The following is a 127,786-nucleotide window of genomic DNA, read 5'->3' as shown; positions in this document are numbered from 1 at the left end:
GCCTCTTCTGGAAGAAAGTATTCACTACAGCCATTTCCATCCTTTTTGCAAAGTCACCTTTTTGCAAAGTCAGCAGCGAACGATGACTAATGTTAGCAAACTTTAGGTGTCACTTATGCTATTGTTACAGTAATATATTGTAGACTTTCAGCCAAATGTTGAACAGTGATCTTCAGATTTCACATCTACATAATGTGTAAATGGATCAAAGAAGATCTCAATTTGAAAGAATACATTTCGATTACTAAGTGTCTGTAGAAAGTGTAGGTGAGTAGTTCCAGTAGTTTTATTCGGTTACAAGCTGCTCATAACACAAAAATTATGTTTCAAGTGACTCATCTTTGATGTTTTTTCTTTCAATGAAACAAAATTGCTTTTGGCACTACAACAATTTGGGACATTTATGTCATCCCTCGTCCATTTAATCGGTTGTGATATGTTCTGACTGTTTTTAACAGTACTTTGGAAAAAACAAAGCTCTACTCTTAGAACTTGGCTATATTTTTCATTCATTTATTTTATGTGTTTGGTGGTGACGGCGCCGCTGCTTATTGTGCAGTTTTACCCCACAGCTCATAATAATCATCACTTTCATTTGACACTATTCAGCTTTGTGAAAGCACAATCAGTGAATCCCCACAGAGACACAAGTGTTTATCATTGAATAAATAACTGAAGCATCAGAAAATAGATATTCTCATCACAGAAAAATGTGTAATATTTCCCTAAAATTATGAAATAAACAAAAAATCTGCATGAATGTTATTTAATCCTGCTTCTTTTTAAAATAGTCACAGAAGGACTTAATGATGCAGCTAATATTGCTGATAAATCATGCTACTACTTGCTGTTACACTTTTAATTCCCATTTATTATGCTAGGTGCTCATAATTCCAACACTGAGCATACAGAGGAATCAACACCTCCCTGAAACAGTCTCTAAAGAACTTTGAGGATGGGTGCAGGGCTGCGACAGGGTGAGCTTAAAACAGTCATTTATCTCAAACTGAATGTGAAATAATGCTTGACTGTGGAAAAACAATATTTTCTACTGAAACGGATGAAATCCCATTGCCTAATACTAGAAAAGCACTCAGAGAGTGCAGACCTCCGCCAAGGACAGAGAGGAAAACAGGAAACCCATGCAGTAAAGGATCATGAGCTGGAATCAAACCTGCATCTCTGACACCGTTCTGTTAACGAATCACCTTCTTAACCAGTTGAGCTATCTGGACACCTTGCTCCAATTTGGTGGACGACATACTAACCTATGATGTTTTTGTCATATTTTGGACCACATACTGAAACATACTAAATAACTCAAAAAGTCATGGATGGATTTTCACCAAATTTTTACAAAATGTCCGGAAGAGCAAAAGTAACAATCGATTAGATTTTGGAGGTGATCCGGATCACCGTCTGGATCCAGGATTTTTTTGAAGGACTCTGTCTGGACTCAAAAAAATCCTGGATCCAGACGGTGATCCGGATCACCTCCAAAATCTAATCGATTGTTACTTTTGTTCTTCCGGACATTTTGTAAAAATTTGGTGAAAATCCGTCCATGACTTTTTGAGTTATGCTGTTAACAGACAAACAGACGAACGGACAAACAGACAAACGGACAAACTCCGGTGATTACATAACCTCCTGGCGGAGGTAATTAAGCAGAGTTTTTATAAAGCTTCCTGAGCTTCACTGTGCTGTACTGTCTTTCCTGCCTCGAGCAGCTTTCCGGATTATCTAGATGAGGATGTTGTGTTCTTGTAGGCTCACTGATAATCCATAATTTCTTGCCTTATAGCCAAAAACTTATTGATCGACTCCAAACTGTGCAGAACTCAGCTGCAAGGCTTTTGATCAGAAGCAAGAGACAAGATCTTTCTCTACTGGCTCCCAGTGTGTTTAAGAATTGATCTCAGGATCCTATTGATTACTTTCAAGACTCTTCATGACCTTTCTCCAAGTTACAATACAGACCTTTGTGCACCATAGGAGCACAAAGAGATCTTCAGAGATCTCTTATCTGTTTCAGAGACCTGCTTTGAAACTGAAGGGGACAGAGTGTTTCTGGTCAAAGCTCCAGAACTCTGGAACATCTGTGATATTTCTTAAGTCCTCTTTTTAAAAACATGCTATTATTGACAGTTTCTCTGCATTACGCCTTCTTTATTTATACATGTCACAAACTTTGTGTCGTCTCTTGCAGTTTGTGCTCTTCCCTTCCCGTCCTTTCCTGCAGGTATTTGTGCTTCAGAGCTGTATGTTTCTGATCTGTGGTTATCAGCTCCATCACCCCGCTGAAACCGTACTGTTTCTGTTCTCTCGGCTGTCTTTTACCAGTCGAAGCAGTCAGACGCCCACCCTGACCCTGGTTCGGTCGCCACACTGTTGCCAAGTGCTGCTCAAAGGGAGGAATTCTAGGGTTTCTATCTCTAATATGTGTCTAAATAAAGTTATTATTATCGTCCGTGGCCTCCTCAGTTCAGGGCAAATAGATATTTTCTGGAAGTCAGCCGAAGGTTTATATAACTTACAGTAATGAGAGCAACACAGCACGACTGCACACCCCAAGTACTGTGATGAATAATAAACACACACGGTCCCACTTGAAATCATTTCCAGTGGGCAAAAATCTTGATGTTAACTTAATGTTGTGGACATTATGCTGTTCTTTTATAGCTAGGGCGTGACCTTTAGCTGTAATGTTTTCATTCCAGTCAGCGTCCGACTGGAGATCAGCCTCTTTCTTCAGTCTTTCCTTTGAAGCAGCTGTTAGACTGTAAATTTGTTCAGCAAAGAGACTCGCTGGTGATATTTAAATGCAGCTCTGCGATCTATACATACATATGTGCTGGAAAATGGGAGAAAAAAACCCTGTTTCAGTTATTCTACTGTAATGATGCTGTGCTCACAGTGTTTTTTGTTGAAACTCTCTCACTTGGATGACACATTTGGATAATAGATTTCTCTTTGGACTCATTATTAACAGCCAAATTATATTAAATGCTCCAAGGGATTAGAATAACAAGAATGCACTGCATCATCTTACAGCTGCACAGAGTTAGCAGCCCAATGAATGTTTAAACCTTTTTAGGCCAGTAAGGCAAAGATGATGTATTTACACTCAGTGTTTAATACAGAAGTGCTAATACTAAATGAAAATACTGCTTTAAGTCAGTCAAAATCTGCTATTTTGTTTAAATATATTGACATATAATTTTCTTTTATTTTCTTTTGTGGATGCTGATGTGTTACTTGTGACGTCCAGCAGGGGGGAGGCTGACACTGGGGATCAATGGCTTTTCTCCACAGGAGGATAATAATGATGGATGGAGGAAAGATTAGATGGCTTCGTCTAACTAAATATTTAAATCCATTACTATATCAAGCAATAAATAAACGTTAAACTGCAACCTTAACCAGTACTGACAGAGAATTCTCCTGATGGACACTGGAACTGGATCAAAGTGATCAGTTCATTTATTGGTTTTCATTATTTAAATAGGGCTCATTTATTGGGACAGTAAAAATTTGCTTTCAAATCTTAAAGTCTCTTTCTGGCCATTGATTAAGCTCTTAAAAACTCATTTCTCTATCAAAGTGGCATATATAGAAGTTTTTTTTTTCTCCATGAAGATGATCCCTTTGAGCCTTTAAACAGATTACAGTGGAAAGTTGAAATAGTGGAGTAGCTCTGTCATATGTGTTTGTATCAGAAACAGATTCTAAAGAAAATAATGATACAGAAAGTCCCACCCTGCAAACTGACATGATTGGTTCCTTAGGTTTGTTAAGTACGAAACATTGGAAGTCTGAATCTGCGGGGGTTTTTTTAGATGTTTGTCTGTAAACTGCAATTTCATGGTGGAATTGCTTGGGCATGATGTTGACTGTTTATTTCATTCATTGTGTGTCTTCTAGCGTATAAAACCAAACAAGAAAAGCATTCAGAGAGCGCAGTACTCCACCAAGGCTGCTCAGACGTATGATTTCCGACAGATTAGTCCCGATAAGTCTGCAGCGGCCGATTTTTAATAGGATCACAATCATGTGCAGCTAATGTAGCGTTCCCTTGTTATCATAGTTACAGTGACGCTGTGCATTATCTCTCTATGATACAGAAATCTTTAACAAATCCGTGGGTTCAGACTATTAGGCGCATCACTGCCAAAATCTAATCAGGTGGTCTTTGTGTCATTTTTGACTTTCCATGAAAATTTCATCCAAATCCGTTTGTCCGTTTTTGAGTAATGCTGCACACAGAAAGACAGACAAACAATCACACGTACACCGATCGTCACATCATCACATAACTCCACCGTGTTCCTTGGCGGGGTAATTAATATGCTAATGTGGTAAACCAAAAAAAGCTTTTCATTGTAATATATATATATATATACATTTGGCACCAAAAAGGCAACGATTATATTTAAAGTTACAAAAATAACATCTGTATTTTCTTCTGCTTCAAAGCTCTGCCAGTTACTTTTGGACTGTGATGTAGTATTTTAATTAGGTCCTACTGACTTAAAAATAGCCAATGCTACATCAAATGATTCAAAATGTGCACATGTAAAGCAGACCGCAAAAACTTTCCATATGAATAAAACCTGATGTGAAGCAGTGGAGCTCAGTAACAGTGCTGGCTCTCTTTAATAACTCAGAACCATTGAATCGCTGACCCCTGCCTTCAGGTTGTTTCATTCCCACAGTAGCTTCTGCCCGGTAGCAATATATCCCTCTGAAATGCCAGCAGTAATTACTCCTGTGCTCTGAGACAACTTCTAAAATGAAAGAAAGCAGATGGTGATCATGTTCCTTGTCTGTTTCTCTGTCTGTCTGAAAGTCTCCGTCGTCGTCTGCACGTCCCGACTGTCCTCTACGTCATTGTTGCTGGAAACCTCTTGAACCGTGCTGCTGAATTGTTGGCAGTTGTATCAAAATGTGTGCTCACATGGTCCCAGTGAGGTTCTATTGTTGTTCTGCTGGTGTGCGTGTGTGTGTTGTCCTCTTATTAGCCACCCCCTGCTGCTCTGTCATAATTATGTGGAAGGGGAGAAAAATAACAGCAGGTGGGTGGGACACACACACACAGAGAGAGAGACAGAAATAAGGCCTGTCAGTATATCACAGCTGAATTCTGCTAAATGGAAAAAGCTAAGAGGTTAACTGGACTGCCATGTTATCAATATAAGCTTTATTTCAGGCCACAATCATTTTCCAACACACACACACTACACTGTACTGTGGTGGATTAAAGTGCATGTGTGCGTATGTGCATGTAAAGGCCCTTTTCTAACCATTTTGTGTGCTATTTTTATATTATTCTATATTTTTCTCATTTGAACCAGCTTTCCCTGTTTCACCATTGGACTGAGTTTGCTGAGATTAAGTTGAGTTGCACCATCTGTATCTTTGCGCAGCACTGAGGAAGGTTATTTATACTTTATCTGAAGCCCTGGCAACTGGACCTTCTTGTCACCCACAACTGAACTGCATATTCTACGCCGTGCTCGAGGCGTAGTCTGTCCAGTGTTATAAACGGATTCTGCCGCCACAGATACACAGCAGATGCACTGAGAGACCTTTGAAGGGCCTCAAAGGGACAAGTGTTATTAGCGTAAAGGAAGGCACTGGTGCAACTGTGCAAAGATGTGCTATCACTTGGTTTTGTTGGTCACCTGTTGATTCTCAGCCATCTTGTTGCAATAATTGAGCCAACTGGTGGATATTTTTTCTTTTGACTATCAGTCAAGGTCTGCGGGCCTACTTGTAAATAAAGTAGCTTGTAGAAAGTTAGACTGTCTCTAACTTTAGTTAAAGATATATCAGTAAGAATGGGGCACATTCATGCTAACTGTTAATTTCTAATGACATTTTTAGTATATAAACTGGAACTCAGGAATGAACCTGTTGGTCTTGCCTGGGCTGCCAAGTGGAATAATTGTAATTGTAAAGCACTTGCAGCCATTAACTTAATAATAGCTTCCCTGGCTTCACTCTTTGTTATTTTCCTGCACCAAGAATATCTGCAACACGACAAAGTTTGCATTATTAATGATTTCCCAGCAGGTCATGTAGCAAAGTATGGCCTTCAAGCTTTAGCTGACAGGTTTGTAATAACATACAAAAGCCGCATGTCATACTCCAGCAGCTCTTTAACCTCAGCTTACATTTAGAGAACGGTTACGGAAGAAATCCTACGTGGTTTCTGTGCTGATGAAAACCCGTCCTTGTCGATTAGAGGACAGTAGCGTTGACCTCACTCATCATTAAGTCTTTTGAAAGATTAGTCATGACCCCCAACAGCCACCGATGGAGATTTCAGTGGTCCTCGTCCAGGCTGCCTGTATACAGGGCGTGGAAGCTGACGTTTCTAGCATTGTGTTCTTTGATTTCACCAGTGCCCCAAACAGACTTCAGCATGCCCTATTGAAGAAGAAGATGACTGACATGCATGTTGATACTCCCCTGTACCTCTGGACTTTAGGTACAACATGAAGACCTTCCACCTCTAGAAGTCCTCCATTGACACTGTCGATGTTGGATGCATTGGAGGCTTCTTGAGGAGGTTCCAGTTGTTGCATTTGGCACCATGCTGCAGTTGCTTTATGAGTCTGTGGTGGCCATTTTCTACACTGGGGGATGATACTGTGCGACACAAAAAGATTCAATAAATCCATTCATACAGCCAGCTGTGTCCTCAAGGTAGAGCTGGACAATCTATATACAGCAACGGAGAGAAAGAGGATGTTGTCAAAACTCCTTTCCATCATAGACAATGTCTCCCACCATCTGTGTTATTCTCTGCTAGTCAGATAAGCATATTAAATCAGAGAGAAATATTGACAAGAAGCAGCTTTCCAGTGCAGGAACTCGTGTGGTGGCATGAATATTTACAGGATTGGCAACTATATTTAAGCCGTTCTGTTTCCACTGTAGGACTCAACAGCTTCAACCTTGTTAACACAGAGCATTCCAACATAACACATAGTAGTGTAGGTGCTGGACAGATCTCAGGTTTCATTAGCAAATTTGTCAGAAATATAAAGAAGAGTTTGCTATGTCAGCACATTTGGTGATATTTACGTTGCTGATAGTGAAGAGGACATCAAAGGAGCAGAAAATGGCTGCCTGAATTTAGTCACCCTTGAGTGCGTACTTTACCCAGATAGCAAACTATTGGTGAATCAATGTTGAATCTATGTTGGGACCTAACGTAGAAATTATACAGAAAGCGCAAGGTTGATAAAATGTTGAGTCAACGTTTGCTTTTCAACCATAAATCACCCTTTACCCAGATAGCAAAAGATGTTAAATCAATGTTGAATTAGGGTTAAGAAGGATGAATTTTGGTTACGGTTGAAGATTGATGGTTGGATGAACGTTGATCCAACAACATTTGTTTACATTGAAGTTTGTGTTTAAAAGATGCCATTGAATCTACGTTGTATTTTGGTTTCATTAAAATGTTTGACAGGTCAGTGTTTAATTAATGTTGAATCTATATTTGCAAACATGTAATCTATGTAAGCAAACGTTGACTCGACATTTTATCAACCTTGCACTTTCTGTATAATTTCTACGTTAGGGCTCAACATAGATTCAACCCATAGTTTGCTATCTGGGTATAATTATATTTCATATAGAGGTTTCTTGCAGTCAAAACTTGCACCACGGTCTGAGCTGCCCTAAATCAGCCAGCAAGTTCCTGTAATTGAAAACGGCCTTAATTCCTCCACCAAATATCACAGCTGGTATTTTTTGGTTGTGGCTATCAGGCTGTTTAATTCCTCTGTGTGGAATTTTATTTTTGTTTATCTGTTTTTATTCTTCTTTGATTAAATTTCGAATTTAAGTTTATAGCTTGAAATTCTGAATGTGATGGATATTTGTGTTACACCAGTCACTGTACTTCCCCCCATAGCACATCTTATACCTTTATATAGAAGGTGGACGCTCATATTTTTGTGCAAACGTATTATACTTTGAAGCGCTCAGCACTAAGATGTCCATAAATACGAGCAATGAAGACGTTCCTGAAGGCACCACGTAAGACCTCTGACAGGACGGCTGGTAACCTAGCAACCTCAGGCTAGCTGACAGAGTTCAGCTTGCTTTACTAACTTTAATCACCGAGTTACTCTGTTTTTCTTTGCCGGCACCATGGATGTTTCACTGGAGGCACAGGCCAAACCGCTGGCCGTGTTGTCCGCCTTCAGCTACATCCCGCCACGACGAAAAGAACCGAAAGAAATGTCATACTTTAACAGAGACTCAAAGGTAACACTAAGAAATTGGAGGTTGAACTCAGCTGCTATGCTAACTGAAGCTAATCTAGAAAGTATAGCTAGCTGCTTTACTGGAAAAAATTCCGGTCAGCATGATACATTATCACAATATCACAACAGAAAATATTCAACTGAGTTTCCCCATCGATCACAGAGACTTTACCTGCGGCTATTATTTGTAGAAGATGCAAAGAAAGAATTTAGTTAATGCCAACTGGCTAATTAATAACAGTTTGCCAGGTAATGTATAATACATACAAATGTCATCATATAAATGATGTAGGAAGAAATATCAAACCTATTTTTTAAATATAAAGTCATTTAAATGGTCAACCACAGAGCTGTTCAGAGCCACTGATAGCACTGGCTTAAACAAACTAAATACATTTACTTAAGTTCTGTACATACAGTACAATTCTAAGGTACTTGTACTTTACTTGAGTAGTTTGGTTATATGGTTCTTATTCAACTCCACATTATTTCTGAGGGAGAATTTTATACTCCTCTACATTTATGTGACAGTTCTCGTTACTAGCTACTTTACAGCATGTTATGAGTTAAAAAAACAACAACAACCTATCTTCCATCCATCCATCCTCTATACACCACTTTATCCTCATTAGGGGGACAACCTATCTTGATATTATAAAATATATTGAAGTCCAATGAATTGTTATTCAGAAAATGAAGTCACATGGCAGTATATACAATGTTTAATCAGCTCTTCCTCTTTCAGGTGCAATATTTGGATGCTGTTTGCATGTTTGATTCTTACTTCAGTCATTGATTTGACTCGAAAAAAATCCTCTCTGTGTATCTGAATATGATCCCGTCCTACCTTTAAATGGTTTAGATGAAGTCCTTGCTTCTCTCTTCACCCACCCCTTTGCTCATCTCTGCAGCTCGAACACACCAGCTCACCTACAACTCTGCTCAAGCACTGTATAACTACTTGATGCTCCACGACACCTATTAGAGTAATTCAGTCATACATATTCAAAATGGACACCAATTCTAAGGAAGAATGATAATGTAGAAAGTCCCACCTTGCAAGTAGACATGATTGGTACCTTACATTTGTTGTGAGAAGCCCTGCAAGTCTGAATCGATGTTTTAGAGACTTTTCATCAGCACACCGAAGTTGGAAATGCTCAGCCATGGTCCAGTTGAGTGTGCAATGTGTACTTTTACTTTCATACTTTAAGTACATTTCATTGATAATACACACTTTTGCTGCAGTAAGGTTTAGAGTGTAAATATTTTTCTTGCAACTGAATATTTTTAAGATAACATAAGATAAGCCCTTAATAATAATAATAGCAAAAGGGATAGTGCAAAAATATTGGAACATTAATAGAAAAATTCTTGTCAGATACAAGAACTGTTGATATCATACAGACTCTTCCATATTTAGCAATTCAGATATTGTACAGATTGCACAGATTCTTCTGAATATTGGAAATAATTATATTGCACAGGGCTGTTCTGTTCTGATATTGCACACATTGTTCCAAGAGTAGAGGATACTGGTATTGAACATATTGATATTGCACAGGTTCTTGTAGAAAAAATGATGTTGTACAGAGTCTTTTAAAAACAGAACATTTTTATAACACATAGATTTGAATGCAGAGTTCAACAGAGCTAACCTCTGTCTGTCTTCTGGTAGGTCCCAGATGTCTCCACCTATGACCAGGTGTTCCACCAGCCTGAGGGTTATGATATGAAACTGCACCGGGATGACAGGAGGCACTATAGAGGAAGAGGACTTGACATGAATGAGGAGGTAATGAACACATTTTAGTGAATATTTTAGTACCTGTTCATTTTGCTGAAAAAGCTCAGTGGTGAGTTTTTCAAAAATGCAGATCCTTTAGGGATCCAAAGTTTGTCTTTGACTTTATTTTATCTCCTGTTGAATATTATGGCAATCCCTTTTAATATTTCTTTAGTCTCTGTAGCAATAATAGTAGTTATAGATATTGCCAACTCCTTTCAGCAAGGTAAAATTCCAAACCAACATGTCCATAATGTAATTCTGACAAATTGTATCTCTAATTAGTGATATGCACAAATTATTTCTGACTAGTCCCAACGTTGATATCAACAAGTAATTTCGTACTAGTGGAAATGCAAACACATCCACAGTGTAATTTTATTTTATTATTTACAACTTATCTCACATGTCAAAACATGAATATTTATATCAACAATTTAATCCTCACTAGAGGCAATGTTAATTATAAATATCTACTATTGTTCTAAACTAACAGATGTCATATATGGAATTCTAGTTGTCAGCTTGAAATTGTAACCATCAAGAATGTAATTTTATATACCTGAAATGAAATTGTGAACTACTGAACATTATATTTCAGATACCTACATTTGTAATTAGTCAGACTAGAATTTTAGGTTATAAAAATGGAATTCCCTGTGGACAAAGTGTCATTGTAGAAATCTGCAATAATACATATTTGAAATTAATATATGTATCATTGCAATATAGATATATATTAGAGCAACAAAATGGTTTGCTGTTTTAAATGTAACTATTGATTTCTGAAATAAGAAATTGCTTGTCCTTGAAAAATACATATTTTGTAACAAGTGAAACTAGTTTTTTTACACAGATCCTAAATAATCATTTGAACAATTTAATGTCATAATAACATTTTGACATGTCAAAATATTGTTACGACTAGTGAAAATAAAATTGCTTTTAGTCAGCAGTACTGATTAAATGTTAAAACGCCTGCAGTCTAAGTCACTGTAGCTTCTAATAAAGCCTGTTGGGCTTGGAGATACAGTGCATCAATACAATGAACCAACCATGAAGCCTTAGAACTGTTAAACTTCTACATTTTCTACAGTTAAAGCATAAAAGAGAAGAAACTTCTCAGTGCCACAGACATATATACATTAAAATTCATGGATGCAGACATGAAAAAGCACATACCTTTGATTAGAATCATTCCTTCCTTTTGATCTGATCTGGCACTGAATCAGCTATGCTATCAGGAATGTTTTTGATTTTATGTTCCCCACTGGAGGTAAAATGTTGAAAATTATGTTCCACCGTGGTCCAATCTTAGAAATGTGATTACATAATGTGATTACATTCTTTAACCTTCATGCAGGTAAAGCTTGGTTTGCATGCATGAACCTTGAGGCAGGCACAGTCAAACATACACAATAAGGTGTAATACAGAGAGGAACCGTAATGAATAGCTCAACTAATGCATTTGTTCGTTTCTTCTTCTCCAGTAGTGACGTCAGTGAATGTTGCCTTGTAGCACTGACCACCTACACACTTGGCACATAGCACACAGATCAGTGCATTACAAGCATTATCCTTCTTCTCAGCTAACAAATCACCATCACTGCTGTTCCCTGTGCACCTTCAGCATCCTGTGTATTCTCACGCATATGTTTTCAAGCTTTGGCTGATACGGGAAATGCGGCTTTTGGAGTGTTTCATGGATGGAAGTGTCAGTATATTATGAAAATGACTTTGAAAAGAGCATATATTTAAAAATGCTCCATATTTATATCATTACCGTTTTGTACCTTGCGGTGGCTGACATACATCTCTGAGTTTTATGACATTTGCTTATGGCTCCTTTTGAAGTTGTTCCATCTCTGTAGAGTAATTATTCATGTCAAGAAAACTAGCTCACAGTGAGTTTCTGGGTCACTGAAAGCAGAGAGGGTGGTGAACAAAGCGGCAACACACACTGCTGAGCTTGTAATTACAGTGAGCTGAGTGGTTGGCTGTCAGGGTTGGTGACAGCTCCTGCTGAATTGGGATGTTTTTGTTCCAGAGTTCACATTTGAAGATGAATTACAAAGAAAAAAAAACTATTTATTGAACTATTTAGAGGATAATGACAGTGTTAGTTTTTTTGTTCCTGTTTCAGCTGAAGCTCATGAAAATATAAACACAGAGGTGAATCTCACAGAGCCAAAAGCAGGTGGTACCTGTTCTGCAGATACAGTAGTTAGCTTGACCTTTCTAAAGTCAGAGGTTTCCATTGTTGCTGTAGAAAGCTCATAGAGACACGCTGCTGAGCAGGATAATAATAAGCAACACGTACAAAGCCTGTTAAAAAGTGTTCACCTCTGTTGGGAGTTTTCTCTTTTTATTGCTTTCTAACTTTGAGTCATGGTCAATTTAATTTGGCAAGAATTTATAAACAGATTCTATTCAATCTCAAGTAAAGTTTAAAGTCCCCACAGTGAAGCATGGTGGTGGCGGCATCATGACACAGGGATACTTCTTGGCAGCAGCTCTTTAAGGCTTATAAAGGTAGAGGGTAAATTGAATGCAGCCAAGTGTAAGGAAATTCTGCAAGACAACCCGATGCAGTCTGCAAGAGAACTGTGACTTGGGAGAAGATTTGTTTGAACAATGAAAGTGAACCAAAGCACACAGCCAAAGCTACACAAGAATGGGTTAAAGACAACAAGGTGAATGCTCTGTAATGGCCAAGTCGGAGCCCAAACCTCAATCCGAGATGGAGAAATTGTGGTTGAACTTGAAAAGAGTTGGGGCACTCATGATCCCCACGCAACCTGACAGAGGTTATGCAGCTTTCAAAGAAGAATTGTGTAAAATCGCAGTGTCCAGATGTGCAAGCCTGATTGACAGACTCAGTGCTGTAATTCCTGCCATGTCATATATATCATGGGGTATAAAAGCTTGTGCAGCCACTTATTTCATGTTTTATATTTTAATTAATTAGAATTACTCTGTAGAAATCTGTTTTCAATTTGGCAATTAAAGACTCTTTTGTGTTGTATTTTTGTCAAAAAAGTCAAATTGAATTGACTATGATTCAGTATTGAAAAGCAACAAAAGGGGAAAACTTCCAGTGGGAATTTTATAGGCACTGCATTTTACTGTTTCCCCCCCCCAAATATAACATTATGGCTCTGCTAACAGTTTATTTTTTGGGGGACCATTTTCTCTTGTGGCTTTATTATTCTCTTTTATATAGAGCCATGAGGTAGTAGTAAAATGCATCAGAGAGGGAGCACTGGGATGTTTTCATTAGGTGCAAGTGCCTTTGCTTTAGCTGGTACAGTAATGCATCGGAACAGGGACAGGTTCAGTACAGTCATAAAATATAACAGCTGAAGCTCTCAAACCACTTTCTCAATGCTCATATGTATTAACTGGGCAAACAGCTGCCTCTCAGTACTGTTAAATCAACTGATAACTAAATATTAGGTACAGGCCCACAGGGAATGATATCCACAGCTTTCTAAGCATGACTTAAGATAGAGGGCATTGTTCAGATGCACATGGGAAGAACTTAAAGTGCCTTAACAATTTTTGGGGACATTTTTGTCTTAAATAAGTAGATACAGTGGAGGTTGATAGGAAATGTGGCATATAGAGTAGGAGATGACACATAGTCTGTCTGTCTGTCTGTCTGCCTATCTATCGCTCGAAGGCATTTGCGCTCACATAGTGTGGACAATCTAAGAGGTTTTTACATTGCTTTTTTAGTTTTAAAGTACCCCAAAACCCACCCACAAGACCCACAGTTTGATTGTACTATTTATGTATTCATGTTTCCATGTTTTAAGGCAGAAATAGATTGTTTTCTAGGAAAAACACTTTTGAATATCTAACATTAATACACATAGATGAGCTTTTATTTGTTAAATCACCCACCAGAGAGGGACTTTAACAAATGGTAAACGAAAGGAGGGCTGCACAGTGGTTTGGTGGTTCGCACTTTTGCCTTGCAGCTGGAAGATGCCCCGGTTCGCGTCCCAATCTTTCTGCAGTTGGCATGTTCTCCCTGTCCACGTGTGAGTACTCCGGCTTCCTCCCACAGTCCAGAAACATGCTCAGGTTAATTGGTGATTCTAAATTGTCCGTAGGTGTGAATGCGAGTGTGATTGTTTGTCTGTATATGTAGCCCTGCAACAGACTGGTGACCTGTCCAGGGTGTCCCCTGCCTTCGCCTCAAGTCAGCTGGGATAGACTCCAGCTCTGCAACCCTAATGAGGATTAAGTGGTGTCTAGATGGCTAGATGAATAAATGAAAGGAGAAATGTTTTGTGTTTATCTCTGTCTAATATCAAATAAATATAAACACTAGTTTGATGATCTGGAACATTTAAGTTTGATTTCTGCATATACTTTTTAAAAGCACTGTATTTTCCCAAAGCCCTCTTTCATTATTCCAGACTCCTTCATTTGTGAAAGCCTGTATGATAAAGACAAGCAATATGAGAGGCACAACCAGCACAGATTCAGTACTTATTCCCATTTCTCCCTGCCTTGTTGTCCTCCTCCCTCCCAGGAGAAGTCCAGAGTTGTGCCGGTGTTGTCCTCTTCAGTGTACGGCCGCCGTCCTGCCCCTGCCCTCTACCAAACGGGTCAGCAGTATGCACGTGTGGCTTGCATTAAAGCCGAATTCTTCATGAGAAACGGGATCATCTGGAATGTGGCAGAAGGTTACGGATCAGTGGCGCCTATCTGAAAGCCTGGCATATCACAGCATGAAATGAAAGTGTTTGTTCTCGCTGTGGGGGCTTTGAATAGAAAAACAGTGTTGGAAGTGTGCAGCTCTAAAATAAACCCAACTTTTCAACTGTCATTTATTCTGATGACATTTTAATATCATACATTATTGTAACATGAACTCATTATTAGCAAGACAGTGGGTATTTTTAGTGAAATAGCGGCTGTCAAAAGATCTTAAAAAATGCATTAGAAAATATGGAGATAATGACATTTTCCATGAAGCTGAAGCTACATTTTCTGAAATCACTCCGTCAGTCTGAATGTAATTCGGTGGTTCAGGTGATAGAGACCAGAGCTGGAGTGGGACTCATTTTCAGCCCTGGACTTTCATGCCTCAGACTGGCCCACTTTAGATCACGACCTCTTACTATTAAAATCATGTAATTCTTGCCTTTGTCTTGTAATTCAGTGTTTTTCTAAAATATTTCCAATTCAGTGCAAGTAAGGGTTGCTTCACAATGAGGATTTATTCCAACATGAGTGCACATCTCCAACATTGTTCTTTACAACAATATCAGAATCTATATTCTGTTCAAATAAGTCTTCAAGGATATCCAAACCTTAAAAATGAAATAAAAGAAGAAATAAAAATATTAAATTTAAAAAATAAAACAAAAAAATAAAAGGTTGCACTTTCTAATAACACTATCATCTATTTTTCCTCTGCAAGGAAGCAGTTCCATCACAACTTAAATTTCACAAATATGAGAATATCACTTAAAGGGCTGATCTCCAACACTATTCTTTACAACATCAATGTCCTTTTTTGCAATATCAAATATCAAGCAAATTAGTGTTCACAGATCTCTAATCCTCGTGAATAATTATTGCACTGTTGTCTGCAAGTTTCTTATTCACAGTATAACATAACTTGCTAATGAAATTTTAAAAACGCTTTGATTTTCATTTTATATTTACAATAACAAGAAAATAAAATCAGTAAGATACAGAAACGAAAAAAGGTCAATTTTTGCATTTTCTGAGACCGGAAGTGGTCATCCACAAGTGTGGAGCATAGACTGTATATAATTTTTTTCCATTAGTTCTCATGGTCAAAAAGAGAGATCAGGTGGCCGATCTTAAAATAAATCAATATTGAATTTTTATAGAGCGTTAAAGTTTTGTGAAGCCAGGGGTTGGAGCTACCTGATTGACAGTCTGGTCTGGAATGATTGACAGGTCCTATGGTGGAGACAGTATAAAGTATACCAAATAGTATACCATATCGCTCTAAAAACATCATAGTATAGCCTTTAGTCCACAAAACATTGTTTTGTCCCAGCTGTCTGAAGTAGGTGAGGAGCAACACAAAGACAGTCCAAACGCTGGTTTCCAGAGGGTTAGATGAGTATTTATTTGAAAGAGTAAGTTTACAAGGACACAACATGTGAGGGGGTTAAAAGCAAATGGGTGTTAGTAAAATACAAATAAACAGAATTAAAAGTGAACTTCATGTTGACATTGATGGGCATTCCAACCAGAAACAAAGTAAAAGATCATCAATACGAAAAAAAAAACAACCTCTTTTTGTTCACCTCTTAAAACCCCAAAACACACCACAATAGCACCCTAAACTAAAACTACCAGTGGGTTCCCTGTTTTCCTTTCTGAGCAATTCAAAGGTCCCTCTCTATCTCCCCACACATCCATAAACCACTGGAACACGTCTTCAAAGTTCTGCTGAAGCTCAGCTTCCCCTTAGAAGAAGTGCTGCCAGATGAAGGAGCCTTTTGAGAGACAGCTGGCATCATAATTGTAGTAGGAGGGGAGGGGGGAGGCCACCACCAACCTCCCCTCCTACTCTCCGCCCTGACTCCACCCATGTGGTCACTTGGAAACTACGATGACAAAGGGACGACAAAATTAGGTTTTTTGGTCTGATCTGTAGCTCAGTGATTTAAGGTTGCTGGTTCAAGACCCAACCCTTCTTAAATTTTTGGAAAAACTTAGACAAAGACAAACAAAGAAGAGTTTCCATTGGCAGGTCTTGAACTTACTACCTTCTACTTGGTAGTCTCTCTTCTTACCCCCTGAGCTACTCACTCAGATATTAATGCTTCTTTTTTGTGCGCATTTGTCATCTATTTTTTGTCGTCCAGTTTTTGTTTTTTTTAACTTGAGTCTCGACTCGACCGTTTTTCTCAGGAGGTTGGACTTCAGCCTTTGTGCTGGAGGGTTGAACCCTCAGTTCCAAGACTTTCTAAAGCCTCCAGACCTCCCAAGTCCTCAGGACCTGAGCTTTCACACAGTCTGAGGGCTGAAGTTTTGTAAGTCCCACAGTAGATCTGTTAGATTTAACGTTCAGACAGTCCAAGGACTGATATCTAAGTTCTTGAGTAGTCCTCTCTTACTTTGAACCTTTCGACAGTCTGAGGACTGAAAACCTAAAAGTTTATCAGCACTTCTCTCTTAATTTTAACTTTCTGGTTAACAGAAGCCTTAAAACTTGTGACCATGAGTCTTGATTTCACATTTAGACCATCCATCTTCTTCTCAGACCTTCACCTGTGGGTTCTTTAGAAATCCTGAACAAACTTTGATTCTCTTCACTGAACAGTAAAGTTTGTGGAGATCAGAAGGTAACAGTTTGATCGATGCCTTCAACTTCTAGATTTTATCTGGAAAGCAGTTTTCTGAAATGAGTTCTTAGTAAATCTGTCCACAATCAAACCAAGAGCATAGAAAGGAAATGTTTGAAGAAACAACTTGATGTTTTCATTTCAGACTAGAAAATGTTAGACCTTCATCTGTTTTTGCCTTGTTTAATTTGATCTTCTAAAGTCTAACTGGTGTCTTTTCAAATGTTTTGTCTTTAGTTTGATTCTTAAATGTTTAGTTTTGCCCCTTTTATTCTTTTCTAATGTGATTTGGTTTTGAAATGTTTTGTCTAATGTTTTATTGGCTTGTTTGGAAAAAAAAAATCCTTTTTTTAAATGCTTCATTGTGTTTTGTTTAATTCCTATTTAAAGTTTTGTCTTTAAAATTAAAGATTTTTAATTAAATGTTTCATTTTCAAGTTTAATCTAAAATGGTTTATTTTTATAATGTTTAATTGTATTTTAAATGTTTAATTATCTAAAACATTTCATCTTTAATATTTTTGTTGAAGTGTTTTTTCCTTTGATTTAATTGTTTAGTGTAGTATATTTGTTTCATCTTTTTTTCTGTCAAGATTTTAACCCCAACCTTAGAAAGGAGACAAATCCTTAAATCACAATGAAAATACTTCTGTTGTCACAATCATGAGTTAGCCAGTTGATCAATTCAACTTTATTTGTTTAGCAACCTTCACACAGACAACAAAACTACACAAGCAAAGAAAGAAAATGATTAAAACACACAAAAAAAGATTTAACATGGTAATAAAATTTGTTGTGTCCAGGGGATGGAGGGAGTTTATTGAAGTCTTCTTGGGCTCACATGGTAAATCATTTAAAATAAAAACATTTAGTGTAAGGAAACTGGAAGAGGCAGAGCGACAGAATAATATCTCCTTTTGCGAGTTGACTCTTCTTGTGCTTTCAGACCAAAGAACTACAGACGCTTACAAATGACAAAGGTCTCTGCTGCTCCAAAGTCTGGTTTCCAGAACTTCCTAGAAACTCTCCAAGTCTCTTCTGCTGCAGGTTGCTTTGTAGAACTGTTACAGAAAACCTCACTAAACCACATGGAGGGGCCTCAAGATAGTCGCCTAAATGAACCCGTACAAAAACCAAACTAGCACAATTCAAACGCTAAAGTCTCCTGCAGCCAACCAAAGAACCTCTTTAAACGGAGAAGCAGGACAGGAACTCTTACCTTCTGGACAACCAACGTTGGTTCACAAAGAACACGTCTGACCAAAAAGCTCTAAAGACTCACTACAGCCAAGAAAAAGACAACTCAGCTGCACCAAATCCACTAATCACTGCACATGTTAGCACCATCTGTGGCTAAAGAACCACATTTAGCCAGACAACTATCCAGTACAAAGCCCTAAAACACACTAAAGTTGATTTTACTGCTGGAAGCTGCAAGCCAACGCCTAAAGAACAAACTAAAGCATTGGAGCCAAACAGTAAAGAGAAGCAGAGGAAGTGTTTGACTGCAGCCATAAAGCAGGAAGATACTAAGTTGATCAGGTGTTCCTGATAACACCTGACAGCCACTAGGAACATAGCTTACTGGAAGTCCAGAGGACTGGGTTAGTGAAGTAAATTTAGTTTAAAGTTGAATCAGAAAGTTATCAAATGTGGCAATGCTACGAGGGTTAATGTACTCTGGCTGATTACCAAATGACTGACAACGCCACCTGGGGGAATTTCACCGCCAGGAAATCCGATTAGAGGGAACCACCACCACTCCAATACAGGGAAAGGTCACATACGTATGACACGAGAGAGACATGACGCAAATACACACAAAAATGGAATTCATTTACAATATATTTTGTCTGTTAAAACAACAATGTTTCAATATAAAAACCTTAGTGGCGGTGCCATGAGATGGCTCAATAAGTGGCCAAGTAGAGGTAATCTGTTAGGACCTCCAGGGTGCAGCCACTGAACATCTATATACAGATGTCAGGGCTTACCAGACCGGAATGACTGACTAGGCAGGTAGAGGGTCTGGATGTGACACCACACATGCAAAAAAAAAAAAAAAGCAAACTAATGGACACCCAAGTGCTCTACTGTACAGAGTGAGGGGGACCACCACCACCTCGGGAGGGGAATCAGCCAGCCCAACAGCTCTGTCCATAGAAAGAAATATGGTTAGCCACAGGAACAGAGATCTCTAGAACTACCCTGACACCACACTATAGACTCCTTTCACATGACGTATGCATACTTAATTAGGCAGCTGCACACGCAGACCTGGTTCAAAACAAAGCCCGTTTACCTGGCCAAGGTGTGATATTGCAAGCACATTACACTAAATATGCCTTCTTGATGTGCTGTTGGCTGTCAGTTGTAGTAAAGCAGATTATATGGCAGCTGTGACAGCGACCAGGTGGAACTTGCTTTGCTACTGCGGCTAAATGTTTGGTCTACAGCTATGGCCATAAGTTTGGACACAAGTACCATGATGCTTGTGAAGCTTAGAAAATACCACGAAATTGTCACAATATAAATACCAGTCATAGCAATAACCAAAATGAAATGCATTTCATTTTGGTTGATGGCTATGACTGGTATTTATATTGTAAGTGACAATTTTGTGGCATTTCTAAGCTTCATGGTACTTGTGTCCAAACTTATGGCCATAGCTGTACTTAATACTGATTTCCGCGTTCTCCAGAGCAGTTGTTGCGCATCACAGTTCCTGCTGATATACCGGAGAAGCCCTGAGCCTGTTAGCAGGACAGTGCAGTATGTCAAAGTAGTGCCTGATAACGCATTGAAGGATTACTTCAAGACCCAACATGCCGAACCAGGCCAGCAGCAACAGGACAGCACACCATCTGCTGCAGCCAAACAGCAAGAGGCCGTGTCCGGCAGGCAGCAGGTGGTGACTGTAGCCCCAAACAGCCGCCATCGCCTTCTCAAAGCGAACCCATTGATGCGGCCAAAGCCGAGACATGCAATTTCCTAAGTGCTTTCTGTTCTTGTTCAGGGAACTCCGACACCCCAGTCGTCAGACACTGGCTCACCCATTAAATTCAAGTGGAGGAGCTCCTGCACCAGGTCTGCAAGGGGTCTTTATAGGATACTAAACTCTGGAGGTCACCACCAAAGCCAATCAGGCCACCTGCTCACCTAAACAAATCAAAACAGCAAAAGAAACAATCACACAGAACCCAACAAAATTGCAAAACTAAACAATCACAAAAATAGAAACTAAACAGATTACAAACTCAGTAAAAAGTAATTCTAATGCTAATAATTTTTAAACAATGGGCGTGCCAGGCGATGGGCACACGCACACCAGGATTGTCCTTAAAACACCATAAAAAGACCAATGCAGCAATTCCCAAAGAGCAGAGGACTTGCTGCAATGAACACGGAGACAGAACAGCAGCAGCTTGCTTCAGACGTAGAGCGGCTCGTCAAAACTGCAGCTCCTCAGGCATCGGGGGGAAACAGCCGCAGAGAACCCACATGATCACTGCCAACAGCAGTGAGAAACAGTTATTTCACGGGCAGTCCAGCAAACACATTCAAAAATGACAAATGAGCCAGCCTACCTCAAAAATCCAACGCGATGCATAGGTTACGCCCAGCTCCAAGGCCACACACACCCAGCTCCCAGCCTCAGTAGGGTTCGGCCAAGGGACCAGCCGAATTCTACTGAAAGCAACAAGCAGATCAGACACAGCACAAACATTGCTGGGAGACGCAGTGACTGTGTTGGAACATACCTGACAGGTCGGTAGAAAAATACTCCGCCAGCATCTTGAGACTGCCACGGCAAACCGCACGGCTGAGTAAACACCCCAGCTCCAGGTAGAGGACGCATGTGGAAAATGCACAGCCCTCTCACACATATAACGCACTATAGCACCGCCCAGTAATCAAGATGCGATTGGATGATTGCTCCCAGCTGCATTCAATGACTGGGAGCAACTGAAAACTATACCACCTGATCCAATATACGACATGAGTGGAGACGGACTGGGCCGTCCTGCCACACAAAGAAAGTTGAAAACCACCTTCTGATACCTGAAATCTCTTGAGTTTTCACACAAAGAACACCTGAACATGTCAAACTGGTTTCATAGTAGAGCCTTCACTGTAAAAAACGTCATAGTATGGTGTGTTGCTCAAAAAACATTAAAACCCGGCTGTCTAGGGTCGCCGAGGAGCAACACAAAAACAAAACAAACACTGGTTTCCAGGGGGTTAGGCGGCTATTTATTTGAAAGAGTAAGTTTACAACAACACAACCTGTGAGCAGAAATATCACAAAGTCTGTCTTTAGTTCATCTGAAAATATTAGTTTTTGTCTTTTTTATTGACCAAACTTTTCAGGAAGTAGATGAAGAATAATTAAAGCTCTCATGTAGAAGTCCAACTTATTTTGGATCCTTGTGGAGAGTTTAATCTTCATGCTTCATAGCAACATTTAATAAACCTAAAGCATCCCTGTTGGAAGTTGGTGGAGTTTTTTCCTGAGCGTCTGAACCTTAAATCCTGTGAGAGGACCATCTTCAGTCAGAGAACTTCCAGCGGCTGGACCAAATGTGGCATCAGCTCCCTCTGAACATCTGGATGACAGGAGAAAAGACAGAAATCAAACACAGATCCCACAAATACATTTTATTCACTTTCATCATTTTATAAGTAGCATGAACTTCATTAAAACTGGACAACATCAGTAATGAAAGTAAATGTTTTTATCTCATCCTATTCCCTTTCAATCGTGGGCTTTGTGTATTTACTATCTTTTCATGATTAAAAATAAAATGGGTCACTGCTATCGTTTGGGCATAGAAAGTATTGGAACTAATGCTTGCTTGTTCACTCTGTTCCAACAGCTCACCTGTTCCTTCATACTGACAGCAGTAATCCCCTCATCACTACTGGCTCTGCCTCTGACACTAAATTACATTTTTAAAATGGTCAACATTCTCAGCACAAATATCCACTTTTTACAAAGGCGTCAGGTCAGTTTCATTAATGTAGAGCTGAATCATCGCGCATCTCAGGGCTCTTCTCATATAGAGCAGCTCTACACCAGACTCTTTATTATATTCATTCTAATAATATTCACACAATGAGCAATCCTACCTCCCACTCTTGACTTGTGGCTCTTGGCTGCTGCTTGGTGCTGGATCTTTCTTCTGATTCTGAGGGGCTACAGGACAAAGTTTCCCAGTTATGTGGTCGCATCATGCTATTATTTAAATTATATAACGTTGTGTTTTACGTCACAATGACACAGAGTCTGTGGTTTTCTGATTATTCTGTCAGTATGATGTCCTGGGTGTCAGAAATATTTTTAATTCTTGAACTGATTTCACACAGAGCAAACAGCTCTCTAAGTATACTTTTGAAACACCTGCTGGTCAGTATCAGGTACTTTGGTGATCACATGAGCGACCTGGAAACTAACTTTAAACTAACTGCTTTCACCATAAAAAGATGATTAAACTCAGACAAACTTATTTCACAGTAATATAAAATTAATGTTTTAAAGAGGCTTGCTGAAAGACGGGTACTTAATTCTTTTTGCTACGACACCAATTTGCACTACGTTGCCTTTATTTGAGCTTGTTGATTTTTTTGTTCCCATCGCCTCGTGTGAACACATTTTTTGTACCTCACCAACCTCTTTCATGGATTCTTTTTGTGTTTAAATTTGGAACCCACACAACTGAGAGCAGCCTCCTACATAATAGGATATTGTTGAGAGCAGACATCTCTCATTTGCTTCTGCCTTTGTGTTTCGGCAGAAATAGACCTTTTATTCTTCGAAATGGTTCAGTATTTCATTCTGTTTGCTGTTAGAACCGCAGTGTTTATTTAAGAGGCTTCAGAGCAGAAGTGTTTCAAAGTCAGAATGAGAGAAAAACAGTCGAGCAAAATATAACTGTCGTCATCCCGGTTGATAGTTTGTCACTAAATGTTTTATAAAATGATGGTTTCACAGCTCAAGCAGCATTCCTGAAGTACATTTGGCCTATTGGTGCATCTCAGCCGGACCACCTTTATAAATACTACATGAACTTGCTGTAGAATTCATATTTTGCAAGAAAATAATCACCTTCTGTGCTCATTCATTTACTCTGTTTAATGAGCAGAAATGACAGGTGACTTTTGTAGGGCCTGATTTTCTATTTAAAGGAACTGTGTCACACTTTGGAAAATGTGTGTATTTGCTCTTTGGCAGTTACAGGAATCTATCATACCTGTTGTGTAAAGTTATACAGTGCAACATATTCACAGTAGAATTTCTAAAAGCAACTAGGCCAAATTATATTTTGTTAATTTATGTTTCCAACAATGTTAAAATCCAGAGAAATGCATAGTTTCGTCATCGTCTTCTCTTTGAACTCTTTATCAGAAGGCATACAATTCAGAAATAGACTCCTGCTTCAATGAAATCCATAACATGCTGTTAAAGACGCTGTATGCGCTGGTAATAGAGAGGCTAAAAATGAAGACTGGTAATGATGTGTTCTGGTCTTTTGATGACTACACTAAATACATCTGCCAAGTGTAAACCTGCATCGTCTCTAATGATAATAGCAGCTCTATTGTAAGCATGTCCTGTGAGTGTTTACAGTGCGATAAGTCTTTTATGGTGCACTTACGCTAAGAGCCTTAAAGCAAAGACACACAGACAGAGGACGCCAATTTATATACAAATGTTTAATGAATAACAAAAGGATGGCAGTGAACATTTACACACATGCTGTTGGTTTGGTTCCAGATAGATTATAAAAAAGAAACTTCTACACTTTCCTCTCGGATCCTGTGCCTGAGTCCACCTGCTCGTGTGGGACACAAACGCAGCTCTAAAGCTATAAATACAAATCACAGGTTTTGGCAAACTACCCATCACGCTGGCAATTTGTTGGCATCGACAGCTCTATACGACAATAATCTATTCTAACATCCATTTGGAATGAAATGGAAACAAACTGGCTCACGTTGCCAGCCAAGCAGAGATAAAAAACAAACAAAACAAAAACACAGTTCGGTAGGCAGCTCAGTTTGCTCAAGTTTAAGGCTCTGAAGCACTGCAACACCGGCATGGGTAATTAACTCCACACCACTGCTATTGTACAGATGGGTGACTGCGGTCCTTGAGAGCTGCACTAATTTAGCAAACCTCTCCTTAGTCAGGCACTCCTTTAGACGGTGAAGAGACTCCTTGGAGCGAAGTCCTTGTTACACTCGAGATGTGAAAACCATCCAAAGTGCAGAATTGAAGGACTGTGTTGTTGCACCTTGGCCCTGATCTACTCTGTGTTGCTAAGGACAAAAGTGGTTTTTCGACAAGTGTCTATCCATTGTACTGCTGGCTTCTGGTAATGGGTTTTACTTACAGAGCATGACAAATCACTTCTACGGCCACTTTTGAGTGTGCGGTTCTGTTCTCGAGTCTATTTGTTCAGTTAGCATGGCGTGCTCAAGGCATCACAGTCCCTTGAGACAGAGATCGGGTCATCTCTGTATGAACAAAGTAGGTCTTCAGCTCGCCTTTGCCCTTCACGTTGATGATGCCACGACATGAACACATGTACCCAAGTGCTGATAAGATACAACTCGTCTCCTCTGTTACCTACAGATGGAAGAAAGAGACATGACTGGAATCGCTCATCTGCTTTGCATACTGGAAGATGTGCAGCTGTGCTCTGTAAGACGTCCCACCTGTATTTTTCCCAACACTCCAGTGGTCTCCATCCGACTGGCCACATTCACACTGTTTCCCCAGATGTCGTACTGAGGCTTCTGGGCCCCAATTACCCCGGCAATCACTGGTCCGTGGTTTATCCCTACAGAAAATACAAACAGACCAAGCATATGGCTAATCTTTCAGAATAATCACACTTCATTAATTGCGATTTCGGCTAATTAATTGACAAAAGCAAATGTGTGTCCATGTTCTCACCAATACGGAGTTTGAAGTCATTAAAAGAGTGCTTGTTGATGACGTCCAGCTTCCCAACAAGAGCAAAGGCGAACTCCACCATCGTGCCTATGTGCATGTACTGTCTGTCATGTTCCTAAGGAAAACACACAGGGGAGAGCAGAAGTTAAAGGTGTATCTGAACTGTGTTTACATATCAGTATGTCCCTTTAACTGTAATAACTTGAAGACTGTAACTACGTAATGACAATGACGGGCATTCGTAGTTTCATGCAGCAGGATTATTAGGGTCCGAGCACCGAGGGTGCGAAGGACAGGCGGTGCCAGGGCACCGACTGTCCAAGGCACCAGCGGTGCCAAGGACCCTATTGAAACCCTAGGGTTTATTATTAGGGTCCGAGCACCGAGGGTGCGAAGGACAGGCGGTGCCAGGGCACCGACTGTCCAAGGCACCAGCGGTGCCAAGGACCCTATTGAAACCCTAGGGTTTATTATTATTATTAGGGTCCGAGCACCGAGGGTGCGAAGGACAGGCGGTGCCAGGGCACCGACTGTCCAAGGCACCAGCGGTGCCAAGGACCCTATTGAAACCCTAGGGTTTATTATTATTATTATTATTTTTTTTTTTTTCTCCCGTAAAGTAAATTGGCTTTTTGGCGGCCTTATCATACTCCAAAACGCGTGAAATTTGGCATGCACATCAGGACTGGCGAAAAATTTGATATTTTATGGGAGTTGCGCATGTGCGTGGCAAAATGGCTCTATAGCGCCACCTGTAAAGTTGAAAAAGTAGTCATTAGGCCAACTGCCACAATGTTTCATGTACAGCTACAATATTTGGTGGGCATATGCAGAACATCTGGACACACCAAAAAGTCAATTACAGCCACGCCCTAAACCCAACAGGAAGTCGGCCATCTTCAATTTGCTGTAAATTTTTCAAACTTAATCGCTCCTCGGGAAATGACTTGCCTTTTTGGCGGCCTTATCATGAACCAAAACGCGTGAAATTTGGCGTGCACATCAGGACTGGCGAAAAATTTGATATTTTATGGGAGTTGCGCATATGTGTGAAAAAATGGCTCTATAGCGCCACCTGCAAAATTGAAACAGTGGTCATTAGGCCAACTTCCACAATGTTTTATTTACAGCTACAATATTTGGTGGGCATATGCACCACATCAGGACACACCAAAAAGTCAATCACAGCCACACCCTAAACCCAACAGGAAGTCGGCCATCTTGAATTTGCTGTACATTTGTCAAAATTTATAGCTCCTAGTGGATAAGTCTGAGAGAACTGAAATTTGGCCAGTACATGCACCAGACCTTTCTGATGAAAAGTTATCAAAAACTCAACCAGAAGCCAAAAGGTGTGGCCATGGCGGAGCCTCAAACAACTGATCCTTCGCCATGAAACAGGAAGTGGTGTCTAATTCTTCTCAACATGCTCCAATCTGCCTGAAACTTTACATGTATGATGACAGTCCTGTCCTGATGTCATCCACATAGGGATATTCATTGACAGTCATAGCGCCACCTTGTGGTTTCAGGAAATAGACATCTTTTACACTTTCATGCCCTATTGTTACCCGGTTGATCATATTCACTTCAAATGCAGTGACAACAGCCTAAACACATTGATGATGCATCCCAGTGAAAATGGTGACTTGTCATCAAAGGGCGTGTCTGTGGCGGCCAAACCAATTTCGATGTTTCGCCATGAAAATTTAATGATTCGTATCTCAGCTGAACAACATCCTATCTGCCTCAGACTTCACATGCTGGATACCAGGTCCAGTCTGAACACATCCACACTCATAAATTTTGAAAAAGTCATAGCGCCACCTGTTGGTAATAGTAAGTTTAAGGCCTTATATTTTCAGGTACAATGGCCCCAAACTTGGTGATATCATGCTGGAAATTGGTCAGTCGAGTCTTCACCTCTTGACAATCACACACTGTGAAGGGTGTGACATTTCATGCAACGCTGTTGCCGTAGCAACCAAATATCGCCATGAAAAACAAAGCCCTTTCTGACAGGTTAGGAATACTCCAATGCTCACAAAAATTACCACACACATCACCATTGACCCAAGGAACAACACTGTATGCATCTCGGCACTGCACATGCTATAGCGCCCCCTACAGTATTTTTAACAAACAGCCCCCCCAGCACGTTTCACCTATATCCATGAAATTTGGGAGGCTTATAGAGCACATCAGGACGCACAAAAAAGCCTCTTGGAGCCATGTCCTAAACCCAACAGGAAGTCGGCCATCTTGGATTAATTGTGAGATTTTTGATGATTTTTCTCATTTTTGAGAGTTAATACCTCCTAGGGGATAATTCCAGGAGACCTGAAATTTTGTCAGTCCACACAGCAGGACTTGGTGATGAAAAGTTATCAAAAGTTTAACCAGAAGCCAAATGGCGTGGCCATGGCGACCATCAGCGTTTTGATGCTTCGCCATGAAACATCAACTGCTGTATAACTCTCCTCTGCATGCTCCAATCTGCCTCAAACTTTCCATGTGTGATCACAATCCAATCCTGATCACATCTACAGGCCAACAGACACTCTCAGTCGCAGCGCCACCTGATGGAGGGACAGTAAATGCTGTATAACTGGCCTCTACATGATCAAATCAGCCTGAAACTTTTCATGAGTGATCAGAGTCCAACCCTCATCACATCCACTGTGTGAAATACACTCTGAGTTACAGCGCCACCTGGTGGATGGACAGGAAATGCTCTATAACTGCTCTGAACATGCTACAGTCTGGCTGAAATTTTAAATGTATGATTGGACTCTGGTCCAGATGCGATTCAGAGGCCGACATACACTCTCAGTCACAGCGCCACCTGGTGGACGTGCGTGGATTCACGACCAGCATGGATGCGAGGACCCGTCCATCGCTGCTTGCAGCTTTAATTATTATTATTATTATTTTTTTTTTTTTTCTCCCGTAAAGTAAATTGGCTTTTTGGCGGCCTTATCATACTCCAAAACGCGTGAAATTTGGCATGCACATCAGGACTGGCGAAAAATTTGATATTTTATGGGAGTTGCGCATGTGCGTGGCAAAATGGCTCTATAGCGCCACCTGCAAAGTTGAAAAAGTAGTCATTAGGCCAACTGCCACAATGTTTCATGTACAGCTACAATATTTGGTGGGCATATGCAGAACATCTGGACACACCAAAAAGTCAATTACAGCCACGCCCTAAACCCAACAGGAAGTCGGCCACCTTCAATTTGCTGTAAATTTTTCAAACTTAATCGCTCCTCGGGAAATGACTTGCCTTTTTGGCGGCCTTATCATGAACCAAAACGCGTGAAATTTGGCGTGCACATCAGGACTGGCGAAAAATTTGATATTTTATGGGAGTTGCGCATATGTGTGAAAAAATGGCTCTATAGCGCCACCTGCAAAATTGAAACAGTGGTCATTAGGCCAACTTCCACAATGTTTTATTTACAGCTACAATATTTGGTGGGCATATGCACCACATCAGGACACACCAAAAAGTCAATCACAGCCACACCCTAAACCCAACAGGAAGTCGGCCATCTTGAATTTGCTGTACATTTGTCAAAATTTATAGCTCCTAGTGGATAAGTCTGAGAGAACTGAAATTTGGCCAGTACATGCACCAGACCTTTCTGTTGAAAAGTTATCAAAAACTCAACCAGAAGCCAAAAGGTGTGGCCATGGCGGAGCCTCAAACAACTGATCCTTCGCCATGAAACAGGAAGTGGTGTCTAATTCTTCTCAACATGCTCCAATCTGCCTGAAACTTTACATGTATGATGACAGTCCTGTCCTGATGTCATCCACATAGGGATATTCATTGACAGTCATAGCGCCACCTTGTGGTTTCAGGAAATAGACATCTTTTACACTTTCATGCCCTATTGTTACCCAGTTGATCATATTCACTTCAAATGCAGTGACAACAGCCTAAACACATTGATGATGCATCCCAGTGAAAATGGTGACTTGTCATCAAAGGGCGTGTCTGTGGCGGCCAAACCAATTTCGATGTTTCGCCATGAAAATTTAACGATTCGTATCTCAGCTGAACAACATCCTATCTGCCTCAGACTTCACATGCTGGATACCAGGTCCAGTCTGAACACATCCACACTCATAAATTTTGAAAAAGTCATAGCGCCACCTGTTGGTAATAGTAAGTTTAAGGCCTTATATTTTCAGGTACAATGGCCCCAAACTTGGTGATATCATGCTGGAAATTGGTCAGTCGAGTCTTCACCTCTTGACAATCACACACTGTGAAGGGTGTGACATTTCATGTAACGCTGTTGCCGTAGCAACCAAATATCGCCATGAAAAACAAAGCCCTTTCTGACAGGTTAGGAATACTCCAATGCTCACAAAAATTACCACACACATCACCATTGACCCAAGGAACAACACTGTATGCATCTCGGCACTGCACATGCTATAGCGCCCCCTACAGTATTTTTAACAAACAGCCCCCCCAGCACGTTTCACCTACATCCATGAAATTTGGGAGGCTTATAGAGCACATCAGGACGCACAAAAAAGCCTCTTGGAGCCATGTCCTAAACCCAACAGGAAGTCGGCCATCTTGGATTAATTGTGAGATTTTTGATGATTTTTCTCATTTTTGAGAGTTAATACCTCCTAGGGGATAATTCCAGGAGACCTGAAATTTTGTCAGTCCACACAGCAGGACTTGGTGATGAAAAGTTATCAAAAGTTTAACCAGAAGCCAAATGGCGTGGCCATGGCGACCATTAGAGTTTTGATGCTTCGCCATGAAACAACAACTGCTGTATAACTCTCCTCTGCATGATCCAATCTGCCTCAAACTTTCCATGTGTGATCACAATCCAATCCTGATCACATCTACAGGCCAACAGACACTCTCAGTTGCAGCGCCACCTGTTGGAGGGACAATAAATGCTGTATAACTGGCCTCTACATGATCAAATCAGCCTGAAACTTTTCATGAGTGATCAGAGTCCAGCCCTCATCACATCCACTGTTTGAAATACACTCTGAGTTACAGCGCCACCTGGTGGTGGATGGGCAGGAAATGCTGTACAACTAGTCTGAACATGCTCCAATCTGGCTGAAATTTTACGTGTGATTAAACTCTGGTCCAGATGTGATTCAGAGGCCGACACACACTCTCAGTCACAGTGCCACCTGGTGAACGTGCATGGATTCGCCGACCAGCGTGGATGCGAGGACCCGTCCATCGCTGCTTGCAGCTTTAATTATTATTATTATTATTATTTTTTTTTTTTTTTCTCCCGTAAAGTAAATTGGCTTTTTGGCGGCCTTATCATACTCCAAAACGCGTGAAATTTGGCATGCACATCAGGACTGGCGAAAAATTTGATATTTTATGGGAGTTGCGCATGTGCGTGGCAAAATGGCTCTATAGCGCCACCTGCAAAGTTGAAAAAGTAGTCATTAGGCCAACTGCCACAATGTTTCATGTACAGCTACAATATTTGGTGGGCATATGCAGAACATCTGGACACACCAAAAAGTCAATCACAGCCACGCCCTAAACCCAACAGGGAGTCGGCCATCTTCAATTTGCTGTAAATTTTTCAAACTTAATCGCTCCTCGGGAAATGACTTGCCTTTTTGGCGGCCTTATCATGAACCAAAACGCGTGAAATTTGGCGTGCACATCAGGACTGGCGAAAAATTTGATATTTTATGGGAGTTGCGCATATGTGTGGAAAAATGGCTCTATAGCGCCACCTGCAAAATTGAAAAAGTGGTCATTAGGCCAACTTCCACAATGTTTTATTTACAGCTACAATATTTGGTGGGCATATGCACCACATCAGGACACACCAAAAAGTCAATCACAGCCACACCCTAAACCCAACAGGAAGTCGGCCATCTTGAATTTGCTGTACATTTGTCAAAATTTATAGCTCCTAGTGGATAAGTCTGAGAGAACTGAAATTTGGCCAGTACATGCACCAGACCTTTCTGATGAAAAGTTATCAAAAACTCAACCAGAAGCCAAAAGGTGTGGCCATGGCGGAGCCTCAAACAACTGATCCTTCGCCATGAAACAGGAAGTGGTGTCTAATTCTTCTCAACATGCTCCAATCTGCCTGAAACTTTACATGTATGATGACAGTCCTGTCCTGATGTCATCCACATAGGGATATTCATTGACAGTCATAGCGCCACCTTGTGGTTTCAGGAAATAGACATCTTTTACACTTTCATGCCCTATTGTTACCCGGTTGATCATATTCACTTCAAATGCAGTGACAACAGCCTAAACACATTGATGATGCATCCCAGTGAAAATGGTGACTTGTCATCAAAGGGCGTGTCTGTGGCGGCCAAACCAATTTCGATGTTTCGCCATGAAAATTTAACGATTCATATCTCAGCTGAACAACATCCTATCTGCCTCAGACTTCACATGCTGGATACCAGGTCCAGTCTGAACACATCCACACTCATAAATTTTGAAAAAGTCATAGCGCCACCTGTTGGTAATAGTAAGTTTAAGGCCTTATATTTTCAGGTACAATGACCCCAAACTTGGTGATATCATGCTGGAAATTGGTCAGTCGAGTCTTCACCTCTTGACAATCACACACTGTGAAGGGTGTGACATTTCATGCAACGCTGTTGCCGTAGCAACCAAATATCGCCATGAAAAACAAAGCCCTTTCTGACAGGTTAGGAATACTCCAATGCTCACAAAAATTACCACACACATCACCATTGACCCAAGGAACAACACTGTATGCATCTCGGCACTGCACATGCTATAGCGCCCCCTACAGTATTTTTAACAAACAGCCCCCCCAGCACGTTTCACCTACATCCATGAAATTTGGGAGGCTTATAGAGCACATCAGGACGCACAAAAAAGCCTCTTGGAGCCATGTCCTAAACCCAACAGGAAGTCGGCCATCTTGGATTAATTGTGAGATTTTTGATGATTTTTCTCATTTTTGAGAGTTAATACCTCCTCGGGGATAATTCCAGGAGACCTGAAATTTTGTCAGTCCACACAGCAGGACTTGGTTTGGAAAAGTTATCAAAAGTTTAACCAGAAGCCAAATGGCGTGGCCATGGCGACCATTAGAGTTTTGATGCTTCGCCATGAAACAACAACTGCTGTATAACTCTCCTCTGCATGCTCCAATCTGCCTCAAACTTTCCATGTGTGATCACAATCCAATCCTGATCACATCTACAGGCCAACAGACACTCTCAGTTGCAGCGCCACCTGTTGGAGGGACAATAAATGCTGTATAACTGGTCTCTACATGATCAAATCAGCCTGAAACTTTTCATGAGTGATCAGAGTCCAGCCCTCATCACATCCACTGTTTGAAATACACTCTGAGTTGCAGCGCCACCTGGTGGTGGATGGGCAGGAAATGCTGTATAACTAGTCTGAACATGCTCCAATCTGGCTGAAATTTTACGTGTGATTAAACTCTGGTCCAGATGTGATTCAGAGGCCGACACACACTCTCAGTCACAGTGCCACCTGGTGAACGTGCATGGATTCGCCGACCAGCGTGGATGCGAGGACCCGTCCATCGCTGCTTGCAGCTTTAATTATTATTACTATTGCTTGCGTCTTTAAACTTAAAACTTGCATTCTGTTGCATCTTCAGTCAAAAGTTTAACTTTACTTTGGGCAATAAATAGCTTGGAGATGGTATCTGTGGCTGTGCAGACACTGAGAATCACATCACTTGGTTTCTATTTTGTACTCTTTCGGGTTGCAATCCCCAAGTTGGCTGATCAATTGGTTGCTCTCATCTGCCCAATTCTCTGACCTGAGAATGTGTTTTTTTTCATGAGAAGAAGAGAGCTCCATCAACAGCCTTTTGGGATTAAAACATTATTTTTGGTGGTGGGAGGAACAGATTATCAGTGAACACCGCAATGTTTTCACAATGTTAAACTTGACCAACATAATGGAGACTGTTAGGTCTAACTTATGTAACCTTTACTGAACACACACTCAGAGTCGGCTCTAAAGTAACTGACTCCATGTCAAAGAAGTCATTTGCAGTTTGTTCCTACAGATGGCCTGTTTGTATATCAAATTGTGATAAGCTTAACAGCCAACATGACAGATCATTTAAAAACAGCACCTGACTTTTCTCTGTTTATATTTCTTAATAGTTTAGTTGAATGTGGGAAGTTGTTATCCAGTAAGTAAAAGATGGCCAGGTTCAAATGATTTAATATGCTGCACATCCCACCTGTTTAAGTTATAACTCAATAAGGCTAATGCAGTTAGCTGGTAGAGTGCAGTCAGTGCATTGTGGATAATTGAATTCATCTACACACGACACACAGAAGATTGTTTTACTCCCTGTTTTATTTTGGTATTTCCTACTGTATCTTTGCATTTGCCCCAATAACTCTCACAACAACTTTAATGAAGCCAGCTATAGCATGTCCCAATGCAGATACCTACACATTTGCTCTTTCTGCAGGAGCAGTCACTCTTGACCTTTCTGGTTCCACAATCCAACCATACAGTGACTAGCCATCAACCTCCATCAACACCAGCACTGAAACACACACTCAGCAACCACCTAGACCCAGTCTTGATGAACTTCCTCCAGCATAATCCCTAGCGACCTAATCCTTCTCAAATATTCCACTGTAAGCTATGCATCTCCTTAATCAAACCTGCAGGCAAAATAGCTTGGCTCTCAAAAGTCCCTCCCACCCATCCTAACTACTGGTGCTATTTCAGAGTTCAATGGAAGAATGCCTTCTGCTTCATTATTTGGCTCAATTCAGCAGCCCAAAGTTTTTCTGAAGCTCTGTGCTGGATCCAAATCAGCAACCACAAACTTCCACAGCTGGTTCACCTCCTCAGTAATTTAATCATCATATCCCCTCCATCATCACCGACAACCCAGTTTTGGCTTAACTACTCGATCCTCAGTGTTGTCTGAGCTCAGTGTTGCTCTATCTGAAGAAAAAACAGAGGGCTGAGCAACCTCATTAGAGTTCTTGGCAAAACCCTCAACACAACCTTGTTTCAGGTTTCCTTGCCAATGGTAAATTTCAATTGCATAAATCCCCTGAACAATTTCCTTCTGGTCCCTCACTGCACCAAACATCAACTATCACCATGGGCATCATTCCCCATGGCCGTTCCTCATCTCCCACCTGCTGTCGCATGCTGCCCTCCACCTCTGATAGACACATTTGTACTTGACAATTAGTCTAAAGCTTAAACTATACATCAGACCGTCTATCTAACCCACACAGCACTCAGCTCTTTACAGATGCCACCTCTACTGCTTTGAGAGCCTCTTTGGTGATCAATAGTTCTCTTCCCTCTCCAGCCATCTTAAGCTGTTTATGAAATCTACCTTATTGTGATTGACGACCTTTTGTGGGGCCACAGATGGTCAAAAAAAATCAATCCTTATTCACTCTGACATTTTACCATTGTTGACATCCTTAACAAAGGGAAAAGCAACTCTCTTACAATCAAACTCTTCATGTGCTGCACCAAATAGTTCATCCTCTGCCTTTCAGACATTCAGAATCCTGGCACCTCATGCAGAGATGGAACCTACACCTGTGCTTCAATTTTCCACCACAATATTTTGCATGTAAACCCCATCATCGCAGAGCTCATCAGCTTCTCCCACGAAGCCATCATGATGACTCTCTCTTCTACGGGACCACTTGTTGCTCCTTTCGCTCATTCTGTAACAGATTCTACCTCACCTTTCCCTTGTTCAACGTAGCAACATTATCCAGCTGCATCTCATTTGCCTACCTCCATCTAGGCATCAAAATAAACACCATTAAAGTCAGTCATCAGCTCTAACCCCTCCTCGTCTTTTACTGACATACTCTGCTATGCTTGCCAGCACTAGCCAGCACTGTAGAATCCATGTTTCTGTTGGTCTTCACTAAAACTTCACTGCCATCCCGACTACATCTGACCTTCACTTCATCTTCAAAGACTGCCTCATCTACTCACTTACACAAAACAAAGCCGACCAAGCTGGCAATCCCATTTCCATTTCAAACTAGCCTCACACCTGAGCTATTGCAATTCTTTTGAACCCCACATTCAAACCAGAAAATCTCAAAATGCATACCCTTTCAGCCCTCTATTAGCTACTGAGACTGGTTAGATTGCAATGCGATCCTGCTTCCACTTCAGGCAAGTCCTAATCATTTCTGGAGTCTTCCCCAGCTTATTCTCTGGTCACTCCATTCGCATCGGCACAGCTCAACAGCTTACAGCAGAGGGATTCTGGACCACCTAATTAAAGTCATGGGCCAGTGGTCGTCGCAAGCATATCAACCATACTTCCACTCCAACCCTCAAAACCTACATTATGCCCAGTCTTCTCTTCATCTTTAAAATGGGAGCTTTCGGGGGTCAGCCAGCTCAGGAGTCACTGCTAATTGCTTACAGCTCTCCTCTACAATGCAGTCGCCATATTCAGTCTTCACCAACGTAATGCTCATTCAAATTCAATAAATTATTGTGCTTCAATTGATGGTGTGGTTGCATTGAGGGTAACTGTGAGTGACAAAATAATTAACTCACATGATTTTCTATTTCCTACCGGTGTTCCTCTTTTGCATTGTTTGTAGGAACAGCATTGCTTTTCACTTCAATCAGTCCTTACATTCCTTATAGCTCTCCATTCTAACAACCTGTTCCTCTTTACTGAAATAGGCAGCAGTCCACAAATGACATCAAACCTTTTTAGAAAGCATACAGACAGCCTGATGAAGAACACAGCTTGAGAACTGTTGTTGCAATACCTATTATCTCTGTCTGGGCTTTTGGATTTGGTCAATCCAATGCAAAGAATACATGGTTCTGTCAAATTTGCTTCATAGTAGATCCCTCTTGTGTGTCTCCAGTGTTCTTGCCTCCTGCGTTTAAGATTTTTTCTGCCTTGCTCACAATGGTAACACTTGGGCCTGTTTCCACAATAATTCTCTGTGTAGTTACTGTCCAGTCGTCCTTGTTGGTTGCTTGTCCATCTGATTATCTGTATCATCTTAGTTTGGAACCAGTCATCTGGAAATATTAAAAAGTCTGAAGACAGACTGACAGACTTACTGTTAATTAGCCAGCTAACAACGGCTGACATGATCAGCCTGCAACAGCTGTCATCTCAGAAAATGTGAAGTTGTCAGCTACAAGTAAGAAGCTTGTCTTTGACTACTTTTATGTGAATTAAACACCCAATTTTGAGTGATAAATCTGCCACTTCTACCCATGTAAATTGCATTATATGTTGTGCTAGAATGGGAACACTTGACAGGTGTAACAACAAGGAGAGTGGGGGGGAGGCTGTGTAAACAGTCAATTAAACAGATTTCTACCAGTCAAAAGTGTCTTTTACAAAACATCGTGCTGCCAGATTACTGAATGATGATCTCATTTGCTTACAGCGACTAAACTGATGTATTCAAATGTGCAGTAGTGAATCACTCGGGCATGAATGACATGTTTAGCAGATTCTATGGACCTAATCACAATGCTGTCAAATGTATTTGGACAGCAGTAAATACACTGATGCTTAGTCTTCATCCTGTTTTTTTTGGCCACAAATGAAATCTTGCTAAAAATATGAGCTTGGTCTGCTATTACTATATGTCACTTTCCTGTGTGACACCATGAAATGTCCGTGTGTGTGCACGTGTGTGAAGGTTTGCCTGTGCACACTCTGGTCCTGGTGTCACATTGAGTCCAGTCGCAGCCATGTAGGTGCTACCAATGGTCTTTATCTTCTCCACTCCGCTGAACTTGGGCTTGGACAGCAGCTGTGGGTGTATGAGAAACACAGCATGCAACATGAGCACGAGCAGGGAAAAAAAATGGATTTGAATGATGTGTCTGTCAACTGATAATCAACCAAAAAATATACTGGTATTGGCATATATATTGTTAAATATGAAACCTTTGTTTTTTTAACAGAAATCAAAGAAGAAGAAAAGATGCTTGGGCTCGAGTATGTTCCATCTTGACTGTAATCCACTTTTAAAGTGTGATATCATGTGTTATAACAGCAATTTCAAATGCTACTTCAGATCCCGAAAGCAAAAAGGAAGCTTTTCACAATCATTTCTTTCCTTAGTGAGGCACCATTGAGGGTTGAGGAGGACGATTAGAGCAGCCATTCTGTGTCAGAACTGGAGAACAATCTGGCTGCTACAGAGGAAAAACTACCTGGTTCATTTGTATTTATTTAATTGATTACAACTGTCTTGTGCGGCAATAAGCAGAGGATGTGGTGGTGGTCAACCAGGCCTGCTAAATTGCGTGCTCTAAACCCTTGGAAAAACTTTACATTTTTAGCATGTAAGTTGCTAATTGAAGGTTGTTGGTATTTCCCATAGTGAATGGGATTTTGAAAACGCAGATAGCAAAAGGAAAGGAAAAAGCTGCATGAAACGTGGGTCATCAACCTAAAGTGGACTAGCAATAAATCGACGTCTCGATACCTCATGTTGTGCTGAGATATTTCTAAGAAAAAACAAACACTGTATGAGAAATGTACTGTTTTTATATTTGACTTTGGACAAAAATGTATGTGAAAATGTAGCTGACAGGATTTGGAAGGTCAGGGAAATTGGGCTAGGTAACATAGCAGCACTCAGCACTGTCTGCAGCACATGCAGCAGAGCTCACATCGCAGCTGAGCAGACAGCTGTGAGGAGTCGAGCTGTGTCTTCACAGTAAGTTGCTAACTATGCAGTAAAATACGTCACTGGAAGGTTAATGAACGGTGATCTATCTTGTACTTTATAACGAATACCAGCTGATGTACCAAATTCAAAACTATTTACTCCTTAAAATCAGTGCCCAAAAATCTAGCAATAATTTGTCTCTAGAAATATTCTGGCACATCATTTCTTATGCTTCCTCTCCTTCTATGGAACATAATCACCCCGTGTGAAAGCTTCTCCAAAAAACAGCAGGAAATGTTTTTTTCACATTATCAGACAGACAGGATTATCAATACGAGAGGCGTTTACCTCATCAAAGTCTGCTATGATCTCGTTGAGAAGACGGAGGCACTCCAGTCCTTCCTTATTGACATCAGACTCGGTATAAAACTCTTTGAAGTCTGGGATGGAGGCGAACATCACACACACCGACTCGTATGACTGATGATAAAGGTCCTGATAACAAGCAAGAAGAAGACAACAGCTGAATGTGTTGTATTGATCGAGCAGAGTTAAGGAGGAATGGTCCGCTGTTTCAATGAATGTAAAAAAAACAACCTCTGAGCAGAATACCTCACACTGAACAATGACACTGAATCCATGAATAAATAACAAGAAACTTTAATTATCTCTGCAGCAACAGTACCAGCATTTATCACAAAAAGATAGAAGGAAGTAGAAAGCAGTTGTGGTGAAATATAAGAATGGAAAGCATGTTAAGCAAGTAGGCCATACTTATCACAACAGTAGAAGCAAAAGAAATGGCAAGAAGCTATGTTTACTGGGTTAGAAACTGAATAATGCACACAACAGGTTACAATTAATGAAACAAGAGATGATAATGACAAAAAATGGGAATTATTGCCACATATAGAGTATGTGTGGAATTTAATCGTATATATTTAACTCTCATGTCGTCCTGCGGGTCAAACGGACCCATTTTTAAATTTGAAAATGTGGAGAAAAAAAATATATTTTCACAGTAAAACTTCTGATGTCCACATTTTCAACATTTTTGGGAAATCTTTGAATATTTTTTGGTGGAAAAAAGAAATGTTAAAAAAAATTTGCTGGATTTTGGTTGATTTTTATCTGAATGTTCTTAAGGAAAATATCAGAAGTTTTACAGATATATATATGTAATCACTTTAGATATTTTTAGGATTTTTTTGGAAGATTTTTACTCATCTTTTGAAAATGTTTACAAGAATTTTCTTGTCAAATTTGGGGGATTTTTTTAAAGTAAAACTTTTAAGGGAAACTTTTAAGGAATTACTGGAATTTTCTTCCTGAAGGCTTTGCAAATTTTCATAAATTTGGGGAAATTTTTTGCAGAATTTTTGGATTTTTTTCAGACAAGGAAACAATATTTTTGGTGCCCGTAAATGAAGACTACAGGAGGGTTAAAGGGGTAGCTTGACATTGTAGGAAATCTCCGTCTTTGCTTTATTGCAGACAGTTTGAGGGAGTCAGCACCACTCTAATGTCTGCATGAAAAATATGAAGCTGCTGCAGACAGCTAGTTAAAATCGGAGGAGTGGAAACAGGTAGTCAGTCAGACCCTTTTTAAAATTTTGTTTAATTCCTACAAAAACTTGAAACATAAAAATCTGACATTTTCTCAAGACTCTGCTGGCTCCAACACATAAGCCTCTCAAAGTGCTGTTATCTACTTGTTTTTTTGTACAGACTGAGCCACATGTTTTTACTGGGAGGTTCATCGCTGCAGAGGAGCTTGGGAGAGCTGTGAGGGGGTTGCTGAGGAGGACAGAAATGAGATAGTGGCTGAGGTGAAAGGGACAGGCACATTAAAACTCAGACAAATGTCAGCATACAGACATGAAACACATATATCATAAATCAACAAGGAAAGCCAAGAAAGACGACTTTCCTGAGAGTATTTTTCCCCATTAATGTCATTCATGGGTACACTGAAACAGGAACTGATAAATGCTATTTGTGAAAATGATAAAATCAAAGCAGGCTTCAGTTGGAGCCCACATTTTATGTATGAAAATAAGTAGAGGATGGGAGTACAATTTTTTAAACAGGTAGACCTTTGGACACAATCCAGCTAAGTTATTTTTCTTCATAAAGACGATTTTTTATTGAAGTAAACAAGTGTATTTCCTAAAATGTCAACTGAATCTGTAATATATCGTCTACCAGTCAAAAGTTTGGACACATCTTCTCATTCAGTGTTTTTTATTTGGTCATTTTACACATTGTAGATTCATACTGAAGACATCAAAACTATAAAGGAATAGATATGGAACGAGAAAAGTACTCAGAGAGCGCAGCACTCCGCCAAAGCTGCTCAGTCATTGTATCATTGCTGAGAACACAAGAATAAGTCCAGTTGCCTTCATCGGTAGTGTAAACAGAAACAAAAATATTTAACATGCCACAGTTTGACATGAATTCAGTGAACCTATCATCTTCTTTCACTCACTTCATTTTTCCAGTTGCGTCCTAGGAAGTGTTCGGCGACGTGAGCGGGTAAAACGTTCTCCAGCAGAACCCGGTTGAGGTTCTCCATGGTTTCGATCTCCTCACACTCCCTCTTGAACTTGTCCCTCCACAAGAAGTCCAACCTACAGTAATATTCATTCTGTTACAGGAGGACACAGAGTAAAGAGACACCTGCGTCATTCACACCCTACACTCTCTCAGTAGAAACACCAAAAGCAGGGGAAAAAAATATTAAATGAGGAGAAAGTGATTTTTTTAATTCATGTTGATGCAGATATTCATTTTTGTAGCATGAATGCCAGCACAGACCAGATGTAAACAAAAAAAAACAGCCTTGTTTAGACCTGCGGCTCCAGAAATGTGTCCACGGTATGAATGTGTTTCTCAGAGATAGGCTGTCTGTGTCCTGTTCTAATCATCACCATCAAATGGAAAGTTATGGGATCTCTAGGAAAACCTAACCAACTGAATCTAAAGGGCATGCTTGATATTCATAGAAAATTAACGTTCCAATAAGATGACAATGAAACAATGCGAGAAGCTCCGCTATTATGGCTCAAGGAAATAGTAAGCGAAGCGGACTGTTTTGCATAAAAAATAGCCACCGCTTCTTTTTTCCTTTTGGTGATTCATGCTTGAAGGACTTTTAGACACATCTAAGTATGTAGGAAGACTCACATATCGAGGTCAAACCATCCCAGAAGTGTGTGCATCACACAGGGTCCCCTGAACGCACCATCATTATGCTCATATCTATCTGAGAGCTCCAGGCAACTTGTGGGCTGGCCACTACAGTGTGTGGATGTGTGTGGGAGAGTGTTTTTAGTCTCCTGTGAGAGGTACTTCATATGTGTTGTTAGCGGTCTGAATGATGTATCTGTGCACTGAATATGTTTCCCTTCAGATTAGAGTGCGGTGCCAATTTAGACGACTCCAACAGTGGAGGCCTGTACAGCTCTGTGTTGAGATCTTGTGCTGTGGTGTTGATAGCTCGAGGCTGAAATAAAAGTATAGACTAGCTTCCAGCCCTCTGAGGACAGTCAGTCTGAACCATTTATGGACGTCTGCATATAGGGATGCACAGTTTGAGCACTTGCTTCTCTTCTGGAGAGAGGAGTTCCAGTACCTCCACAAGTCCAGAAAGTAGGCCAGAAGAAACGGAGCTCATTCCAGATGCTGTTTAAAAACCAGCTAACGAGCCTGTAAATGAGTTTTGCTCCATTGCGCATCTGTTCTTGAGGGATGAATTACAGATGCCTTGTTTCTTTTAACCTGCTTTCTCCTCCCTCTGACTAAGTGGCTGGAAAAGAGCTCATTAGGACTGATAATTAAAATTTTGCGAGGCAAATTTGATAACAGCAGGCGAACAGCATAAAAAAAAAAAACATTTCCGGCACTGATTTACGTACTTGGCCAACACCACTTTGAAAACCTTTTTGACCCGTTTCCAGAAATGTGTTGGTGATAATTGATGAAGCGTTGTTCTACGCTAATTTATAGCCAAACGGCATCTGGAAGAATGAATCCAATTACTCCTTAATAAGTACGCAGCAAAGAGTTTTACACAGCAAAATCGTGTTTCCAAAACAAAAGCTCCCCTCTCTTCTGGTGACAGTGACCCAGAATGAGAACAACACATGGCGCTGTTTGGACCAAACGCGGCTCTCAGGAGAGTCCTAGTTTTGGGTACAGAAGCTCGAGGGGTTCTTTCTGTGCAGAACATCTGCTCTGAGGTCACAGATGATGGATGGTACCCCAAAAAAGATAAAACATCCGCACCAAATCTGTGTCAGCTGAGCTTAGGTCTCATCTGAAGTGAGGATGGTGGGCAGGGGAGATGGAGGCAGTGGGCCAGGAGGGCTGCTCCAACACTATGAAAACCTCCATCTGATCAAATATTTTTGATCTTTGAGTAAACTGAGCCAAATCCTTCAACACGGATTCACTTACAGTACATGTAAAATCCCTTCTGCAAAACGCCAGTTCAAATCCTCTGGTATGAAATCTCTCCTCTGCTGGGTGAATGCTCAAACACTAATAAGACCTCTGAGAAGAATGACCCAAATATAATAGGTTTTTCTATTTCACAGTGATGTCCAAGGATGTCAGTGTGGTGGGAAAGCTACTCACCTGCCTTGCTAACACCAGCAGTGTGACGAAGAAGATGAACAGAGACACAGAACCCATGGTCTTTAGATCCTTCAGGACGCCTGGTCTGAACAGAGAGAGAACCACAATTATAACAAGAAAAGCACTCAGTAATCTGCCAAGGCTGCTCTGTCGTCGTATCATTTCCAACAGATGAAATCTTTAATAAAAAATCACCTTGCACTGAGCACAGGTGTGTGTTAAGCATGTGTACGTTATGTATGGATACAGAATCGTGTGACCTAAATATGCAGCAAGCGGTGGGAATTGATGGGAGTCAGAAATACCCCCACAATTTAATCAGTTGTTCCTTGTATAAGTTCCGACACATAAGTCCCGATAAGTCCACAGCGGTCGATTTGTAGTGGGATCGCAATCACGTGATTGTCAGCAGGCAGCTGACGTAGCGTTCACTTGTCATAGACTGCCGCCGTGCCGCCATCTCGCAATACAGAAATCTTTAACAAATCCGTGGATCCAGATTATAAGCCGTATCACTGCCAAAATCTAATCAACTGGTCCTTGTGTCATTTCTGACCTTCCCTAAAAATTTCATCCAAATCCGTTAATCTGTTTTTGAGTAATGTTGCTAACAGTCAGAAAAACAGACAGACAAATGTACGCCGATCATCACATAACTTTGCTTAGGCAGAGAAACTATGGCTCTGATTTTCATTCGTTACTTTTTTATTGGAAACACAGAGATAAAGTACTTTCAACATTTAGGCTACTCTGGTTATATTCTATATTTATCCCACTAAGAAATACAAAGACGTGCCGTTTGTGTGTCCGATGCCTGACATATGTTACTCCTGCTGAGGAAAATACCTACGAGTGTATCAAAAATGTATTCATTCTCAGCTGAAAACAGCCCTTGATAGAGCAAATTTATTTAAAATCTATAGTGTCCTTTCACTAAGTTCAACTTCTGCACCTTTTTCCTGGCTTCGTTTTCAGGATTTAGACAATCTAGCTTGTGACAGGTTTCAGCCAATCACAGGTTGGTCAGATGAAATAGAACTGATAGCAGGGATATGGTGGTGCAGTGGGTTAGATGGATTTTTACTTGAGGGACTGAGGTTTGAATCTAAACCTCTGGTGACTTTAGTTTGACTATTTTTACGTGTTGAAAGCATGTGTTCCTGTGGTGGGAGGGTCTAAGAACAGAAGAAAAAGCTGCAGGAGGAGGGCCATATATTTCTTTCTTTCAGCTTTTTAGTCTTTCACAAATGTGTGCCGACTGCAGCTTTCAGTAAAATTTACTAAAAAATTATTGTGACTATGACTGCATAATTGTAACTTGTTTTTAAATGGACACATCTTCAGTGACAGCAGGAGAACATATTGAGAGACAGACAATCATTTGCTTGTGTTTATTTTAGAAGCCATTCAGTGAAGCTGTATGTGAAAGTTTAATGAGGAAGATTTGTTCCCTCAGCTTCTCTCTCTGTTCCTGCTGCTCTATTCCCTTCAGCACTACTGTTTTCCCACGAAGAAAATCACCTCGTTATGTTTCTCAGCCCAATCAGCCCTTCTGTGCATAACTCCTCCTCCCCATCTCCACCTTATCGGGGCGGTTCGGGGCGTCTCAATCAGTCAGCTAACTTTGCTCCATCGCCGGCAGCGATAGACTCTGGGGATCCTATCCTCATCTCCTACATTCATCTAGAACTCCCCTCTGTGATGTTGCTTCTCACTGGACTCTAATTCCCAAATTACTTTTTATTACCTCTGCATGTGTTCCTGCAGTAAATGAAGTTCTTTACTTCCTAATGATCTCTTATGAAATGTTTATGTATGTACATGTTATGTTAGTGCCAACTGTATCATTTACCAACTCTCCAGATATCTATTTCTTTTTATCTTACCTCTACAATGTGAAAATCTACTAAACAACACTTCTGTTTTTACTTCCTTCCAAATGTGTCCAGAATAACATCCTTATTCTGCTAGCTGATTTTTCTACAGTATGAACAGCTTTAAATGACTTCTTGGAATTTCTGAGACTTTCTTTTTTAAATATGCGACAATGCACATGTGCAAATGATTTAGGTACAAACATGAACAACAGCTGGTAGGTCCTTTGAGGTTTTCGTTATTATTTCTATCTGTTTGCTGTTGATATCAGTGGCTCACTAATATACAATTAAACATTTTAAAAATATTCTTTAGTTCCTCTAAGATTTGGTTTATGAGATCATGTAATGTGGCGCTGTGCAGCATTCGTGTAGTTTCCATGTATCATCTTAAACTTAATATTGTAAAAAAAATATATATATAAACTCAGCTCACCAAACTGTAGACATCCAATTTGATGACATGAATTCATAACAGAGGCTGTGCATTCAAAGATATCTGAGGTAATGAAGTGTAAATTACTACTTCTCACGAAATAAAACTGATTCATTAGGCAATCCTGGTCTATTTCCTTTTTATTTAGTACTTCATAACTATTCCTGTTTATTTAGTTTGGCAAAGGCAGTTCGCTCATCATGCTAATAGAGGGGAAGGTGAGAAAGAGAAGCAAAGACAGAAATAATAGAGTTTTAAAAAAGTATTACTTTCACCAACCTTGAAAACTTTTTGCATAATGAGATTTCTTCAGCACTGAGACTCTGGCTGTCAGTCAAATGTGATAAATGAATCCAGCTCCATCAACACAAACCACTGTGTCTCACTCTGTCATTCATCATCCTCCTCTCCAGGGGTTACACTTGATCGACAGTCATATGTGCTATTGCTACCTCAGCATCAGTCTTTCCCAGGTCCAGTGGAGAAGAGCAAATCAGGCAGCACATTCATGCTGCTGGTTGTTACTGATTATGCAAAAGAGTACCCAGAAGTGTTGCCCCTTGAAATCTGTCAGGACCTACACTGTTGCCTTTTGGCTTATTTGTTTGTTTTTTTCACGGGTGGATTTTTGAGGCATGAACTTTATGTCTAAACTGCTTAAGGACATGCACAGACTTCTTGGCGTTAGGCGACTGAGGACAAGCCTTTATCTCCCAGAAACAGATGGACAAACACAGGCGTTTAATCAGACGTTTGATTCAAACAAATGCTCTACAAGTTTCTCAATTAAAGCAGCTCAGACTGGGACCAGTGACTTCCCCAGCTTTAGCATCACAGGCCTCTACTGTGTTTTCACCATCTGAATGTCTTTTTGGTCATTAGGTGAAAGTGGCCAAAACTTACCTTTAAGTACGTCTGTGGTCAATGGATAAACATCTTAAAACTAGGAAAACTCGATTGAGGTTTGCTGTTCATGATTTAACCCTTACAAGGCCATGTTTCTGGAGAAGTACGTATACTAAAACATATACTAAAACCACCTAATCCATAAAAATATCGATCAAGTCTTGCGAGGTCGCATTGTCGTAGACGTTCGTCATTTTGAATTTCGGCTGATACGCGACCCCGATAAGAGCTTCGTAATTGCGGTTTCATTATAACGGCTCATACGGCTTTATCGTTTGAAATAAGCAAATTTGGAGCCAACGTTTATATCTTACCATTGGTCGACTTAAACATACGAGTGTGTGCATATTTTATGTTAATTAGCAATCATAAACAAGTCACACGTGTTGAGCCGAGAATGTTCGGTTTCGGCTGTGTGTACGAGTAAGCGGTAACGAGTATACTCGGTCCCGGCTTTTTAAGGGTTAATCCAACTCATTTAATATTTCGTATCTGCTGATACCAAGTTTCGATCGGATACCATTTTCCTAGATAATACACTATTCATCTACTGTAGATTAGCTGCAGTACCTCCCGGCACCACCTGGTGGAGCCTCTTACTGTTTAGTACTGTAGCAATCAGAGGTGGAGAGCATTTCTGTGTTTTCAAGTAGAGAGAATTGCGTGGGTTTGGCTAGTAAAAGGGCACCATGACAACATCTTTTGTAAAGCCAACACACATAAATCAAGCCATGACCAATTACAATAGCATTCCTATATCGCAGTGGCACATGCTGGCTGCTAATGACAGACAGCATGTGCCATTGAAAAGCTGGGCCTCACTTTTCTAGATTTATCAACAGTGTATCTACATGTAATTTGTGTCCAGCAGTGGTCATGTGCAAAGAAGGTAACACCAGCAACCCTATGAAACCCTCACAAGTGCAACGCTCCATAAATATAAAACAGTGCAGCATGTTTGATAGCTTTACTGAAGAAGAACAATGGAGCCTTAAAGCCCCACTAGGTCCAATGAAGATGCCACGTGGAGAAGTGAAGCTAAAAGTTCAGACAACAACACTAGTTCATTTTAAATAAATACGTCTGTACAGTTAGTGTTTGCCATGTCATATTTGTTGTCATGGATTTAAGCACTTCTGCAATGTGACATGACATGAATTTAATATCTCCATCAACGACTTCAGTCAAGCGGCAGCCTCTGCTTCACTGTCAGGTGAAAATCAGACATCCAAGTAAAACCCATTTACAATCGCCAAACAAGGGAGAATGACTCAGGAAAAACAGCAGAATGTCACAGAGCTGTTGTCAAGTTTATCATGAAAGACTGAGAGTCCTTTACTTCTGTGAAATCCAAATGGTTTAGGTGTGCCAGATTGCTGTATCTAGGTACGCTTAGTAAAATATGAAGTTGTATTCGGACCTCCTCAATACCATCAGAAGTGTTCTCCACTGCAGGGGAATACTTCTTCTTGAAAAACAACTGTTGATTGGTAGACTACACAACACAGGAAAGGAAGTCTTAAGTTCTCCTCTCCTTTGATATAGTTTAATTTTCTTTTAACCATTTCTGTTACTTCAAAGAAGCACAAGGACAAGGACTTTTCTTTTATTATCCAGCTACACAGCTTACTTAGTTTGTGTAAGTACGCTCATTCTAAGAAGTAGCTACATGATAAGTTACGCAGGAGGGAAACCTTTCAGGCTTTGTCAGTTTGTGGAAATAGTTGGTTCGAGGAAATGTGAATGGTCAATGTCAGCCCTGCATGCTCCAACTACAATCCAATTCTCAAGAAGACTATTGATACAGAAAGCCCCTCTCTGCAAGTTGACAGGATTGGTTCCTCATTATGTGATGTATGAATATCTGACAGTCGGAATCTGCTTATTGCTACACTGCAGTCTCAAGATCATGTCTTTGAACACATAAAAATCCATACGGGCATGATAATGGGGTAAATAAATGTCTCTGATGTCTGTGGTTGGTACGATAGAGCTGCCAGATAATGTCATATGTCATAGGTCGATTGACTTTAAGTTTTAGTTGTGCTATTATATAAGTGAACTCACTTGCTCTACAGGCTGCAGAGCGGAGGGTTTCGAGCAGATAATATTGACCTTAAGTGGGCCCAATAATTGTTTCATCATTGCCTACATTAGGATGCAGAGAGAGTGTGTTATAAAAGGAGAGAAAGAGTGTGTGCAGGTACCTATCTAGTTGTTCAGTGGGGTACAACGCTTGGCTAAATCCATCCAGCAGAGAGGAATGTGTCTGGAGAATGATGATGTTGTACATCACCACGGCAACTAACATTACCACCATCTTCAGCTCGTAGTTGATCCTCAAGAACACCGAGCACGATACCAGGCCCAGTATGCAGCAGTAGATGAAATACTGTGGACAGAGATACAGATTTAAAAAAATGTGTATGTTGTAGTATGTGTATGAGACATACAAAGAATGTATCAAGTTGAGAAAAAAGATGGAAATAGGGCTTTATTTGTATAGGTGTTGAGTCAGTCGACATAGAAGAATGAAGAAAGAAAATAGCTAGAGTTTGCAACAAACTAAATGGTGATTTTGGGAGCTAATGTGAGCATGAAAACCATGTTTGTTGAGAATACACAGGACAACGAATAACAGCTTTGATCTTTAGGAATAATCCTGACAGTATAGCGCCACTGGTGATTTAAGATGTTTATGTAAGTCATCATTCTCTAAAGTGACTTTCACTGACTCTACAGATGTATAACAGAACAGCCATACAAAAGCTTTCTTTTGAAACTGTCTCTTTGAATTACTCTTCTTACTTAGCAACTGAATTTATCTTTCGTTCAACATTTGAGTGAACTGTGTGTGATTGAAATGAAATAACTAAAGAAGTTAGTACAAGCACAAATTCCTAATTTTTTGTTTTTTGATGATGTTTTAGATACGTTTCAACTAATGTAAGCTGGGTGAGCTGGGAAATATCTTCTCTTTAGCTAATGTTGTTAACCTCTTAATACTGTACTTACTGGCAGGTAAAACTTGTTTTCGCTTGTGTTTTCTTCCATGTAGTCCAACAGGCTGTCATTGGTTCGATTGACAGGTGGAGCAGTTGTCAGGACGTCCTCCATTGATCCTCCAGGGTCCTCCACAAAAAACTAACACATCAGACAGAACAGTTGCATTGGTCAGTTCTTGATTAAAAACTTTTTAATTATTTGGAGCTTAGTTCAGCTGGCATGGAGTCAGCCAGTCAGAAGCCTCTTCTCCGTCCAACGGTTCGCTACTTCAGTCCAGTCCATCCACTTAATGCACTTTATAACTGAGGCAGCATTCATTCATTCTGCCCGCTCCACATTCACCACATCGCTGCTGCACCAGCCTCTTCACATCTGCAAATCATGGCTGTTGTTCTCCTCTTCAGAGATCTCTTATGTAGGTTCTAAAACTCACTGTTTGGGGATTTGTTGTTACGTTTTCCCTCTGATCGTGTCCAGCTGTGTTCCTCTTCAAGCACGATCACTTCATTGACACATCAGAGGGCAACATCCTTTCTCATTCGGAACCAGAAATGGTGTGCAGACAGGCTACAGTGTGTTCCACACCAAAGCGCCCACCAGCTAGCCTAGCCGTGCTAGACCCAGGTCTGAAGACGCAAGGGTCTAGGAACTCTCGACAGGGAGGGAGGCGGGCTAAAAGGTTGTCTTTCAAATCACTCTGCAGCAACTGGGTAGGTATACAACCAATCACTGCAACAAATAGGCTGATGTAGTTCCTAGAGTGCCGGAAATCAGAGGATGCGGGAGTTCGGTGAAATACGTCTTTCTTCTCAATGAAACACTTCAGTGCCGTCCATTGTTTATCTTTCAAGTTGAATTTCAGCTTCAAATCTTTAAGGGCTGTGGCCAAAGCCGAGTCGAAAGATAACTGTTTATTGTGCGCAGCCATCTTCTTGTCTATCCTTGTTTCTATGGTTGTTTCCGTTTTTTTCTGTCAGAATCATCGCGCCTCTGTCGTCACTTAGTTACGCCCGCCTTCTGACTCTACACTTCATGTTGATTCGTCGGCCAGTTTTAAGAGCATCCAACCTCGAGGCTTACCGAGGTTAACTAGCCCTTTAAGGGGTGGGCAATTTCCGCCCGAAATTTCTACTGAGATTTACAGAAAGTAAATTGAATGCTGTTCTTGAACTGTTTGGAGTACATGCATGGTTGGGGTCTCATTTGAAAGCTGACAACCTGAATTTTCACCCAGTGCAGTCAGAATTACTCTAGGTGCTACTGGCACAGAGTATTTCATGTTGGCACACACTGAATTAGGATGAATTGTTTTCTCGCCTACATTTTTTCCCTAATAAAACACCTGAAAATCAGTGTGGCAGCACTGTAAGAGCTTGAAAACACAATATTGCAAAAGCCTGGGGTCTTACATAGTTCAGGTCAAAATTTCAGAGCAATACTACAAGAAATGAGTGTTTCACACATGTATTTGTACTGATATGCTCCGCCCCTGTCAATGTTGGATACAATCTTTATACACTGTGCACACTCTCTACAGAATGGTATAAATTAATTTTCACTTCATTTTCATTCCAAAAACTCATAAAGAACTCAAAAAATCACTTCAGATAGGCTTCAGTGTCGATCACACACACAGATTGAGAGGAATACAGAGAAACAGCAGGTGGAGCACGGAGCTCACGAATGAAATATCATATAAAGCCGCTGGCAGAGGCGGGATTTATATTCAAGCCATTCAGCAAGCTCATTGGCTACCAGGCCTGTCAATCTAACGTTTCCTCCGGCGTGATTTGCTGAGAAACAAGTCAATCAAGTGATGTAATCGATATCTGTCAGACTGGGCCATGGTTGGCTATATCGCCGAAGTAGGCGGAAACGAGTCACCTGATTGGTTGAAGTCCGGTTTGAGGCGGAAGAGAAGCTTCCAGTATCCATTTTGAATCGCGAACAAAGGGAATAGGACCGTGTATGATAAAGTTATAATAGAAAGATGCAGTGAATATGAAACGCACAGCGCCACCACGCGCCGCGTGCACGCGCACGGAGCCGATCGTTTTCTGGATTTTTTACCTATTTCGAGACATGTTTTGGCCAAAGTATTATACTGGATTGTTTCCTCTGGATGGCTAAGCTTGGGTTCTGGCCGGTTTTTGTGGATTATCTTCTTTTATGACCAGAAACGAGCGTCCAAACTGCGTCGACAGGTGAGCTGTGCACGTTTACATGACTTGTTGTTTGTTGGATAAATGTGTTTATATTACCCGCTGTGGTAATCACATCTGAAAGTGGTTTATACCGGCGGATTCATGAGAATCTCAGCTTTCTATGTGTGTATAGTGTTTGTATAATCGTGTTTGCAGTGTCCTTCTATTTTAAAAAAGCGTATACCGATAAAAAAAACGGCCCGCCCGCGGGCCGCCGTACTTTAACGTGCTAGACCCACCCTGGCAGAGAATTAAATTTGTTGCCGTGGGTTGTCTAGCGCGGCTAGGCTACCCACCTGCCTCTCCTTCACGCATCTTCTTCATGACATTGAGTTGGAAGACGTGGGGGAGTCCAATCTGTGGGTAAAACTGGATGCCATCCAAACAGTAGAGCCCAACCAGTATTCCATCTCAGATGTACAGCTGCTTCCACTGGCTCCAGTGTGTCTTTGTGGCTGGACTGCATGGTGAGACTGTTACCCATGGGGGGCATTCTCCACTGGTCTCCACTTATGACCTGATCGGTACAATGTCAGGATCAGCTTCCTGGTCCTGAAACAACTCCTCTAGAGACCAGCCACAACACAGGGTACTCCAAGTTGTTTTCGACTCCCGCTGCACTCACCACCAGTGTTAGGCTTTTCCTGCTCTGTCCTGACCATGTTCTGAGAGCAGAGAGAACTATCCTCTCTTGGGTCTTGTAACGTTTGTTTTGGCAACTTTAGGTTCATACCTTCAAATCCACATCAGGAAATACTGGGTACTCCAACCTTGCCCATCATGTCGATCTCACAGCACTAACTCCCTGCCTACCAGGAAAAATCAAGATCTAACCACCTTAATCTTGCTCTTGATCTGTAAGGTCTGGCACCCAACCTCCCTTTGTAATGTCAGTTCCAGGCGTCCTTCCTGCTCTTGTCTACAGTCTCTGCTCTGAACACCATGAACTCTCAATCAATCAAATCCAAAATTCCTCAATTCCTGTTAGTTTCCGAGTTGGTGCTTGCTGTATCAGACCACTGGACTGATGTCACAGCTGATCCACTCCTGCTCCAGCATCCTTTCCTGGTGTGGCCCTTTCACCCCTGTAGCCAGAGACTGACAGGTAGTGATATCAGCCTAGTTTCATTCTGTTGATTTTATCTGCATCAAGTCTCGATGGTGGTGTTGGCATTTCAGGTAACCTTAAGATCATTATTAAAGGCATCATAAAACATTTCGGTGACTGAGTTTGAGGTAGCGTTTGAAGTTTATAGTCAAACAATTCATATTAGTGTGGCTTCACAGCTCCTGATGATCCAGTCCCAGTGGCATTGGTTTGAAGCTCAATGAAAACAGAAACCATTTTTTGCAGTCAAAGTGAGTTTGGATGCGTATAGAAAACAATTATAATTGAAAATAAGTTAAAATTTGTATTATTTTCCTCTAAAAAATAAAAAAAAAAACCTTCTAATCTTATTTTAAAGTTGTATATAATTTGAACAGGGCTTAAGTTTGACTCTTTACTACCCTCCTACATAGTACGTATAATACATTCAGCTCCAGATAAATAATGTCCACTGTGCTACTGCAGCTGCTATTAGGGCAGGCATTGACCCATGACTACTGACTGTTCCATGGTCACCTGCTACAGAAACTAGTGGACAAACCACATTTACAACATTTGAACTGGCTTCTCACCATATTGAAGACAGCCATCACCAGTATGAGAGCAGTGGTCGTCATGGTGAGGACCAATCGTAGCCAGGGGTTATTGGTGACAATGATGCGCGATGAAGTTGGAAACCATGTAAGAGAGCAGAAGGATCCCTTCCTTCCCTGCTGTGGATGCAAAGAAACAGAGATAATGACTGAAAGATAAAATAAAGAGGGAGAGGTCGTCTATAAAAATATACCACTCAGTGAAATCTTTTATTTCTTTTCCTCATACAACTTGAAAATTGTTGTTCTCTGGGGACTCATCTCATGACCCAGATTGATTAAAAGGAAGCTTGAGTTGAAATTCAGTCAATTTAAAAGTTCACATTTGTTATCTTTATTGCTCAGGGCAGCTAATTCCGTTGGACTAAATGACAACAACCACAGATCATGCACAGCTAATGTTGAAGGAACTTAATCAACAATTTTCTGGATAAGAGAATTTCATTTTCGCTTGAAATTTTTTAATTTTTTTTAAAATTCTCATCCAAAAGCTCCAACTGGAAACACTTTCCGGTTATTTTTGAGTTTATATCAGTTTGCTAGTTTTTGGTCACTTCTCACCCTTCAGGGCAGCATTTTCATTCTGAATGAGCTCTCATATTCAGATTGAGTTTTGACACAGTCGCACTTTGCAGATGAACAAAAGTGAACATTTCATTTTTATTTGCCAAGGGTGAGTACATAAAATGCACATATTCCTTCCTGATTTTGCTTTCTCTTAGCAACAGCCAAGCTTGTTTCACTTGAAGAGGCATTTTCCAAGAAATGTGTAATCGTGTAATGCACTCCTCCACAGATGAACGGAGCATGTCCTACCTATAACGGGACTTCTTAATGATGACTTACACAAACCCAACCAGGCGCATCTCGGTAAAGCGTGCATACATTTGACGTATAATGTCATGGCCTCTCATTGTATCGGTGTGCCCTTTCATCAGTGACCACAGCAGCTCTCACTGGGAACACATGGACTGTTAAATTGATGGTCATTCTACGAAGCATGACCTGTTCTTATTGAAGCGGTGTGAAAAGCTGATAAGAAGGCCATGACATATCAAAAGGTATTGATAACCCTCCATTAATTAAAAGTGACCCATTTACTGGGAGATAATACACTCTTGAGAAGGAGGAAATTGGTTCTTAGGGGAGTAATCATTTATTGATTGTCCATAAAACACCTGTGACAGGTAGCTGTGGCAGCTGGGGAACAACACCCATCTGTTCTCTTGTGCTGAATAAAAAACAACAGCAGTGAATGTTTGGATGAGCTTTTCTATGAAGGAGAATATACAGTAGATTAGTCTGTATAATACTCAAATATTAAGACTGTAGATGTTACTGGTTCGACCAATCACCTCCTAAGAATGTCAGCTCTTTATTTGTCTGACTTGAATCTTTTGAGCTGATAACTAACAGCTCAATGATTTCCACAATTGTAAGAGACTAAATTGGGAATGCAGAGAATGCATAAAAATCACTGGAACAGATTAGGTCAGATATGGCTCACTGCTCTAAATGCAGAATTTCTGAATAAACCATGTGTTTCTTTGTGTGTGTGTGTGTGCATGGCAGATGATGAATTAGATGTATTATATGTACTGTAGTTCCTTTGTATTTCTACAGTAAATATTTAAAATATGGATTACCCTGTAGGAAAATTACTGTCATTGGCATAGATACAAAACTATTCTGCCGGGATAGACTTTCGACACAAAAGCAAAAGAAACTATAATGATACTGTCCATCTAGGAATGTGTGAATGACGCTTTGCATAACCTGCACAAAAAGACTGGTGACAAATTAAAGGAAAACACGGTGTCTTAGCAAGGTGTTGTGCCACCATATTCCGCCAGAACAGCTCCAGTGCTCCTTGGCATTAATCGTTTTAAGTGTCTGGAACTCTTGCGGATGGTTGAACACTGTTCTTTTCTAAGATTTTACCTCATTTGGTGTTTTCACGGTGGTGGTGGAGGACAATGATTACCACTTCAGTCAAAAAATCTTCCCCCGTGTTTAACTGGGGTGAGACTTGGTGACTGTGAAGGCCATAGCATTTGATTCACAGCATTTTTATCAATCCATTCAGGGACCCCTCATGCCCTATGGGCCCAAATGTATTTAGATTTCTCAATAGAGGAGGAAAGAAACCAGAAAGTATGTAATTTAAGATGCTAGATTCTGAAAATTTTAACTTTTTTTTAAATTACCCTAACTATATAATCAATTCAAGTAGTTAGTGATTAATCTAGTAGTTAACAACTAATTGATTAAAGAATTATTCCTTGCAGCTGTCCACTGGAGGGGCCAGGGGTTATGGTTTTTCTTTTAATTTGTCACTCATCTGTATGTACTAAGTAGGTGAGCTTTACACAGCTTCTGTTTATTTTACTCTGAAGCATGCAGCATGAATGTAAGCATGAAGCTGCGTGCGTGCGTGCGTGCGTGCGTGCGTGCGTGCGTGCGTGCGTGCGTGCGTGCGTGCGTGCGTGCGTGCGTGTGTGTGTGTGTGTGTGTTTTCACTGATAAATCCATGCTAACTCACCAGAATGTGACCAGCGAAGCAAAGGAGCAGGATCAAAGCCAAGAGGAGGAATGCCAGGCCAAAGGAGATCCCCAGCACAGCAGTTCTGCAACAAACACACACACTCACATTAATCTAACTGTCTTGGCATCTCTTGGCCCCCCCTGCAGTGCCATCCATGGCTGTAAATGTAATGAAGGCTTTAATGTATTCTACATTATGTATTCTGCGGTTCACGTACACTTAGGTGTCGTAACAGTGGAATGTAGAGTCGATTTAAAATGAAGTTAGCTCGTGTATTGGTCTTTCTAAATAAAACATAATATGGCTGATTTAAGGACGCCTGCCATAAAGCAGATGATGTCACGTCTAAATGTGCGGCGCGATGCTGCGACTAACAGAGCAAAGATAAAGAGAGTGAGAGAGAGTTGAATTAGAAAATCAATGGCCTCTCAGATGCTGAATTACACCTTTGGCTCCCAGAAGCAGTAAATTAGCATGACCGTGAATTTCTCTCCTCGCCATTAAAGAGACGCCACACTTTGATTCACCTGATCTATAATCACTAGCAGACACGGTGCCCTTTTATCCCGATCGGCTTTTTAACATTCTGCCTCTTGCTCCCCTGCCTCTTTCATTTCAGCATGGTCCTGTTGATGAGACAGCTGGCGTCAAATGGCTTTTTCACATCGAGCCGCTGCCACAGTTGGAGTTGCGACGGGGGGAGTGTGCGGAGCAAAAAGGTGGTACAGACTTACTTGGGCAGGACGAGGACTTGCACTATGAATATACAGCAGAATATGAGGCAGGCGCAGGTGACATAGTACTTGAAGGCAGGTAACGTGGTGGATCTGTACTGTAGAGAGAAGAAAATACAAAACGTTGAACGAACAGGATTATGAGGCCGTGTTGTATAAACACAGGTAAAACTAACACAAGCGTGAAGCAAAAACAATCTACAGATGATGAATATAGGAATCCGAAGACACAGTAGCACACAGAGGACATCGACTGTCGTCCTCAGTCTCTGTAACGACTTCCCGCTATCCACTGATACTTATACAGTTCAATTGATTTGTTTCCCCAGAGAACAATGCTGGCTGGTGCTTTGTATGCATTCGCCTACCTCTTTTTCCAAAGCTTTGTTGTGAAAGAACAGTGAGATCCTCTGGATGTCTTCAGACTTCAACCACTGTCTGCAGACACAAGTGACACAGACAGTAGAGAGAATCAGGCTCTGGGAGGTATTATGAGGGAGATAAAAATGTTTCTATAACTCTTCATTATGCAATATTGAAGCAAAGACCCATGTATGAATTCAATATGAACATTACAGCTTTTATCTTCATTATTTATATGCATTAGAACTTTAAAATATCTGCAGTTTTTATGAAATTTTATGAAACACGACTCATATTCAGAGAATAAAGCCGCATCGCTTTATCTTATTTCATGAATACCAAAGAGATTTTAATATGTTCAGTTTCACTGCTGTGGGGTAAATTACAATCAAAATATTGTTGCGGAATATCTGTAATTTACAAACTCATTTTTTTCACGATAGAAATGAGTCTTATTGAATTACCAGAGTCATACTGTCAGTCTCACATCTTAATGCATTCAAAAGAATATGTTTATCGTAAAATCTTTTCAGCTCATTCTGGTTTTGTCTTCACAAATAATGGCATTTGTACATGTCTGTCATGTTTTTTTTATTAGTAAGCTATTTCTCAAGAGGGTGTCTTTAGATTTTGATCTTTTGTTTCATGGCTGCTTGCTGGTAAAAATGATACTCTAATAATAAATGTTATGTTTGACTTTAGGCTTAATTGCTGAGAAAGAAGAATTGTTTTCATTATGCTGTATGATACTGAAAATCTTAGAATAAATACAGCAGACGTGATGCTTACTTCTGCGAGTTGATGCCGTCGATGGTGCGAATCATTCGTTCATTGAGTTCTTCTTCAAACCTCCTCCTCTGGGATTTGGACCTGGGATTGAGGAGAAGGGATGACATTTTAGTGTCATATGTGATGAAACGCTGTGTGAAGACGTGTGTCCTCGTTACTTTCAGCTCACCTTTCTCGTCTCTGGAAGTGGTACTGCCCCATTGGAACGTCCTAAAACAGCAGTCGGACCGTTAATGATTGTGACTATGTATTAGTGAGCTGAATATTTGTGTTGGTGTAAGAGAGAGACAAAAATCGCTCACTGTAGTGTTAATCTTGCCATTGTCTGTGGTCATGCTGTCTCGATGGTGGAGATTGGCAAAGGGTTTGGCGGCTCCCCAGGACTCCAGGTATCGGGTCATCCTGACAGACGCCCTCATCTTCCCACCGTCCAGAGAGGGACGAGAGCGCAGGCCTAGCAGAGGACTGTGCCTCTCGGTCTGGGAAAAACCAACAAGAACAGAGGAAATGCACCGGTAAGCTTAGACATTATATACACACGTGGACAAAATTGTTGGTACCCCTCAGTTAAAGAAGGAAAAACCCACAATTCTCACTGAAATCACTTGAAACTCACAAAAGTAACAATAAATAAAAATTTATTGAAAATTAAATAATCAAAATCAGCCATCACTTTTGAATTGTTGATTAACATAATTATTTTAAAAAACAAACTAATGAAATAGGGCTGGACAAAAATGATGGTACCCATAACTTAATATTTTGTTGCACAACCTTTTGAGGCAATCACTGCAATTAAACGATTTCTGTATTTGTCAATGAGCGTTCTGCAGCTGTCAACAGGTATTTTGGCCCACTCCTCATGAGCAAACAGCTCCAGTTGTCTCAGGTTTGATGGGTGTCTTCTCCAAATGGCATGTTTCAGCTCCTTCCACATATGTTCAATGGGATTCAGATCTGGGCTCATAGAAGGCCACTTTAGAATAGTCCAACGCTTTTCTCTCAGCCATTCTTGGGTGTTTTTGGCTGTGTGTTTTGGATCGTTGTCCTGTTGGAAGACCCATGACCTGCGACTGAGACCAAGCTTTCTGACACTAGGCAGCACATTTCTCTCCAGAATGCCTTGATAGTCTTCAGATTTCATCGTGCCTTGCACACTTTCAAGACACCCTGTGCCAGATGCAGCAAAGCAGCCCCAAAACATTACTGAGCCTCCTCCATGTTTCACCGTAGGGACAGTGTTCTTTTCTTCGTATGCTTGGTTTTTGAGTCTATGAACATAGAGTTGATGTGCCTTACCAAAAAGCTCCAGTTTGGTCTCATCTGTCCAAAGGACATTCTCCCAGAAGCTTTGTGGCTTGTCAACATGCATTTTTGCAAATTCCAGTCTGGCTTTTTTATGAGTTTTTTTTCAGCAGTGGTGTCCTCCTTGGTCGTCTCCCATGAAGTCCACTTTGGCTCAAACAACGACGAATGGTGCGATCTGACACTGATGTACCTTGGCCTTGGAGTTCACCTTTAATTTCTTTGGAGGTTGCTCTGGGCTCTTTGGATACAATTCCAATGATCCGTCTCTTCAATTTGTCATCAGTTTTCCTCTTGCGGCCACGTCCAGGGAGGTTGGCTACTGTCCCGTGGGTCTTGAACTTCTGAATAATATGAGCCACTGTTGTCACAGGAACTTCAAGCTGTTTAGAGATGGTCTTATAGCCTTTACCTTTAAGATGTTTGTCTATCATTTTTTTTCGGATGTCCTGGGACAATTCTCTCCTTCGCTTTCTGTTGTCCATGTTCAGTGTGGTACACACCTTTTCACCAAACAGCAGGGTGACTACTTGTCTCCCTTTAAATAGGCAGACTGACTGATTATGAGTTTGGAAACACCTGTGATGTCAATTAAATGACACACCTGAGTTAATCATGTCACTCTGGTCAAATAGTTTTCAATCTTTTATAGAGGTACCATCATTTTTGTCCAGGCCTGTTTCATTAGTTTGTTTTTTTTAATAATTATGTTAATCAACAATTCAAAAGTAATGGCTGTTTTTGATTATTTAATTTTCAATAAATTTTTATTTATTGTTACTTTTGTGAGTTTCAAGTGATTTCAGTGAGAATTGTGGGTTTTTCCTTCTTTAACTGAGGGGTACCAACAATTTTGTCCACGTGTGTATAGGGGATGTGCTGGAGTCACACAGACTCAACCTTCAGGGCTTAACCCTCCTGTTGTCCTCATTTACAGGCACAGATAAATGTTTCTTTGTTTGAAAAAAAAATCCAAAAATTTAGCAAAAAAAATTCCCATAATTTCTGAAAATTTGCAAAGCTTTCAGGGAGAAATTTCCAATAATTCATTAAAAATTTCCCATAAGGTTTATTTAAAAAAAAAAATCCCCCAAATGTGGCAAGAAAATTCTTGTAAATATTTTCAGAAAATGAGTAAAAATCTTCCCCAAAAATTCCTAAATATATCTAAAATGATTACATATATATCAGTAAAACTTGTAATATTTTCTTTAACATTTTTAACATTTCTTTTTTTCCACCAAAAATTTTTCCAGAGATTTCCCAAAAATGTTGAAAATGTGGATGTCAGGAGTTTCACTGTGGAAATACATTTTTCCCACAATTTCCAATTTTAAAACGGGTCAGTTTTGCAAAGCAGGACAACATGAGGGTTAAAGGATCTGATGTTAAAGTCTAGGTGTCAGCAACAGAACAGCTTCAGAGGCCATGTTAAGTCCATACAAGTCCAGGACTGGCAGCATATTAGATATGTGTGTGATCATTATGTTTCAGTTCATCAGAGAATATAGTCAGGTTCACAAAAACTGCTGAAAACTAGTTTCTTACACTTTAGAATATATTATAAATTATAAATGCGTCGTGCCCAAAAATTGGCATGTGCGCGTTAGAATTCAATATAAAAATGAATGATAAGCAAGAAAAATCACATTTTTGCAGTTATTGCAATTGTAATATAGGTTATGATTTTAGTAGGAAAGGCCATGTTATTGTGTTTTTGTTGGAGCCCGTACCTAACCAGCAGATTCCTTTACATCCCTTTTCAATTAGGCCGTCTCTGTAGCACCACAATGCTTCTTTTAAAATGGCATGTAGTGACACTTTACTTTTATTTTAGTCCCTGCAATTTGGATTTACCACTTGTGATTTGCCATTTTGCTGCTATTTTGATAAATAATTCATCAATAATTCAAAGCATGACCATCGACTTAAGTGCTAACATGATTTTCAACAGTAGTTTTTCCTCTGCAACAAGCATTTAACTCTCGTGTTGTCCTGCGGGTCAAAATTGACCCGTTTTAAAGTTTGAAAATGCGGGAAAAAAATATATTTTCACAGTTAAACTTCTGATCTCCACATTTTCAACATTTTTGGGAAATCATTTTAACATTTTTTGGTTGAAAAAAATAATTGCTAAAAAGGTTTCTTTAGGAACATTCACATTTGCTGGATTTTGGTTGATTTTTATGTGAATGTTCTTAAATAAAATCTTAGAAGGTTTACTAATATATATGTAATCACTATAGATATTTTTAGGATTTTTTTGGGAAGATTTTTATTCATTTTTTTGAAAATATTTACAAGAATTTTCTTGCCAAATTCGGGGGGATTTTTAAAAAAAAAAAAAAAAAAACTTTAAAGGGAAACTTTTAAGGAATTATTGGAATTTTCTTCCTGAAAGTTTTGCAAATTTTCAGAAATTTGGGGAATTTTATGCTGAATTTCAGTTTTTTTTTCAGACAAGGAAACAATATTTTTTGGTGCCTGTAAATGAAGATGTGACGGCCCCAGGGCCTTTGCAGACAACAGGGGGTTAAGGGACAGTTGTTCCTCGAGTGCAACCGTGTAAACTAGACTTTTACACGTCCAGAGTGCTCTGTCACTCAGTGGGTGTAAAGTGATGTGTTTTAGGAACAGCAGTCATTTAACTGCTCTTGAAGTCAGCAACCCGCCTGTCGATGATTTGAGCTACTTAAAACACTTTTAGTGGAGAAGGATGACGCTCTCTTTCTATTTTGACGTGAATACTTTTCTCTGACAAAGAGGGAGCCACTTTAGTGCTTGCAGAAACACTGAGACTCTGGGAGGATGAGAAGTACCGTACCTCAGGTGAATTATTTTAATTACTCACAGAGACGGGGGTTGTGACTGACCAAACATAGCACAGGTGCCTTCAAGAAGTGAAACAGACACAGTCCATAATGGCTGTGTTTATTTCCCGCGGGCGTACCGAACAGCTCTGACAGTGACAATCAATGACGATGACAGTAGAGATGACACCTCCTGTGATCCATGCTCTATATTTGGCCTTGATCCATTCAAGGCTTCTTGAAAATGTCACTGAGCACCCGCAGCCTTTTTCCAATATCTGATTGGATATCAAAAACCTATCTGTGCTAAATGAATAAAGGTTACAAAGTAGCATCTTGTCATATTCTTCAGAGATGCTCATATAGAATTGTATCAATAGACTGTAAGAAGAACATTTACCACAGTTTAAATACACAGAGACTTGTGCTGGGCTTATAAATGCTGGTTTACTTTAATTACTGTACGACTGCGTGGAGCCAAAATAATTCAGGTCTCTCTACTCAAGTGTCACTACTCTGCTTTCACAAATGGGAAACTCGGGAAAAACAGTGAAATGAAAAATGTTCAAACACGGTAAGTGCTGATCGAAACTGAAATGCACTAATATGCTGCAGAGAACAGAGAATTCCATTAAAAAGGCAGCTGATAACATGAAGTGTGAATAATTGCTAAAATACCCTCTTCTTTCTAAACTCAGCCACATGAAAAACTCAGCAGAATAAATCTCAGAAACATTACCTGTTGATGAAGTGTGTCAAAAAACATTCATGTTTGCTGGACTGAAGATGTCACCACAGATAAATGACTTCTTCTACATTCAACATTATCATATTACAACAAAACACGATTGATCACTTACATTAGCGGCTCCAGTAAAGGTTAGGTGAACTTTCCCGTTTCAGTTAACAGAATATCTGAGACTCCTGCGGGATACAATATTACATTACTCCTTTTCTGAGTTGAGAATTTGCACACTGACAACAGGAAGACTGCTTGAACTGGTGATGAATTTATGGGAAAGCTAACGATCCATGAAAACAAAAAGGACGAAACAAAAAGCAGCCAGGAGACCTTCTTTGGAGAAATCAATGCGGTAAAGAAACTGTGCCTTTTTGTGTAGTTAATTGCATTTCCAAACATGCACTAAAAGGCCTTAATTCTTTAGAAAAAGCGTGCCAGTGCTCCTCTGAGAGCCCTGAGGTCAATGAAGCAAGTAGATAGCGAACACATTATGCCTGAAGGAAGAAAAGGGAAAGTCTTCTCACTGATTTTTAGGGAAGTGGGTGCATCTTCGCCAATTCATGGAGGGATTAGGAAGGCAGGGGACTGTTAAGTATGGGTTTTTCATTTGCCAAGCCATAAACACAGAACTCAGTCTGGATGCCGGCAGCAAGTTCTATATAGAAATGTTCTCAGCAGACAGTTCACAGAAGAAATAGATCCCTTAAATGTCCTTAATCGGCCCAGTTTGACAGGAGGAGCTGCGCAATGTCACAATCCATTTACAATGCTTCAAGTCGAGAAAGAGGACTTCAAATATAAACGGCTCTGACTCGAGAGCTTGACCGAACACCTGCAGAAATGCTGTTCCTTTGATAGCATGTCATCACAGGTACACTATATCATTTTCTTGTGCTTGACATCGCCAGTATTGATTAGCACTGTGCTCTTGTCGTGACATGTCCAAATGTTTGTAAAGCTGGCATGTCATCCACAGTGCTGAAAACAGACCCTCATGTTTTTGGAATCTGACTCCACAAAATGAATGGTCAATGGTTGTATTTATATAGCGCTTCACATGATATGTCACATTCACACATTCACACACACGGCGGAAGCTGCCATGCAAGGCGCTAACCACGACCCATCAGGAGCAATTAGGGGTTAGGTGCTTGCTCAGGGACACCTTGAAATGAGCACGACGGGCTGAGGATCGAACCAGCAACCTTCTAGTTACAAGACGGCCACTCTACCCACTGAGCCATGCCGCCCCCTACATCAAAGGTCAAGTCATGACCCAAAATACACACTGTGTAAAGATACTGCTGCTGCAAACTGACTACATGCTGCTGTATATTCAAACTGGATCACAGATTATATAATTGACAGGGTTTGTATTGGTTTTAATGTGATTATTGTTTTTACTCTTTTATATACATTGATCGTTTACATTTTGCATCTTCTGTCCTCTTGTTTTAACTCATTCTTAATTTAGTTATATTTGGCCTTACTGCCTGGTGTTGGCTTCTGGATATCCTCTCTGTTTTTAAACGGACTATATAGACAAAATTCTTATTCTCAAAAAGATGTCAAAGATTTGACTTTTTTTTCTAGAATGACCAAATACCTGCTCAACCATTCACATTCCAATCAGCCTGTCAGAAATGACACAAGGACCATCTGATTAGATTTTGGCAGTGATGCGGCTTATAGTCTGGATCATTGCGAGATAGTGGCACGGCGTCACTGTAACTATGACAACAAGTGAACACTACAGCAGCTCCCTTCTGACAGTCCCATGATTGCGATCCTACTACAAAATCCACTGCTGCGGACTGTTGGAAACCATACAAAGGCGGAGCAGCCTTAGAGGAGTACTGAGTTCTTTGAGTACTTTTCTTCTTACTGTTTACTGTTAAATAGCAAATAGTGGCATGCTAAACTAAGATCGTTAGGTGGTGGACCACATACAATCATATGTTCATTACAGTAGAGACCCCATATTCTCTGCAATCAGGTGGGGAAATATAACAGTTTTGACAATTGGTGAAAATGAGATGGAAAATATCTGCGTAATAGATAATGGCAAAAATTCTGTACTGTGGCCCGCACTGCATTACCCCGATATGTATTATTGTTTCAGATATTCCTCTTACTTTGTTTATTTCACTTTTCTAAATGTACCACCATGTATTTTCCTTGATCAGCTTCATATGTACAACTACTGCAATAAGATCCAACTGAAAAATGATGGTGATTATCCTTCAGTTGTTTCATAACCTAAAAATAAAGGTGGCATTTTATAGTGTGGAACCAGAAAATGGCAAAACCTGTATGAAGTCAAGAGCAAAATGAATAAAACAACTAAAAAGCTCCTTGGGTTACTACATAAAAGCAAGTCAAGGGTAATTCTTGACTTGCTTTTAGTGATGTCAAACATGCTAATGACTGAACAAATAAAGAAAAGCTAATAATCCAAGTAAGTCCACACTGCTGCTCCTCTACTTCTTCAACATTGCTTTCTAACTGACCGTATATATAAACATATCTAAAGGCATGTCAGTGATGATTTCTGACCTTTGGGTTGATGACCAGGTAGGTGACCACTTTATGCTCTTTGAGGTAGGAATCTCTGCTCTGTCCATCTCCAGGCTCCACCTTGTACGAGCCTTTCAAATGCTCCAGCGTCACTGAAGAGATGTGAACCCTCCTGGAGACGAGTATTTGAACAGACGATGAGAGGTGAAGCACTTGCGTCACTGACAGTTCTCTGAAACATGCTGTTTATTTTCCGGCTTCACAGCTACACTAACTTGCAGTAGAGCTTTGTGTCCCTTGCAAAGAGAGACGGAAGGAGTTGGCAATATGTTTTTTTCAGGGGCCATATTTTTCAGACAGCTTTCAGCAGACATAACAAGAGCCAAACCATTAGCAGCCCAGTGAGACAATGCTGTGGCACTAGAGAGCTTATTTTCAGAGTAGCATGCACATAACCACCAGCCAATTTTCCCAAGCTTGTTGCAGTGCTCGGATGGCAGACCTAATGGCCACATAACAAATGTAGAGCTGCTTGGTCAAATGAGGCAGCGATAATTGACTAAAATGCTCATAACAGGCAGAATTGGGACAGACATATATCATGCTCCTCGTCCCTCTGAAAATATATGCATTTCCTGATGTACAGCGACTTAGTATTTCAGCAGGGAACATTTACTGTGTGCCAGCCGCGCAACGCCTACAAGGGTTTCCAAAGTCGCACTGTAACAGCAGTCACATCACCGTAAGCATTCTTTAAAGTCTTACCCAGGTACACCTCCAGCCTCCATGTGATTGGCAAGCGTTACATCATGCGACCACACATCGTACTGCCACTTCCGGAGGCCGATCACACCACAGAGGACATTTCCCGAATGGACGCCCACACGCATGTTGATATCGACTCCGGTGGCATCTCGGACCTTCCTGTGGCGCGTGAAGAGCAGACAGAATAGACTTTAAAGGAGAAGCACTTGTTTGCTTTCCTTCCAAAAGTGAGATAAGAAGGTGAATATTATTTGTAGAGTTGAGTACACAGCTGAGGCCTGTACTATGAAGTTCAGCATATCCAGGATGGCTGTTATCTCCCTGCGCCTAACAACCGCCATTAGGCTAAGCAGTCACACGAGGTAAATGCAAACTTTTATAGCACCTTTTAACCTTTGCTTGGTTGCATAAAGTGCTTTACAATGTTTTTCCTACTGACCCATTCATACATAAATGATGGTAGAACTGCCATGGAAGGTGCTCGCCAGCTGACTTGGGTTTTACCGTCATGGACTGCCGTGCACATTTCAGCACATGGAGGGACCGAGGGGTCAAATCTGCAGCCTTGTGACAAGTGGAATATCTGTTCAACCGCTTATGCCGCCTACAGGCTGAAGCTGGTTACGACTAGCCTAGCCACGCGATACCCATGTTTCTGACAGCACAAGGGTCTAGGGAAGCTCGACAGGGAGGGAGGCGGGCTAAAAGGTTGTCTATCAAATCCCTCTGCAGCAATTGGGTAGGTATACAACCAATCAGTGCAACGAATAGGCTGACGTGGTTCCGAGAGCACCGGCGGATTGTGGCTAAGTCCCATTAGCTTCCCAACCAGCGGAGCCAACTGGTATATTAAGGATTTGCCATATCCCGTCGGCATAAGTCCAAATACGTCTTTCTTCTCAATGAAACACTTAAGTGCCGTCCTTTGTTTATCTTTCAAGTTGAATTTTAGCTTCAAATCTTTAAGGGCTGTGGCGAAAGCCGAGTCGAAAGATAACTGTTTATTGTGTGCTGGTTGTTTCTGTCAGAGTCGTCAGCCTCTGTCGTCACTTCGTTACGCCCGCCTTCTGACTCTACACTTCATGGTGATTGGTCCGGCCAGTTTTAGGAGAATCCAGCCTCGAGCCTTATGGAGGGTAACTAGACCCACCCTGGCAGAGAATTAAATTTGTTGCCGTGGGTTGTCTAGCGCGGCTAGGCTAGGTTACGACCTCAGTAAGTCAACCCGAGATTTCTGAACTTAGCTATGAATGTGTAAGTAAAAAAAAGGGGGTTGGCACCACATGACCAAAGGCGAGCATGGAGTATTGTAGAGCCGCATAGTTTTCACAATAAGAATAAACTATAGCTGCTGCAGCCAAAGTAGGAAGGAAAGCTGTCAAGTGTTAAATGTTTTGGAGGGCAAGTAAAGACCAACATCATTCAAACTAATAAGTAGGCTTTCTGCAAATCAGTTCAACAAGTACAGGGCTTTAGTGCTTTACACGTCTCTGTTTAGGAGGTAGAATGATTGAAGATAGCATGGCTTTGAAATTTCTTGCTGTCAATTGGGAAAAAAAAGGAAGAACGGAAGGCTGGAATTCCCACCACTGAGAGTCTATGTGTTTCATTTCATTTTCCAAGAGCTGACTGGTCAGAAAGCAGTGTTTTTATATGTGTGGATCTGAGCACTACAGCAGGTTAGCTATAGAAGATAAGCACCACATCAGTGTAACCTGGGAAGAAGTGAACCGCTGTCATCGCCCTGAAAGTCCAAAATGAAACTTGAAGTTACCTCGCTAACCCCAAATCCCTCCACATAGTACAGGCCTCTAGAGATAGGATGTGGTGGAAGCAGGTGGAAGCAGCTGGGTTAGTCTTCAAAAGGCGAAAAACACACCTCTTAAGCTCAAAAACTCATCAGATTGCGTGTGCCCTTGACTGAGTGTTCCCTCCACAATTTAATTCTGGTTGGTTGGAAAATCCTCTGACAGCAGTGATATCCAGACTCTGCTTCATCGTGTCACAGGTGGATGACACCAGGGGGCGTCTTTAATCTGATTGTGATTAAAGTACAGTGCTGGCAAGCCAACATGCTGGTCGATAAAACTTGGTGTGTGTCCATGCATTAGTGAAAGACACAGAGAGCAGAGGAAGGGAAGAGACCAGGCTAGCAAAGAATATTTTTTCATTTGTTTGCATTTTTATGTGTTCATTCGGCAGGCTTATCATATTGCATTCACACTGTGTTTACTCTAGAGTTCAAACAGAGCTGGAATCAAGTCTGGCATTCCCTCTGCTCAATCTGTTTGACAGGCGTGTGTTTGTTTGTGTTTGTGTTTCCATTTAAGTGTGTATGTGTGTGTGAGAGAGCGATAGAGAGGGAAAGAGAAAGAAAGGGAGGCAGAGATCTGGTATTTTACTTGATGGCCTCACACATATCCAGGCCCATCTTCACGCAGTTCCTGGCGTGATGAGGCAGCGACTCAGGCAGACCAGACACACAGTAATAACAGTCTCCCAGGATCTTGATTCGCATACACTCGTTTTCCTAAAAGAAAGGCAAAAAAGAGAAAGAAGCAAGGTGCATTTACAATCAATCTCAAATATTTGCCCAAGATTATCAGTATCTTTAGTAACGGTAAACTATTGTGTTTGTTTCTTACCTCTTTCCAGTCCTCATGCAAACACAGTCCTATCTATCAAGCCCGAAATCATACACCCACACACAACACATTAGCTCTTATTCCACATGTGGGATGTGCAACAGCTCATCGTTGGACTGGGTTTATATAACAGCAGCTTCGTCAGAAGGGAGGACAGAGCTGCTGGACACGAAGCTGATAGCGCCTGACTCAGCTGTTTAGACCCATATAGCCGAGCACCCATGAGACCACGAGATACACTCTGACCAGCCCACACTCGCTCAGCGCTCCGGTAAGGTACGGCAGGAAGGCCAACAGAGGCCGCAGGACAGACAAAATGTATTTTAAGGCCACGCTTTAAATGATCGAAGACAAGACAGACATTCCTCTCTCATCCCTGCTGTTTTATAATTAACCCATTTAATTTGATGAATTAGTTTAGACTTCAGACAACACTAGCTGAAAGCACTACATGTGAACCCAGAAAAATTGTTTTATGTCGTCAACATCCATTATTTTTTCCATTACATCCAAATTATTTCTTGATTGAAATGCCACATGGTACCTTAAAACAACAAGGGCTGGCATCATGGGGTTTTTAACGGCTAGATTGGTTGGACCCCTGGCGGCTTTATAAATTGAAGGTTTAACGATGCATTATTTTCCTGGTTTATATGATTATTACTGGTTTATTTATCCAAAAGCCGTTAAATAAAATAAAGTCTTACTGGGCCTCAAAAGACCTAGAGGTGATAAAACCATAAACTTGAAAATAAAGTTTAGATATTAAAACATAGTTTAAAAGACAAAAAAAATTTTTCTTTAAATATTTGATTGTATTCAAAAGTGTATTTTGTGGTTGTACAGTAATAGACCGGTTTAGGTGTTTTCAATACTTTGTGTGCCTCATTCAGGGGGAGTACAAAGATCACATAGTAAAGGAAACTGCAATTCAACACATGGATTTTTTTTTAGAGGAAAATTGGTTATTTTTCCCCAAAGAATGGATTTCATTGGACTGAAAAAAGAGATAACTATGTGGACGCCATGGTTCTGTTGGCTTTATCAGACTGTGATAAAGCTCGGATGAGAGTCAGCACCTTCAAGTCTGAGGCCATGGTTCTCTGCTAGAAACCAGTTGATCGCTCCCTCTGGGTTATGGGAAGGTGCTGCCCCAAGCAAAGGACTTCAAGTATCTCGGGATCTTGTTCACAAGTGACGAGAAAATGGAAAGTGAGATGGACAGGTGGTACAACTTCAGCAGAAATGTGGGGATTGGACCAGAACGTCATGGTTAGGAAGGCGCTAAGCTGGAAGGCAAACCTCTTGATTTACCAGTCAATCTATGTTCCAACCCTAAACTATGGTTATAAGCTCTGGGTAGTAGCAGAAAGAATGAGATCACAGGTACAAGAGACTGAAGTGAGTTTCCTCCATAGGGTGGACAGGCTCAGGATTTTGGACATACAGAGGAAGCTTGAGTAAAATCACTGCATCTTCACATTGAAAGGAGCCAGGCGAGGTGGTTTAGACATCTGATCATGACGCCTCTTGGGCAACTTCCTTTGGAGGTTTGATGGGAGGAGACCCCATGGTAGACCAAGAATAGCTAGGGAGATTATATATCTCATCTGGCCTGGGGAAGCTTCAGGATCTCCTAGGAGGAACTTCAGAGCGTTCCTAAGGGCAGAGATCTCTGGAATGAGGTGCTTCACCTGCTGCCTTTCTGACCCGGATAAGTTGGAAAGCCTGGAAACTCCAGACTGACTTTATTTATGTATTAATATAAATACAAATAAAGGCAGTCTGGCATTGCGATGATACGAGACGATTTCAAAAAGGAGGGGCTAACGAATGCAGCTTGAACGAGAAAGAACCAATCAGCGTAACATGGATGTGACGCACAAACAAATCGACCTTGAAGTCCATGTAGTCCAAACAACAATGGCATGCAGTCGAGAAAGCGTCGCGGTGAATGATTACTGCCGTTTTTGTCACAAAAATCAGCGAATACATGGGGTACTCTCAAGTACAACACTTATTTCTGAAAAGGCTACGCAACAAAAGACTCCTTCCGAACGATTAGCGGTGTTAGGAATAACTTTAAATCGGAGCCAAACCAAGTCGGTGCGTATGTGTAAAAGTTGCTTAAATTTACTCACACGTTTGGAACGGGATTTCCCTCTGTACAAACAATGGCAAGAAGCCGAAAGTAACGAGTCATCCACTGCCTCCTCATCGTCGGAAACGTCAAGTGAAAAGAGGCAACGACTAACGCCATCCAAAACGCCAAGAGACCACAAAAAGATTCGCTTTGGCCCCCCTCCTCTCTCTCTCTGTCCTTCTTGTTTTACGGTGGTGGCCCCCCTCCTCCTCCTCCGGCATCATCTTTATGGGTAATCCAGGCGCTGAAGATGACGCAGCATTAACTCCCACCTCCCGTGCTATGATTGGTCGTACCAAACTGTACCGGGAGGGAAACGCGATTCTATTTGCACAATGCCAAACTGACTCTCCTGTATCTCCTAACATGGAGATAGGAGATTACATGGAGATTCAGTTTGGATTTTCCAAGCTACCGGATAAGCAGAAGAAAATGGATGGATGGAAAGAAATGAATATTGCTGTAAAGTGTGTTTTATGGAATGAGATCATTTTCTTTTCAATCCTTTCATCTATTTCTTCTATAATTTTTTTCAAACATACAGAGTGTATTTGTGCATATATATACACGAAGCTGGGCTTGTTATTACTTACCTTTGCAATCTGGTCAAATTTACCAAAAAGTTCATTCAGCATGTGCACCAGTTCACCTGGAGAGCAGTCACTGGCCAGCCTGGTGAAGCCCACAATGTCTGCATAGAGAATACTGCAGAAAAAAAGCACAAGAAACAACCAAAAACACAATTAGTACTGTTGTATTGTTTTACAGCGCAAAAGCACACGGTCAAGTCTAAGACTCTCCCCCTTGATCTGTGACTTAGATTACACTAAATCAAGAGCAATTTTAGATTCATTTATTGTATGGGGAATCAGTACAGAAAATAAATAATGTCAATAATTAGAACATTTTTCAATATTGGATTTAATAACCAGTTGAGTACTAGTGAAAATCTTTGTACAATAAATTTAACAGAGGACTGCAAATTATTAGAACCTCTGTAAAATGTAATCCAGACTTACAGCACAAGACACTACATCCTCCAAAGTACAGTTTAATTAATGCATTTTGTGGTTGTTGTCTTAGGCTGTATTAGTGCAAGCTAACTGTACCTAATACCCTGTTATATTTTGCATTTCAGATTTGCATTTTTACATCTCTCTTTTTCAGTGATATAACAATGCTTCTACAAATCTATGACCATTTCTTAAAGAAAACGAGCAGTATAAAGTCCAGTCACACGAATGATTACAGCTGGAAAACTGACAGGAGAGGTCGAGGAGGATCCCAGTAAAAACCACATCGCCACCTGTCCTTGGGTGTCTGCTCTTTGTTCTGGAGAAATTGCCCCTCTTCTCCTCCCTCACCGCGAGCCAGACCATGTGAGAATTTGCCATTATTGGAAGGATAATAGGCAGATCAACACGAGGACACACACATGCACACATTCAGCCACACACCGAGTCCCACTAAATGAGACACAGCGATGCTTCTCCTGTGAAGCTCCATCATGACAGATTTTTAGAGGACATTCGATGGAGAGGCTCTCATGGTAAGACTGGATTTGTGGGCTTTGCTCTATAACTATAACCCCCACAGTATAGAGGAGGACAGAGGACATGGGCTCCTCTTCATTTGGCAAAGTGACCTCAGAGTACAATGGATGTGGATTAACTCTGAATTGAATTTGGCCATGGCTATGAAAGGGAACAAGAAGATGGGATGTAGAGAAGATGGCGAGAAAGGAAGGGAGAGACGAGGAGGCACTGAATTAAAGGGAAATGATAGAGGATGAGAAGAGCACTGAGTATAGGAGCCATCCAAATGTAAGAGCAGGTAGACAGGCGAGGACAAAAGAAGAGGAGGGATGCGTAGTGATGAAGGGGAGGGCGGGAAGGAACAGGAGCAATCAAGCTCGGAGATGAGAGCAGAAAATAATAACCTTTATTACGAGGAGGCAAAGATTGGGGAGAAGGAGCCTTACCTGACATTGGTGTGCCGCTGCACGTAGAGGTTGTGGAAGTTGTTGGTGCTCTCAGTTCGACCAGAGTTTGGTCCCTGCAGCCTCTGGATGATCTCAGCTTTCATTACTCTGGCTATATGAGCAGGCAGTAAGGATAACAGTAAACGCTCCTAGAGCAGGAAGAGGGGGAGATGGGGGTCAAAGCCAGGCAAGGCAGGCGGTAATTGGATTTGCACTTTAAGGGTGAATAATTCCGGCAAGTTCAAACACAAACTTTGCTAAATCTGTGGGATCCTTGACTTTCTGAGCTATTATATTGAGAACGTATTCTATTTAGATTAATTTGTCAAGAAAACACATGGTGTGAGCAGAATCGGAGCAGATCACAGCTTTTGAGGCACAGATTGGATAATTTTTCGAATTGGAAATGTAAAAAATTGAGAGAGATGCTGCCATTACTGTCATTTTTTTTGCCATGCAAAAATTCTTGTAAACACACAACTGCTACAACTACAACTACACATTAAGATACAGGTAAATATTCTTCGCCCAGGTGTACATGTGTATGTTTGTAAGCAGGTTTACCTAGAAACTATATGAATAACTGTCTTAGAAACTGTGAAATAGAGCACAGGCTTTGATGGAGCACCACACTTTGAGCACCATTCTAGTTAGTTTCCACAGCAGCAGTAACACAGCGCTTTACTCAATGATGTTTAAGGAAAATCAAGTCTTTTACACTCCTTATGGGTCCATATTGTGTTTTTATGTGCTACACGACACATCATGAGCCAAATAAGCCATCAACACCATGGCTGAGCATTTCCTCTGAACCTGCAGTGTATCAATGACGTCCTGTGGGGTTTATACACAACAAACTAAGGAACCAATCCCCTTATTCTCATTATTCCTCTTGTACTTATGGCTGAATTATTTCAACATCACAACTTGTCATTCTGTAGTGTAGAGTTGTTTTACAGTGTTTGAGCTGAAGTGAGAGGGGAGAAATGCCTGGAGGCAGAAGCAGGGAATTCATCTAGACTAGACAACAGTGTGGAGTTACAATTAGGGCAAGAAGCTTGATTTTAGAGGTTTAATCAAAGGGATTTTCCAATGAAATACATGCATGACAAATAGGGCATTGGATGAACTAGTCCATTATATAACTAATTGGAATATTAGATGCCACACGCTACCAGTCTGAACTGTGGCGTCAATTCAATTCAATTCAATATACTTTATTGTCCCACTTGGGGAAATTTGTCTTGACTCAGAGCTGTGCTACCAGTATTGCACAAAAAACACATAAAAACAATTTTGCACATAAGACACATAAAAAAACAATATTGTGCATAAAACACATAAAAGCTAGCCTAGCCATGCTAGATCCCATGTTTCTGACGGCACAAGGGTCTAGGGAAGCTCGACAGGGAGGGAGGCGGGCTAAAAGGTTGCCTATCAAATCCCTCTGCAGCAATTGGGTAGGTATACAACCAATCAACGCAACGAATAGGCTGACGTGGTTCCGAGAGCACCGGCGGATTGTGTGGCTAAGTCCCATTAGCTTCCCAACCAGCGGAGCCAACTGGTATATTAAGGATTTGCCATATCCCGTCGGCATAAGTCCAAATACGTCTTTCTTCTCAATGAAACACTTCAGTGCCGTCCTTTGTTTATCTTTCAAGTTGAATTTTAGCTTCAAATCTTTAAGGGCTGTGGCCAAAGCCAAGTCGAAAGATATTGTGCGTCGGTTGTTTCTGTCAGAATCGGCACGCCTCTGTCGTCACTTAGTTACGCCCGCCTTCTGACTCTACACTTCATGGTGATTGGTCTGGCCAGTTTTAGGAGAATCCAGCCTCGAGCCTTATGGAGGGTAACTAGACCCACCCTGGCAGAGAATTAAATTCGTTGCCGTGGGTTGTCTAGCGCGGCTAGGCTACATAAAAGCAGTATTGCACATAAAACACATAAAAAAAAATTAAAAAAAACAGTATTGCACATAAAACAGTATTGCACATGTCCCGAAGGTCACACATGACACAAACATACGCTATAAAAAATTAAAAATAAAAATAATTGCACAATCTTCGGCCTAAGCAGCATTGTTTAGGAGTTTGATGGAGGTGGGAACAAATGAGTTCTTAAAACGGTTGAGTCTGCAGTTGGGGACTCTGTACCGTCTGCCTGAGGGAAGGAGCTTGTTTTCTGTATGAAGGATATGTGACGGTTCAGTCACTATCCTCTGAGCTTGCCTTAGAACCGTTTGCTCATAAATGGACTGCAAGGATTGGTAGTCATTTTTCCCCATCACCTTCATGGCCGTGTGCACCAAATGAGCCAGTTTGCTTTTCATCTTTACAGTCAGGTTTCCATACCAGGCTGACATCCCATAGCGGATTAAGCTCTCCAGTACTGCCTGATAAAATAAAAACATAACGTTTTTGTTCACACCATACAGTCTTAGCCTGAGAGACTGTATGGTGTGAACAAAAAAAAAAAAACGTTATGTTTTTATTGACTGCAGTCACTGGTACAGTTGTCTGCTGTAGTGTTTTCTTCTGTGTTGTTTTGTTGTTTTTATTTGTCTGGACCCTGTGTCTGTAATAAAGTTTGATGATGATGAATAAGCTATTTTGCAGGATTAGTACACTGAAATATACAGATGAACAGCTTTCATATGACCACACGATCCACATTCACATTCTATTCTGTTCTATTTTTACATCCCCTTAATGATGACAACTTAATGATGTTTCATTGGGGCTAATTTTTCAGCTCTGAGCACAGGAAGCCAAAGTGAAGCACAGAAGAGCGGCTCAGGCAGATTTTCAGATGTGCAGCTCGGCGGGGGAAAGCAATGGAGCAAGTTCTGCAAATTTTCAGACTGCTTATGATTCTGTGCTTATTAATAGGTGATTAAGGTGAAAATGAAAGGAAATGTCTAAGACCTATTTCTGTAGCGTCATTTATATTGTAGGTTTACTCAATGTGCGTCACCGATTTCCACTCCAATCTGTCATTTCCCCTTCACCCTCTAACAGAGGAGTGGCGCAAACTAGTTGCTTTCAGTTGAAGGTGGTAAATAGACATATGACTCAGTGAGTAATATATGCAGTGTGTGAACACTGCATAGCTACATTTGCAGGAATACCCCATAATAATAAGAAGGTGGCGGTGGTTGAAATGCGGTGAGCGTCTTTGCCACGTCGTCTTTAGTGGATCTCTCTCTGTCTGATTTTTGTACGCTACATTGTTGTTGCACAAAGCTCAGCATACACACAGAAGTCTTTGCTGCTTGACTCTGAGATTCTGAAGCTGAATATGATGTTTTGGAAAGCTGACATGTCAAGTTTCATTGCAAATGCTCAGGTCTAAGAAAAATGGAAAACCAGAGATGCAAGATCCATCACTCATAGCTGCTGTGCAACCATGTAACTTTTTGCTGTAATTCAGCGCCTTACACTTCGGTCGGAGGGCTGTTTGAGGGCGATTTTGGTGTGCGTGTGCGAGCGTGTGGGCATGTGTGTGGGTGTGTGTGCATATTCGAGAGAGCGAATAGCTGCCTGAGGGGGTGTGACTCATAAATGCAGCTCACAGCAGAGAGGGTCATTACATTGTTCACACACCACGGGCTCATTTCCTAAAACACAGCAGCAAATTAAGTAGAGAAAAGCGATGGAGGGGGGTGCACTAAAAATAGAAACCAACACCTCCTGCTCTTATTTACTTATTCAGCACTGAAGCGATACGAACAGTCTGCTGTGAGTATGCAGAGAGGGTATAATAGCCTGAAGAGATGTACTGTTATTAATCATGTGTTTGATTAATGAACTAATGTGAACTCTGTTAAGCGGATGAATGAGAGCTGGCACTGTTTAGTTTGAAGCGGCACGTGTGCACCCGAACACATGGCAAAAAGAAACATATGGCAACAAATAGGATAAACTTCGAGATGTAAGATTGTTGGACCCACCTGTAGAACAAATCACTACAATAACAAATAATGAATGAATCTATCATATAAATCCAGAAGTTATAATATTTTTTACAACTATATTTCACCATTAGTAACGAAATTAGCCTCAATTTTAATTTTTTTTCCGCCTTGTTTAAGTCACGGTGAATCTCTGCTGAGTGAACCACCAGTTATTAATGTCTAATTTAATGTGTCATTTCCCTGGTTGGAAAGAATGGCTAATGTCAAGGCAAAGTCGCTAATGTCAAGCAAATGTCACTGCATAATGCCACTTTCGACATGACTGACTTACCAACGCCTCATCCCCGACAAAACTGGGAAGTGACATATTTTGGCAATACATGGATAATTAAATTTGGGCACAAGTAACTCTACACAAGCAATGAGAAGAACAAAAAGAAGCTGCAGCCAGGCCAGCGGCTGTGGAAAGCTTCACATCTGTCAGGACTGAGCTCACTGCTATCACACTAATGTTTAGAAGAGTAGAGTTCAGACAATAATCATGGTCACCATTTTAATTTATAATGTTAGCATGATACCTTTTGCTTTTAAGCGCTTTACACAATGATGTAAATGTCACAGGTTTAGCAGGTTTATAATTTTGACTTGATGGTGGCACAAGATGAGAAACTGCGCATCTTCTAAACTCGAACAATCCATCCAAAAGATGTTAAGGCCTTTAATTCTGGGCCAAAGCAGTGGACCAGTGGACTCACTGACATGGAAAGGACAAAAATGCTTGTTTTGTAAAAGTATGAGTTTCAGTCCACAGCAACCGTATTAAAGCCTCAACACCAGCTGTTAAGTTCACATACCACATGCATCCTGATAGTTGCTGTGTGAGGTGTGTATCTACAATCAGTGTACAGTAGATGTTGGCCAGTGTGTGGCGAAGCAAACAGGAGGACCTGCACGGAAGCTAAGAGATGAACTTGTGTGCATCGGGTCAGCAACAAAACGTATTTCGGTCTCCGAAAAATGGCTCAGCTCAAAAAAAAAAAATCACCGAAGTGTAGGCTATAATTAGAGTATTTCAGACAACCATTTATAAATGGATTCTGAAGCAGCTGCATCACTGTATGATCTCCTGAAAGTCACCAGCATCTGCTGATAAAAACAGTAGTTTTATGTCATAGAATATGGGAGTTGCTGATCTACAACAGTGTGACTCTGAGTGGCTAAACATATAGTTTTGGAGTTATCAGTTCGTTAGATCTGAAGCAAAGTGTTAAAACATTAAAGTCACACACCAGCAAAGTCAGACAATAGCAAAAGACTACTGTGTTTTGGGAAGTAAAAGTCCTGTTTTTGTATCATAAAGTATAGTGTCTTTGAAGAAAGTGATATAGCTGCTTCAGTGCCTCATGGTAAAGGAGGGCATATATTACAAATACACTTTAATTGATTCAGATTTACAATACGATATACACTTGTTCGGACTTGGGCCAAACTGAGTATAATCTACCGTTGGTAATACACTGACCAATGATAATTATCTTATACGATTCCACTTCAAAGAAACCAAACTCTCCCTTTAAGACTTCATGTCCTCATTATTTGAAATCTGGCTCTCTCATACTGTGTACCTGTTGGTGCTTTTCAAACTCCAGCTTGATGGGCGACTTGATGCAGTTGCAGGTGTCTTGATAGGTCTGTTTGAGTGCCAGGTCCATCAGGTGCTTGTGATATGCTCCGGCCAGGTTACCACACATGAAGATGATTACATTGGCTAGGATCTGCCACATGCAAGACGCGCACACACACACACACACACACACACACACACACACGCACACACACGAAGAATAACCCATTAAAAAAACCGTTCGGGGGTGACGCATGTTCCAGATATGACACTGTAATTTTCCCCTATACGACCTTCCACTTAGGTCTATACTAGTGCCCTGTCAAACCAGGCAAAAGCACACAGTTCCACAGCGCTTTCCACCCTTATGTCAAACTCAATCTCTTTAAAATGTGGACCTGCATATCAATAGGTTGTCCTTGGTGCCGTATCCAAGGGCAATGGGTGTCTTAGAGCATGTTTTATTGTTGGTGTACTTTTCCACTGTGCATGTGTGTTAGAGAGAAGACAGACTGTAGTGATTACAGCGCTATCAGTGTGTTTTCTTTGATGGTTGATTAGAAGAAGTCAGTGTGTGTGTGCGTGTGTTCTTGTACTTGCTACATTGTGAGAACCATTTTCTGCATTTAACTATCAAAGTGAGGACATTTTTACAAAGTGAGGACATTTTGGCCGGTCCTCACTTTGAAACAGCCATGTTTGAGGGTGAAGACTTGTTTTTAGAGAACAGGTATGAATTGAGGTTTGGTTAGGGTTAGGGTAAGGATTAGGGTTAGGCGATCAGTTGTGATGGTTAAGGTTAGGGTAAGGCTCTAGGAAATGCATTACGCCTATGGATGTCCTCACTAAGATAGAAGTACAAACATGTGTGTGTGTGTGTGTGTGTGTGTGTGTGTGTGTGTGTGTGTGTGTGTGTGTGTTCTTGTACTTGCTACATGGTGAGTACCAGTTTCTGCATTTAACTATCAAAGTGAGGACATTTTTACAAAGTGAGGACATTTTGGCCGGTCCTCACTTTGAAACTGCCATGTTTGAGGGTGAAGACTTGTTTTTAGAGAACAGGTATGAATTGAGGTTTGGTTAGGGTTAGGGTAAGGATTAAGTTTAGGCAATCAGTTGTGATAGTTAAGGTTAGGGTAAGGCTCTAGGAAATGCATTACGCCTATGGATGTCCTCACTAAGATAGAAGTACAAACATGTGTGTGTGTGTGTGTGTGTGTGTGTGTGTGTGTGTGTGTGTGTGTGTGTGTGTGTGTGTGTGTGTGTGTGTGTGTGTGTGAGCCTCAGAAGTAAACGAAAGAGATGCAAAATAAATTCTACTTTACTTCGTGTATTATTTGGCACATTTCTCCATTTTCATTGAGGTTTACAGATTGTATTTCTATCTTATTCATCCGTGGTGAGCCTTTGTTTGTGTTACTGAATCAAGAGTCCACTCAGTTAGAGCCAGTTTTTAAGAGCTACTCCGTGAGTACATTGAAAGGCAGTTCATGTTACTCTGGAGGCTCTGCTGAATGTGCAGTGTCACAATAACACAGGGCAGGTTCACTGTTTTACAACCCAGACTTTATTGAAACGTTGCACCTCATCATTTTTAATCATGCACAGAACAGCCTTGTAAAATTGAGAAGCTAACCCCTGCATCTTCACTAATAATGCAAAAGTGGAATTATTACGGCATTCAGACGACCACAACAGGGAGCTCACAGCAGAGCCTTCTCAGATACACCTGCGGCAGTGGCAGGAAGTGGTGCAAAATGTATATTTCAATAGTCAGGTTAACCTGTATGTCCAAAGGTCTGAGATGGGACAAATGTGTCTTACCTGCCAGATGAGAGGTTCCAGTTCTGTCACAGTGGAGGTCAGACAGATGCTGAGGGTGACAGTGTGCGAGAAACAGGTGATGCCGCTGGCGATAATTGCCCCTCTCATGGAGAAGGGCAGCATGGTGTAAACAACAAACACAATGAAGAGGAAGAAGGACACCTGGAAACACAAAACAAGAAGATGTTGACAGTTGAAGGTGCAATTTTGTCCATAATGACGCAGATCTGTTTCCTCTGACCTCATTTATAACTATATACAGTTAAGTGCCTGCAAAAAGAATTCACCCCCCTGGAAGTTCTTCCCTTTAATTGCTTGTAAGCATAGATTCATGATCAATATAATTAGACGTTTTAGACAAGAACTTAAAAAAATAACTTTCATGTCAAAGTGAAAACACTCACAGTCAAATAAGCACAAATATAAAATGTAAAACAAGCGATTGCATTGGTGTGTGTGTGTATAACAGAGAGTATTTAATAATTTATCTACTCTTTCAGAGGAGGGGGAAAAAAAAACCTGCATCGGATATTCATCTCCTTTACAGAACTGAAAGCATAGTTGGATATTAACTGAATCAAAGTCTGCACTGCTACCAAAAATTGCAACAGTAGTTCCCAGATAAATATTACAATCTCACCAGAGATTTATGTTGTGCTTTCCATCTTTGTCTACTGTTTGTCTAAATACAGAGCACAGCTGAGTGGGTTGCCAGCTTCTTCGCACAAAGACCCAATGATAAACTGCTGATTCTGTGATAAATTACTAGAGAAGAGTGGGCTGCTCACTTAGTTTTATAGGAATCCTGTGATAAACTGAGATGACAACAAGAATACAGCATACTGGAGCATCACAAAATATTTCCTTACACATGGTAATGAAACAGTAGTTGTACACAGTGGTTGAAAATATCTCTAAGGGACTTCACTGCTTGTTTACCAGGATGAGTGCGCTCTAGTTGCAGGTTTCCATCGAATCTTGAATGTGTGCTTCTGTGTGGTGTGCATAGTCCTGATGCGTGCTTCTCACATCACATCGCTCAGTGATACCCCGTGCCTTCACCTCCTGCCTCGTCCCTGTCCACTTCCCCTGCTGTCAGTCCACCCCTTCCTGTTATGGGGACTGTGGTGGCGACCAGCAGGATCAGGTCACAGTCTTAACTGGGACGCCACATGAACTGTGACCTTCCTGCCTGTCTGTTTATTTCCTGTGTCTTTCAGGTTCAGAGAGTAGGAATCAAGTTGGAAGACAAACAGGAATCAACTGAGAGTGACAGCTTTGACTAAGCAGTTTCCCTGAAAACAAACTGACAGTTCTTCGACTTTAATGTGTCTCTCATGGGATTTGACAGACAAACTTTAAATAACACGAGATTTAAATACACCCTGTCCTACATTCCCTACCGCCTTTGAAAAAGTACAAGCTACTTGCATCAATAATGTGGATATTATTTGCAGTGACAATCATTTGGTGACGCATTACGAAGATATTATTACTTCTATCACTGACATGCGGTGCTTCTTTAAGCAAAATCAACACTAGAACACTGCATACAAGTGATTGTTTGGTTGACCGAGTTTTTGTAAAAGAGCACCTAAGAACACAAAGAGGTGTTTTGTGTAGGCTTAGACCTTCTGTTGCCAAGGGAACCAACAAAGAGAAGGATGCTGACGTCGTAGCAGATGTGGCGATTTGAAGGTCCTGAATATATTAGTCATAACCTTCAACTTCTGACCCTGAACTCCCACCTCTGAACAAAAAAAACGAGAGCGGTTGGAGAGCGTGATGTCCAGTCTGTTTGGGTGGCTGAAAGGAACTGAGAATGGCAGTTCAATTTCAGGTGCGTCACCTGCTTCTGTCTGCCACGCAAGCAGCCAGACACACTCCATCTCCACCGCACTCCAGCCTGAATCCTAACACAGCCTCAAACACTTGGAGATGGGAGCTGCACCCATCATCTCACTTTAACTCCTTCGATTACTTTTCCCTCTCTTTCTTGTTCTGAGTGCACAACTCTCCTCCGTGTTCCAGACAAAAGCGGCACACGCTTACTTGCTTCCCAACGTGAATACACACAGACGCACAATTGTGTATGCTCAAATACTTACATCAAAAATATTCTGCCCTCCGCTCACTTTAGCATTTGTGAGCCTAAGCAGCTCCGTAACATTTTCGGAAGCAAGCACCCACGTTTCTTTAGGCCGAGGGGGGTGGTTGTTTGTTTTTTTTCTTTGCAAGTATGTACACACACACACACACTCAGGTAAGTGCATCCTGATTCTGGGGTACCAGGTGTGACAGCCATGTTCAATCTGCCTTCGGGAAAGTGCTGTGGCCTTCAGTGAAATCAAATGAAGCCCAGACTAACGGGGTAATGCAGCTAGATGGGGGCAGACATGGCTTGCGCTGCGTGTCTACAAGATATTTTTTGCATGCGCGCGGAAAGAGGTCGAGCAGGTGAGCATAGAAGGAGGGGTGGATGGGTTAAAAATGAACGGCCGAAGAGAGAACCAGCCTTTCTGAACTTGTCTCTTTTCTGGCCTCCGCTCACCTTTTCTCTCCCTTTTGTCAGGCCCTCACTGTTATTAGCTCTGTGTGCTCCATCAGACATGCTGTTCTCTCAGTAATCACAATCAATCCAACCCACCAAGAGCTGACTGCAGTTCCAACTGTTCTCTTTTCACCGGATTTCTGCTCCCCGGCAAGTTTTTTTCTTGCTTGCTTGCTTGCTTTTCATTCTTTTCAGGACAGAAAAACAAAGGTGCAGACAGACAGACAGACAGACAGACAGAGAGACAGATAGACAGATAGATAGATAGATAGATAGATAGATAGATAGATAGATAGATAGATAGATAGATAGATAGATAGATGCGTAAGTGGAAGAGTCATGGAGCAGACTAGAGTGATTAATAATGCAGAATGATTATGCTCTCACAGGTGGCTGATGATAAAAATATCTCTCCCCCCAAAGGAGAGAAGGAAGGTAAGAGAGGGGAAATTTGGGCATGGTGGGGTGAGGTGGGGAGTGGGTGGCAGCGTCTTAACAGGAGAAAAGGAGGCAGGTGGAGAAGCTGAGGGGAGAAAGATGGGATTTGATGAATGGGGGGAGACAGGATGCAAGCATGAGAAAATAGGATTCCTGAAATGGAGAGAGAGTAGGAGCCTGGCACTGAAAACTAATGTGTCTGTCTGCTGATCTGCTCACCTCCAGCTTTCATCAGGCCTCATTAACACCTGGAATGAATCCTGCACTCACGCACGCACACAATCATGTATGCATATAAAAAGACACGTCTGAACTGACAGACAGATGTGCGTCACATACTGAACACACACACACACACACACACACACACACACACACACACACACACACACACACACACACACACACACACACACACACACACACACGTGTGTTCAGTCCCAGAAAAACTCACAAATGCTCGTGCACGTGTCAGAAGGCAAGTTAATCATGAGGTTTGATTATTCTCAGTTCAGTATTTTCACATATTCATTTACCGTTTGCGTCAGAGTGTGCTTTACCAGCCAGAGTCTAATGAAGAGATGCAACTGCTTGCATTCTGCAATTTTCAAAATTTTGACTAAAAATGAGGGCAGCTCAGACTATTGCTAGACTACACCTTTAAATTACTACTGCTGTGATTTAAACTTGACTGTTTCTGTTTTTAGTTGAGTAATATTTGCTTCACGCCAACACGTAGGGCATATTGTAAACTAAACCATTTTACCTTATCAGTTATATGTCAGAACAACATGGCTTTCAAGATAGATTTCTCCCAATCTTAAAGTGATGTGCACTGGGCTATAGGAAGAGATACTTCATGTATACAGTTTGGGTAATAATCTCTTTTCTTCCCCTCTCCAAAACCAAAAATACAACAGCAAAGGCATAGTAACCGAATTGTCCCTTAAATACTCATTTTGAACGGTATCAGGCATTTCAAAATTTAATCTGACAAATTGTACATAATTTGAAAGCATAAAGTCTAATGATACAAATGGTGTAAACCATTTTAAGATACTGATACCACAGATAACTACTTTGTAATAAGAGTGTGAACACAACAAAATGGTAGTTCTGTCATGAGGCACAGATTTGTCAAATCACTGAGCTATTAAATTCTTTTCACTTTAAGTAATGTGTTTATTTGCCCTAATGTCATCTGCAAACATGAGTATGTTCCATTTACTGGGATATACAGCTTAAGACTTTTAGTCTTATGAATGAGTTTTCAAGACAGCTTGAAACTGAGTGATTAGGCAACATCCATCCATCCATCCATTCTCTATATCCAACCCGGTCTCACGGGGATTCGTGAAACTGTCACGTAAGTTTTAGTTTCGGTTTCGTGCGCACCAACACGATTTCGTCATGTTTTTCGTGCTGCTCACCACGAAATGTTTTTCGCTGTGGTAATCACATCTGAAAGTGGTTTATACCGGCGGATTCATGACGATCTAAGCTGTCCATCGGCGTATACTGCTTGTGTGATCGCGTTTGCAGCCGCCGGCCGCCAGACATTCTTGAAATTCCTATGCAAATTGGTAAGTGTACCACCGGCTTATGGTTAGGTTATGGTTAGGGTTATGTTTAGGGACGATGTCATGCAAAATATAGCGTTGGATTCGCCACGGTTTTACATTAAAAATATAATATACACATTCTTTTGAAATACGTTCTGAGTGGCACGAAAAGTCCGCCGTTTAAAATACATTGGTGCGCATTTCGTGGTGAGCGGCACAAAAAACATGACGAAATCGTGTTGGTGCACACGAAACCGAAACTAAAACTTACGTGACAGTTTCACGAATCCCCGTGAGATCGGGCTGCTATATCTCTATCCTCACTAGGGTCACGGGGGGTGCTGGAGTCTATCTCAGCTGACTCGGGCGAAAACAGGGGACACCCTGGACAGGTCGCCAGTCTGTCACAGGGCTACATATACAGACAAACAATCACACTCAAATTCACACCTACGGGCAATTTAGAATTATCAGTTAACCTCAGCATATTTTTGGACTGTGGGAGGAAGCCGGATTGCCTGGAGAAAACCCACGTATGCACAGGGAGAACATGCAAATTCCATGCAGAAAGATCCCAGGCTCAGGCTGGGATTTAAACCGGGGATCTTCTTGCTGCAAGGCGAAAGTGCTAACCACTAGGTCACTGTGCAGATTAGGCAACATTTAAAAGTCAGTTAATATTAACTTATTTTGCTAAATCATTGCACATACTAAACATGCTAGATATAGAAATAAGATGCCTTACTTTGTGATCCGCCGTGAAAAGTAAAGGACCCATTTTCTTGGTAAATCAACCACTGCTATAAATTATTAACTGTATACACTACCGTTCAAAAGTTTGGGGTCACTAAGAAATTACCTTGTTTTTGAAAGAAAAGCATTTTTTTCATTGAAAATCACATTAAATGAATCAGAAATACAGTCTAGACATTGTTAACGTGGTACTTGGCTATTCTCGCTGGAAACAGATGATTTTTAATGGAATATCTACATGGGGTACAGATCAGTCCTGTGTTCCAATGCTCCTGTGTTAGCTAACGGTGTTGAAAGGCTAATTAATTATTAGAAAACCCTTGTGCAATGATGTTAGCACAGGAATAAAAGTGTGAGTTTTCATAGAAAACATGAATCTGCCGGGTGACCTCAAACTTTTGAACAGTAGTATATGTGTCATGGGAGATGAACTCTATGCAAGAACTCTTGCACATGTGCAACTCGATGTACTTATGTAGATATTTGCATAAGAACACAACCTCATAGATGTCTGGATCTCTTGCAGACACACTTGCTTACTCATCTTAACAAAGATACACAAATGTGGGGGGAAAAAAAGCACAGATTTATCTACCTGGTCCCAGGGGCTGAGTCTGCCTCCGGAGAACATGAACAGGTAACCCATGGTGACCAGACAGGCCCATATAAGGAGAGAGAAGAGGCGGAGCATCCGCTTGAAGACGGACTCAATACAGACCAGGATGAAGATGGACAGGAAGAGGAAAAGAGCAGTGGGCACTGTGATCAGGAACGCCAAATGGTCCTCTGTATTCTGTAGTGAGAGAGAGAAGGCGGGATAAAGAATAGAAAAAAGTTTATAAAGTTTTAGGTGGAGTGAGATTAGTGGAGTTGAACATATTCACACTCTGATTTGCAGTGCGTCCCCATTTATCTATTCATTATGCCTCACACAAATAAACAGTTTGTAATAATACACTCTCCACTTATGTCTAGCTACTCAAAAAGTCATTTACTCTGACTAATGCGAGACCACAGCACCATGTAGAGGCCTCTTAAATACCTACCAGACACACATGGATGAAGTCTGAAAACGTTTTAAATACTTAATTCTCCTAAATCCTAAATCTCTAAAAATCCATTAACCTTAAATCCAACACACAAGTGAAAGTAGCAAAAACACGTGCTTACTTTTAAAGAATTCATTTTTGTTACCGAGTGAGGACATTCAGTCCTCTAAAGGATGGAGGTTGTACACAACACACACATAAACAGATGAACAGACGGCATACAGACCGGCAGGCAGACAGTCTGAGCCCAGAGAATGTGCTACAGCATCACTTCTAAGCTCACGCTGTCAAAGTCAGCATTTAGTAACTGTCAACACACACACACACACACACACACACACATACACACACACAGTCTCTTTACCTCAGACCAGACCTTCCTCACCGACCAACTCAGATGTCCATTCACCCCGACTGTCTCATATACAACACAAGAAGTTGCAGACAACAAAAACTGTCCACCTTTACAGGTCAGTTATATTTAAAATCTGGCTGTAGTTTGTCTTACGCAGATTTATTCCTCATACAGAGCCTGTACAATGTATTCACATCCTTTCACACACTTTCATTGCTTTTCAGTACTGAGTCTTGGTCAGTACTGTCTCAGTCATGAGAATTTACAATAAAGACGTTTTCATGTAAAGAGAAAACAGTTTTGTGTAAAGTAAAGTCAGCTACTTCTACAATACAAAATGTAAAATAAGTGACTGCATTAACATTCACCTCCCTCAAACCGCCAATTAGTATACGTTCCTTGCTTATGTGGACGCTGTCAATCTTACTCCATTCTTCTTTGTAAAAAGGCCAGAACTCTGTCAATTTGCAGAGGGATCACGACTGAACAGCACATTTCAAGTTCAGCCACAAATTCTCAACTGGGCTGAGGTCTGGGCTCTGACTCAGCCACTCCAGAATATTCACCTTGTTGTCTTTGAACTATTTCTGCATCGCTTGGGCTGCATGCTTCGAGCCATTGTCTTGCTGGAAAACAAATCTTCTCTTGCATACTGCATTAGGATGTCCACCAAGATTTCCCTATACCTTGCTGCATTCATTTCATCCACTACCTTGCAAGAAGCATACTATTGTTATGATGCTGCTGCCACCATGTTTCACAGTGGGGACGGCGTGTTCGTGATGATGTGTGGTGTTTAGTGTCTGCCCACCATCTAGTCTGATGGCCAAAAAGCTGCATTTTGATCTCAACAGACTAAAGGACCTTCTAGCTGAATTCAGAGTTCAACTGCCTTCTGGCAAACTCTAATAGCGATTTAATACAAGATTGTTTCAACTGTGGCTTTTCTCGTTGCCACTCTCACATAAAGCTTTGACTGGTGCAGAAAAGGCAACGCTTGTAGTATGCACAGTTGCTCTCTCCCAAAGCCACCAAAACCTATGACTCTGCTCAAACACTATATAAATAATCTATGCCTCACAATGGTGAATTCCGGTATTGAAGTATGTCTGTCCATACATGTCTGGATCAAAAACTGATTGTAGTGTAATATAATGACACAGAAAGCCTCGTCCAGCAAGCTGACAGGATTGTTTCCTGAAGTTTGTTATACATGAAATCAAAAAGTCTGATTGATTCTAAATAAGAGACTGTCAAAGGTAAACTGCAGTGCACAATATTTCTTATTTTGCTCATGACTTGCCCCAGAGTGGGCCTTTTTTTTTAAACTTGACCTGGATTTAAACAAGTTGTAGAAAGTTTTACAAAAATGCAAATTGAGTTAATTCAAAGCTAAAAGTTTTCCAATTTCACCCATTATGGCTTTTCTGAATGCTGAACCTAGAAGGAAAGACGGTAGTGTCTGCAATAGAGCTGATGGTGCTGAGTTTAAGTCCACAAAAAGGATGGAACAGCTTCTTTTGGTTCAATCTACTGTCACTGGAAATCTCCCTTTTAGTTTATAGCAGTGTATCTTCTCCTGGCAGCCTGCAATCACCTTCAGCTAAAATGTATAACTAATGTTACAATGGAATTTATTGCTTTTGAAGATTCAGGTCAGGGTGCGAATATGTACTCTCTACTTCCTTTTGCCCTCTACAGAATGTTTAAATTATGGAACAGAAGCAAAATCCGCATCATTTGCCCAAAGAGCAGGCTGTGAACACACAGCCTCCACACACCGAGCTCACCTTCACAGACTTCATCCCATACTCGACACCCACGTAACCCATTTTAAGTTATTCCAGTCGAGTCATGATTACACTGACAGGTCCAGCAGCTGTAAATGTTAAATTAGCAAGCACCGGTGTGATTACATGTCACCGATTTTACAGTAAAATGAACATCAGTGTGGGCACAGAAATGTGTCTGATTCTCTCCACATGCATTTCACTGAAGCAGTTTTTATGAAACAGAATAAAAAGATGTCACAGGCTCAACCTTGAATTTGGGGATGATTTGACAGTTTATTGACTCGAGCTGCTTGTTGAAAATAGCAGAAGCTATTTGGGCTGAGCAAATGCAGGATAAGAGCATTTTGCTGTGTATTAATGTAGCAGCACGATGGAGCAGAGGTAGTATGAGTCAGGCTCTGGCAAAGGGATCCCAAGGGATCTGGCTGCTGACGCCAGAGCAGCTATACAGTCAGCCCGAAGCACAGATTGAATCCCAATGAGAATGCAATCAAGACGGCAAACTCACCAAAGGGACGCATCAGTGACAAGGACATTCCTTCACCATCAAAACATATCTTCCAACGCTCGCACACATACAGCACACATACATGCACACATAAATCAAGGGAGCTGCTTCCTCACCATCATGCACAGTTCACTGGAGCGGCCTTTCACCTATTTGTAGTAAGTAAAAAAAAAAGAATCATCTGCAGTTTGCACAGTTGTGACTGTAGGCCTTCTAATCCTGTTAAAACCCTTTTGAACCCATTTAAAGCCATTTCCCTTGACATGGCATAGAGAGAGGGCATTGTGCCTGCCTGCCTTATTGAACTGCATTGTCAACCAGAACAATTATTTCCTTTTTTAACCCAATGTGGCTCATCCAGCTATTATACTGCGAGGAAAGGAGGGAACAGGGAGACACAGCAGCAGCCACAGAGGTGCAGTAATCTAATTATTCAGCTGCAGAATGACAAAAAACACCGCAAATACATTCAGAAATTGAGAAGAACAGGGGAGGGTGTGCTTAAATCACGACAGTGTATGCACTTTCCATGTAGCGGCACCTGCTGAATATTTATCCTGCCTGATAAAGCAGCACTGGTGGCATATTTCTTCAATCTGTTCTCAGCCTGGCTATGAAATTCATCAATAATCCACAAACCTTTCCTCGAGGGCTCCATTTGCAGCTTAGAGGAATGTTAACACATTCTGCTAAAACAGGTCAAAGGTTGCAGAAGATCCAGCAGTGATGGAAAGATTAAGATGAAACACTGGTTAACATGTAGCTAATCCCAATCATTTTTACGGAATACTTATAGTTAAGAAAGGAAAAGTTTGGTACTACTGGCAGCTCCTTATTCTTTACTTCAATGTCTTGGTTAGCAGGGGAAATTGATCTCTTCTCACACCTAACTCATGCGGACTTACAATCTATAATTTATTACAGATAATTGCCTAAATATTCATTTAGTTTAAAAGTGAACTACTGTCATTTCAAATTAAACAGCAAATTACTATAAATGACAGGTGACAATATGTACTGTACGCATAATGCTATTACCTCTGCAGAAACTAACTTTTAAGATGATTAAAGATAGGTTTCATGGTTATTGCTGTATCTGAAGAGATTTTGTTACTTCATATGCGTGATCTTACATCTGATCATCACACCACCCCAGGGAAGGACTTTCTCAGTACAGGGTGAAGAAATTGTCATTTCACAATCTATGAAAAGGATGCCAGAGGACACAGCAGTGGTATGGTGCTCCTGTGTTAAACAGATTCCCAGCAGCCAAATAATAAATAACATAATCATGATATTGGACCGTGAAAACATGGTAATATGGGCCTCTAATAAACTGTAACTGAGGAAGTGGGTAAACTCTGACTCTAAAGCAAATCTAATGAACAGAATGGTTGCTTAAAGGCTCACATGGGTAATGAGGAGTAAATAACAGAGAGCAAACTGAGGTACTCTGCTCTTTATCACAATCATGTGGAAAATAGTTCAAGTTGTCAAGGGTAGTGGCATTCAGCCAGCAGGGAAACACGGCTCAGAATGTCTTGGCCTCTGGTGCTTTGATTTTTATTATAAATATTCTTTAAATATTCTTTTTTTTAGCCAGCATCCATGCATGAGATGTAACTGAAGGACGTAAAATTGTTAAAAACAAAACAAAAAAACACTTAATTGTTTAACTACTTCTTCTTAGGGGTCTTTCTTCATAAAGAAGTATAATAGTGGACTTTTTGGACTGAAATTGAAAAACAACAAAAATAATACTAACAAATACATGATTTACTTACACTGTCCGGCCCAAAAACAAGTCGCACACTCTCATATTTTGTTGGACTGCCTTTAGCTTTCAGTATGGCACTCATTTGCTGTGGCATCGTTTCAATAAGCTTCTGCAAAGTCACAGCATTTAATACTATCTAGAGTTGCATTAATTTTTCACCAAGATCTTATATTGATGATTGAAGAGTCGGACCGTTGTGCAAAGCCTTTTCCAGCACATCCCAAAGATTCTCAGCTGGGCTAAGGTCTGGACTCTGTGGAGGTCAATCCTTGTGTGTGTCATGCTCCCTGAACCAAGTATCCGCAGAGCCCCATGGATCCTGGCATCGTCATCTTTGAATATCTCCATGCCATCAGGGAAGAAAAACTCCACTGATTGAAACACCTGTCCATTCAGTATATTCAGGTATTCAGCTGACCTCATTCTTTGGGAACAGAATGCTGCTGAACCTGACCAACCCCAGATCATAACACTGGTTCCACAGACTTATAGGTACTAGCCATGATGAGTGCACCACTTCATCTGCCTCTCTTCTTACCCTGATACCCCCATCTCTTTGGAAAAGGGTAAATCTGGACTCATCAGACCACATTTGTTCCTCACAGATGATTGTTCACCACTATCCTTCCAGGTTTAAATGATGCGTCGGACAGTTCTTAGCCTGATTTTAGTGTTTTCAGAAATCTCCTTAGTTGTTTTCTTTGCTTGATGGAGTCCAATTATTTCACCCTTCTGAGACAGATTAACATCCTTTCCATGACCACAGGAAATGTCTTCCAACATGGTTGTTTAAGAAATGAGAAGCTCCTCACTGCATCAGCTAGGGTTAAATAAGTTGTTGCAGCTGAAACATAATCACCCATGCAGTATCCAATGGGAGCCTCTTAGCTATTTGCTTAGTTAAATCCAGCTGGTGACTTTTTTGGCCAGGCAGTGTATAACAGACATGATTAACAGTAAGACTTCAACTATGAAAATGTGTAAAATATTTTAGTCGCATTTCTGTACCTTTTAATGCTTATTAGGTGTGTATTTATGACTTTACGTCAAGTTTAAATTGCATTAAAGTGTAAAGTTAAACATAATTTGCATGGCCTACCTAAGCGCCACCTGCTCATTTTTGTGTTATCCTGAAATTAAGAAGAGTCAGGCACTATGAAGTTGGAAAGAGCCACACCCATCGAACTGAGAGTTTGTCCATTTTTATATACAGTCAATTAGTCTAAAATGTATATCTACATATGTTAATGCCTTTAAGCACAATTTGTTTTTGATGCATGTTAATTTACAACATGCAAATATCTAAATCTAAATAACAAAACATGCATTTTTCTCAACACAGTCATATAAAGTCTTGTATATGTGTGTAGCAGGTGATCATTTTTGCTCTGCAGTGCTACCGCTCTGACCACACCTAGTCAGTGATGTCACAACATCTATTTCATCCCCTTCATTCACCTTCCTTCCCCTCAGTAACAGTTGGTCATCCATCATCACAAAAACACCCCTCTCTCACTGCCTTGCATCCATCAAACTGTCAACGAGATGGAACAAAATCTGTGTTTCTGCTGTACATAAAATATCAACAGACTGTAAAATTGAGGAGGCTAAAAGTCAGTTGGACCGCAGAAGCATGAACTGAAATAAACATTGTGCCAATAAAAACCAATGCTGTTATCAATGAGCTGGTGTGGCCACTTCATAGATTTCCAATGTCCCATCATCAGATGTAATATTGATCCCAATTTAACTGTCCAGATGTGTTTTAAATATCATTAGATTAATATGCTGCCATGCAAATACACGACCGCAAGTGTATGCCTGCACACATTAGAGTCAATACGACTTCAAGGCAGCAAGAAAGAATTATTTTATCTAAAAAATGCAGATAAGCCTAGAAGGAAATGAGAGACTTCCTCGGACAAACACACCCTAACACACAATCACAAACTTGTACATACCAACGCACCCAAACACATACTGTAGAAAATGGGTGGAGGAGTCGGCCTCCTACAAACACCACATTCACCCGCTCCAGCCCTCATCTGTGGGGAAAGATAAAAGTGTGCAGTAATTTTGGGAGCATTAGTGCTGCTTTGGTTGGGTTTCTGTCGGCTCACTGATAAAGCCAGAACACTTAGAACAACATCCTCCCCTCCCTCTGCCGCCCAGCCCCCAGCTCCTAACCCAACCTCTATTTATTCCTGCCATTCTTCTTCATCTGGCAGTAATAAATATACACGGCTCACTGCACAACCACTTCATCACCACAGACGGGCATGTCTGTTATTTAATGGAAACAATGATTTCAATTTACATTGTGAATGATGGGAAATGATTGGTGGCGATTGTAATTTAACCTGCGAAGCACTGAGGGGAAAACCCAGGGGAAAAGGAGAACTTGGAGAATTAAACCGAGTAGTGGGGGCAAAAAGATCTATTGATTTGTCTTAAATAGAAGTAGAGGGATCGATTTAGGTTCAGGTGCTCCCAAGAACGACCACGTTGTTCAGCTGAAATGAATGTAACGGGACTTTAGCGACGGCCTCCAGGCGCTACTTTGAGAGCACACATGAAAACAGAAAACAGAAAATAAGTCTACGGAGCGTCCCTAACATATAGCAGCAAAACAATCATTTTGAAACAAAAACATCGACGAGTGGGCTTCTATTTGTGCGACTATTTCATAAAACACAAAAGCAGCACTTGAGAAACAATAGCGTGCGTTAGCGGTTGAGTGTTTGTGGCCAAAACAACACTTCTCACTTGACAAAAGCACCAACACCCACACAGCCACGGACTAAACTCTCATCCCGCTCTTGATCCACTCTGCAAACCCAGCGTTGCAATTTAAAGGGCTGCTCCACGGCCACTCATGCTGCCACACATAATCAGACACATGCACATTGCCCCCACCCTCCCTCCACCCCGCCTCATTCAGTCTCATGCCGAAACCAAAACTCTTCTTATATTCTAACACTCATCTGTCGTCCCAACAAGAAGGCTTCTATCTGACCCTTGGCCATGTTAGTAGCTTGTAGGGTCTTTTTTTGGCGCTATAATGAAATGTGCTTTCCGCAATATTACACACTAGAGTCCTTTATTCTGGCAGACTTAAATTTTATTCAACACTATATAGTTTTCATTCGATATGGCTCATTATAGGAATAACTCTGATCTGATTGCAATTCCAGCATCACTTCAGTGAGTAGAATTAGACAAAGAACAACGGTTTTGGATGGAAAGATGAACTTAAATACTTAAAGGTATGTGCTAAACTGTCCTGCTTAAAACAAAACAAAACAAAAAAATGCTCATTTAATTTTCCAATTATCGCCTGACTCAGTGTGAAATTGCTGTCACATCCTCTTATTTGGGAATCAGTGGACATTTAAGAAAAAAAATCTAACCCTTTTTTGCAATTTTTGCACAGATCAAACAAGGATGATTTAACACATCATAATGAGTAACTTTTAGATGTGGTAGATTCATTTTGTTGCCTTTAGAAAGAGCAAAGTTACATAAAAAAAATCACAACAATCACAACATTCTCTGTGTATAAATGCAGGACCAGTATGCTCTATTTATATTCAGGCTCACATTGCACTATCCTCCTCTTTCTGGGTGGATTAGCTACCCACACCTCTAAAATCCTGTCTAAACACTTACCTCTACACACACACACACTCACCAGTCCTGAAGCGAAGAACACGGCCAGCAGCGCGAGGCAGGTTCCCATGACGATCAGCAGCAGGAACACGATCAGCGGATGCTGCTGGCTCATTCTGTAGTACGACTCGTACAGCCAGTCCTGAGGTTTCTCCCCCTCCACGCACACCTCACCCTGGAACCCCGGGAAGCCGTCCCCCAGGCTCTCAGGCCCCTCGGCACCCTCGCCTCCATCGTTCTTCTCCAGCAGGTAGCGTCCGCGGGTCCACAGAGCTTCTTGCCACATGGGTAGCCGCCTCTGAATGGATGGTGCTGCTTTTCCCGCTGACGAGGACACGTGCACAGAGAGGCGAGCAAAGTCAGGGACGTTTTCTTGCTCTCTCTCTTCCTGCCCACCCTCCAACGTCCGCCGCCTCCTCTTTTACAAAAGTTTGCTCAGCTGTGCGCGATGGATGGACGGCCGAGTGAAGCAGAGCCAACTTTCTAGCTCCTGCAGTTTGCCTTGCATCCTCTGCCGCTCCTTCTGCTTGAGGTGGCAAACTGAGTCAGGACGGTGTGAAAACAGATCTTCTTCTCTACCTCCTCCTCCACCTAATGTCAGAGGAGGTGGTCGGAGTCCCAAGAGGGAAGATGAGACTTGGGATCCTCTCTTCTTGCTTCTCCTCCTTGTTTGCTCTTAATGTTTGGACAGTGTGAGAGGGAGCTGGCAGCCTCTGGTTACTGCTCAGCGCTGTAGCTGCAACGAGGCAACATGTTACTCTGCTGAGGTGCAGATGAGGACTGAGAGAGAGAGAGAGAGAGAGAGAGCAGTTATTACTGGGAGGGAGGAAAAGAGGGAGAGAGAGGAGAGAGTCTACCAATGTGTGTGGTGGGGAGAGCTAGTGGGAAAAAGTGTGTGTGTGCTGTTCCTCTCAAAGTGGAAATGTGAGAATAGTGGTGTGTGAGGAGAGAGCTGGTAAAGACTGTCAGACTGTAGGCTTGTGTGTGCCTCTGCATATTAGTGTGCATGTTTACAAGGCACAGAAAAAGACATTTTACATGAGAGAGAAGACAGTTTGGAGTTGGCAGAGGAGAAGAGAGGAGGAAGAAGAAGAAGAAGAAGAACTGTGTGTGTGTGTGTGTGTGTGTGTGTGAACGAAGGTAAGTGAGAGAGAAGGGTTGTAACAGCCGTGCTAAACCAAGAGGAGCAGCAGTGTGGAGGGAACAAGAATGAAACGCCATCCAGCAGCCAGCGACTAGATAAAAAGACGGTCAAAGAAAACACACAGAAGGGGGAAAACGGGGAGGAAGAGGAAGAAAAAACAAAGTCGGGAAGGAAAAACCTCAGGAGACAGAGAGAGTGTGGGAGGAAGAGAGATCGGTGCTTCAAACAGGAGGGGAAGGAAGAAGAGCTGGTAATGAGTGAAAGTTTGAGAGCGTCAGTGTCAGTGTGTGCCGGTGGTGGGAGTAAAAATAAGATCTGACGAACCAAAATCCCAATATTCCTCTCCTCCTTCCAGCTTTCATTTCTCCCTCTTTCATTTCGACTCTTCTGCCACGGCGAGCTCCTTCTCTCCCCTCTCTTGTCATGCTGCATGCGATGCTCTGTGAAGTGTGAAAATGCCACTTCAACGTGTCAAATCCACGGAGTTTCCTTTTAGCGCAGACCAGAGAGAGGGAGAAGCAGAGTCTGTAAGCAAATTCTGAGCAGGCTGCTTATCTGATATTAATAAATACAGTATCTACAACTCAGGGTTATTTTTAGAAGCTATAGGCTGTCCATTTTCAGATAAAAGCTGAGGATGAGTCTGATTCAGTGTGAAAGAGAAGGTAGCAGTGTGCAATATGCAAAGCTACAAATATGTCCTCCCCAGAAAATGAAGCGCCCACCCTTTGGGAAACTGGTAACAACTTACACAAATGGAGGCTGTACAGCTACGCAAGCAGATTTGTGGTTTGTACTTTGTGGTGTTTTGAACTAAATGCTAATGTTAATTAAGAGTGTTAAAATGTTTCCCATGTTTATATGTAATTTCAGCAGAGTAACCTACTAACATTTGCTAATGAGCACTAAACACAAAGTACAGCTGAGAATGTCATTTTTCTGCAGGCATTTGGTCAGCAGGAGTAACACAAAAGTATTTGGCAGTCCATTTACAGTATTTGTGTTTTCCTTTTTGATTGATTGCACACACAGTCAGTGCATACAAGAAGTGCACTGATGACTTAGTATGCAGGTGAATAATAATAACAATATTAATTTGATTTGTGTTGCTGTCGTATTACAACTGTCAGTTCCACCCACTTAAGTCATCCAGTGTAATTCTAAAAATCCTGGAATGCAAGAGTCATGAAACACTGGATAAGATGTTAAATTATCCATTGTGCCAGTAGATGGTATGCACTCACATGAGGTATACCTTGATGTGGGATGGAAGGAGCGTATGACTTGGGAACGATGTTACTTTCGGGACACATTCGAAATCATAGGGTGTTTTGGCCTTTTAAACACTAGACACCCTCCTCAAAGGTGGCCAGCAACAGGCTGTTCAAGCCTCAGCTTGTGTCTGTGCCAAATCATACTTCATTAGCCTGGTAATGCAGGAACAGGGAACAAAAGCCCTAACTATAGTCCTTTGCCGGTGGCTTGAGGGCACAATCGGCACCATCTCAGTAACCTAAAATGACGGATAATGCTGTGGAATGAATGGTATGGGATAGCCCATGGGGCTCTGCAAGGCAGGGTCGTCCAACTCCCTGAGCCAGCCCCTAAGCTGGCTGCATACCTCAAGTGAATTATATTGCTGTTCTATGAGCCCCAGCAAGGGTCCTTCCGTTTGATCCATATCCGCTGACTGCTTCTTTCGGTCGCTTCAGAGACTGACCTTATCATCTGCTGCAGAGCCTGTCCGCGGATGCCTTGGTCCTTCAGCAGCCTGATGAACGAAGCAGCCACAAATCCTCTGCATCCTGCTTCAACCGGATAGACTTTTGGATTCCATCCTCGTTGTTGTGCATCTGCCGCCAGCTCTGTGTAGCGTAATTTCTTGCGCTCGTAGGCCTCTTCTGCTGAATTCTGCCACGGAACTGTAAGTTCTATGACATACACAGACTTCAGCGAAGGGGACCAAATTAACAAGTCTGGCCTAAGGGTTGTGGCTGCAATCTCCAGTGGAAATGTTAATTGCTGGCCAATATTAGCAAGCATCCTCCAATCCCGAGCCATGACCAACTGCCCATCTTCTGATTTGACTGGGGGAGAGTTAGGCTTCTTTTGGCCTTCTCGGACAAATGTTGGTGCCATAGAACTGGTTGCTCTGAGGGGTAACGAGTTGATAAACTTCCTCTTTCTTTCAAGAGCAGCTGCCAGACTCTTAAGAACTTGATTGTGCCTCCAGGTGTAACAGCCTTGTGTGAGGCTAGTTTTACAACCCGACAGTATGTGCTTAAGAGTCGCTGGAGTTGGGCGGAGGGCACAGGTTGGATCCTCGCCATGCCATTGTGTAGATTCTTTGGGGATGGGAGCACATCATAGGTAGCTTTAATGATGAAGCTGATGTTGCTTGCCTCCATTTCCCAGAGGTCCCTCCAGCCGAGCTTTCTTCTCTCAAGGCCTTCCCAGTTCATCCATTGTCCCTGCTTAGCAAGTGAGACAGCTTTCGCACTTCTTTCAGCTTCCTCTTGACGGCGCACCTCCGTAATCACCATTTTCCTCCTCTCCGATGTTGACGCCTTATGCCAAGTTGGTTTTCTCGCTGCAAGGCCAAAGCCTCCTCTTCCCAGCTGGACATGCCCCACGATGTCATTGTGCCTCAGGGCTGACATAGCATGTTGCACCGCATTAGATGGTGTCCATTTACATCCAGGTAGCAGGGGTGGAGCAGCATTGGTGACGATCCGGTCTCTGGAGTCCTTCAGCACCATCTGAAGTCTTACTTTAGAGCACTTGTATTCTTCGGTGAGACTTGTGATGGGTAGCTCAAGAATTCCTTTGCCATAGAGGCTGATGTTAGTCAGGCAGCGTGGGACACCGAGCCATTTCTTCACATATGACGTTACAGTTCGTTCCATCTTCTCCACAGTTGTTATTGGGACCTCATACATGGTGAGTGGCCACTTGACCCGAGGAAGAAGTCCAAACTGCAGACACCAGAGCTTGAGTTTCCCTGGTAGTAGAGTCTTGTCAGTGTTTTCCAGACTGTTGGTCATGTCCTGCTTTAGCTGCTGTACTTGGTCTTTATCCTTGAGACTTGCCTTATACCATCTGCCCAAGCTTTTAACAGGTTGCTCAGACACTGTTGGTATTGGGTCATCACCAATGTAGAAGTTCTAATTTTTAAGTTCTCTCTTGACTATTGAGTTGCTGCGCGACTTGCTTTGTTTTATTTTCATCCGGGCCCACTTGATGTTTGCCTGCAGTTTTCCGAGTAATCGCCTGGTGCATGCTGCAGTAGTGGTCAAAGTGCTCATGTCATCCATGTAAGCTCGAATAGGTGGAAGGCGGATCCTGTTTGTAGTTCGCTCACCCCCAATCACCCACTTTAAAGACCTAATGATGACTTCCATGGCCATTGTAAAGGCCAGGGGTGAGGCATGCTGTAAAACTCTGATTAACGTGTGAAATCGGCTGCACAGTGGCTCGGTGGTTAGCATTTTCGTCTTGCAGCTAGAAGATCTGTGGGTTTTCTCCGGGTACTCAGGCACAGTGCAAAATATACTCAGTTTAATTGGTAACTGTAAACTGTCCGTAGGTGTGAATGCGAGTGTGATTGTTTGTCTCTATGTGTAGCCCTGTGACAGACTGGTGACCTGTCCAAGATGTCCACCGCCTTCACCCTAAGTCAGCTGGGATAGACTCCAGCCACTCCATGACCCTAGTAAAAGTTAAGTGGTGTACAGGTAATGGATGGATGGATGGATGTGTGAAATGACATGTGCGAGATGGACAAACACATGAATAGACTCACTGACGCTTACTCCTGCACTTAGTGAAGTATATTAAGCTGCAGATCTCAGATCAATATCAGCACAAACAAATCCAAGCGAGCGAAGAGTTCATGTGAAACAAAGAGCAGCAGAGAAAGAGACATTTTACAACAATTTTCAGGCAGAGAAATCAATGTGGAGAAATCAGCATGGGGGGAAATTCCCAGACAATTACAAATTAGTCGGCTGAAGTAATGAAGATAATGACAGCGACAGCGATAATGATGCCCACACTGCAATGTCCTGCACATTAACCCTCAGATACCCAACTTCTTTTTCACCTGCCGTAACAACTGGCAGAGTGCATCAATTTAATGACCAAAATTCCAGCTTTTTAGTTTTTTATACTTTTTAATTCAGCCTATAAACATATCCCAAAAACAACCAACGATATTAATGAAATGTTCCTAACACGATTACAAACTGAACAATTTAATAGCCTCTAAAAAGAAATATTCTCAATAACCTTAGTCAAATGTTCGAGTACACAAAAAACTTCATGCAGGTCAGTGCTTAACATTTTCATACCTTCATCTAAATGCTGCAATTACTTTAAGTGCTGTTTAGTTGTTGATTTTAATTTGGCTGGTTTGTTTTTAATCCAAAGCTGTATTTGGCTATTTTGTGACAGCCAGAAAGCCCACCTGAGCTTTCTCAGTTCAAAACTGAATTGTGTGATTGAAATTAATTTACATGTGTAATATCCCAAATGTAATTATACTAATATATTTAATTATCTTCAGTTTACTATTAATTTAGACTAATTTTGATATTATACACAACAGAGGTAAACACAACCCCTGTGCAATATCATGTAAATGTCAAATGATTCAAAACCGCCTCTTCATAAATGCATTATCTCTAATTTGAACATCAGATATTTGGTTTTTGTCTCATTAAAAAAAATGACATTTTCGGTTTACTGTATTAAAGCTACAAGTCCGACAGTAAAAAAAATCAGTGTAACAAAAGTCAGTGCACCTTTCATTACTGACATTCAGCTCTGTTTTCAAAACTTTGAATGTGCACCTTTATTTTTTAATAACAGGCTCCAACCTCCTGGACATGGAGGATAGCAGTGTTGCAAAAACTTTCTGTAGCAATATTCTGGCATTCGTAGGAAACATTTGTTTTCTGCTGCTCTTTGCTGGAGGGTTGCTCTACCTTTCTCCTAAAAATAAACCAAAGGTCATCTATTGGATTCGGATCAAGTGACATACTCGGTCAGGTCACAGTTTTTTTTCTTCTTCTTCTTTACAAGCGCTGGCGTGATTTTGGCAGTGTGTTTTGGATCGTTATCATGCTAGAATATTCCTCTTCTGCCAAGTTTCTGCAGAGTGGAAGTCTTCTTGTCAGACAGTATTTTGTTATATCCACATCTGTAAATATCATCTCCCCAACACCTTTTGCATGCAGCCCCATATCATCGCTCTCCCGCTTTGGTGCTTCGCTCTCAGACCTATGCATTTACTGGTACAGTACCGGCCAAGTCCAGGTCAAACACTCTGAGCTAAATAAATTTATGTTGGTCTCATCTGACAAAAGAATGCACTTCCCATATTCATCAGGCTTCTTTTTAAGTTCGTTTGCAAAGTTAAATGTTCCGCTTTTGTGTCAAATAGCAAACAAGTACTTATTCTTGTACAACATCCATACAGGTTGTTGAAATGTCCTTGACTGTCTGAGCTGTCACACAAACTCTGATTTCCTTTGATAACCCCAGTGAAGTCTGACGCACTTGCCCGTCTGATTTTAACAGCTACATTGTGACAGTAATGCATTGTGGATGGCATCATGATTAGTGGTACAATGGCTCCTTCTTACCTCTTGATAACTTTTCAGTAATCAGGAGGTAACTGTGATTTTTCCTTGGTGTCGTTTTCTGTCTTTGAGAACCCTCACAAGTTCCTCTGCTAACTCCTTTCCACGTGAAGCCATAATACAGACATGCAGATACACATATTTCATCGGTCTAAAAGTGAGAAAGTTGTGATTGTTACAGGTAACTTAATAGTCATGCGAATGCAGTGAGGATCAGCGGAAATCATAGTGACAGTCAATTTTGTTTTAATGGTTACAGATTTTCTGTGCTGTGGGTCAGTAGTTTCAGGTGAGGTCACTTTTGTTGCATTTAGGTTCTACTTTGAGGCCTGTATTTTCAGTTTATTCTTTATAAAATATTTGCCTTTACTTACTTCTGCTGTGTCCTGTATGCTGCACCTGCACCACTGCTTTTCCAAACAAAAAGGCTGCTATAAAAAATATCCAACAATCCATTTATACAGTATATTATGAGGTACTCATCGGTGTAAAAAGTTAAAAGTAGTTATTAAAACAATATATTCTGGTTGCGCATAGGTTTCCTTACCTTCTGATGAGTTTCCAAATGTTATTTAGGGATTATCTTATTACACTCAACAAAAATATATGCAACGCTTTTGGTTTTGCTCCCATTTTTTATGAGATGAACTCAAAGATCTAAAACTTTTTCCACATACACAATATCACCATTTCTCTCAAATATTGTTCACAAATCTGTCTAAATCTGTGATAGTGAGCACTTCTCCTTTGCTGAGATAATCCATCCCACCTCACAGGTGTGCCATATCAAGATGCTGATTAGACACCATGATTAGTGCACAGGTGTGCCTTAGACTGCCCACAATAAAAGGCCACTCTGAAAGGTGCAGTTTTATCACAGCACAATGACACAGATGTGGCAAGATTTGAGGGAGTGTGCAATTGGCATGCTGACAGCAGGAATGTCAACCAGAGCTGTTGCTCGTGTATTGAATGTTCATTTCTCTACCATAAGCCGTCTCCAAAGGCGTTTCAGAGAATTTGGCAGTACATCCAACCAGCCTCACAACCACAGACCACGTGTAACCACACCAGCCCAGGACCTCCACATCCAGCATGTTCACCTCCAAGATGGTCTGAGACCAGCCACTCGGACAGCTGCTGAAACAATCAGTTTGCATAACCAAAGAATTTCTGCACAAACTGTCAGAAACCGTCTCAGGGAAGCTCATCTGCATGCTCGTCGTCCTCATCGACCTGACTCCAGTTCGTCGTCGTAACCGACTTCAGTGGGCAAATGCTCACATTCGATGACGTCTGGCATGTTGGAGAGGTGTTCTCTTCACGGATGAATCCCGGTTTACACTGTTCAGGGCAGATGCGGGTGAGCGGTTTTCTGATGTCAATGTTGTGGATGGAGTGGCCCATGGTGGCGGTGGGTTTCAAAACATTGAAACATTGAAACCCACCAGTTTAATCTTTACCTCCGCCAAGGAGGTTATGTGACACCCGGCGTTTGTGTGTCTGTCTGTCTGTTAGCAAGATAACTCAAAAACGCCTGGGCAGATTTAGATGAAATTTTGAGGGGATGTAGACTATGGTAAGAGGAAGAGCTAATTTAATTTTGGTGGCAATCCGGAAAGGATCCTGGATTCTGGATCACTTTGAATTTTTTAGTATGTTTTAGTATGTGGTCCAAAATATGACAAAAACATCATAGGTTAGTATGTCATCCAACAAATTGGAATAAGGTGTCCAGATAGCTCAACTGGTTAAGCAGGCGATTCGCAAACAGAACTGTGTCAGAGATGCAGGTTTGATTCCAGCTCATGATCCTTTACTGCATGGGTTTCCTGTTTTCCTCTCTATCCTTGGCGGAGGTCTGCACTCTCTGAGTGCTTTCCTAGTTAACAATGTGTTCTGTTTCAAAAACTTGACATATTAATTGTGCATGTTTACCATTACTGAAGCTGCCAGATAAATGTAGGGGAATAAAGAGTACAAAATGTCCCCTGAAATGTAACACAGTGATAGGTTAAAATACCATAAAATGACAATACCATAACATATATAGTAATATAATATAAGAAGTACTTGAAAAAATGTGCTTACTTACTTTACCCAATTGGGTTTCTATCAAAATAGCCTTATTGCCAACCAAAACACCTATCATGCTGTGTCTTTTTATATTTTTTGAGATATTCAGAATGACTAAGGGTGCATGTGAGCACATATTTTTAAACAATGGTCAGTTGACGGTGTGTTGTCAGGGATACTGTCAGTCTCTAAAGAGCTGTTGTTCAGCTCACCCTGTAATAATAGAATCGCTACTCAGTAGTTCAATAATAATTACAGTGAAAGGTCTTTATAAAAGGCTGTGTTGTTACCCCATTATTCCATAGCTTCACATCTTGTTCCCCAGTGCATATATTAATTGGTACGTATTGCACTGGTACACTAAAGATTACACCATAAGTCTGAGGCAATTACTTATTTCTCCTTAGTGCAACACTGAGTCCTTGATGTATTATACTCACCCTGGGCTATATATTAGCAGCACTAGTTGGGCTACATGTGTCTTTTAAATGATCTTCTATTAATCAGTTCCAATACAGCAAGGAAGTAAAACACACTTTGCTTTTCTGTCTTGGGATTACCCTCCTTCTCCTTGTTACAGTCCCATTAACAACAGCAAGTTAAAACTACAATAATTCCAGACAAGAGCAACTTAAGTCCACATCTGTCTTGCATTAGTAGCTCAGTTAAAGAATAAACACAAGAGAAATGAGAATCTGTCTAGCTGTGTTTCATTAGCTGAATGAGATAATGAAATAAAATAAGTATCAAACTTTGAAACATTCAACAATACAATAAACAACACTAGTCTGAAAAAATGACACAGTTTTGAACAGATTGAGTATAATATCACTGCTCCAGTGATGATCAGCAGAAAAGAGGATCAAGTTCTCAGTGTCAGTGACCTCCTGCATGTAAAACAGGGAGCTGTTGTAAAAGATCATTCCTTCTGGGGCAGCAGAAGCCTAAATATTTATTTTAGCATCAGGAAAGGCAGCAGCGAGATGGAGGGACGGCTGATGTCAGGAGTCACGCATCGCTATAACCCAGATTCCCCCTGACAAGCTGATAGCAGTATGAAATGAAGTGTGATGCATTTATAGCCATTCAGCGTTGCTCAGTCTGCCTCTTGCGACTGTGAGTCTGTCCCCACGGCTTTTTGACCCCGAACAAATTAGTGTGAATCTGTGTTTCATTGTCACGTCAAACCTCCCTTCTGGTGCTAACAGAGGCATTTGACAAACGTGTTATGAGGTCTTAATCTGCAGAGTTTGGTGTCTATGTTGTTATATTATTTACGTGTGTGTGTGTGTGTGTGTGTGTGTGTGTGTGTGTGTGTGTGTGTGTGTGTGTGTGTGTGCATACCATATGTATGCCCATACCATATTTGCAACATTGCTTCCTGCTTGGTTGCTTTGAATAAGCGTGTGTAATGTAATCTAATTAGGACTGCCTTGGCACAACAAAGACAAGATTAATGAACTGAGCGGAGCTTCTTGCACGCAGACACACACACACACACACACACACACACACACACACACCCCAAAACAGTTTAGGAGTGTGTGTGTGTGTAATTGTGCAAGTGAGAGACAGCTTGAACTGTGAGACATTTTCCTTTATTTAACTTGTCCTTCATTCAGTGTGATAAATGTTGTCTTTCACGAGCCCTTGAGCAATGTTGCTCAAATTAGGGGAATCCCATTTCAGATGCACACACACACACACACACACACACACACACACACACGCGCACACACACACACACACACACGCACACACACACACACACACACACACACGCACACACACACGCACACACACACAGACTGGAACTAATCTGTGAAGTGTAATTTAGGCAGCAAATGGAGCAGGAGGAGGAGAAACTCTTGATCAAACATGCACCGATGGATGTGAGAAAGTGTGTGTGAGCCACATCACATTGCAAACACTATGATGCCAGTTGTTGCTGTCAAACTGCTTCCCGTTTACCCTCTCATTGTGTGTTCATTGTGCTATAAAAGGGATATTCTATATACGCTCTCATACTCCGTCATATTAACAACAGGTGTGGCTGTGCTGACCACCTGCTACCCACACACACACACACACACACACACACACACACACACACACACACACTCACACACAGACACACACACACACGGCGCTAAAGGCAGTGACAGAATGAGAGCACATTGAGGAACAGTGGCCTTAACGCACTAATTCTGCATCAACACCCTCCCACATACAGACAGAGGCACAGTGTCAGGACCGAAGATGAGGCAACACAAGCAGATGGAGAGAGTTAGGTTGCCTTCATGTGCTGTGGGAGATTCTACAACTATGTGACGAGCATGCGCCCAACAGAGGTCAACGCAAATATCTGTTATGACTTGAAGCAGCAGTAGTATCACTTGTCTTTTCTTAGAGTTTTAATTCATCCTTATTTGCTGCAGATTACTTATTTCAAAAACAAAACATTTTTTTCTTTGGGCATTTTTCCCTTTATTAGAGTGACTGGAAATATGGTGAGATAGAGCAGAGGAATGGCATGGAGAGAACAGTTCAGGCCTGTAAGGATTCAAACAAGGGAACCATTGTTGAAAGTATTTGCCCCCATGCGGTACAATGCTTGTAAAAAGTGTTCACCCCCTTGGAAGATTTCTACTTCTATTGCTGTTCAAAATTCAATAATAGTCAATATAATTTTACTTTTTTGATAAGAATTTGCTTTGTGCCAAAATTAAAAACTTATTTGGACAAAGTAACGTCAATTAATTTACAAAACAGAATGAGTAAAGAAGAATTCATCCCCCCTCCTTTTTTAAAAAAAAAAAGAGACTCATCCTATTCAATACAGTTGCAGCCAGTTGGTGCTAGAAGTCACACAATTATCTGAGATTATCTTAGTGCAGTAGATGTGCCTCAGGTGAATATAGTATAACCCGAGGATGCATAGGTGGGGTCAAAATTGACCCCAGAGGTTGTTATTCCTTAATATCTTTAAGATTAAAAGTTTTGATATTTTCATATTCCAGGTATTCCTCATAAAACATGTTTGTGACATGATGCCATTTGCATTTTTATTCATTTTTTCATTAATTTAAAAAAAATTCCGTTTTTGTATCAGTACCCCACTCTTCCATGGGCGGGGTCAAAAATGACCCCAAGTATTTCCAATGGGATATTTCACTTAACATTGGTTCTTGGCAACTGTGAGTGTAAATAAACATTTACTGTCCCTCATACAACTGATGTCAGCAGTCCCACCACCTAGGAGGTCATTTTTGCACAGCATTATACATGTAAGTATTATCTCCATTTATTAACTTATTTTTTCATTGACAGAATGTGAATTTTATGTGAATATCTGTGAAATTTGCCTAGTTTGTGGTTAGCTAACAATACTGTTAGCTAACATTATTATTAGCAAACAGTATTGATAGCTAACACAATCACACACACACATGCATGCACGCACGCACGCACGCACGCACGCATACACATACACTCATACACTGTTGTTGCACTGTTATTACACAGTATCTTAGCTAACGGGATTGATAGCTAAAGTATTGTTAGCTAACACAAACACACACACTCTCTCACACACACACACATACACCATTGAATAATCAATGATCATATAATAGGCTACCTAATGGGTTAGTGTGTGTGTGTGTGTGTGTGTCTGTGTGTTAGCTAACAATACTTTTACCTAACAATCCTGTGAACTAACATACTGTGTAATAACAGTGTAGCAACAGTGTGAATGTGAGTGGAGGTGTGTGTGTGTGTGTGTGCGCGCGCGGGCACGCCTGTAGATTTACTTACAAAGCTACAAATGATTTATAGTTTTAGACCGCAAAGCCACCAACTTCCGTTGGAAATGCAAAAGCCCTGTCTGCAATGGTCACAGCCACAAGAAAATAGTCTGAGAAAGCTGTGAAGAGTGAGAAGAGACATGTTTGTGTCTGAACATGAATGTTGAATGAATGTTATTGAATGTTATGATTGTTGTTGAATGTTACTGATTATTGTTACTGAATGTTAATTTATGTGTCCCTCTGTCTGTTTTAAAATACGGAGGAAGATTAAACATGTTTAGATACCGTTTCAGTGATTGTTATGTGATAAAATTTGAATTAAAAGTGAAGAAAGAACATATCAAAACTGAAAATACTCTTTTGTTGAACAAAATATATAATGTCTAACCAACATGAAAGAAATGTCTCAAGTTTGTTGCAAAAATGCATTGATTTCAGTTGGGGTCATTTTTGACCCCACCCATGGAAGAGTGTAGGTATTGGTTGGCCATGCATCCAAGGGATAAAGACATCTGTATCTGGGAGGTCCAAGTTACAAGTTTCAGTGCCTGAGATGGGAGAGAGACACACAAGAACTGTTTAATTTTCTCCACCACTCAAAGCTTTATGGGAGATGGCAAACAGAAAGTCACTGCTGAAAAAAATTCAATCCACATCTCAACTAGAGTTCGCCAGGAAGCGTGTGGGAGCCTCTGAAATCAACTCAAAGGTTCTTTGGTCTGATTAAAACCAAAGTTGAGTTTTTTGGCCATCAGGCTAGATGCACATCATGACTAACACACCACGGCCATTCTGCAGGACAGCAATGACCTGAAGCATACAGATAAAGCTTCATGGAATGGTGAATGTTGAGAAATGCCAAAAGAAGATATTTCTGGTAAAACATTATAATGACAGTATTTTTGGTTAGGACAAATTATCATCTTGTAAAGCTGCTGTGGTCAGTCTGATTTCGAATGGAAACAAATTGGGTTTTTGGGCAAACAATTTCCTTTCTTTACAGAAGCATTTTGCTGCCAGGCCAGAAAAAAAAACGCTATAGCATGAAAAATGATTGTTATAATAGCGCATCCATGTTATAGGAAGACATTTTCATGTTATTAAAACATGCAAACTTATTATAACAGTACAGTTTTCTTTTTCTAACAATATTAAAATTACAACAAGAAATGTGTCACATTATAACATAATTACTTGTAAGATAATAATGCAAAGAATGGATAAATTGAGCAAAATTGATCATTTGCACTATCTGCTTGGTTGAAGACACAGTGAAATCCTATTTCTAAATTTTTTACAGGATGTCCAGAAGAGCACGAGTAAGAATCGATTCGATTTTGGAGGTGATCCGAATCACCGTCTGGATCCAGGAATTTTTTGAAGGTCGAAGGACAATTGAGAGATGGCCGCCTGTGTGTTGTTCTGATGTGAAAATAACCTGTTGTAAAGTGAAAAAGATCTTGTTTTAACAGTAATATTTTTATATTGTGGCACACTACTGATTGATTTTTATTTTTCTGTAGTGTCAGCATTAAGCTCCCATATTTCTTACTATTAGCTTCCAAATTTTATTTTTGCAGCAAAGTTGGAATATCAGAGATTAGATTCCACATGCTAATTAACACCGTTTTCTTGTGTGATGTCACGCTAACTATAAAGTGCATATTTTTTGTATGTTCACCAATAAATTGCATTTTATAAAGTCTGGGTATGTCTGGGTTTTAGCCACTGATATGGTGTCGACACATAAGATTAGCTAAGATGCTGGCTAACACTTGCCTTACACATTAAACAGAGCAAAATTTGAATTCATTTTAGAGAACTATGAGGTGATAAATGCGTCATTTTATTTACCAGATACAGGCTAATTTTGTCCACTAGTTAGCATAGTGTGGACAGTGCGGTAGAGTGGATATTTCAGTCACAGAAAAGCAAAACTATGAGCTAAGAGAAGCTAAGAAGGGCCATACTGCTGAGGGCAAAGTGAAATTTTTGGCTAACAAACTGTCGCCACTCAGCAGCCATTTTGGTAACAACCCTGAGCAGTTAATTTTAGCTATCAAGACCAAGTCCCTTAAAGTTTGCTGACTTTGCCCCAAAATAAGTATTAAAATATTTCCCCCCCACAAATTATACTTCTATCATGATCTTGTTAAAAGAATTTTATGATGCCACACTTGCGTCAGAGCACTAACTCAACTGGCTGAATGTTTCCCGCTGCAGCTGTTGTAAAGCAGACTACTGTCCTTTTGGGAGGAGGGTCCAGAAATGCGTCATACTCCTGCTATTTTTGATGATACAGAATCCCCCAATAGATTCTTATTAAACATTCTCTCTGGCAATGATTTTGTGCAGCTTCATTAATAAAAACAACCTCACTGTTGTACACTTACTGCATGTCACATGCAAGCGTAAAGAATCAATTGGCACAGCTTTAACTTATGTATTTACTGAACGCTGCAGTTTGTTTCTCATTGGTTTCAGACTCCTGTGGTTTGAGGTTCAGTTCCCCCCTGTGGCTCTGTCTGTGCTTATGGCATGCGGATGTGTTACAGTGCATTCCTCAGGCGAGATGGGATTCTTCCCGGTGCAGCTGTAACGACACGATGGATAATTTTGCATCCCAAATCCATGCAGGCCCAACATATGAATAACATATTGTGTGTAACAGCTGCGCGTCTTTTTTCATTTTGCTGATGCATTGTCAAATGCACGGCTGTCAGTGATTGCTAAACCAGAAAAACAACCATTAAAATGTAAACAGCAACTGTCACAGGATCTATGCCGGCCTGATAGATTGCTGGTCAGGGTCCATGCCTGATCAACAGCTCTTGATTACTGTGACATATCATATTTACAGATGAAGACCAGGAGAAAAAAAACACTACAGCCCGAGCTGCAATGTGACGGCGATTTGTGACCCGCGCAAATGCTTTGTGGTGGAGATAAAGGGCTTTTATGTGCTTTGCTATACTGCACATGTTATTATGCAGCTTTAATGTGGGGATCCAAGACACTTCTCCTCTTCTTTTTAGCCTGTCTTGGTTAATCAAATGAATAATTAGGATGCATGAAGCTGGAAGGCCTGCTGAGAGAAATCTGTAGCTTGTCACTTTTTAAAAACAGAGAGCAGCGTGAGCCCAGGAAGAACAAAGAGAATTACATTTAGATTCTAGCACGGCTTCCACTGTGCTGCAGTTTTAAGCAGCCCGGTAACAGCAAAAGCACACCTAGCAGGACTGTCAGAAAATCAGCCTTGTTTGTGCTCGCTTGGTGTCACGCATCCACCCTCACTCTGCACTGATGGTGATCAATTCTGTCTCATGGATTCAGCGGAGCACACATGCGTAAAAAGGTCGAAACAGAACCTGCTCATCCATGTCCTATAAAGTGTCTGTAGACCTCAAGGGCTTCAAACTATCTAGGTTAAAAAGCATCTTGTGAATATTGAATTATCGATAAAATTGGATACGATCCCAGTTGCAGCTGAGCGCGAACAATGATAATTACAGTAGGACTGATGATGTGCTAGAAATAAAACCAAATTTCCCACCTTGATGAGTGAAAAGTGGGCTTCATCACCTAACTGGGTCTCCCTCAACCCAGTGGTGATTAAAACACACTGAGATGACCTAGATAAGTAGCAATCAAGGTAGGAAGGTTTGAGAGAGAGAGAGAGAGAGAGGGAGAGAGAGAGAGAGAGAGATACCACCCACACTCCTGATTCCTCATTAAGACGAACACTGTGGGATTCATTAAGTACGACATGCAGTGTTTTTCTCAATCAAACGTAGTGATTCAAAGCATGTTGTACATTCAGTCTGTTTTGCATTTGATCCCTTGACAAAAAAATGCCTTATTTGAGAGATACACAACATATCTGGGAATTGACAAAATGCTAAACTAATCAGGCTTTTAATTGCGTTTGATTGCTATTGTTTGGGGGATTCTTACAAGCCTTGTTAAAAAGCTGTCTGGCTCTGTTTTCTGCAGTCAGAAAATCTGAGAAGTGAATGATCGTTGAGTTTAAAGACTCTCCGGATAACTACCGAAGCTTCATTAAACATAAGTAGAATGCAAGTAAAACAACATCTCAGTTTTTTAATGTTTGAAAGCCATGATGATGACGCAAAAAAATAAAAATAAAAATGCTTGCAAACATGATCATATATTATTGCTTCATTTGCTACCACTTGTATCCACTAATTTATCACGGTAATCACCTGTGGTAGGCATTGTGATAATTTATGCTAATTAGATTTTAGTTCTGGTTTGCATTTAGGGAGCCAGGAAATTAGAGCTTATTATAAAGCAGAAGTTATTTTTTGTGTGTCCCTAAAATCCTGGGTGGATATGTAAAAGGTTGGTAAAAATATTGAACTAAAATAACATGTAAAGGTAAAAATCATTCATTGCAGTTAAACTTGCATAAATGGCTTGGCCATTTGAAGGCAGCAGGAATTGCAACAGTTACTGATGTGGCAAATGTATTAGCAAAGGTAAGTATCTGCCTCTTCAGTTGTTTCATAGACTTACAATCTGTTTTCTAATGTTGCCCTTCTTCTGCTGTTGCTGTTTGGTTGTCTTTTAGTGGAAACCTCCAGGGCAGAAAAATTAATTGCAGTTCCTTTATTGGCCACTTGAGGCTGTCTCTAAAGCGAGTCAATCCCCTTTGACTCCCACGTTAAACTGACAAACTTTACAGCAGAAATAAACATGTCTACAGACTGTTACAAAAAAACTATCTTGGTCGCTGTAGCTAATTTCCCCATTCACGACAACTGTTCAGAGGTCTAATTTCTGTTTAAATAATCCGTCTAAATTGTATAAAGATTTAAAGTTATGCATTTCTGCTTGGAGTGGTGGACGCCATCAAACGACAGTTAATTTATTTTTATATATGGTCAGCACGGTCATATAGTCATTTTTATACCTAGTAAATACACTCAAACGTATAGATTCACGAAAAATGGCTTACATGTTGCTGCTGGAAATGAGGTTGAAAAGAGAAACAGTAGTTACTGGGCCGTATAAGCAAAACTATGACTTATAATGCTGTAATGCTCCTTTAACCCAAGCAGAACATCAGTAATATGATTATCATTTATGGAATTGCCACAATGTGCAAAAGCATTGTCATTATACAAATTAATGTGATCTAGTGTTAATATTATATTTCAATAAATAGTCTGTTTCAAGTTTTTTGAGGCAAACTGTAAACACTGGGATTGCATGTAGACTGTGCTTTAAGAAACATCCAAAAAGGTCGACAAAAACTGAATTAAAGGATCGTTAAAAAAAACTGAATTTATAAAATTACTTTTAGTTTATTTTTGGATATTGTAAAATTTTGGACAACAGACTGAACAATAAATCTCTTTGTACTATTCTTCCCAGGTCACAAGAGAAATTTGACAGAAAAGTCTCCACTGCTTCTTCTCTTTCTGTGTAACAGCATCAAAGTGTGGTTACAGCTAATCACCGACTTGTGAAAGACTTGTTCGTTCAGCCGTGAATGAAGCTTTTCCACTCAGAGTCGTTTAATTCAGCCCTGGCTGAGGACAGACTGCTGGTCTGGGTCATCAGCTCGTACCGGTGCTGCTGCTCAGACATACCAAAGCCAGCAATCTGTTTGGCTGACAGATTCCTCTCCAGCTTAGTTATTATAGAAACTTCTCTGTTTGTTTGCTGTGGAAATGCAGCACTTTTGAAGCAGGAGAGACAGGTTCGATATGTCAACAGAACTACAAAGATGAGCTATTTACTCGTCTGCGTTAACTTCCTTTGTATCGGGGTTTTGTCACTGTAAGAGCACTCAGACTCCTCTTTCATTCTCATCTTTGCATCTTTCCCCTATTAGAACGTCTATGTTGTTCTTCACTTTGTCTTTGAACATTACTCCTTCTCTCACAGGTACCTGCTTTACAGTTCAAATTCTCATACATTCAGACCCCTCACCTCCCTCAAACAGAGCTTAAAGTCAAATCTTTTAAAGCTTCCTCTATAGTTCAGTGTTATTACTGTTCAAAATGGATCAGGATCTTCATAAAGATCCCCGGGCAGGCGTTTCAGATTTGGCTGGACTGATTCTTTTCTATCTTGAGAGGCACTGGTGCCAGCACAGACAGTACACCTAATCCTCTACAAAACCACACACACACAAGCACCTGATATCCACTAAAGGCCCGGAGTGGCTGAATGTGAAGCTTGAGGACAAAGTCTGAAAACACGGAGTTAACGCCTCTATATTTGGTTTCAGGGTTTAAGCGTACTGAAGACATCAGGGAGCTGAGCAATGTAGAGCAGCTTTGTGATGAGAGGTTCTAATAATCCAGCACCGACCATCAGAGGTACATGTGCACCATCCAGTGTTGATGAGCAGAATCACATGAAGACTGGTGAAGACTGAGACCTTGGGCGTTCAGAAATGATTTAACACAGTGAAGTTAATTTCAGTAATCTGTGTATGGCAACTTAAAGCTGCACCAGTTGATATTTTTACATCAGCACAGGGTCAAATGACTACACATAATAAACAAGACGACATGGTCATCAATATCCCCCGCCACATGTGATGTCTATGAGTCTATATCCAAGATAGTGATCAAGGGCCATAACTCTGTTCAATATTATCGCACAGGTCTCATTTTCGAACTTGATCAAGGTGTCCATGGTGTGAAGCTACACACTAAATTTCGTAATCCTAGCTGTAATAGTTTCCGAGAAAAGCTGTCCCCCTCATCTCGGACGGACGGAGACCAAACCTATATCACCCTTTTCCACTTCGTGGAGGCGGGGGATAATAAGGGGTCAGTCATAGTTACCAATGCGCTGAGAAATATCACCCAACTACAGGTTCTCTCAGCTCTACAAAAGGATTAAGCATCTCGTCCAGGTCATTGTTATGGTTGATGGTCCACCCTTTATTGTTTTGATCCACTTTCACCACTCTTATCAGTGTAGCTCTGAGTCACAGGAAGGATCCATTTTCAATAAAATAGCTCTGATAAAACCACAACATCCTACTTCCCCCAACCCAAACAACAACGTTAGCAGCTAGCTGACATTTTCCCCTTAGGGGTCGGTGAGGAAGACCAATTATTGGACTTTAACAGCTGCCTGTAAGTGACTCCAAATGAATGTTAATGTTTCTTAAAAGTGTACTTACATAACAGTTCAACAACATTTTCACCAGAAATGAATGAGTGCAACTTTGCTTATTATCATACATTTACTGAAAAAGCACACACCTGACTGGCAGTTTTAAAATGTTTATTAAAAAATAAAATAGAAAAAAATATATTTACATAAAAATGTCAACAAAAAAAAAACAACAAAAAGAAAAAAAATAAAACAAGCTGGGCAGTGGTTTCCTCTGGCCACGGGTAGCTAGGTGTCCGTTTTGAGGGCCACTGCTCACATGAATCAGCCAGGACAACTGAAAGGCTGCCGTCTTTCTCTGAACAGCAGCCGCCAGTTTAAAATCCCTCACTGTATTGCAATGGGGGTATTATTACACTGCATCTCCATGTAAATGTGTGCACCAAAATCTCAGCTGTCCAAGTCGCTCTCCTTGTTTTCTTTTCCCGCTTCCTTTAACATCAGTCTGAAGAAGGGAGGGCAGCGTGGCAGAGCACTACCAGGACTTTCGTTCAGCCGTTTCCACCATCATCAGGTGACAGAAAGCAATGAGGAAGAGTGAACATGGAGTATTGACTGCACTGGACGGCTGAGATGCACAGAGATTTGAATCCATACAGACTTCCAAGGATACTGCATGTCATTGCAGTCTTTTCTGTTAAGATGTCGGCAACTCTAACCCAGTCAAGAACCTTCTATCACCAATTTCATCATCAGTTTTCCATCAATGCTGGTTCTAATCTCTTAAAGCAAGCTGTCAGGGTTGTAGTTTCAAAGGGTTATACAGGCTTGCAAACTACATCCACCTGGTTATTGGTATTGGGCTAAAACTGCATGGAATATGCCAACTTGCTCACCTCCACATGGATGGAAAATAATTATTTAGAAAACACTCATCCAGAGTGTCCGTAATTGTTTGGGTGGAAATCATAAAATCCAAAGGGAATTTCTCGGCTGCAGGTGTTGATTAGCTCAAAATCCATTTGGCCTGTGTTTTGATTGACAGATCAGAGTTGCCATGGTTTAAAGAAAAAGAAACAAAACAATTAGAGTAACAGTACTGAACGAGTCTCTGTAAAAAGTCTAGAATTGTTGGTGGACACTTTGCCCCCCTGTGAAGTGCTCCTGCAGAGTGCAAGTCGCTCTCTGGGTGCACTTGTTCATGAATGGTCGGGTGTCTGATTAAAAACTTGTGGTGGCAAGTCATGAGTCTCAATACTTTCTCACACACGTTTCACTATGTCACACACTACACAGAGCCAACCACTGACATTAACATCCCCCCATTCCTTACATTTGACTGGTAGATGTAGAAAACTAGACTCTGACTTAGACTTCATACAAATACAATGGGGTCAGGGGATGGGGCTGTAGTTCACATGAGTTGGCTTGAGAGTCTGACAGTCGGTAACATTACTCTAGTCCAACAAGCAGTGTTTAAAATGGAAAAGAACCCTAAACGGAAAATACAGGAGTTGACACGATAATTAGAATAATCCACTTGCATAGTAATAACACCAGCGTGTGTAGTGTTCTGGGCGAGTCACAGCCTTCGACAGTCCTGTCTGTGAGTGTGTGTGTGTATTTGTGTGACACTGTGTGCTCGCGAAAAACGTTGTACACACACTCCAAGTAAACACAAAGAAAGGCATTGCAAACAATTAGCGGAAGTACCTGGCAATCAAATATACACAAGATTCCTGAATGGAATCAAAATATAGTTCCCTTTCACTAGGGTCCTTAGTTCAGGAAGACCCCCAACCCTCCCCTCCTTCTCTTTTGTCCAGGACCACAAAAGGAGAAAACCTTATCTCTGAGCATCTCGGTCTGCACTGATTTACAGCTGTGGGCAAAAGCTGACCTCAGTTCTGGGATCAGATTTCCACAACCATGTCCCTCATCTAGACAAAGTTAGCATAGGAGGAGTTCTCTGACCTGGAATCAGTGGGTTTCTGTCCTCTTACCCTAATCTTGATCTTTAAATTCAAGTCAGATAAGCTGTTGCCTTCTTGGCCCCAACACTCCTACAACATGTATTAAAAAGAGACGAGCACAAAAATGAAACTCACAAGCATATATGTTGAGCAGAACAAGTTCACTCAGGCCAACGTCCTGCACTCTCTGGAAGCTTTTCTTTTAAAATTACCTCCAGTGGAGTGGAAACTGGCCAAGACTAAAGTAGCAGGCCACCGCCAGCCTTCCCCTGACTGACAAAATATGGCAACAAAACATCCCCGTAAGGGATGCACACAGAGATATACACATACACACAATCTCCAGGTGGCACTGCTGGAGTACTGCTCTTTCAGGTCAAAACCAGGAGTACATCCTCTCCCCTCATTTCTCAGAATATCCCAGGGTGCAATTTTCATCCCTCCACTTCTCTCCAGCATGTCTTAGACTAACTGGATTGAGGAACAAAACTTCCGTGGGGAATTTATTGTTTACCTCACCCACTTTCACAAGACAACCAGAAGAAACATTGAAGGAATAACCAGACGAGCACTCCTAATCCCTTTCTGCTATCGCGTCTCTGAATCAAATCGAACACCACATTTAAAAAGTGGAGACAGGAAGAGGAGGGGGGGGGGCCTCTGAACTGGGGTCCATCTCAACCTGATGACTGACACACACTCCTGCACACACTCACACAGAACCACAAAGTGATGAGCACATACACACTCTAGAGATGCTGCCACGGGAAAGGTTTTCGTAAACAAAATTTAAAACTCTACAAAAATAAAATAACAGTATAAAATGCCTTTGCATATACACACACACACACAAAATTAAATAAGCTTTAACTTTTGTTTCAAAAAGAAAAAGAACATTATTGCACAAAATGAAAACTGTTTGTTCTTAAGCAACTGTTAAAAAAAAAAAAAAAAAAAAAGTAATGTTGACCCACAGGTAGCTTGGCTGCTAGGGTCAAGACGAGGTCAAGGGAACTTTGCAACGCCATCGCCACCAAGTCCAACAAAAATTAACAAAAACCGTAAAAGAAATGAAACGCGGATGAGGAAAACACAATACTGAGTGTAACATAATACTGAAATAAAGAAAAAAAAAACTGTGAATAAAAGTCATGCAGAAATGGAAAGGTACAGATAGTAGGAGGAAGATGCAGAGCTGAGAGCTGCTCCAAGATGAGGCAGCCTCAGAGTGAAAACTGCTGGTCTCTAGTTCTCTGCCTGCCTGTCCATCCTCCTTCAAGACGAACGAAGAGCCAGGGTTTGCAGCCAGAGAGGAGGAGGAAAAGTTGGGGGGAGCGGAGTGGTTTCTATCTGCTGAGGCTAACCGGCAGGCTGTCCCTCTTCCTGCGTCGCCAAGTGTTGCGGTGATACTGTGTGTGCGTGTGAGCGTGTGTGTGTCCGCGGTTAGCCAGAACAGCGTTGTTGACCAGCGGTGGGTTGTGGAAGCCCTTCACGTTGAACTTGACTCCATTCTGAGGAGGGATGGAGAGAATAGGGGAAAAAAAAAGTTATTCATGATACAACAATGATGCTATTTTTGCTGACTTGATGCTTTTGTGGTAAAGAGTTCTCCATTCTCCATTCTTCTGTGAATTACTGTGTTGAGGCTCTAGCACTATTAAACAAAACTGACAAATTATCGGATCAAATATTCTGCATTTTCAGTTTTTTAGTATCATTATTTTTTTACAGATTATAGACAGAATAAAGATATAGAAATATGAACTACTTCGAGGCTATCTCTGTGGTCTAAATTAATATTCTACTCGTACAACTCCCTGACTGGTTATATAGCACAATTAATAGCCTATCAACAATGAAAGATGAATTAAGAAAAGTTATCTTTTAATTAAAAATATGTAAACATAAATCAACAAAGACAGTTCATTACAGCTTGTGCTATTCCAAATTTTAACACCGACATTGTATTATATGTTATGCATTTATTTTCCAAATATCAATACTGGTCCTGTTGACTATGAATGACTGATATTGATTTTAGCTTTAAAAAACATTGCTGGGTGACCCCCAGTGCACTTAATCTAAGCTATGAGATAACTAGCTTAGCATAAAGATTGGGAAAAGGGAAACAGCTGGCTAAAAGCTAATGAAGAGGTTGTACCTGGTTTGTTCAATCTGTCCCCATAAACTTTAGCGAGCCAATAGGTAGTAAGAACTCAAAGTTGAATAACAAATCCATGTTTCTCTGACAGTTCCAAGTCATTTCCCCTAATAATAGTTAAATGTCAAATGTTGGGACCGCAGAGCAGCGGTATGGGCTGTTATTGTTTACTGAGGATCTATGGCTTATAAATGATAATCTGATGTTTTCATGGCCTCAAGAAAGCAACAGAGAGGAGGGAGTCGGTGAACAAAGAGAGATAAAGCAATCAGACACTTGACAGAGAAGGACTCTGAAGAGAGACAGAAAATAAGAGATGGAAAGAGTGTAAACCCGTGTGTGAGACAAGGTTGTCTTGACAGTGCATTTGAGTGTGTTTGTGGCATCCGGCGCCTACCTTGTGTGTGTGGCTGGAGTGGGGGCTGGGCGGAGGCTGGGGGCTGGAAGGGGCAGGGGCATGAGCATGAGCTGGGGGGGGCATGTGGAAGAAGGGGGGAGCCCGGTGTCTATACACACCTGTCTGCCAGGTATGGAGTGCATTGCTAGACCACCGGGCAGTGAGACGCGAGCCTGGGGATGGAGGGGACAGAAGTTAGGAGTTTATATCAAATGCTGTGAATTACTGACTATAAATCAGCCTCAGAAATTGTACATAGTTCTCTTATTCCAAATGTTAAGCATGATATCAGCAGTCCTATTTTACATACATGATCTAAGCAAATGCAGTCACGCTTGCCTGCAGCCTCTACTTTGTGCCTACCTGTGAACCTGGAGGCATGAGCAGATGGTGTCCTCCTATGCCAGGCTTGCCGGTGCCCATGTTGAGGCCTGGTGGTAAAGCTAGGCCGAGAGCTGGAAAGGACGGGTACGCTGGGAGGGTTGGCAGAGGGTGGGGGGCACGGCAACGCTGAATCAGAGTCCTGGCAGATCACAGAGGAGGCGATTGAAAACTAGGTTAAAGATGCCAATGTAGCCGCTGACTGCTAACATCTAAATACTTGGATTCAAATAGGATGCATTTCTATCAGGTGGGTTAGAGAGAGAAAAAATGACTGTGCTTATCATGGCAACACGTAACTCCATTATGTTGGCTGTCAACTTCATAATCGCAAGAAACTGTAGCTGCAATGCATCATTTACCCATGTAGAACTCACAGAGGTCACAGGTGTTTTGTACTGGATAATGTTGGCTATCATGTGGACTGTAATAAAGATACAGGAAATGTGGGGTGAGCCCAAGTGGTCTAAGGCATGCAATAAAGGCTCACCAGCTGAGGTCACTGTGGCTGTAACATTCTCAAAATTTGATATGCTTGTATATTTGTCTATATTAGCCTTCACATCAAGAAAAAAAACTTTTTGTATTATCAAACTAAGACTGAAATTTTAGAACTGTTCATAACGGTGTAGGGGAGACCAGGATCATGCAGTTGGGATCCTGTATGACCTAACAATTTAAAAAAGGGTTTTAATAAGGTCTGGTGTACACAATCCAGATATTTTTCTAGATGGATATCTATTCCCTCAGAATTAAAAAATAAAACATGTCCACACAATTAATATTATAAAAATATTTCTGTACACACAAGAACACAAAAAAGACTACAAATGCTCTAACAAGCATACCAGGCCAGTCTAAATAAATGCATCCATCCATCAAATCATTAAATATTGGAGAAGATTTCACCATTTTCTCAACTTTAAACAACAGATGCTGTGGCAAACAGAGGCTTTTTTATGTAGGTGAAGTGGTGCAACAATGTATGGTTAAGTTGTTGTTTCACTGCCTGTTGTTTAACTGACAGTTTTAACTAAATGCAGAGACAGTGGTATATATCTGGCACTTCTTGTTGTTTCAGGTGAATGCTCATTACACAAAACAACTATGGATACTCCTGAACTAAAGTTTTCAAAATCTGCATCTTGTAAAGCTGCAAAAAAACTATTCTGAGTGACACAGAATGCTGTTTACATATGCACCACAGGCCAAAATGCAGAGGAAATTGTTTGTTTTGCAAATTATCCATATTATTGAGCGCATTCTGTTATTCACTGAAGTGTGCACATACAGTAACTTGTTCAGGTGTATCATTAGGGGAGGCAAACTAGGCAAATTTTAGCTTCTCTTTCACCTCCCAACAACAGCCCCCCAGAATCTAGGATCGCCTCTACCTACTTGCACACAGGTGACCTCTTTTGACCACCAGTTCTGAAACAATACAATGGAAAGCAAATCTATTATTTTTGTTCATTTCTCATAGAAGCAGGACATTATGTCAGCACCTATGTTGGAGACAATGCAGAAATGTGCTGTGGCATCAAAATCGGATGACTTCATAACAACTAGTATCACTGGAATCAATTTTGATTTGTGGAACCTAGTGAAAGCTTGAAAATAATTCACAGTGTAATATGGGGTGAGCTGAAGAGCCAAGTTAATAAAGATATTGGGGTGCTTTGCAGGATTTTGATCAGAATGTGATTATTATAGTATGTACAACTATGTGACCATAATTCCAAAGCTCTGGTTCTGCTTTTTCTTGTGAAATGTGTTCAGTATCCATGCAAAAACATGTTTAGGAGTAATTCAAATAAGACAAGTGGGTGCAGATCTGTATGTGGATCGTAACTATGATTACATTTTTTTTAAAATTCCAAATTATTTTCCTTGCCAAATCACACAGAGAATAAACTGGCATCACTGTGAAGGTCAAGTTGTGCTATTTCATTTGGTATGCACTCCAGGGTAATTCAACCACTATGAAGGGACACATCAGAAACTTGTAACTGCTCATTTACATTGAGTGTTTTTAGTTTTGTTTTTTTGCTTTCCTACACTTGTACATTTGTGTTTTCTTACATTGTCAGATCCAGACAGTGAGGAGACTGATGAGGCTGACGAGTGCTGCTGAGGGCTAGAGATGGACATTGGAGAGTCTGCACTATGGGGTGACACAGAGTCCCTTTGCTGTTCTTCAGACCCGACACCGCCACCCAGCACACAGGACTCCTGCTCCGGCACTGGCTCCTTGGGAGGTGACACTAAAGAAAAACAACGAATGGTGAGGACAGATGGGATGCACAGCTACGCGTTCAAAAAAGTCAGCAAGTCACTCACTCTCCAAGCTTTACTCAGTGGATAACATCATTTTCATAAGGCATGATTTGTACCTGTGTTGTCAATTCGCGCCAAGTCTCTTCCCCCCCACTTCTTAATGATCCATTCCCTGTAGTCGATCACTTCCTGGGTCAACCTGATTATCCTTCCCAACGTGCTGCAGAGACGAGAGAAGTGTTTCAGAAGGAGCAAAACTTGCATTCAAGGTATCTCTAGCGCTTTTCAATGGATTTGCTTCTCACCTTTCACAGTCTTTGTGGGATAAGACCGTGGCAAGTGGAGACACAGCATGACTCAGAACAGTGTAGCATAGTCAAACACCTGCTTGACGTGGATGGCCCCATTAGGAACCCCTCCCCACATCATTACCTACATGAAAAGGAAACATCAGAATTAGCTATGTGTGAAAATCAAGCACAGTTTAGACATCTTCTGAAACTGGAACTCGCTACTATTGTATGCAAAATGTGCAAAGTATAGTCTCATCACAACCAAACTAATTTACATCAAACCATATAGTTTTGTCATTAAATAAAAAAAAAGTCAAACTAAATTGTGGATCTTAAATCACTGCCAGTGTATGACATTTTACTATGTTTGGGAACAACAATGAACCACACCAGGTGAAAACTGGTGCACTGCGTGGTTCAAACATTTTCATTGCCTGCCGACATGTCATTCTTGACGCCACCACCAGATGCTGCCAAAATAAGCCCATTCATCTGTGGCAGAGCTTTTCAATATCTTTTATCTTATAGCTGCTAAATACAACTCATTAAAGCTCAAAAGCCAGAAATAAAACAAATTTAAAATAGTGAATTAGGTATTTTGAAGAAAAATACTTGTTTAGATTCATCGACTAATTGGTTACCAATAGTCAAAATATTTAGTTATTTCTTCTCAGATCCAGATTTTATTTGGGTTAAACAAGTATTTTTATCCACTGCAAAACGCACCAGGAAGTAGTGGGTCCTCTATGCAGAGCATGGATGGCCTGTATCCATTTGTCATGGCCTTCATCATCTCCTCTTTGGCTATGTATGCGCCTCCATTTTTTATGCGAATCCCTGTTTTCAAGTAGTTGAAATGGCGGCCGTATAACTCAAAGAACTCGATCAGCAGCACCCCCAAGTTCTCACTGGGGATTCTGGCATCGATACGAGGATGGAGCTGAAGAGAGAGGAAAGGGAGACAGGATTAGTATGTACCCAAGACAAGAGCTATTGCTGAGATTTTGATTTATGTCAGTCCACAACACCACGTCAAAACATGTTTATGAATGCCGTTTGAATAAAAACTAATTCTAGTACCAATATTGTTACTGCTGGCTGCTAATATCGTACGTACTGTATATTAAAAGCAGCACCACTATAAAAGGGCAGGCTCTACCATTGTGATGCTGTGTTACTGTACCTGTAGGAAACTGATAACCATGAGGATGAGGCTGTAAGAGCTGATGCCCCCGGTGAAGACCTCATTTAGATCTCTCTGCAGTAGAAACTGCTTCAGAACAAAGATCAGGTAAGGCAAGCACTGGATACTTCTGGAAAGCAGACAGCGAAGAGAGATGTGGAATGAGAATGGCTGATTCAAACTGTGGCTTAAGTACAAGGAATGGAGCACAGGACAGAATCTTAAAAAGAAAACGTAGATGAAAGACTGACTCGGGCTCCAGTCGTATATGTTCCAGAGGACAACGAGAAGTTTCTGAAGAGATATACGGTATAGTGAGTCAGAGATACGACTAAATACATGAACAGTGAAGAGAAGAAATCATCCAAATGACGCTAATGTGCCAGTAATTATAATATCATTTAGAGGTGTGAATCCTTGGCGAAATAACAACTCAGCTTATTCAATTCAATAGCATACAGTCTTCTTATTTAAATTTGGGTCCATTACATTGAGTAAACCATGTCTTGATTCAGCAGCTATATCATTAATAAGACATTATTATGTTCCATGCACATGTATATTGCAGTAGATATTCATTCAGCACAACCTCTACGACAACTACTTGCAGCCTCGGTGGTAGATTCAGTGTCGCTTCAGGTAGTTTTATACATTTTTCATGTTGCACAGAAAACCACTAAGAAAAAGCCTGGCTAAAGTCATGATTATCGCTGAAACCAAATGTTTTAAAACATTATTTTTCCAGTAAACGACTGTTACAACACCCTATTTACCACATGAATACTCCGTCTAGCTGCCGACTGGCAAAACTTTCAAACGTTACAAATATGCTCATTTTCCAGTTGAAAAGGGAGGCATAACCCCCCTAGCAGCATGCGTGTGCAGATCTGTGCCAGTGGAGCAAACAGCTTGTTTGACATACGAGAATTAACTTTGGGGACCTCTCCATGACAAGACTGCACTGGAGTCTGTCCCGCCCCACACATTAACAACATCAACCATCGCTGGGTTGACACGGTGCGTGGTCGTCGACAGCAGGATTTCAAGCTCTGACATGCATTGCCAGATAATCAGAATCCATACATAAAACAACAACAGCGGGTAAATGCCAGAATCTGACAGCTTGCTGGAACGTCAAGCACCTGGAATTTCGCTCCTGGATTTGCTACTATAACCGTGACTAAAGCAGGCAGAGATCCACCTTCAGCAGGAATTCTGTCAGAGCCACGGGGTGAAATTACCGCCGCTGAGACGATTTGGCAACAAAGTCATCGGCAAACAACACGGACTCGGGTCAAGTTAAGTGGAGATTTATACTGAGCACGGTTGCTGGGGTCTGTTCCAGCTTCACTTTGGAAATGAGATGGGCCAGCACAAGATTGAAGTGAAGTAAAACGTAATGCTTTAAACTGCTGGCTTGCCTGATTCGCGGAGGGAATTTCCAAAGTTCTGTATTTAGACCCTACTGTAAAATGGTAATTATGTGACTCCTCATGTGTTTTTTTTATTTAAATACATCTTACATGACCTTTTTCTGCTCTCTTCCTCCTTCTGTATGCACTCCATGTAATGTGCACTGTGGCCTGATTTCATTTTAGTCTGTCTTAAATGGGATATCTGCCTGTTATTTCTTGCTTCCTGTTCAGATTCGGTGATTGAAAACATACCAAAGTAACACGTGTGGCTGCAACCAACAACGTCCGAGGCACAAGGGCCGCTCACCTTTACGTAGTCTTTTATGAAGCTTGCCGCCTTGACTCCGGTCTCCACGTTAAAACTGATGTCCACCTTCACGTCGGTCTCCTGGTCTGTCAGCTTGATGATTGGCACCTGAAAGAAAGTGAATGTATTAGCAAACATTACGGAGATCTCAGTATCTAAGAACATACTCCCTGTGTTCTGGAATCAAAGAAGAGGTGTGTCTGTCACAGTTGGTGAGCTTGCAGAAGGAATAGCTTATTCAAAAATGAAAACTGAGCCATTAACTACTTATTATCATGTCAGTCAAGGAGGCACTGAAGCTTGCCGTGGTTCGCCTGGTTGTGTGCGCGCCCCACAGGATGAATGTGTGGGTTACTGAGCTATCATTTCAAAAACTACCACTGCGGGACTGCAGCTATAAACACTTTCACCGCAGTAGGTGCACACATTACACTGAGCTGTGGAACAATGCCTCAACTTTGACACAATGTAGCAAAGTTAAGCCAGAATGAGATTGATCTCAGCTGGACAGAGGAGGACAATGGCGATGGTTTTTATTTTTGGGTGAAGGAGAGCTGACACAGCATACATTTCAGGATTCACACGTGAACAGCAAACTATTTATCTGTAAAAAGTGGACATAAAGTTCACCTAAAGTGGCAAAATGTGGCCCCTATCAGGCCAACAGATGGAGGGCACTAACTGAGCCTCATAAGTTATTGCACTTCCTCTTTTTTCTACTCACATCTTTCCAATGATGATAAACGGGATGAGTCAAAGCTTTAGAAGTCTAAGTGACCATTTGAAGTCCTAGAGAACTTTTCAAGAAATGTAAAAAAGTGCTGCCAAATGTTGATTTGTCTGGGTTCATTCCAGTTCCCCTCTTGGTTGTAATATTTCATCACTTGCCGTGAAGAATAAAACCTTGAAGGGGACTGAAAATGAACTGTCAAACAATCCTATTACACACATCATTAATCACTGCATCCGTATATGGAATAGTCAGTCACTATTTTAATAAAGTCTCCATTATATTTGATGGAGATCTGTTGATGCAAACCAGTCTGGCATTATTGCAAGAACACAGCATGAATACAGGATGAAATATGTATGCATGCATAGTGAGAGGAGTTGAGAAATGTGGCCTGGCTGCCTCTACTTACTGTAGCCTTATCCAGCACTTTAATGGAGAAAGGTTCTGCAACGTTATGTTTGCGAAGAGCTTGTTCTAGCTCTTGCAGCGGGGGACGTTCCCACTTTCCAAACACCACTAGGTCAATGTCACTGAGGAGAAAAGGTGGGAAGAACATTAAATTACTGCCCAGCAAAACGCACCAAGAATGGAATTGATACTTTTAGTTTTCTTTACTTATGGATTCTAGGACTCACCTTGTTGGAAGGTAAAGGCCTGTGCTGAAGCTGCCAAATATTTGGACCTGGAAAACAATGTTGAAGAAATATAAAAACAATGGCCAAAATCACTTTAGCTGAACTGATAGCAATTAACTCAGTATGCATGACATTCTCTCATGTTACTTTTAATCATAAAAGGATTTGGCAGCGATTACAGATCTTGTATCAAAAACCAGCTCATTTGAGGTGATGGTGTGTATATCCAGTTCACGTTTGCGAACTACCAGGAATGAGGTATTTCCGGGTTCCACTTCAGAGACAGTAAACAATGCCGAGTCGAGTATGCTGCCAAATCGAGTATACAATGGCTAAGAAAAAAAATGCTGTGCTTGGGGGGCGCTGCAAGCGAAAGCTCTCCAGAGGAAGCAGAGTGAAGTTCTTTCCTTTTCCGTCTGGTAAATACGACAAGGCAACAGCACAAGGACAGGGCAGGATTAATGGGTTGAAATGAAAAGGGAGGCTGGTACAAATCAGAGACTTGATCCATTTACCTGACAATGTGGCTCAAAGTGGAAGTGGGGAAGAATGGCAGCCAACAAATCACTGCTGCGCGTGTTTACATGATTAAGTAATGAGAGGGGCATTACATCAACCCTACCTCGGTGCACTTTTCTAAACCATTTCTACACATATTTAAAGTGCACGTGCTTCTAAAAATAAATGAATAATATTTTTTTTAAATCACACTGATTAATAACCATTTTTTAGTTCATTACTTTTTAAAATTTCTAATCTGTAGCCTGATCCCTCCTACAGAACTACTACTATCAGCTCCAGTATGGTGACTTGCTGGTTAAAAGAAACTCAGGCATAAACACAGAGAGGTGCATCTTACATATGAATGTCATTTGTAACTCTCTGAACCCCAAAACTGCCAGCAAGTTTGAGCCAGCCAAAAAACAAAGAAGGCAAAATGAGAACATTTATCAGAATTACGATCTGCAAAAACAGAAATAATCATTGGATTGTAACTTTTTGATACTTTCTTGAAATGCTCATCTGTAAAAATCCTGTTTTGTCAGAAAACCTGACCAAATCCAGGTTTAAAATCATGATACTTCATCAAAATCACTACATGCGACATAAACCCAAGTTGTAGTTTCGAGGAGTTGGGACGTCATGTGGCTAATTCTTGGATGGGTCACGTAACTTTCTAGAGTTGTGCTGTCACTGTGAGGTGGTCAGGGAATTAGGTTTGGCAAGGGAAATTGTCCAGCAGGTTAAACCTCCAGAAATTGGGATTGCAACAGATCATGAAATCTCATTTTTGGATGAAATCACTGCTTTTGAGTCACAGGTTGGACTGTTTTTCTCATTAGCAAAGAAAAAAAAGAGCGGTGACAGATACTGCCATGACTGCCACCGTTGACTGCTTATGACATGCCCCGTTCATGGGAACTGCTTTATATCTTTGTCAGTGCATCTCTGCATGAAGATTTTAGGGAACTATTCTTCATCAAGCTGGAGGTATGTTATCAGTGCAGGAACTGGATCACTTTCTTCAAAACTGTGAGATAAGCAGCTAAAGGCTACAAGCTATGTTTTCAGTTTTACCCTACAGACATGACAGTGGATGCTGTCATTCATTTCCAAAATGTCAAACTAGTCCTTTATCTTAAAATGACACTTAATAAACACGCTTAAAGTAGGTATATAGGAGTAAAAATCTTCAGATGAATAAAATAAAAGCAAAGTCAAACGTTCCTTATGACTCATTCCCATGTGAATTCATGCCAAAATGCAAAAGGAGGATATACAACTTAATTACCAATATAACTGGTGTTATCTTCATACAACCCTCTACATCCTCTAAAAGAAACAGGGCCTACAGAACATCTCAAGCAGTGATTTATGAGGCAATCTGACATCACAGTTTGTCTCTGTGCCAATAATTTCCTCCTCCAAGAGTGAACTGTGTGATTTAAGAGACTGCGCTCTCTAAGATATTAATTTCCTGAGGAGGTAATCCAAACCAATAGAGGCACGCGTCTATGTGTGTGTGTCTTACATCTGCAGTAGGCCAAAGCTCCTTGATGACCATCTCTATGCCGGTTCACCACCTCCTGCCTCATAGCTGCCTCCTCCGGCCGAGGTGACATGAAGTTATAGAAATCCATCACGTCCTTCATGGAGTCTGAATGGAAAGGAGGATGACAAACAAGGGTTACTCCCACCACACTGATGCTTCAACAACACACAGACCTGCAGAAACACCTGGACTGAAAGAACAAAATATAAGCCACCTCAATAT

At 41.0% G+C, this 127,786-nt stretch overlaps 3 protein-coding genes and 1 long non-coding RNA gene across 5 annotated transcripts; 1 reads left to right on the top strand and 3 right to left on the bottom strand.

Annotated features, from left to right (window-relative positions):
• Nucleotides 1–8,091: 8,091 nt before the first annotated feature.
• cfap90 (cilia and flagella associated protein 90) lies at nucleotides 8,092–17,840 on the top strand. The gene is made up of 3 exons (XM_022205371.2): nucleotides 8,092–8,286; nucleotides 9,964–10,080; nucleotides 14,615–17,840. The coding sequence occupies exons 1-3, from the start codon at nucleotides 8,170–8,172 to the stop codon at nucleotides 14,792–14,794; spliced, it is 414 nt and encodes a 137-aa protein (XP_022061063.1). The 5' UTR covers nucleotides 8,092–8,169; the 3' UTR covers nucleotides 14,795–17,840.
• A 241-nt stretch (nucleotides 17,841–18,081) lies between these two features.
• Nucleotides 18,082–22,540, bottom strand: LOC127536188 (uncharacterized). Its single transcript, XR_007945179.1, has 2 exons — nucleotides 21,005–22,540; nucleotides 18,082–20,925 (listed from the first exon to the last, which is right to left on the bottom strand). It is a non-coding gene; the product is annotated as an uncharacterized LOC127536188 (long non-coding RNA).
• Nucleotides 22,541–24,112: 1,572 nt separating this feature from the next.
• Nucleotides 24,113–95,070, bottom strand: adcy2b (adenylate cyclase 2b (brain)). Of its 2 annotated transcripts, none has more exons than XM_022205385.2 (25): nucleotides 94,007–95,070; nucleotides 85,429–85,626; nucleotides 79,530–79,691; nucleotides 77,707–77,856; nucleotides 72,166–72,314; nucleotides 70,778–70,889; nucleotides 67,799–67,926; nucleotides 65,397–65,555; nucleotides 64,671–64,803; nucleotides 57,560–57,736; nucleotides 57,427–57,467; nucleotides 57,258–57,338; nucleotides 56,474–56,543; nucleotides 56,106–56,203; nucleotides 55,369–55,453; nucleotides 52,806–52,943; nucleotides 48,931–49,059; nucleotides 48,123–48,307; nucleotides 42,700–42,784; nucleotides 40,550–40,708; nucleotides 38,407–38,553; nucleotides 37,084–37,191; nucleotides 25,378–25,492; nucleotides 25,137–25,261; nucleotides 24,113–25,047 (listed from the first exon to the last, which is right to left on the bottom strand). In XM_022205385.2, the coding sequence occupies exons 1-25, from the start codon at nucleotides 94,268–94,270 to the stop codon at nucleotides 24,895–24,897; spliced, it is 3,351 nt and encodes a 1,116-aa protein (XP_022061077.1). In that variant the 5' UTR covers nucleotides 94,271–95,070; the 3' UTR covers nucleotides 24,113–24,894. The 2 variants fall into 2 exon arrangements, with proteins under 2 accessions (XP_022061077.1, XP_022061076.1); XM_022205384.2 differs by having other exon boundaries at nucleotides 52,806–52,946; nucleotides 94,007–95,067.
• An 18,840-nt stretch (nucleotides 95,071–113,910) lies between these two features.
• tent4a (terminal nucleotidyltransferase 4A) lies at nucleotides 113,911–127,679 on the bottom strand. The gene is given in 18 exon segments (XM_051955886.1): nucleotides 113,911–117,240; nucleotides 118,288–118,397; nucleotides 118,400–118,460; nucleotides 118,651–118,773; nucleotides 118,775–118,810; nucleotides 120,751–120,932; nucleotides 121,062–121,165; nucleotides 121,251–121,317; nucleotides 121,320–121,353; nucleotides 121,355–121,377; nucleotides 121,965–122,178; nucleotides 122,422–122,538; nucleotides 122,540–122,551; nucleotides 124,144–124,251; nucleotides 125,286–125,406; nucleotides 125,512–125,558; nucleotides 127,544–127,582; nucleotides 127,584–127,679. Coding segments are annotated over 18 exon segments (1,644 nt in total). The 5' UTR covers nucleotides 127,665–127,679; the 3' UTR covers nucleotides 113,911–117,075.
• Nucleotides 127,680–127,786: the final 107 nt, after the last annotated feature.

This window comes from Acanthochromis polyacanthus, chromosome 11, assembly GCF_021347895.1.
Source record: "Acanthochromis polyacanthus isolate Apoly-LR-REF ecotype Palm Island chromosome 11, KAUST_Apoly_ChrSc, whole genome shotgun sequence".
Taxonomy (NCBI): Eukaryota; Metazoa; Chordata; class Actinopteri; family Pomacentridae; genus Acanthochromis; species Acanthochromis polyacanthus.
Note: the sequence above shows the minus strand (reverse complement) of the source record. Positions and strands in the feature narration are given on the sequence as shown.

What these genes read in the sequence shown, in the direction of transcription:
- adcy2b (XM_022205384.2), bottom strand. Translation starts at nt 94,270, where the DNA reads ATGTGGCAAGAAGCTCTGTGGACCCGCGGACGCTACCTGCTGGAGAAG. An exon ending in AATTTGACCAGATTGCAAAG is followed by an intron (nt 67,927 to 70,777) that starts GTAAGTAATAAC and finishes CCTTTCTTTTAG; the next exon opens with GAAAACGAGTGTATGCGAAT. An exon ending in CCCACTGAACAACTAGATAG is followed by an intron (nt 42,785 to 48,122) that starts GTACCTGCACAC and finishes CTCTCTGTTCAG; the next exon opens with ACCAGGCGTCCTGAAGGATC.
- cfap90 (XM_022205371.2), top strand. Translation starts at nt 8,170, where the DNA reads ATGGATGTTTCACTGGAGGCACAGGCCAAACCGCTGGCCGTGTTGTCC. An exon ending in ACTTTAACAGAGACTCAAAG is followed by an intron (nt 8,287 to 9,963) that starts GTAACACTAAGA and finishes GTCTTCTGGTAG; the next exon opens with GTCCCAGATGTCTCCACCTA. An exon ending in GACTTGACATGAATGAGGAG is followed by an intron (nt 10,081 to 14,614) that starts GTAATGAACACA and finishes CCTCCCTCCCAG; the next exon opens with GAGAAGTCCAGAGTTGTGCC.